Source organism: Trachurus japonicus, chromosome 12 (genome assembly GCF_045865225.1).
Source record: "Trachurus japonicus isolate A0001 chromosome 12, Traja_1.0".
In the NCBI taxonomy this organism is placed as follows: Eukaryota; Metazoa; Chordata; class Actinopteri; order Carangiformes; family Carangidae; genus Trachurus; species Trachurus japonicus.
In genome coordinates, this window is record NC_140918.1 from 2,200,014 (window position 1) to 2,344,192 (window position 144,179).

General features: G+C 40.4%; 8 protein-coding genes across 10 annotated transcripts; 3 read left to right on the forward strand and 5 right to left on the reverse strand.

Moving 5' to 3' along the window:
- Positions 1–3,696: 3,696 nt before the first annotated feature.
- LOC146976804 (E3 ubiquitin-protein ligase TRIM39-like) lies at positions 3,697–5,304 on the reverse strand. Its single transcript, XM_085792569.1, has one exon. The coding sequence runs from the start codon at positions 5,302–5,304 to the stop codon at positions 3,901–3,903; it is 1,404 nt and encodes a 467-aa protein (XP_085648695.1). The 3' UTR covers positions 3,697–3,900.
- A 4,947-nt stretch (positions 5,305–10,251) lies between these two features.
- On the reverse strand, positions 10,252–11,945 carry LOC146976805 (nuclear factor 7, ovary-like). The gene has a single exon (XM_085792577.1). The coding sequence runs from the start codon at positions 11,745–11,747 to the stop codon at positions 10,350–10,352; it is 1,398 nt and encodes a 465-aa protein (XP_085648703.1). The 5' UTR covers positions 11,748–11,945; the 3' UTR covers positions 10,252–10,349.
- A 10,200-nt stretch (positions 11,946–22,145) lies between these two features.
- Positions 22,146–27,025, reverse strand: LOC146976806 (nuclear factor 7, ovary-like). 2 transcript variants are annotated; one of them, XM_085792571.1, is made up of 2 exons: positions 26,780–27,025; positions 22,146–23,297 (listed from the first exon to the last, which is right to left on the reverse strand). In XM_085792571.1, the coding sequence occupies exons 1-2, from the start codon at positions 27,023–27,025 to the stop codon at positions 22,146–22,148; spliced, it is 1,398 nt and encodes a 465-aa protein (XP_085648697.1). The 2 variants fall into 2 exon arrangements, with proteins under 2 accessions (XP_085648697.1, XP_085648696.1); XM_085792570.1 differs by lacking the exon at positions 22,146–23,297 and having other exon boundaries at positions 25,625–27,025.
- A 2,460-nt stretch (positions 27,026–29,485) lies between these two features.
- LOC146976807 (polyubiquitin) lies at positions 29,486–36,208 on the reverse strand. 2 transcript variants are annotated; one of them, XM_085792578.1, is made up of 4 exons: positions 36,180–36,208; positions 34,112–34,374; positions 31,484–31,714; positions 29,486–29,909 (listed from the first exon to the last, which is right to left on the reverse strand). In XM_085792578.1, exons 2-4 carry the CDS (start codon positions 34,365–34,367, stop codon positions 29,704–29,706), a joined length of 693 nt encoding a protein of 230 aa, XP_085648704.1. In that variant the 5' UTR covers positions 34,368–34,374; positions 36,180–36,208; the 3' UTR covers positions 29,486–29,703. The 2 variants fall into 2 exon arrangements, with proteins under 2 accessions (XP_085648704.1, XP_085648705.1); XM_085792579.1 differs by lacking the exon at positions 31,484–31,714.
- A 4,901-nt stretch (positions 36,209–41,109) lies between these two features.
- Positions 41,110–91,382, reverse strand: sez6l (seizure related 6 homolog (mouse)-like). The gene is made up of 17 exons (XM_085794295.1): positions 91,346–91,382; positions 88,796–89,236; positions 86,341–86,480; positions 79,514–79,712; positions 74,716–74,901; positions 73,357–73,528; positions 70,615–70,781; positions 68,139–68,333; positions 64,366–64,504; positions 58,705–58,901; positions 49,843–50,037; positions 47,959–48,150; positions 45,282–45,476; positions 43,897–43,932; positions 43,265–43,379; positions 42,434–42,539; positions 41,110–41,621 (listed from the first exon to the last, which is right to left on the reverse strand). The coding sequence occupies exons 1-17, from the start codon at positions 91,380–91,382 to the stop codon at positions 41,589–41,591; spliced, it is 2,745 nt and encodes a 914-aa protein (XP_085650421.1). The 3' UTR covers positions 41,110–41,588.
- Positions 91,383–110,868: 19,486 nt separating this feature from the next.
- Positions 110,869–112,269, forward strand: LOC146976809 (nuclear factor 7, brain-like). The gene has a single exon (XM_085792363.1). The coding sequence runs from the start codon at positions 110,869–110,871 to the stop codon at positions 112,267–112,269; it is 1,401 nt and encodes a 466-aa protein (XP_085648489.1).
- A 3,447-nt stretch (positions 112,270–115,716) lies between these two features.
- On the forward strand, positions 115,717–117,120 carry LOC146976810 (nuclear factor 7, ovary-like). The gene has a single exon (XM_085792364.1). The coding sequence runs from the start codon at positions 115,717–115,719 to the stop codon at positions 117,118–117,120; it is 1,404 nt and encodes a 467-aa protein (XP_085648490.1).
- Positions 117,121–120,076: 2,956 nt separating this feature from the next.
- Positions 120,077–121,480, forward strand: LOC146976811 (E3 ubiquitin-protein ligase TRIM39-like). Its single transcript, XM_085792365.1, has one exon. The coding sequence runs from the start codon at positions 120,077–120,079 to the stop codon at positions 121,478–121,480; it is 1,404 nt and encodes a 467-aa protein (XP_085648491.1).
- Positions 121,481–144,179: the final 22,699 nt, after the last annotated feature.

The window sequence follows — 144,179 nt, forward strand, 5'->3', positions numbered from 1 at the left end:
TGTAACCATGGCAGTAACAGGCAGACATCACAGAAGGGACAATACGGAAAGTGAAAAAGGGAGACCTGCGGTTGAGTCTATGTGCTGGAAATGGGGGAATCAAGTGGTCAGTGTGGTCACTGCATGTCGGTGGCTACTGAAACCAGATGTTTGTGCTGAAACCAGATGTCTGTGCTGAAACCAGATGTTTGTGCTGCCAGTCAGACTCAGACGCGTGTTGTCAGTGCCTGGACTCTATGCTGGACGCAGAAAGTTGCTGAGTATAAGTGGAGGAGAGTGGGTGAGTTGTTTTGGTCTCTTTTCAATAGAAACCAGGCTAAGCTAACAGATGTTTGATGCCTTGTATTATGGGCTGGGACCCTGTTTGTACTGTTGATGACGTTTGGTGCTGTTCTAAGCATTATTTGTGGCTATAAGTGGCTTTTTGATCGATTGATAGTGGATCCGTATACTGCGCTGTTTCTTATGGTGTGGTCATTGCTAAAGTTGCTACAACTAGTGAAGCTAACTGTTAGCAGACTTCATCTGAGTCCAAGACACCATGACAACAGAAACGCAGCATTTATCAAACTTTAGCAGGATGTGCTTCAGTTACAACTTAAAGGAACTGAATTTATACTAAATACAAACTTTTATTCCAGCTCAGTTTGGAGGAACTTGTACTGAAACTACTCCACAACATTTATTGTTGTGTAGCTGCAGGAGACGACAAGACAACATTTTATTATGTTGATGAAAAACAGGAACAAGTGAACATTCAGCTGTTGTGATGAACTGACACGTTAATACATTTTAGATCATTATCTCTCTGAGTCCAGGTTTTAGTCAAACTCACCTTCAGTGTGTGGAGTGTCAGCAGGTTGGTTTGGTCTGAAGCTGAATCCGATCGTCTCTTCTTCAGTCTGCGGCTCTGGGACGAATAAAGTCCAATAAAGTTGTTCCTGGGACTTTGTCCTCTGTGTTAATAACTAACCTGGGTTATCTCAGGTGAAGCCAGGTGAGGGGGCGGAGCTTTGAAAAAATGACTCCATGTTGAACAACTCAGACCAGATGAATTGTAGAATTATTGTAGAAAAAATTTTAGGACAAAAGTGGTTTAATTTCTCCAGAAATGTTTACACATTTCTAAAATCCTAGAAATAGGTGGTAAAATTTCTAAAAAATAAAAAATAAAAAGGTAATAATTTTCTAGAAACAAGTGGCAAAATTTCTCAAATTTCATTCAAACATCATCCAGGTCAACACTCTCGTGGAAAAATTCAGGGGAAAATTCATGCAAACTGCTGATGCACGTTGCCTTCAGGGACAGTTTTTCATCAACAGTCTCTGTATTTCCCTCTAAAACAACTCTGTCTGGTAACGTTCTGTTATTATCTCATAGCGTGGTGAATGTGCAGCTCACAACTTGTCCACCAGAGCGTTGTGGAGTTGTTGGATTGTGTATTTGATGAGATTGATGAGGGAAACCAAGAAATCCCATAATGAGCCTCCGTAGCGTAGCTCTGAGCAGCTCACGGCTCTGCTCCACCGTTCTAAAAACAGCTTGCACCGACAATTAAAGGTAACGAACCCACTGCTATGACTATAGGGATTATGGCAATGGGCCAATTTGCCAAAATGTTGAACTATCCCTTTAAAGTGTAACCCTCCCCTCCCCCCCTCCCCCACTGTTCCTCAGCATCACTCTGCACCTGAAGATCTCCTGCCCCCCCTCCCCCGTCCCCTCCCAGACGAGCCTCCTCCTCCTCCCCCCGGGTGACGTCACCGCAGCGCTCCGCCCGCCGCCGCCGCCTCGCCCGCCGCCGCCCCGGGTCCGAATCCAGGTGGAGTCGTCGTTGGACAGCAACGAGTCGGACCTCCACTCCAGACGACGGCAACAACAACAACAACAGCAACACAGGCCCCGCCCCCTCACACCTGACACACACAGAGACTTGTACAGACATCTGCAGGCTCACTGTGCTGAGACCGTCCTGTAACACACACCTACACACACACACACACACACACACACACACACACACACAGATTTGGTTGAGCTACAAACAGGAAGTGGTTCTGTCTAAGCCCCGCCCCCCTTCCTCCACACCTGAACCTCCACCTGCTCCCTGTAGAAAGAAACAACCAAAAATGTGTTATTGATAATAATAATAATGATAAATAAAATAAAAAGACATGAACCCTCTGTGAACCAGTGTTAGACAGTATTGATCAGTATCGATCGGTGATTCACTATCTGTGTTTCATTGTTTTTTTTGTTTTTTTTCTCTTGTGCATTTAAAGGACGGTAGAGAAGAGGGTGATTGACACGACGCTTTGTTGTTGAGCCCTGAAACTGTAATAAAACATTTTAAACTGTTGGAGCCGCTCTTTATTTTACATTTATGACATGAAAACTGATTATTGTGACTGTTTATTAGCCTTTTTCAACATTACCTCAGCAGTTTCTCTTCAGTTAATTCAACATTGTTTCAACAATTTCTCCAGCAATGGTGTTCAGCTGATTTCAGCATTCACACGCATTTCCGTTCTTGGAAACTGATTATTGTGACTGTTTATTATAACATCTTGTACTATGACTGGTTTTAAAATAATCTTTCTGTCCTGATACAGATCAATCAGTCAGAGCTCACAGTATGAACTCATTCTTATAGACATGTTACATACATATTTTATATATGAATTATTATTATTGTGTCATGTGTACACTGTATGCCCAAACATCCCATAAAAACAAACCCTCAGTGTGTTTGAACTGGTCTGTAGTGACCTCTACTGGTTAAAAACTAAACTACACTGAGGTGAGGAGTAAAAACTTTTTACCTGCTTATTCTTCACTGATACTTTTCTATCAGTGTTGATTTTAAATATCCGAAAAATGTAATAAATTTGGATTAACTAGAACTGTAACAATAAATGTAATAACTAATTAAATCTTTCTAATTAATGTGAACCATGGTAGTATTGATTTGATAAATTAATAAATGGTTAATAGTGTGTAGTTATTATTATAAGGAGTCACCAGATTTACATATTCTTCTTTTTTTTAAGCGTTTTATTTAGAGCCTTTTTTCAGGTGACAGAACAACAAACAACAAATCAACCCGGCCCACCAACCCCTCACAGAAAAAAAGGACAATAATATAAAAGCAGTATATACAGCTCTGGAAAAAATTAAGAGACCACTTCAAAATGATCAGTTTCTCTGGTTTTACTATTTATATGTGTGTGTTTGACTAAAATGAACACTTTTTGTTTTATTATAAACTACACACAACATTTATCCCAAATTTGGAATAAAAAGTATTGTTTATTGATAGAAAATGCCTTTAAAAAAATTGATCTGGAGAGGAATTTAAAATAAAGATTGGTCAATGATAAACTAATCCAATATTGATTGAAAGTAATTATCATTTTTTGCTCATCACCCCACACAAAGACATAATAACGAACGAACATAATGTGAAATTACTCAAAAAAGAGTGAAAGTATTTTACATGTGAAAAGTCGTAGAAAAAGGAAAAGTAATACTGAGACAGCAGGAGGACGGGTGCAGTTTTACAGGTTAAATTTAGGGCTGCAACTAACGACTATTGTCATTATTGATTAATCTGTTGATTATTTAAACGATTTATCAATTAGTTGTTTGGTCAATAAAATGGTTAAAAAAAATGTTGAAAAACATCAATCAGTGTTTCTCAAACCACCAGACGATGTCCTCAAATGTCTTGTTTTGTCCACAAACCAAAGAGAGACTCAGTTTATTGTCATAAAGGAACAAAGAAACCAGAAATATTCACATTGAAGAAGCTGGAATCAGAGAATCTGGACTTTTTTCTTTAAAAAAAACAACTCAAACCGATTATTAGATTATCAGAATAGTTGATGATTATTTAATCTCTAACTGCTCTGCTCCACTGTCACTGACACCTTCACTGGTAACAGCTTCACTGGGAGGTTATCACTAGTGTTAATGAATGGAAACATCTTCTGAGTGAAAGTGTGTGTGAAGGTGTGTATGTGTGTGTTAGTATGAGGATCAGAGAACGACAGTTTTCCTCTGTTCAAGTCCAGATTCACTCTGATCCTCTGGAACTTCTTCTTCTTCTGCACTGGGAGACCAGTCCATGGAATTAATGGTGGCTTTACTTTGTATTTATCTCCATCGAACCATAACACCCACAATCCAGACTGTATGTTGGACCCTTTCCTCTCCACAGACTCTGTTATCACACCCAGTCCCCAGTCTGTACCGTCTCCAACCTGGACATCCCAGCTGTGAGTCCCTGAGTTAAAACCCTCAAAGCTCAGGACAGTGGGGTAATAATCAATCCTCTCTGGATTGTCAGGAAGCTGCTGTTTATCTCCATATCTCACACTGGTCAGATCTTCAGACAGGATGAGTTCTGGGTGAGCAGTGTTTGGGTCCAGAACCACAGGACTGTAGGAGACCATGTCCTTCATCTTGTTCCAGATGTTGAAGGTCAGGTTGCCCAGGTGTTTGGCCTGGTCTATCAGAGCTCCTGAGTCCAGCTGTGGATCCTCCAGCAGGGGGCGCTGCTGGACTCTTTCCACTGCAGCCTTGTAGTTGAGCAGGAATGAGACGTCTTCAGCTCTCAGCTCGTCCTCTGTGGCTCTGACTGTGTGTGAAAGAGCTGCTATCTCTCTGCTCAGAGCCTCCATCTTCTCCTTCATCCTCTGACTCTTCTGCTCCTCTTCCTCCCTCAGTGCAGCCATCCTGGCCTCCTCTTCCTCTTCTAGAAACTGGTGAAGCTTCTTAAACTGCTCCTTAATCTGCCTCTCTGTGTGTCGGGCCTGGACCTTAATGTGTTCTGCTGTTTGACCAAACTTCACCTGAACTTCTTCAAAACCCTTTAACTTCTTCTTTAAGGGCTCCAGAGTTTCCTCAAGTTCCTTCTTGAGTTTCGAAGCAGCTTCATCGATGGGTCTGAATCTGTGGTTGGTGTGTTTTTCTGAATCTCTGCAGACGAGACACACTGGCTGCTGATGGTCCAGACAGAAGAGTCTGAGTTTCTTAGTGTGCGGACTGCAGAGAGCCTCTGAAGATCTCTGCTCTCTCTGCTGTAAGAAGCTCTCACACAGGTTCTTCAACACCAGACTAACAGGTGGTTCAATCATTGAAGATATTTTCTTACAAACTGGACACAGTGGATCTTGTTTCTCCTTCCACCAGCTCTGCAGACAGTCTTTACAGAAGCTGTGGCTGCAGGACAGAACAACAGGATCTCTGAAGACCTCCGTACAGACCGGACAGCAGAGATCCTCCTCTAATCTGGAAGCCATTTAGTCTGTGAGTGAAGCTGAAAACACAGCAGACAGGAAGTAGAGTCAGTCATGGCTCCCCTCCCTCCTCTACTGACTTGACTGAAGTTTACTGTGACTCTGAGTCCAGGTTTTAGTCAAACTCACCTTCAGTGTGTGGAGTGTCAGCAGGTTGAAGCAGCAGTGTTGTAGCTGGACTCACTCACAGGAAGTTGTTGGTTTGGTCTGAAGCTGAATCTGATCGTCTCTTCTTCAGTCTGCCGCTCCGGGACAGACAAATACCAATAAAGTTGTTCCTGGGACTTTGTCCTCTGCGTTAATAACTAACCTGGTTTATTACAGGTGAAGCCAGGTGAGGGGGTGGGGCTTTGAAATATGAGTGAATGTTGAACAACTCAGTCCAAGTGAATTGTAGAAATATTGTAGAAAAAATATCAGGAAAAAAGTGGTTCAGTTTCTCCAGAAATGTTTACACATTTCTAATTCTAGAAATAGGTGGTAAAATTTCGAAAAAAAAAAAAAAAGTTAAAAGATTTCTAGAGAAAAGATGTATGATTTCTGGAAAAAAAAAAGGTAAAAAAAATTTCTGTGTTAATAACTAACCTGGTTTATCTCAGGTGAAGCCAGGTGAGGGGGCGGAGCTTTGTCACACTGGAAGTTCTGCAGGATGATACACAGCTCTGTTTAGTTTTTATTTGTTGATCATTTAACGTCTAAAGAGTCTTAATTCATTATTCAAACACAGGCCTGCAGTGAAGAAATGAGTCCAAGACACCATGACGACAGAAACGCAGCATTTATCAAACTTTTGCAGGATGTGCTTGAGATAAAACTTAAATGAACAAAATTTATACTAAATAGTATACGAACTTTCATTCCAGCTCAGTTTGGAGGAACTTGTACTGAAACTACTCCACAACATTTATTGTTGTGTAGCTGCAGGAGACAAAGCTGAATATGAATCCAAGTCAAGAAAACATTTTATTATGTTGATGAAAAACAGGAACAAGTGAACATTCAGCTGTTGTGATGAACTGACACATTGATACATTTTAGATCATTTCAAATGGACAGATACAAACTTTTCACATATGTAATTAAACAAGAATCACTTTTCAACTTTTGACATTTTATCATCTGGAGAAGAACCAAAAACTAGAAAAAGCATTTCCGTAAGGAAAATGCTAGTGATTGCTGAAAGCCATTGCTTAAGCCGTGCTAAATTATGCAAAGAAATTGACAAAGAGAGGATGTACAGGAATGTCTGATGATAGCTGAATAGTTGAAAGTGTTGAATCAAGTGTGGCGCTAAACTGAGAAAGAGAGATTGATGCGGCAGTGTTGTAGCTGGACTCACTCACAGGTGGTTTGGTCTGAAGCTGAACCTGATCGTCTCTTCTTCAGTCTGCCGCTAAAAAACATAAATGGGTAAAAACAAGCCAGGCCAAGATGATGATTTGTAATGACAGATTGGAAAAATGAAATAATTTAATATTAGGTGTGTATATCAGGTGTATATCTTTCTTTCTTCAAACTCTTCAACCGTTACATATGCAGTATTTCAACAGTTTCTTCTACCTTTTTAGCATTTCTACCGCTTTTCGCTCACAGAAAGACACTCATCTCTCAGTCTTAAAGTTTTATGCTTCAGCTTTAGCCTTTTTCAACATTGCCTCAACAGTTTCTTTAGTTAATTCAACATTGTTTCAACAATTTCTTCAGCTCATTAAGCATTTCTTCAGCAATGGCGTTCTGCAGCTTTCAGCATTCACATGCATTTACATTCTTGGAAATGCTTTTTATAGTTTACATTTATGACACAAAACAGATTATTGTGACTGTTTATTATAACATCTTCTACTATGACTGGTTTTAAAATAATCTACAGATCAATCAGTCAGAGCTCACAGTATGAACTCATTCTTATAGACATGTTACATATTTTATACATACCTTATTTATTTAAATAATTTTTATTACTGTGTCATGCATACACCGTAAGCCCAGCCCACATGGGCTTACAGGACGTCAAGAAGAGAATCACACAAACCAGGACCAGAGTATAGGTCATCAAAACATCAGGGAAAAAATAAAACAAACGATATAAATATTTCAGGATATAGGCCTATATATGTGTGTGTGTGTGTGTGTGTGTGTTTGTATGTATGTATACATTTTGCAACAAAAGAAACAAGATTATGGGTCAGATACATTTTTGCTATAATTATCAAGTATTTGGGTTTTACCTCCCCTTGCTGTACTGCTGGTCTTTGGGTCTTTTTGCTGTTTTCTGACCGACTGACCCGATTCGTCCCACACAAGATCAACTGGAGACAGAGCGAGGTCTGAGGAGACTGAGGAGGACAAATTATCTTTCACAAAACACATTCCTCTTCTTCTTCTGTCATTATCACCTCCAGTTTCTTCTGGTCTCTTCATACTTTTATTGATCTATTTTGTTTCATTCATGTATTTAAATCTATTCTATTTACCTATTTTATCTTAGTTTTTATTCACTGTCTAGTGTTTTCCCCACTGCAAATTCAAATTGTTTTTTGTTGGGGTTTTTTTTATCATCTGAGCAGCTTCTTGTATGAAAAGTGCTCCATAAATAAAAGTTTGATTGATCAATGAAAGTAAAGTCTGATCATGCAGTAAATACTATACATCCCATAATCCACATAACTTTATAAAGCTTTGAGAACAGAAACCATATTATCCTGTGAAGACATGTTTGAACTGGTGTGTAGTGACCTCTACTGGTTAAAAACTAAACTACACTGAGGTCAGGAGTAAAAACTTTTTACCTGTTTATTCTTCACTGATACTTTTCTATCGGTGTTGATTTTAAATGTACATTCTAGACCTGTAACAATAAATTTAATGACTATTAATTCTACATTGTTTCAACAATTTCTTCAGCTCATTCAGCATTTCTTCAGCAATGGCGTTCACATGCATTTCAGCATTCACATGCATTTCCATTCTTGGAAATGCTTTTTGTAGTTTACAATTATTACACAAAACTGATTATTGTGACTGTTTATTAGCCCTTTTCAACATTGCCTCAGCAGTTTCTTCAGTTAATTCAACATTGTTTCTAGTCTGACAAGCCGGTAGACCTCGGCTCAATCCAGGGGGCGGGATGAAGGCTGTCTTTCAAACTGCCTCTGCACCAATAGGATAGCACTACGACTAATCAGAGCAAAGAGCAGGATGACGTTGCCAACGCCGATTCAAACGATTCCTTTGCCAAAGCCATCTTGTCATGTTTTTCACCGACGCAAGTATGTCGTCATGGCGTTAAGCCGCCCAACGACTCTCTTAACAGATAGAGGGGCTGTGATTGGTGAACACAAACAGTGTTCGAGACTCAAAAGGTTCCGATGGCTCGTTTCTAGACCGACCTGCGGAGCAAATATATTTGCTGCCGCTAGGGTGCGTCTGGATTTCTAGGCTACATTGTATCAACAATTTCCTCAGCAATGGCGTTCAGCTGATTTCAGCATTCACATGCATTTCCATTCGTGGAAATGCTTTTTCTAGTTCACATTTATGACACAAAACTGATTATTGTGACTGTTTATTAGCCTTTTTTAACATTGCCTCAGCAGTTTCTTCAGTTAATTCAACATTGTTTCAACAATTTCTTCAGCAATGGTGTTCAGCTGGTTACAGCATTCACACGCATTTCCATTCTTGGAAATGCTTTTTCTAGTTTACATTTATGACACAAAACTGATTATTGTGACTGTTTATTATAACATCTTGTACTATGACTGGTTTTAAAATAATCTTTCAGTCCTGATACAGATCAATCAGTCAGAGCTCACAGTATGAACTCATTCTTATAGACATGGTAAATACATGTTTTATATATGAATTATTATTATTGTGTCATGTGTACACTGTATGCCCAAACATCCCATAAAACCAACCCTCAGTGTATTTGAACTGGTCTGTAGTGACCTCTACTGGTTAAAAACTAAACTACACTGAGGTCAGGAGTAACATCCTTTTACCTGTTTATTCTTCACTGATACTTTTCTATCAGTGTTGATTTTAAATATCTGATATTTAAAGTTGAATAAATTTAGATGAACTAGAACTGTAACACTAAATGTAATCACTAATTAAAGGTTTCCATCTAATTAATGTGAATCATGGTAGTATTGATTTGATAAATTAATAAATGGTTAATAGTGTGTAGTTATTATTATAAGGTGTGACCAGACTTACATCTTCTTATTTTTTAAGCACTTTATTTAGAGCCTTTTTTCAGGCTACGGAACAACAAACAACAAATCAACCCGGCCCACCAACCCCTCACAGAAAAAAAGGACAATAATAGAAAAGCATATACAGTATATCTCAGATGAAACTGTTGGTTTGTTCACAATAAGAAAAATATAGAAAATCACTCCGTCTTTCTTTCTCTTCAACTGTTACATATGCAGTATTTCAACAGTTTATTTTACCTTTTTAACATTTCTACTGCTTTTCGCCCATAGAAAGACATTCATCTCTCAGCTTTCAAGTTTTATGTTTCAGCTTTAGCCTTTTTCAACATTGCCTCAGCAGTTTCTTCAGTTAATTCAGCATTGTTTCAACAATTTCTTCAGCTCATTCAGCATTTCTTCAGCAATTTCGCTCTTCAGCAATGTTGCATTTCTTCAGCAATGCGTGTGGCATTCACACACATTTCCATTCTTGGCAATGCTTTTTCTAGTTTACATTTATGACACAAAAAAATTATGACTGTTAAACACCTTGGACTATGACTTGTTTTAAAATCTTTCAGTACTGATACAGATCAATCAGTCAGAGCTCAGAACAAAGAAACCAGAAATATTCACATTTAAGAAGTTGGAATCAGAGAATTTGGACAGTTTTTCTTTAAAAAAGCAACTACTCAAACCGATTGTTAGGTTATCAAAAGTTGATGATTAATTTAATAATCGCTTATTGTTCAATTAATTGATTTATTGTTGCAGCTCTAGTTAAATTAACTGACTTTTCCCATTAAAAGTTTAACAACATGATAAATATGATCGTCCTCTTTATCTCTAACTGCTCTGCTCCACTGTCACTGACACCTTCACTGGTAACAGCTTCACTGGGACTTTATCACTAGTGTTAATGAATGGAAACATCTTCTGAGTGAAAGTGTGTGTGAAGGTGTGTATGTGTGTGTTAGTATCAGGATCAGAGAACGACAGTTTTCCTCTGTTCAAGTCCAGATTCACTCTGATCCTCTGGAGCTTCTTCTGCTCTGGGAGAACAGTCCATGGAGTTGATGGTGACCATGCTGAGTATTTATCTCCATAGAACCCTAACATCCATAATCCAGACCATATGTTGTATCCCTTCCTCTGCACAGACTCTGGTAACACACCCAGCATCCAGTCTGTAGTGTCTCCAACCTGGACATCCCAGCTGTGAGTCCCTGAGGTAAAACCCTCAGAGCTCAGAGCAGAGTAGACATAATCAAACCTCTCTGGATTGACAGGAAGCTGCTGTTCGTCTCCTCGTCTCACACTGGTCAGATCTTCAGACAGGGTGAGTTCTGGACGAGCAGTGTTTGGGTCCAGAACCACAGGACTGTAAGAGACCATGTCCTTCATCTTGTTCCAGATGTTGAAGGCCAGGTTGCCCAGGTGTTTGGCCTGGTCTATCAGAGCTCCTGAGTCCAGCTGTGGATCCTCCAGCAGGTGGCGCTGCTGGACTCTTTCCACTGCAGCCTTGTAGTTGAGCAGGAATGAGACGTCTTCAGCTCTCAGCTCGTCCTCTGTGGCTCTGACTGTGTGTGAAAGAGCTGCTATCTCTCTGCTCAGAGCCTCCATCTTCTCCTTCATCCTCTGACTCTTCTGCTCCTCTTCCTCCCTCAGTGCAGCCATCCTGGCCTCCTCTTCCTCTTCTAGAAACTGGTGAAGCTTCTTAAACTGCTCCTTAATCTGCCTCTCTGTGTGTCGGGCCTGGACCTTAATGTGTTCTGCTGTTTGACCAAACTTTACTTGAACTTCTTCAAAACCCTTTAACTTCTTCTTTAAGGACTCCAGAGTTTCCTCAAGTTCCTTCTTGAGTTTCGAAGCAGCTTCATCGATGGGTCTGAATCTGTGGTTGGTGTGTTTTTCTGAATCTCTGCAGACGAGACACACTGGCTGCTGATGGTCCAGACAGAAGAGTCTGAGTTTCTCAGAGTGCAGACTGCAGAAAGCCTCTGAAGATCTCTGCTCTCTCTGCTGTAAGAAGCTCTCACACAGGTTCTTCAACACCAGACTAAGGGGTGGTTCGTCTCTTGACAATCTTCTCTTACAAACTGGACACAGTGGATCTTGTTTCTCCTTCCACAAGCTCTTCAGACAGTCTTTACAGAAGCTGTGGCTGCAGGACAGAACAACAGGATCTCTGAAGACCTCCGTACAGACCGGACAGTAGAAATCCTCCTCTGATCTGGAAGCCATTTAGTCTGTGAGTGAAGCTGAAAACACAGCAGACAGGAAGTAGAGTCAGTCATGGCTCCCCTCCCTCCTCTACTGACTTGACTGAAGTTTACTGTGACTCTGAGTCCAGGTTTTAGTCAAACTCACCTTCAGTGTGTGGAGTGTCAGCAGGTTGAAGCAGCAGTGTTGTAGCTGGACTCACTCACAGGAAGTTGTTGGTTTGGTCTGAAGCTGAATCTGATCGTCTCTTCTTCAGTCCGCCGCTCTGAGTCTGCGAGTGAAGAGGAAGTGCAGCAGTTTCCTGGTTTATGATCCATGTGAGGGGGCGGAGCTTTGTCACACTGAAAGTTCTGCAGGATGATGCAACAGCTCTGTTTAGTTTCTGTTTGTGGATCATTTAACGTATAAAGAGTCTTAATTCATTAGTGGAGAACTTCAAACACAGGCCTGCAGTGAAGAAATGAGTTTAAGACACCATGACGATCAAACTGTTGTTCCTGGGACTGTCCTCTGCGTTAATAACTAACCTGGTTTATCTTAGGTGAAGCCAGGTGAGGGGGCGGAGCTTTGTCATACTGAAAGTTAAGTTAAGAGTCTTAAAGGGATATTCCGACGTAAGTTTAAGCCATGGTCCAACGCACCAGGACACCGAGTTAGACCCCCCCTTGAGAGATGAAGTCTGCTAACCGCTAGCTTCTCCAGTTGTAGCAACTTTAGCAGTGACCGCACCATAAGAAACAGTGCACTCTATTGATCACTCATAGCCACAAATAATGCTCAGAACAGCACCAATCGTCATCAACAGTACAAACAGGGTCCCAGCACGTAATACAAGGCATCAAACATGTGTTTGCTTAGCCTGGTTTCTATTGAAAAGAGACGAATACAACTCACCAACTCTCCTCCAGTTATACGCTATGCAGCAACTTTCCGCGTCTAGGCACTGACAACACACGTCCGAGTCCGACTGGCAGCACAAACATCTGGTTTCAGCAGCCACTGACAGGCAGTGACCACACTGACCACTTGATTCCGGGGGGCGACCCCCATTCCGAAGGACCGCCATTCCGACGGTCTGCCAGTCTGAAAATTCCTTCCGAGGGGCCGCTGTTCTGAATGTGTTTTATTTTGAAAATTGACCGGGTTCTCTCGTAGTTTGACTTCCTGTTCGGCTTGACACGATCGCGCCGCGGGGACAGCCCCCCCTCCCCCTCCAAATTTTCACCCAGGTGCGAATCTGCTCCAGCCGCGGTGCTCCAGCTGAAAAATAAATGTCCTTGCTTTGTGCTTTGGTTGGTTTAGGCAATGTAGAAAGGAGTTGGTTAAGTTTAGTAAAAAGATCAGGTAGAGGCCAAGAAAGTCTCTGCTAATATGCAACTCCTCCGGGAATCGAACCGTGATCCCCCACGCCGGAGGTAGATGCTCTAACCACTATACTACCAAAGCTTTCGCCATGATGTGTGTACCCAGTGCCTTAAAGCTTTTAATGGCAGATTTTTTTCAGGTTCGGAAAGGCACCCCTTTTTCATAAATAATTAAGGGCTGGCATTCCGACACATTAAAGTAAATGTTCGGAATGACAGCCCTTCGGAATGGCACTCTGGAACCCTTGATTCCAGCACATAGACTCCACCACCGGGTCTCTCCCTCTTTCACTTTTCTCCTCCATTTCCTTCAGCTTGTCTCCAGTAAACTCGGTCTCAAACTGATAGTGGCGCCGATGGAAATGAAACCAATCGTTGTTGTTGTTGTCAAAAACTCAGCCCTGTTATCCCTTCTGTGATGTCTGCTTCACTATATGTTACAGTCTCTTCCAGCAACGAACGTCGTCCTGATCTCGCGTGTGACGTTGCATCTAATCTCGCGCTTGTTTACGTGATTCTCTCCCGCAAATATATAAAGTTAGAAACGCCCAATTCCGTTCATTTCCCTGTGAACACTCGATAATAACTTTTATAAACTGATAGGCCAGATACATATGAACTTTGGCTGCATTATATGGAGTAATACACACACATTCATCCTTGAGCTGCGGGACTCTACTTTACTCGGTAATCGCTTGAATGCCAACTGACTACCTGTAACCATGGCAGTAACAGCCAGACATCACAGAAGGGACAATACCGAAAGTGAAAAAGGGAGACCTGCGGTGGAGTCTATGTGCTGGAAATGGGGGAATCAAGTGGTCAGTGTGGTCACTGCCTGTCGGTGGCTGCTGAAACCAGATGTTTGTACTGCCAGTCAGACTCAGACGTGTGTTGTCAGTGCTTGGACTCTATGCTGGACGCAGAAAGTTGCTGCATAAGTATAAGTGGAGGAGAGTGGGTGAGTTGTTTTGGTCTCTTTTCAATAGAAACCAGGCTAAGCTAACAGATGTTTGATGCCTCATGTTATGGGCTGGGACCCTGTTTGTACTGTTGATGACGTTTGGTGCTGTTCTAAGCATTATTTGTGGCTATAGGTGGCTTTTTGATCGGTTGATAGTGGATCCGTATACTGCGCTGTTTGTTATGGTGCGGTCATTGCTAAAGTTGCTACAACTAGTGAAGCTAACTGTTAGCAGACTTCATCTGAGTCCAAGACACCATGACAACAGAAACGCAGCATTTATCAAACTTTAGCAGGATGTGCTTCAGTTACAACTTAAAGGAACTAAATTTATACTAAATATGAACTTTTATTCCAGCTCAGCTTGTACTGAAACTACTCCACAACATTTATTGTTGTGTAGCTGCAGGAGACGACAAGACAACATTTTATTATGTTGATGAAAAACAGGAACAAGTGAACATTCAGCTGTTGTGATGAACTGACACGTTAATACATTTTAGATCATTATCACTCTGAGTCCAGGTTTTAGACAAACTCACCTTCAGTGTGTGGAGTGTCAGCAGGTTGGTTTGGTCTGAAGCTGAATCCGATCGTCTCTTCTTCAGTCTGCGGCTCTGTGACGAATAAAGTCTAATAAAGTTGTTCCTGGGACTTTGTCCTCTGTGTTAATAACTAACCTGGGTTATCTCAGGTGAAGCCAGGTGAGGGGGCGGAGCTTTGAAAAAATGACTCCATGTTGAACAACTCAGACCAGATGAATTGTAGAATTATTGTAGAAAAAATTTCAGGACAAAAGTGGTTTAATTTCTCCAGAAATGTTTACACATTTCTAAAATCCTAGAAATAGGTGGTAAAATTTCTAAAAAATAAAAAATAAAAAGGTAATAATTTTCTAGAAACAAGTGGCAAAATTTCTCAAATTTCATTCAAACATCATCCAGGTCCAACACTCTCGTGGAAAAATTCAGGGGAAAATTCATGCAAAACCGCTGATGCACGTTGCCTTCAGGGACAGTTTTTCATCAACAGTCTCTGTATTTCCCTCTACAACAACTCTGTGTGGTAACGTTCTGTTATTATCTCATAGCGTGGTGAATGTGCAGCTCACAACTTGTCCACCAGAGCGTTGTGGAGTTGTTGGATTGTGTATTTGATGAGATTGATGAGGGAAACCAAGAAATCCCATAATGAGCCTCCGTAGCGTAGCTCTGAGCAGCTCATGGCTCTGCTCCGCTGTTCTAAAAATAGCTTGCACCGACAATTAAAGGTAACGAACCTACTGCTATGACTATAGGGATTATGGTGATGGGCACAATTTGCCAAAATGTTGAACTATCACTTTAAAGTGTAACCCCCCTCCCCCCCTCCCCCACTGTTCCTCAGCATCACTCTGCACCTGAAGATCTCCTGCCCCCCCTCCCCCGTCCCCTCCCAGACGAGCCTCCTCCTCCTCCCCCCGGGTGACGTCACCGCAGCGCTCCGCCCGCCGCCGCCGCCGCCGCCTCGCCCGCCGCCGCCCCGGGTCCGAATCCAGGTGGAGTCGTCGTCGGACAGCAACGAGTCGGACCTCCACTCCAGACGACGGCAACAACAACAGCAACAGCAACACAGGCCCCGCCCCCTCACACCTGAGACACACAGAGACTTGTACAGACATCTGCAGGCTCACTGTGCTGAGACCGTCCTGTAACACACACCTACACACACACACACACAGATTTGGTTGAGCTACAGACAAACAGGAAGTGGTTCTGTCTAAGCCCCGCCCCCCTTCCTCCACACCTGAACCTCCACCTGCTCCCTGTAGAAAGAAACAACCAAAAATGTGTTATTGATAAAAATAATAATAATGATAAATAAAATAAAAAGACATGAACCCTCTGTGAACCAGTGTTAGACAGTATTGATCAGTATCGATCGGTGATTCACTATCTGTGTTTTATTGTTTATTTTGTTTTTTTTCTCTTGTGCATTTAAAGGACGGTAGAGAAGAGGGTGATTGACACGACGCTTTGTTGTTGAGCCCTGAAACTGTAATAAAACATTTGAAACTGTTGGAGCCGCTCTTTATTTTACATTTATGACATGAAAACTGATTATTGTGACTGTTTATTAGCCTTTTTCAACATTGCCTCAGCAGTTTCTTCAGTTAATTCAACATTGTTTCAACAATTTCATTTCAGCATTCACATGCATTTCCATTCTTGGAAATTATTTTTATAGTTTACATTTATGACACAAAACTGATTATTGTGACTGTTTATTATAACATGTTGTAAGATCAATCAGTCAGAGCTCACAGTATGAAGTCATTCTTATAGACATGTTACATACATATTTTATATATGAACAAGATAAAGTAGCATTTCCTGATGGAAATGCGTGTGAATGCTGAAAGCAGCTGAACGCTGTTGCAGAATTAGCAAATAGTGCAAGCAGTGACTGATCACCATACAAATGTTTGACCAAGGTAGGAATCGAACCCACAACCTCATGGTCAGTAGACTTTCACTCTGCCTCTAGGCCACAGTGTACACACAGTTGCAAAGACTGTTGTATGTTGATGAGCTGCACTCTGGCCCCGTTTATACGTACCCGGGTATTTTTAAAAACGGAGACATTAACCATCGTTTGCACCCTCCGTTTACACGCAAACGGAGAAAACGCCCCTGAAAACGATGCTTTTTAAAAAACTCCGGCCAGGGTGGAGATTTTGGAAAACTCAGTTTTCACGTTTGCATGTAAACAGAGAAAAACTGAGATTTGCGTAGCCGACGTCAGACCCTGACGTCTAACCGTAACCATATTACATAACTTAATAAAATAAATAAATAATAATAATGATAAAATTGAATGCAGACTGATGTGTTCATTGTAAAACGACAAGTTAACGAGCCCAAAGCTGCACCTGTTGGAAACACACTGTGTCAACACCAAGAAAGCTTGAGAGTCAAGCTTGAATGACTTACAATTAAAATTTCTGTGAATTTCAGGCTGAGAGCAGCAGTTTCAACATGAAGCAAGTTATCAGAAGTCAACAGAGGATGACTGGGAAAATAATTCACTATAATTGTTGTTGAGGCAAGATTTGAACCAGCAACCTTCAAGTCTTCAGCCCAGTGATCTAACCACTTCACCATAGTTACATTCAATGAGAGAAGGGTACAATAAATCCCTGTATAAGAGGCTCACTGACTTCTGCTTTAAAAAAAAAAGAGTAGAAATGAGCCACATCAAGTAAGTAGATGACTTTTCTGTGACTTGTGACTATTTTTTGGTGAATTCAAACAAAGTATAATGCCCATTCCAGTGAATTACAAAATTGGAATCATAAGTCAAGCAATGACATGACTGAGGCAGGAATCGAACCCATGACCTCAATAAAAAGTATTGTTTATTGATAGAAAATGCCTTTAAAAAAATGATCTGGAGAGGAATTTAAAATAAAGATTGGTCAATGATATACTAATCCAATGTTGATTGAAAGTAATTTTTCATTTTTTGCTCATCACTCCACACAAAGACATAATAACGAACATAATGTGAAATTACTCAAAAAAGAGTGAAAGTATTTTACATGTGAAAAGTCGTAGAAAAAGGAAAAGTAATACTGAGACAGCAGGAGGACGGGTGCAGTTTTACAGGTTAAATTTAGGGCTGCAACTAACGACTATTGTCATTATCGATTAATCTGTTCATTATTTAAACGATTTATCAATTAGTTGTTTGGTCAATAAAATGGTTAAAAAAATGTTGAAAAATATCAATCAGTGTTTCTCAAACCACCAGACGACGTCCTCAAATGTCTTGTTTTGTCCACAAACCAAAGAGAGACTCAGTTTATTGTCATAAAGGAACAAAGAAACAGAAACAGAAATATTCACATTTATTGATTATTGTTTGATTAATCACTTTAATTGTTGCAGCTCTAGTTAAATTAACTGACTTTTCCCTTTAAACATTAAACAACATGATAAATATGATCGTCCTCTTTATCTCAAACTGCTCTGCTCCACTGTCACTGACACCTTCACTGGTAACAGCTTCAATGGGAGGTTCTTATCAGTGTTAATGTATGGAAACATCTTCTGAGTGAAAGTGTGTGTGAAGGTGTGTATGTGTGTGTTAGTATCAGGATCAGAGAACGACAGTTTTCCTCTGTTCAAGTCCAGATTCACTCTGATCCTCTGGTGCTTCTTCTGCACTGGGAGATCAGTCCATCGTGGAGTTGATGGTGACCATGCTGAGTATTTATCTCTATTGAACCACAACATCCATGTTTCAGACCACGTTTTGTATCCCTTCCTCTGCACAGACTCTGTGAACACACCCAGCATCCAGTATGTATTGTCTCCAACCTGGACATCCCAGCTGTGAGTCCCTGAGTTAAAACCCTCAGAGCTCAGGACAGAGGAGATAGTATCAAACCTCTCTGGATTGTCAGGAAGCTTCTGTTTATCTCCATATCTCACACTGGTCAGATCTTCAGACAGGGTGAGATATGGACCAGCAGTGTTTGGGTCCAGAACCACAGGACTGTAGGAGACCATGTCCTTCATCTTGTTCCAGATGTTGAAGGTAAGGTTGCGTACAGACCGGACAGCAGAGATCCTCCTCTGGTCTGGAAGCCATTTAGTCTGTGAGTGAAGCTGAAAACACAGCAGACAGGAAGTAGAGTCAGTCATGGCTCCCCTCCCTCCTCTACTGACTTGACTGAAGTTTACTGTGACTCTGAGTCCAGGTTTTAGTCAAACTCACCTTCAGTGTGTGGAGTGTCAGCAGGTTGAAGCAGCAGTGTTGTAGCTGGACTCACTCACAGGAAGTTGTTGGTTTGGTCTGAAGCTGAATCTGATCGTCTCTTCTTCAGTCTGCGGCTCTGTAACTGAAGAGGAACTGCAGCAGTTTCATGGTTTATGAGTCATGTGCTTTGTCACACTGAAAGTTCTGCAGGATGATGCAACAGCTCTGTTTAGTTTCTGTTTGTGGATCATTTAACGTCTAAAGAGTCTTAATTAATTAGTGGAGAACTTCAAACACAGGCCTGCAGTGAAGAAATGAGTCCAAGACACCATGACAACAGAAATGCAGCATTTATCAAAGTTTTGCAGGATGAGCTTCAGTTACAAGTTAAAGGAACTACATTTATACTAAATATGAACCTTGATTCCAGCTCAGTTTGGAGGAACTTGTACTGAAACTACCCCACAACATTGTTGTGTAGATGCAGTAGACGAAGCTGAATATGAATCTAAGTCTAGACAAGATTTTATTATGTTGATGAAAAACAGGAACAAGTGAACATTCAGCTGTTGTGATGAACTGACACGTTGATACATTTGAGATCATTTCAAATGAACAGATACAAACCTTTCACATTTGTAATTAAACAAGAATCACTTTTCAACTTTTGACATTTTATCATCTGGAGAAGAACTAAAAACTAGAAAAAGCATTTCCGTAAGGAAAATGCATGTGATTGCTGAAAGCCATTGCTTAAGCCATGCTAAATTATGCAAAGAAATTGACAAAGAGAGGATGTACAGGAATGTCTGATGATAGCTGAATAGTTGAAAGTGTTGAATCAAGTGTGGCGCTAAACTGAGAAAGAGAGATTGATGCGGCAGTGTTGTAGCTGGACTCATCCACAGGTGGTTTGGTCTGAAGCTGAATCTGATCGTCTCTTCTTTAGTCTGCCGCTGAAATCAAATCATGTGTATATCTTTCTTTCTTCAAACTCTTCAACTGTTACATATGCAGTATTTCAACAGTTTCTTCTACCTTTTTAGCATTTCTACTGCTTTTCGCTCACAGAAAGACAATCATCTCTCAGTCTTCAAGTTTTATGCTTCAGCTTTAGCCTTTTTCAACATTGCCTCAGTAGTTTCTTCAGTTAATTCAACATTGTTTCAACAATTTCTTCAGCTCATTTAGCATTTCTTCAGCTCATTCAACATTTCTTCAGCAATGGCGTTGACATGCATTTCAGCATTCACATGCATTTCCATTCTTGGAAATGCTTTTTCTGGTTTACATTTATGACACAAAACTAATTGTTGTGACTGCTTATTAGCCATTTTCAACATTGCCTCAGCAGTTTCTTCAGTTAATTCAACATTGTTTCTAGCCTGACAAGCCGGTAGACCTCGGCTCAATCCAGGGGGCGGGATGAAGGCTGTCTTTCAAACTGCCTCTGCACCAATAGGATAGCACTACGACTAATCAGAGCAAAGAGCAGGATGACGTTGCCAACGCCGATTCAAACGATTCCTTTGTCAAAGCCATCTTGTCATGTTTTTCACCGGCGCAAGTATGTCGTCATCATGTTAAGCCCGCCCAACGACTCTCTAAACAGATAGAGGGGCTGTGATTGGTGAACACAAACAGTGTTCGAGACTCAAAAGGTTCCGATGGCTCGTTTCTAGACCCACCTGCGGAGCAAATATATTTGCTGCCGCTAGGGTGCGTCTAGATTTCTAGGCTACATTGTATCAACAATTTCCTCAGCAATGGCGTTCAGCTGATTTCAGCATTCACATGCATTTCCATTCGTGGAAATGCTTTTTCTAGTTCACATTTATGACACAAAACTGATTATTGTGACTTTTTATTAGCCTTTTTCAACATTGCCTCAGCAGTTTCTCCAGTTAATTCAACATTGTTTCAACAATTTCTTCACCAATGGTGTTCAGCTGGTTTCAGCATTCACACGCATTTCCATTCTTGGAAATGCTTTTTCTAGTTTACATTTATGACACAAAACTGATTATTGTGACTGTTTATTATAACATCTTGTACTATGACTGGTTTTAAAATAATCTTTCAGTCCTGATACAGATCAATCAGTCAGAGCTCACAGTATGAACTCATTCTTATAGACATGGTAAATACATGTTTTATATATGAATTATTATTATTGTGTCATGTGTACACTGTATGCCCAAACATCCCATAAAACCAACCCTCAGTGTATTTGAACTGGTCTGTAGTGACCTCTACTGGTTAAAAACTAAACTACATTGAGGTCAGGAGTAACATCCTTTTACCTGTTTATTCTTCACTGATACTTTTCTATCAGTGTTGATTTTAAATATCTGATATTTAAAGTTGAATAAATTTAGATGAACTAGAACTGTAACACTAAATGTAATCACTAATTAAAGGTTTCCATCTAATTAATGTGAATCATGGTAGTATTGATTTGATAAATTAATAAATGGTTAATAGTGTGTAGTTATTATTATAAGGTGTGACCAGACTTACATCTTCTTATTTTTTAAGCACTTTATTCAGAGCCTTTTTTCAGGTTACGGAACAACAAACAACAAATCAACCCGGCCCACCAACCCCTCACAGAAAAAAAGGACAATAATAGAAAAGCATATACAGTATATCTCAGATGAAACTGTTGGTTTGTTCACAATAAGAAAAATATAGAAAATCACTCCGTCTTTCTTTCTCTTCAACTGTTACATATGCAGTATTTCAACAGTTTATTTTACCTTTTTAACATTTCTACTGCTTTTCGCCCATAGAAAGACATTCATCTCTCAGCTTTCAAGTTTTATGTTTCAGCTTTAGCCTTTTTCAACATTGCCTCAGCAGTTTCTTCAGTTAATTCAGCATTGTTTCAACAATTTCTTCAGCTCATTCAGCATTTCTTCAGCAATTTCGCTCTTCAGCAATGTTGCATTTCTTCAGCAATGCGTGTGGCATTCACACACATTTCCATTCTTGGCAATGCTTTTTCTAGTTTACATTTATGACACAAAAAAAATGATGACTGTTAAACACCTTGGACTATGACTTGTTTTAAAATCTTTCAGTACTGATACAGATCAATCAGTCAGAGCTCAGAACAAAGAAACCAGAAATATTCACATTTAAGAAGTTGGAATCAGAGAATTTGGACATTTTTTCTTTAAAAAAGCAACTACTCAAACCGATTGTTAGGTTATCAAAAGTTGATGATTAATTTAATAATCGCTTATTGTTCAATTAATTGATTTATTGTTGCAGCTCTAGTTAAATTAACTGACTTTTCCCTTTAAACATTAAATAACATGATAAATATGATCGTCCTCTTTATCTCTAACTGCTCTGCTCCACTGTCACTGACACCTTCACTGGTAACAGCTTCAGTGGGAGGGTTCTACGAATCTCAATTAATGGAAACATCTTCTGAGTGAAAGTGTGTGTGAAGGTGTGTATGTGTGTGTTAGTATCAGGATCAGAGAACGACAGTTTTCCTCTGTTCAAGTCCAGATTCACTCTGATCCTCCGGAACTTTTTCTGATCTGGGAGATGAGTCATTGAAGTTGGTGGTGACTTTACTTTGTATTTACCTCCATCAAACCATAACATCCATGATCCAGACCACATGTTGGTTCCCTTCCTCTGCACAGACTCCGTTAACACACCCAGTATCCAGTATGGACTGTCTCCAACCTGGACATCCCAGCTGTGAGTCCCTGAGTTAAAACCCTCAGAGCCAAGGACAGAGCAGTAAGGATCAAACCTCTCTGGATTGTCAGGAAGTTGCTGTCTGTGTTCTAGTCTCACACTGGTCAGATCTTCAGACAGGGTGAGATATGTATTAGCAGTGTTTGGGTCCAGAACCACAGGACTGTAGGAGACCATGTCCTTCATCTTGTTCCAGATGTTGAAGGTCAGGTTGCCCAGGTGTTTGGCCTGGTCTATCAGAGCTCCTGAGTCCAGCTGTGGATGCTCCAGCAGGGGGCGCTGCCGGACTCTTTCCACTGCAGCCTTGTAGTTGAGCAGGAATGAGACGTCTTCAGCTCTCAGCTCGTCCTCTGTGGCTCTGACTGTGTGTGAAAGAGCTGCTATCTCTCTGCTCAGAGCCTTCATCTTCTCCTTCATCCTCTGACTCTTCTGCTCCTCTTCCTCCCTCAGTGCAGCCATCCTGGCCTCCTCTTCCTCTTCTAGAAACTGGTGAAGCTTCTTAAACTGCTCCTTAATCTGCCTCTCCGTGTGTCGGGCCTGGACCTTAATGTGTTCTGCTGTTTGACCAAACTTCACCTGAACTTCTTCAAAACCCTTTAACTTCTTCTTTAAGGGCTTCAGAGTTTCCTCAAGTTCCTTCTTGAGTTGTGAAGCAGCTTCATCGATGGGTCTGAATCTGTGGTTGGTGTGTTTCTCTGAATCTCTGCAGACGACACACACTGGCTGCTGATGGTCCAGACAGAAGAGTCTGAGTTTCTCAGAGTGCAGACTGCAGAGAGCCTCTGAAGATCTCTGCTCTCTCTGCTGTAAGAAGCTCTCACACAGGTTCTTCAACACCAGACTAATAGGGGGATCAGCCTTTGAAGATCTTCTCTTACAAACTGGACACAGTCGATCTTGTATCTGTCTCCACCAGCTCTTCAGACAGTCTTTACAGAAGCTGTGGCTGCAGGACAGAACAACAGGATCTCTGAAGACCTCCGTACAGACTGGACAGCAGAGATCCTCCTCTAGTCTGGAAGCCATTTAGTCTGTGAGTGAAGCTGAAAACACAGCAGACAGGAAGTAGAGTCAGTCATGGCTCCCCTCCCTCCTCTACTGACTTGACTGAAGTTTACTGTGACTCTGAGTCCAGGTTTTAGTCAAACTCACCTTCAGTGTGTGGAGTGTCAGCAGGTTGAAGCAGCAGTGTTGTAGCTGGACTCACTCGCAGGAAGTTGTTGGTTTGGTCTGAAGCTGAATCTGATCGTCTCTTCTTCAGTCTGCTGCTCTGTAACTGAAGAGGAAGTGCAGCAGTTTCCTGGTTTATGAGCCATGTGAGGGGGCGGAGCTTTGTCAAACTGAAAGTTGAGCAGGATGATGCAGCAGCTCTGTTTAGTTTGAAATGAGTTCAAGACACCATGATGACAGAAACGCAGCTTTTATCAAACTTTTGCAGGATGAGCTTCAGTTACAACTTAAAGGAACTAAATTTATACTAAATACGGACTTTGATTCCAGCTCAGTTTGGAGGAACTTGTACTGAAACTACTCCACAATATTTATTGTTGTGTAGATGCAGGAGACGGAGCTGAATATGAATCCAAGTCAAGACAAAATTTTATTATGTTGATGAAAAACAGGAGCATGTGAACATTCAGCTGTTGTGATGAACTGACACGTTGATACATTTTAGATCATTTCAAATGGACAGATACAAACTTTTCACATATGTAATTAAACAAGAATCGCTTTTCAACTTTTGACATTTTATCATCTGGAGAAGAACTAAAAACTAGAAAACGCATTTCCGTAAGGAAAATGCGCATGATTGCTGAAAGCCATTGCTTAAGCCATGCTAAATTATGCAAAGAAATTGACAAAGAGAGGATGTACAGGAATGTCTGATGATAGCTGAATAGTTGAAAGTGTTGAATCAAGTGTAGCGCTAAACTGAGAAAGAGAGATTGATGCGGCAGTGTTGTAGCTGGACTCACTCACAGGTGGTTTGGTCTGAAGCTGAATCTGATCGTCTCTTCTTCAGTCTGCCGCTAAAAAACATAAATGGGTAAAAACAAGCCAGGCCAAGATGATGATTTGTAATGACGGATTGGAAAAATCAAATAATTTAATATTAGCTGTGTATATCAGGTGTATATCTTTCTTTCTTCAAACTCTTCAACCGTTACATATGCAGTATTTCAACAGTTTCTTCTACCTTTTTAGCATTTCTACTGCTTTTCGCTCACAGAAAGACACTCATCTCTCAGTCTTCAAGTTTTATGCTTCAGCTTTAGCCTTTTTCAACATTGCCTCAATAGTTTCTTTTGTTAATTCAACATTGTTTCAACAATTTCTTCAGCTCATTCAGCATTTCTTCAGCAATGGCGTTCAGCTGATTTCAGCATTCACATGCATTTCCATTCGTGGAAATGCTTTTTCTAGTTTACATTTATGACACAAAACTGATTATTGTGACTGTTTATTAGCCTTTTTCAACATCGCCTCAGCAGTTTCTTCAGTTAATTCAACATTGTTTCAACAATTTCTTCAGCAATGGCGTTCAGGTGATTTCAGCATACACATGCATTTCCATTTTTGGAAATGCTTTTTCTAGTTTATATTCATGACACAAAACAGATTATTGTGACTGTTTATTATAACATCTTGTACTATGACTGGTTTTAAAATAATCTTTCAGTACTGATACAGATCAATCAGTCAGAGCTCACAGTATGAACTCATTCTTATAGACATGTTACATACTTACTTTATATATGAATTATTATTATTGTGTCATGTGTACACCGTATGCCCAAACATCCCATAAAAACCAACCCTCAGTGTGTTTGAACTGGTCTGTAGTGACCTCTATTGGTTAAAAACTAAACTACACTGAGGTCAGGAGTAAAAACTTTTTACCTGTTTATTCTTCACTGATGCTTTTCTAGAAGACAGAAACCAGGAATATTCACATTTAAGAAGCTGGAATCAGAGAATCTGGACTTTTTTTCTTATAAAACTATTTAAACAATTTATTTAATAATCGATTATTTGTTGCAGCTCTAGTTAGATTAACTGACTTTTCCCTTTAAACAACATGATAAATATGATCGTCCTCTTTATCTCTAACTGCTCTGCTCCACTGTCACTGACACCTTCACTGATAACAGCTTCACTTGGAGGTTGTTAACAATCTGAATGTATGGAAACATCTTCTGAGTGAAAGTGTGTGTGAAGGTGTGTATGTGTGTGTTAGTATCAGGATCAGAGAACGACAGTTTTCCTCTGTTCAAGTCCAGATTCACTCTGATCCTCTGGAACTTCTTCTGCTCCGGGAGATCAGTCCATTCAGTTGATGGTGACTTTACTTTGTATTTATCTCCATTGAACCATAACATCCATGATCCAAACCACATGTTGAGTCCCTTCCTCTGCACAGACTCTGGTAACACACCCAGTGTCCAGTATGTAATGTCTCCAACCTGGACATCCCAGCTGTGAGTCCCTGAGTTAAAACGCTCAGAGCCCAGGACAGAGCAGAGATAATCAATCCTCTCTGGATTGTCAGGAAGCTGCTGTTTGTCTTCTCCTCGTCTCACACTGGTCAGATCTTCAGACAGGATGAGTTCTGGATGAGCAGTGTTTGGGTCCAGAACCACAGGACTGTAGGAGACCATGTCCTTCATCTTGTTCCAGATGTTGAAGGTCAGGTTGCCCAGGTGTTTGGCCTGGTCTATCAGAGCTCCTGAGTCCAGCTGTGGATCCTCCAGCAGGTGGCGCTGCTGGACTCTTTCCACTGCAGCTTTGTAGTTGAGCAGGAATGAGACGTCTTCAGCTCTCAGCTCGTCCTCTGTGGCTCTGACTGTGTGTGAAAGAGCTGCTATCACTCTGCTCAGAGCCTCCATCTTCTCCTTCATCCTCTGACTCTTCTGCTCCTCTTCCTCCCTCAGTGCAGCCATCCTGGCCTCCTCTTCCTCTTCTAGAAACTGGTGAAGCTTCTTAAACTGCTCCTTAATCTGCCTCTCTGTGTGTCGGGCCTGGACCTTAATGTGTTCTGCTGTTTGACCAAACTTCACTTGAACTTCTTCAAAACCCTTTAACTTCTTCTTTAAGGACTCCAGAGTTTCCTCAAGTTCCTTCTTGAGTTGTGAAGCAGCTTCATCGATGGGTCTGAATCTGTGGTTGGTGTGTTTTTCTGAATCTCTGCAGACGAGACACACTGGCTGCTGATGGTCCAGACAGAAGAGTCTGAGTTTCTCAGAGTGCAGACTGCAGAGAGCCTCTGAAGATCTCTGCTCTCTCTCTAGTAAGAAGCTCTCACACAGGTTCTTCAACACCAGGTTACAAGGTGGTTTCTTTCTTGAAGATCTTGTCTTACAAACTGGACACAGTGGATCTCGTTTCTCCTTCCACCAGCTCTTCAGACAGTCTTTACAGAAGCTGTGGCTGCAGGACAGAACAACAGGATCTCTGAAGACCTCGGTACAGATCGGACAGCAGAGATCCTCCTCTAATCTGGAAGCCATTTATTCTGAGTGAAGCTGAAAACACAGCAGACAGGAAGTAGAGTCAGTCATGGCTCCCCTCCCTCCTCTACTGACTTGACTGAAGTTTACTGTGACTCTGAGTCCAGGTTTTAGTCAAACTCACCTTCAGTGTGTGGAGTGTCAGCAGGTTGAAGCAGCAGTGTTGTAGCTGGACTCACTCACAGGAAGTTGTTGGTTTGGTCTGAAGCTGAATCTGATCGTCTCTTCTTCAGTCTGCGAGTCTGGGACTGAAGTGAAAGTGCAGCAGTTTCCTGGTTTATGATCCATGTGAGGGGGCGGAGCTTTGTCAAACTGAAATTCTGCAGGATGATGCAACAGCTCTGTTTAGTTTCTGTTTGTGGATCATTTAGCGTCTAAAGAGTCTTAAATTTATTAGTGGAGAACTTCAAACACAGGCCTGCAGTGAAGAAATGAGTCCAAGACACCATGACGACAGAAACACAGCATTTATCAAACTTTTGCAGGATGTGCTTCAGTTACAACTTAAAGGAACTAAATTTATACTAAATATGAACTTTGATTTTGCGCAGTTTTGGACCAAAGCCTAGGGACGTAAAAAAAAGAGTGAAAAAGAACAGTCATTGGAGTTTTACAAACGTCTACTGCTCAGGCATACTTTCACCTAGAGACTCCATTTGAACTTTAAACAGTAGACACAAGTCTTGTGTATTAGTGTATTAATCCATGTATTGATAGGTCATATAGTTTTTGATCAATCCGTGATCAATGACCATGATCATTTTTGGAGAAATTATGAGATTATAATGGGTGTGTATTGCACGGAATGTTCTTGTCAGAGTGGGTGACATCATCGGTTAGAGTGAGAGAGATGCCAGAAAAATTCCAGATTTTTTCTCTTTCCACACTCGGCCCGGCCACAATTTACACTCTACACACATGATTTTTTCCAAATTTGTAGACAAACTTGTTCTGTGTCTCACCATGTGCTCAAAATATCAGAGAGATTTACAGAACTTGAATTATCAGCCTCTAAGTGCGGCCACGTCTGTCTCTGCTCCTCATTGAGTCCAATACAAATATTTTCTGAGAGAAGCAGAACGGCCTGATGTTTTAAAACTGCCAGTGTCTCCAAAATATTTACTGTAGAAACACCAAATCGTAGCAAATCGCTCAGGAAGTCCTTAGAGCAATGTGATCTGTGTTTTGTTCTGATAGGAGTTACCGTTTTGTCACGCTAAGCCTAAATGTGAGACCGGTGCAGAGGCAGAAAATCGCTCTTTTTCTCGACGTTTCTGTCTGTCTCAGCCTGGGGGGCCCCTATCGTCATTGGCAACCACCTCAAGTTGCCGTGGTAACCTCTGATTCTCAGGCCAGAGCTCGTTAACTTCATAAACAATCCACCTGGCACTCGTTTAAATGTTTATAAACACAGACACAGCTAAATCAGACTGACACAGGATGCAGCTCATAGTCACACACACACACACACACACACACTCTAGAACCAGCTCTGGAAACTGTTCTCAGATCAGATTGAGCCACATTTACACAAACAGGTTTCATACAGTTCTCAGGTCAGACTTTATTTCTCCTGTTGCACTTAATTGACTTCTCTCTCAAAGCTCTGTGCTTATTATGGGCTGCTTTTTTTTTTTTTTTTTACTTTTATACCATTGCTTCAGGCACCTTCATCAGGTTTAGTTCAAGTCACTGTCAAACACAACCACAGGTAACTTCATGTGATAAAAGTTAGAGATACACACACACATATCCATTTCAGTGCTTATAGAAAGATGATCATGTGTCTGATCAGCTGTCTTGACCTTAAGATCGTAGGTTTGATTCCCATGTTGACAGAAATGGCAAAACCGGCCGTAGCTCCCGTGGCCCTCTCAAAATTTCCCAGAGGAAATTTTCTAGTTTTATACAGTCTGTGGTATAAACACCATATTATCCTGTGAAAACATGTTTGAACTGGTCTGTAGTGACCTCTACTGGTTAAAAACTAAACTACACTGAGGTCAGGAGTAAAAACTTTTCACCCGTTTATTCTTCACTGATACTTTTCTATCGGTGTTGATTTTAAATATCTGATATTTAAAGTTTCATTTAGATTACCTAGAACTTAAGAAAAAATGTAATAACTATTATGGTTTCCATTGAATTAATGTGAATTGCTGTCAATTCAACGACAACTGATTTTAGCTAGAGCCCTGTAATTAAATGTCAAAAAGTAGAAGTTAAAAATAACCCATTATATAATAATGAATGCACCGTGTGACAGTGAGAAGCTGTTTTATTAGTTTTGATCAACATTTAACAACATTTCCATTGATGCTGCATTCAAGGTCCCAATAAAAACAGAAGCGTTTCAGGTCTCTTCACACATGAACTTATGAAACTTGTTTAGTGAACTCTCGTTAATGTTTGAACACTTCAAATCACAAACATGCACTCGTTCATTTTATCATCATCATCATCATCACATCCTGTTTGTGTGTTTAACTCAATAAAAACAAAACAAAAAATCAGCTGATGCAGTAAAATGTAACATGAGACCATTAAAAGCCAGTGAGAGCAAAAAAAAAAAAAAAAACCTCAGGAATGTTGAACTTTATTGAACAGGAATGGTGGTGTTGGTCAGGAGGAGGCGGCGATGCAGATCTTTGAGGAGGAGGAGGAGGAGGAGGAGCGGCTCAGTTTCCTCCCCTCAGACGCAGCACCAGGTGGAGGGTCGACTCCTTCTGGATGTTGTAGTCGGACAGAGTGCGTCCGTCCTCCAGCTGCTTCCCGGCGAAGATGAGACGCTGCTGGTCTGGGGGGATTCCCTCCTTGTCCTGGATCTTGGCCTTGACGTTCTCGATGGTGTCGCTGGGCTCCACCTCCAGGGTGATGGTCTTACCTGGCGACGGAGGAACAGGAAGTGGTTCAGTGTTTACACAGGGTATATACACAGGAATCGTGAAGTTAAAGCAGAAGTAAGCGATCCGGTCGTTTTGGCTAATGCTGCGTTCCAGGCAGGCTTTTGAAACCGTAAATTACAGCTTCAAGTCACGACTTTGTAGCGTTCCAGGCAACCCACTCGTGTTTCTCCGACCTGTTTTACCTGTGAAAGTCACTATAACGGCCACTCGTAACTTCTGACCCGTGAACTCGTACCAGATCGAACTGGTATGACTTCACAGGTCGGAAAAACACGAGTACGAGTTTCCTTGAACGCACCATAACAGTCCTCGTCCCTACGTCACCACATTCAGGCGCATCCCTTGGCTGCACACACAGCCCTTCATGCCGTTCTCTCTCCTCATTGGATAAAAACTGTAGGATACGAGAAAAGTTTTCTCCTCGGCGCAGAGCAGAGTGACTGACAGACCCGTGTTTCGGTCCAAACACTCTATGTAAGTGATTGCTGTCGGAAGATAGAACTATTTAAGACTTATAACACATATATCGCTTACTTCTGCTTTAATTTTAATACCTTTAAGACTTTTTCAAGACCTTCTCAATATGTTTTAATACCTCACTGCCACTTCAAACTGTAACCATTTACATCAGTGACACTTTTAACTTAACAGTTTTAGTTTGTGATAAAGACTATAGACCACTATGATGCTATGGAATTCAAAATAGGCTAGGATAATAAATCTTTTTTATGTACTGGTTCATCTTTGGTATTTAAAATGAATAAATTCATACACTTTAACAATGTTTTTTTAGGACTCAAACTCTTGGACAGCTAATTCAGAAAAAATACCTTAAAAATGTAAGACTTTAAAGTCATGAAAAGACTTTAATACTTTTTAAGGGTCTTAATTTTCCCAAAATTAATTTATCACCTTTTAATACTTTTCAAGACCCTGCAGATGCTTAATGTAATAACGATGTGCTTTTGCAACATTGATAGAAATACAAAAATTAAAGGGCTGCAACTAACAATTTTCATCATCAATTAATCTGACGGTTATTTAAACAATTGTCAAAAAAAGTTTTAAAAAACTCATTCAGTGTTTCTCAAACCACTAGATGACGTCCTCAAATATCTTTTTTTTTTTTTTTTTAACACAAACCAAAGAGAGACTCCGTTTGTCATAAGGAACAAAGAAACCAGAAATATTCACATTTAAGAAGAGGAAGAAATCAGAGAATGTCCACCCTTAAACTACTCAAACTGATTAGATCAAAATAGTTCACTACTTTAAGCAAATTGGGAAATGCTTGTTTTGATCATTTGTTGTTGAGTTGTCTGGTCGTTAATCAATGAAACATCCCTACTCTCCTCCCTCCTGTCAAACCCACTAAGGTCAAAGTGGTTTTGAAAACTCAACTCTGAACTGATGCAGTCGATAAACGTGTGACATAATGAAGCTTCATTTGGGAAGTCACATTATCTGCGACACGGTGAAACGAAGCATTGAAACATCCATTTCTGCTTTGATAGAACGATACCATGTCGAACCGCAACATCTCTGGTCTTACCGGTCAGGGTCTTGACGAAGATCAGCATCCCTCCTCCTCTGAGACGCAGCACCAGGTGGAGGGTCGACTCCTTCTGGATGTTGTAGTCGGACAGAGTGCGTCCGTCTTCGAGTTGTTTGCCGGCGAAGATGAGACGCTGCTGGTCTGGGGGGATTCCCTCCTTGTCCTGGATCTTGGCCTTGACGTTCTCGATGGTGTCGCTGGGCTCAACCTCCAGGGTGATGGTCTTACCTGGCGATGGAGGAACAGGAAGTGGTTCAGTGTTTACAAGCATTTGATACAATTCAACATTAAACAACAGAATTTGCACAGAACAATAAAGGGCGAAGCGTCATGAACTGTTGTGTATGTTTAACAATTAAGGTTTTAAAGCTGGCCTGTGGAGTTTATACATATAAAACAATGTCCGTTACATTGCAGCCACTGCCAAACGACTTATTAGGATGATCACTGAACGCATCTCCACCACACAACAGTCCCTGGTTTACCCAGGAGCGCAATTGCCTCTGAGGAGCGACTTTCCCGCGCTGTCGCACAGGGAATTACGCATGCAACGCAACACGTTCGGATTTGACGTAGGGTTTAGAGCGCTGGTAAACAGAAGAGAAGAAGAACATGTTATCTTATTTTTGTCTAGTCTGATATGCAGCCGGTGGAAGCACTGACACTGCCACCGAGCCACCGTGCCGGTGTTACACCGGAGCGGAGGAGACCCGACGGCGGATTCGTCCCGCCCCCCTCCCCCCCGACACGCACCGCACCGTAACTGGAGAGATCCGCCCGGTGAGCGCGTTCAGAGTCGACCACCGTACCCCCCGCCCCCCCTCTCGCTGACCTCCGCGGCCCTGGCCCGCACAGGTACCAGGAGACCAAGACCCCCTGTCCAGAGCGATAGATATAATATCGTTATATCTATCGCTCTGCCCCTGTCATGTCGGTCCTCCTCCCTCTCTGATCCGCCGCAAGTTGCAAGAGCCCCGCGGAGCCCAGTCTCTCCCTCCTCTCCCACACTTCAGCACCTGTCCTGGGCTACAGCTTGGCTCGCTCCACCGTCCTTTACTTTTGAAGTAGCTATAATAATGCAACGTATTGCCTAACTATACACGCGTATGAGTGATCAGAACAGTAAATTGTTTACACTACTTTTAAAAGGAGTAAAGTCATTTAAAACGAGGAGCGAGCCGAGCCGAGCCGAGCCGACACTGTGCAGCCCAGGACAGGTGCTGAAGTGCGGATGAGAGGAGGACAGACCGGGCAGGAGCAACCAAACCAGCTGACGTCTCGTCAGTCCTCGGCCGTCTTCAATGTCTCGAGACCCCTTTTCAATCAGTTTAAGGTTATTTGTTTGTGTTTAGGGAGGCTATATTTGCTTAGAATATTTTTTGGCAACCAGAAAAGCAATGTTTGACCCGGCGTGGCGGCGCCATCACACTCGCTCGCAAAAAGAAAAAAGGAAAGAAAAAACGCACTTACACACATTTTGGAGGAGGGAAGCGCGTCACAGCATCATTTTTATTAAATCATAGTTTTCTCTAAATTAAGACAGTGTGCGGGACTATTTTTCACCCAGCCCCCCCCCAAAATGTAGGCCTATGTATAAAAATATGAAAATAAATTGCGTGTAGGCCTAGATATCGTTTAGGGATTTTTTTTTTTTTTTTACTAAACGTTTACAGTTTCATTCCGTGTAAACGTTTACACATGTATAAGGTCACACCCCTAAATAAATGCCAAAGCTGAATGACCACAACTTTTTTTTCTCTTCCTACTTCGCCAGTCACCTGGTTGCCTGGTTACCTGCACTTACCGTTCGGGGAGGGAGGGGGGAAGGGGGGGGTTCAACGTCATCGAACGGCGCAGGCTGACTGTTGCAGTAGCCTACTCGAAAAAAAACACGGCTGATGGCTCGTAATGAGCAGAACTCCACAGGGCAGCTTTAAGTGCATCTCAAAACTTTGACTGTTACACTTGTCTCATAACATCAGTGCTGTGTGTCATAAAGCTTTTGCAACATTGATAGAAATACAAAAATTAAGGGCTGCAACTAACGATTATTTTCATTATCAATTAATCTGTTGATTATTTAAATAATTAATCGATTAGTTGTTTGGTCAATGAAATGTTAAAATGATGTCCTCAAATGTCTTGTTTTGTCCACAAACCAAAGAGAGACTCAGTTTATTGTCATAAAGTAACAAAGAAACCAGAAATATTCACATTTAAGAAGCTGCAATCAGAGAATTTGGACTTTTTTTCCTCAAGAAAACTCAAAATAATTGACGATTACCGTAATTTAATAATCAATTATTGTTCCGATTAATTGATGCAGCTCTAAATGCAAGTGTGTAACTGTGTGGTTGTGTCTAATCTTGTACTAATCTTACCTGTATCACACTCTCTGGTTGTTAATCAATGAAACTATCACTACTCTCCTCTGTCAAACCCACCAAGGTCAGAGTGGTTTTGAAAACTCGGCGGCTCTGAACTGATCTGATCGATACACATGTGATGTAATGAAGCTTCATTTGCGAAGTCACATTATCTGCGGCACGGTGAAACGAGGCATCGAAACATTTCTGCTTTGAAAGAATGATACCGTGTCGAACCGTTTAACATCTCTGGTCTTACCGGTCAGGGTTTTGACGAAGATCTGCATGCCTCCTCTGAGACGCAGCACCAGGTGGAGGGTCGACTCCTTCTGGATGTTGTAGTCGGAGAGGGTGCGTCCGTCTTCGAGTTGTTTCCCGGCGAAGATGAGACGCTGCTGGTCTGGAGGGATTCCCTCCTTGTCCTGGATCTTGGCTTTCACATTCTCGATGGTGTCGCTGGGCTCAACCTCCAAAGTGATGGTCTTACCAGTCAGGGTCTTCACAAAGATCTGCATCTTGACACTGGACAGGAAATTAAAAAAAACAAAAACAAAAACGGTTCAATTGAGTTCATGTAGGATTAATATGGTGGTTCCACTGTATATTAGTTATTCATCCTGATCACTTTGTACCCATGATTGATCTATTCTAGCTTCAGGCAAGGAGAGTGATCACATTGAGGTGGAGAAGTATGGACGGCCTGACGCTGGAGAAATTAACTTATGTTGTTAAAAGAGTTATGGGACACTGTTATGCAGTTTTTGGAAAGTGATCAGACTGAAATAAATGAGTAGATTTGATGGTGGTGCTTGTAATAAACAGGACCACTATTGATTATGTTTTATTTTAGTTGTTTATGGGTCAATGACATGATGCAACCCAGTGTCAAGTGGTGTAACTGGTATTTTTTCATAAAAATCTGACCTTTTATAAATAAATCTGGACTCAAGTGTGGAATAAATGTAATTCACTTGTGCAATCCAACACCATGTTTCTTAAATGAAATTTTCATAATTTTTTACATAATTTAGAAAAAGATGCGTCTTAAAAAAAATGCATTAAAATCTAAACAGAGAAACAGCCAAATATACATTTCAACTGAACTTGAAGTACACTTAGGATAAAATATAATTCCCTTTGACATTAAGTCTTATTTTTGTTAAAACGGTTCAAATGTCATTTCAATATGAATACAAAATTTACATTTTAACAACTCTAAACATTGTTTTGAAAGCATGCATCAATGATATTTCTTATTTGTCACCGACCCTGTTGAGGGTGGGAGGAGGGATGTTCATAATGTTACTGTATTATTTTCTATGTCTAAAACAATAAATATATTGATAAAGAAACAAACGGTTCAATTAAAAATAAGATGAATCTGTTTTGAGTAAATAATCTGCTTCATTATTCATCTATTGATCTATTATTAACCCGTGAATCAGCAGAAATACCCAGAGTGCATCGCTTCTCGAAATGACTTGTTTTTCTCCCACAGGCCCAAACCACGCCCCGTGACGTCATCAACCCTCTGACAAGCAACAAGTAAAAAACACAAAAACGAAACATTTTCAGTTTCATTATTACCAGTCTAAATTCATGTTTTGCTGATGAAAACTCAGACTTTAAATAAATAGACATGTTCTGGACTCTTAACTCTGAGAAACTGGAACTAGAAAATCATTAATTACCCGGGAAAAACAACATTTTTAACGGATAAATATTAACGAAACTGAAATAACAGTTAATCTTCATCGCCTGAGATGCTAAACTAAACCTAGCTAACCCGGCGACGCAGTTTAATTTTTCTCATCACTTCTAGCTCGAAGCGGAATAAAAATCAACTTAATTACCGACCAGTTTACTGGGAAAAAAACGCGGTTTAGTTTAATAAAAACTGTTTGTGTTCAGTTGTTTAACGAGACGTTTCCTCATTTGTGTCGAACAGCTGTTTGAGCTAACGAGCTAATGATGCTAACACAACCGGATGTCGAAAGAAAAAGCCGTTAATCGTTAAATTGGGCTTGTTTTAACCTCGACGTTTTCATACTTCGGTTATAATCTCTTGGTTTAACGTATGACCCACTTTAACGATGATTCACTTGATTTTTAATTAAATATTGTTAAATATTTTGGCTTGACGACGTTTCCTTGTAGCTCAGGGCCGCGGCTCGTCCAAAACATCTCACATAGTCATTCTTCATATCACTACCAACGGCTAAATTAACGTTATTTCTGCACACACATAGTCACAAATGGATATATGCGATAAAACAGGAGAAATACTACGTTAATATTGAGTAAAATCATGCGTTAACGTTACTTACAAACAAATTGTTCCCGCTGTTGTTGACAAAGCTCGACTCCTGGTTCTGTTTGCGTTTGGTGGCGAACAAAGCGCCGCGGAGTGATATTTATAGTCACCGAGCCCCGGTATCCCTCCGCCGCCCCACCCGGAGGAACTAGAAAATATCTGCGAACTCACTGTTATAAAGTAATTCTGACATTAAACGGCCAAAAAAATAATATTTTACATTTAAAAATATTAATATATATTTATTTCTCCACATGTTTTGTTTTGTTACATCTTTTTAGAATTGAATTGTTTTGTAAATAGGCTAATCTTCATTATCAATCTGACACATTGCACCTGTTCCTTCCTGTCTGTTTCTATGACACATGGTTTTCCTGTTTCACTGACTTGGTTCTGGTTCTGAACTGAACCACTCTGTTTGATATCTGTTACATTAATGATCTCCTTGTGTTTCTGCTCATTATGCATCTCTTTCTCTCTGTGTGTGTGGATAACACAACCAACCACAGCACAGGCCTTTACACACCACACACACAGACACAGACAGACAGATAAATGTGATGTATGAGTGTGTGTGTGTGAATGCTGCTGGTTCATTAAGCCGGCGTGGGCAGCTCTCACTTTCCTCTGAGTGCTTTAATATCATCAAGCAGCTGGTTAAAAGCTTCTCCACAGCTGAATTACCCGCAGCAGGAAAGTGCAGTCGTGGCAGGAAGCATTATCTTCTTATTAGCATTCACCACGGCAGCACAAGGAATCATTAGTACATTAAAGTGCTGTAGAGGAGATGGTGGTGGTGGTTCTGGAGGGGTGGGGGTGTTTCTGTGAGCTCGGTCCAGACGGAAGAAAGAGGAAAAAAGAAAAAAAAAAAAGCAGCTCCGTGCTGTGATGCTGGATCAGAGAAACTTCTCACTGTTTTGAAGGAGATTAAAGATGCTGAAGGAAACTGGTTTCTGCTGAAGAAACTAAATAAAAGTGGTGATGAACACGACAGAATGACTCAGGTCAAAACATTTAGAGTGTGATTGTAATCTTCATTCATTCATTCAGTCATTTATTCATTCAGATAGATAGATAGATAGATAGATAGATAGATGGATCAGCTACATACAAAACTTCATCAATTTAAAGGGATAGTTCAACATTTTGGCAAATTGGCCCATTGGCATAATCTCTATGCTATGGAGGCTCCAGGGATTTCTTGGTTTCCCTCGTCAAACTCATCAAATACACAATCCAACAACTCCACAACGCTCTGGTGGACAAGTTGTGTGCTGCACATTCACCACACTATGAGATAATAACACAACGTTACCACACAGAGTTGTTTTAGAGGGAAATTCATGCAAAACCACTGATGCGTGTTGCCTTCAGGGACAGTTTTTCATCAACAGTCTCTGTATTTCCCTCTAAAACAACTCTGTGTGGTAACGTTGTGTTATTATCTCATAGCGTGGTGAATGTGCAGGTCACAACTTGTCCACCAGAGCGTTGTGGAGTTGTTGGATTGTGTATTTAATGAGTTTGATGAGGGAAACCAACAAATCCCATAATGAGCCTCCGTAGCGTAGCTCTGAGCAGCTCACGGCTCTGCTCCGCCGTTCTAAAAATAGCTTGCACCGACAATTAAAGGTAACGAACCTACTGCTATGACTATTGGGGTTATGGCAATAGGCCATTTTGACAAAATGTTGAACTATCCCTTTGAACTAGTGCAAAAAAATACTCCACAGGTTTAACTAATGACTTCTGAACCAGCAGGTTTCACTCTTTTATAATGCATCTTTTCCCCGATGCACTTAAAAGCATCATTCACAGATTAAATTCTGTCCTAAAAATGTACACAGAAAAAAAATCCATGTTTGCAGATAACACACACACACAACCAACCAAAACCCACTGTACACAACCTGCTGCTCTGTTTCCCACCACTGTGTGGAGCTCTGAATGCATTTAATCCTCCATGCAGCTTGTTTTGTTTTGCCACACTTCTATTTGATTGTTTTTATTATTTTAACCTTCTATTTTTCACATATAAACTCATAATTAGTGTAGTTGTTGCACTTTAAAAAAAAAAACATCTTACTTGTTTCTTTCACTGTGGTCTGTAGCTTCTGTCCATGCAGCGGTGTGACAATAAAGTTCATTTTGAACACAGGACGGTGTTAAACCAACAAACAACAACAATAAGTCTTGGATATTTAAAAAGAATCTTTTGTACTTTTTATTGAAGTTTTACCTTTTATTTAGGGAAACTGTCAACGTTTTGTCTTCTCATAATGAAAATGTACATTAATCAATCTGCATAAAACGTCACATGTACAAGTATACGTCAAAATAAATACATCATCATCATCTGGAGCTCAGAGAAGTGGCTTCACTACAGCTACACTATTCACACGGGAGCCTCCTCTGCTCTCTGGTCCTCTGGCTTCTTTCAACCGTCAGGAGGTTCTGGGGCTCTGGGGCCGGTCCGGTCCGGTCTATTTAAAGGGATAGTTCAACATTTTGTCAAATTGGCCCATCGCCATAATCCCTATAGTCATAGCAGTAGGTTCGTTACCTTTAATTGTCGGTGCAAGCTATTTTTTAGAACGGCGGAGCAAAGCTGTGAGCTGCTCAGAGCTACGCTACGGAGGCTCATTAAACTCATCAAATACACAATCCAACAACTCCACAACCCTCTGGTGGACAAGTTGTGAGCTGCACATTCACCACGCTATGAGATAATAACACAACGTTACCAAACAGAGTTGTTTTAGAGGGAAATACAGAGACTGTTGATGAAAAACTGTCCCTGAAGGCAACGTGCATCAGCAGTTTTGCATGAATTTCCCTCTAAAACAACTCTGTGTGGTAACGTTGTGTTATTATCTCATAGCGTGGTGAATGTGCAGCTCACAACTTGTCCACCAGAGCGTTGTGGAGTTGTTGGATTGTGTATTTGATGAGTTTGATGAGTTTGAAACCAAGAAATCCCATAATGAGCCTCCGTAGCGTAGCTCTGAGCAGCTCACTCACGGCTCTGCTCCACCGTTCTAAAAATAGCTTGCACCGACAATTAAAGGTAAAGAACCTACTGCTATGACTGTAGGGATTATGGGCAATGGGCCGATTTGACAAAATGTTGAACTATCCCTTTATCTACATGTGCTCCGGCCTCAGAGCCACAGAGTTAAACCAGCCGGGAGTAAAAAAAAAAAAAAAAGAAAAGCCTTGAAGGCGACAGCAGGGCGTGAGGCGTTCAGGGACAGGACACTTCCTGTCGCTCCATCATCTCCTCTGTGACATCATCATAATGCGTCGTGTGTGCAGGTACAGCTGCTGATCTATAGGGTCGATTATCGATTGATTATGTCGTTATTGGAGGTTTTACTGTACTGTATGTTTCCTAAAAACTTTCTCAGAGTTTAGAAAAGTGTCTGACATCAACTGTTTTAGAGGCGACGACGACGAACAAAAACACAAAACTCACCGGCGACGTCGTCATAACCCGAGTGGAAACGATTCAACTCGAGTGAAAATCTGAACTTTTAAAACACGAAAGGAGTCAAACTGAACCGCTTCATGTTCTGTCTGAAAACACCTGAACCGATCAATAACCGATGATTGATTTCCATCTGACATCTTTACACCTGATAAACTCTCTGACTGACTCCTTCACAATAAAAGCCTCCACTTCCTGTTTGAGCAGAAACAAAACAAACAGAAGAACGAGTGATTTTTTTCTATTTGAACATTAAAAAAAACAAAGAAACAGAGTGTAAACTATTACAGTGATGCATTCAGGCGTCACTCAGTAAAAACCAAACTTGATGATAAGGAGGCTGCACCTTCCTCACATTAAAGGACAATTCCGGGCAAATTCAAAAACTCGAAGGCTGTATTTTCCTATAACATTTTAGGTCTAACAGAAGGAATCTGAAGGTTTCCAGTTTAATGTCTCCTGTTGTGCGGTAGTTGTGTCTGTCCCCACATCGCCACGGCAGCGATGAATGAATGGGAGCAGATTGAAGTTCTGCTGCTTAGGCTGTTTCCATCCCTCAAAGCCACAGGCAGCGTCAGATGGAGACTCAAACATGCACCCAGAAGTTTATTTACTTCAACAAGCCGACATGTTTGTAAAACTAGATCTAATTCAAAGTCTGGCGGAGTCGAGACCCAAGTTGACGCTCGGTGTGTTCAGTTGCAGTGGGAAGCTCCCGTTTGTGTCATAAACACAGGAATATCAACTCTTTACTTGCTTCAATTGAACAAACTTCTCGGTGCATGTTTGAGTCGCCACCTGACGCTGTCTGTGGAAAAAAATGTACACTTGAAGCAAGTCCAGAGTTGATATTCCTGTGTTTATGACACAAACGGGAGCTTCCCACTGCACCTGAACACACCGAGCGTCAACTTGGGTCTCGACTCCGCCAGACTTTGAATTAGATCTAGTTTTACAAACATGTCGGCTTGTTGAAGTAAATAAACTTCTGGCTGCATGTTTGAGTCTCCATCTGACGCTGTCTGTGGCTTTGAGGGATGGAAACAGCCTAAGCAGCAGAACTTCAATCCGCTCCCATTCATTTATCGCTGCCGTGGCGACGCGGGGACAGACACAACTACCGCACAACAGGAGACATTAAACTGAAAACCTTCAGATTCCTTCCGTTAGACCTAAAATGTTAGAAACATACAGCCTGAGTTGAATTTGCCTGGAATTGTCCTTTAACACATGAAATAAACAGAGACGTCAGATCTCCACCATGTTTCTCTTCTTCATCATCTTCTGTGGTGCTGAGCGAGGTGAAGCGAGGACAGAAATGTGCTTTTTGTTCTGATTTTATTTCCTGGAAGTGTCGTTTTTCTTTTTTTTTTCTTTTTTTAAGTTTTTGGACTTTGAACTTAAAAAAAAAGTGCAGGATTTTAACTCTTTATAACTCTTTCACTAAAGTGTTGGACATAAAAACTGCAGAAGTGCTTCGTTTCCTCTCGTCGTGTCGTGTCCTGTCGTGTCCTGTCCCCGACTCCGTCCCCTTCTCTCCTCCTTCACTCCGACATCTTTGGGTCTTTTTTTTTTCCTGTTTCCTCTCCGTCCTACATTTCCCATAATTCCCGGCGGCGGCTCTGATCCTCACAGGTCCGTCTGTCTGTTCTTATCTCTTTCTCTCTCTCTGTCTCTCCTGTTTCCCATCGCGTCAAAAGGAGGAGGAGAGAACGGGATCAGTGTCTGCGTCTGATTGGCAGACGGGGCTGGACATCTTCATCATCATCATCATCATCATCATCATCGTCATCGTCATCGTCATCGTCATCGTCATCTATCTGTATTTACATGGCGTCCTCCCGGGCGGAGGCAGCAGAGGATGAAGAGTTGGGACGAGGCGGTCGGTTCGGTTCGGTTCGTGGGTCAGAAATGTCTCTGGTGAATCTTTTTTTCTCATATCGACACTTCGTATTCACGCGTGTCCTGCTGCAGAGAGACGGAGACCGAGAGTTAGAAGACAACCAAGAGTTAAAGGGATAGTTCAACCAACATTTTTGGCAAACTGGCCCATTGCCTATATAATCCCTATAGTCTTAGCAGTAGGTTCGTTACCTGGTGGAGTTGTTGCGGAGTTGTTTTAGCGGTAAATGCTGCTCAGAGCTACGCTACGGAGGCTCACGAGATTTCTTGGTTTCCCTCATCAAACTCATCAAATACACAATCCAACAACTCCACAACGCTCTGGTGGACAAGTTGTGAGCTGCACATTCACCACGCTATGAGATAATAACACAACGTTACCACACAGAGTTGTTTTAGAGGGAAATTCAGAGACTGCTTGATGAAAAACTGTCCCTAAAGGCAACGCGCATCAGCGGTTTTGCATGAATTTCCCTCTAAAACAACTCTGTGTGGTAACGTTGTGTTATTATCTCATAGCGTGGTGAATGTGCAGGTCACAACTTGTCCACCAGAGCGTTGTGGAGTTGTTGGATTGTGTATTTGATGAGTTTGATGAGGGAAACCAAGAAATCCCATAATGAGCCTCCGTAGCGTAGCTCTGAGCAGCTCACGGCTCTGCTCCGCCGTTCTAAAAATAGCTTGCACCCACAATTAAATCTAACGGACCTACTGCTATGACTATAGGGATTATGGCAATGGGCCAATTTGAAAAAATGTTGAACTATCCCTTTAAGTAGAAAAATGCAATTAATATATTGATCAATTAATTACAGAAGATTGTGCAATTAATTGATTGATCGACAGCCCTGGTGGACGTTGCCGTGACGGATACTCACCCCTCCCGTCTCGTAGAGCGGGTTGTCGAACTCCGTCTCCACGGTGATCTGTCTGTAGGGGTGGGGGTAGATGAGAGGCAGCCGCAGGTTGGAGTGATATCGACACCTGAGGGAAACAAACAGAGTCAGGGTTGGATATAATTATGTGAGGTGATACTGTATCCACACATGGATAATGAGTTTTTGTTTTTTTTTACTTCTTAAATGGGACATAGATATCAATGAACATTCTCATGTAAATGGTTCGATATTAGGCTACAGCCTGAGGCTAATTTCAGTCTCCAGTCCCATTGGCAGTTTGGTGTCAATCATAGGAAAGAAAAAGGCTGCATCAACAGAAATATTCATATTGGAAGAGATTAAAAATCAAAAAACAATAACAAAGTATTTATTTATAATAGAAAACTGCAAATTAGAATTTAAGTTGGTTGGTTTAATCTTTATTATGTGTCTATTTTGTATTTATTCTTTTAGGTCAATTTAAATAGGGTCTAAATCTTAAAAGTTATTTATTGTACATTGCTGGCGTCTAATAAATAAATCCAATAAAAGTGATTTAAAGGAGATGAACAGACTGAAAAGAACTTGATCTAATTAGATAAAACAGATTTTCACAGTTTTGCTGTTTGGACATAATTTAAAGTTAAAGAGACTCACAACATCTTAAATATATATATTAAAATCCCCAACTGAATGAGATGATGCACATGGTAAATATTACACCTTCTTTTCTACTTTTTCTATGTATATTAAAGTCAATCCAAGATGGCCGCTCTGAGCATCAACAGTGAATAAAAGCTAAAATAATCCAGTTTCGTCTTCATTTCTCACCTGGTGACGTAGACGTAGGCTCCGCCCAGCAGCACCGACAGCAGCAGCACCAGGATGAAGACGGCCAGCGCGATGTTCCCGCCGTCCAGCGTGGAGCTGGCCGTCGCCTCGGCAACTGACGGCCACGGATGATGATGATTTGAAAAAAATAAAATAAAAAATAAAAAATAAGAAGAGACAGGGTTAAAACCAGGGGGCGGAGCCTGAGCAGGAGAACCAATCAGAGCGCAGACGGAGGCAAACACAGGTGGATCCACAGGTCAACACAGGAACAAACACAGGTGGAGGGATGAACACACACCGCGGGGATGAACCTGGCAGGCAGATGTTTGCCAGTGCAGGCAGAGCACAAACACACACACCAACACACACACACACACAAACCGACACACAAAAACACACACCAACACTAACACACGCACACACGACGGGTAAAGCGATTTTAATTCTTTGGCCTGTGTGATGGTTTGTTTGAGGCTTTTGTCAGTCGAGAAAACAAACGGTTCAGCCCACAGGACACACACACACACACTGACACACACACGTGCACGCACACACACACACACAGACACACACACACACACACACACACACACACACACACACACACACACACACACACACAGACTCACCTTCCAAAGCATGGTTGCCAAAGCAGTCATGGTTGGCTGCAAGACATCATCCTGTCAGTGTCAGTGTTTATGAACATTTACATTAAAGCTTCTGTTTAATCCTCTCTGCTGGGGGGGAGGAGAGGAAGCATCACCCCCCTCCTCCCTCCTCCTGTTAAAGGGATACACCAACATTCTTTTTTTCGTGTCTTGCCTCACTCCCGAGTCCATGACCAGCAGATAGACACCATCCTTTCCACTGTGCGTGCAGTAACAAGGGAAATAGAGCCGTATCGCCGTAATTAGCTTAGCTCAAACACTGGAAGTGTATGGGTAGTGTTAGCCTGCCTCAACCTAAAGTCGCTAATTAGCTTAGCTCAAACACTGGAAGTGTATGGGTAGTGTTAGCCTGCCTCCTACCCGAGCTGAAATCAGCAGTCAGAAGCTGATTTCATTTTAGCTCTAAACTCTGTAAATATATCACTTTATCCACATTTCAAACATGTTTAGGTGAGAAAGTAGCCGTTTAGATCAGCAGTGTGGCGTTGATTTGTCTAAATACCAGCTGTTTACAATTTTGTTGGGACGAATTTGGCGCTACTCAAGCTAGCCGTTGTGACCAACGCACTTCCGGTTACTTTCACAAAATAAAACACCCGTTGCCCTTTACATACAGAAAACCATGACGATAGAATTTGTGCTTTTACTTTGAAATAGGAAGCTAACCTACCCTTGATGTAGCTAGCTTGAACCAGAATAAAGCGTCTTTGCTTGAATCCTCCGTTTTGACCGATCTCGTCCCGTTAGCGGCATTTGACCGCTCAAGATGCCTTACCGGAGAGTTTTGTCAGCTCTGAGACGAAGATCGGCCCGCCGGTTTCCGTTTAGAGTTGCTGAAGAGTTTCTCTGATGACTTTAGGTGGAGGCAGGCTAACACTACCCATACACTTCCAGCGTTTGAGCTAAGCTAATTAGTGACTTTAGGTGGAGGCAGGCTAACACTACCCATACACTTCCAGTGTTTGAGCTAAGCTAATTAGCAACTTTAGGTGGAGGCAGGCTAACACTACCCATACACTTCCAGCATTTGAGCTAAGCTAATTACGGGCGATACGGCTCTATCTCCCTTGTTACTGCACGCACAGTGGAAAGGATGGTGTCTATCTGCTGGTCATGGACTCCGGAGTGAGGCAAAACATGAAAAAAAAAAAGTTGGCGTATCCCTTTAATCATCCTGGTTCTGGGCTGTGATTTGTTGGGATGTGAGTTTGTCAATCAATCACATGCAGCTTGGAGGGAGGAAGGGGGAGAGGGTAGGAGAGGGAGGGGGAGGGGGGGCGGTGACATCATAAAAAAATAAAAACAAATAAATAAAAATAAATTAATGAAAGTAAATCCTTTCTCACCCCTGCAGAGAGGCAGCGGGCCGCTCCAGAAGGACGGGTTTCCCAGGATGCACTTGATCGCCACCTCCCCGATGAGCTCGTAACCTTGGTAACAGACGAAGGTGAGCGACTCGCCGGGCAGGTAGAGCCTCTTGGACAGGATCTGGTAGCCGTTGTCAGGGAGACCGGGGTTCTCACAGGAAACAGACTCCTCGGCTGCAGAGAGAGAGACAGAGAGAGAGATTATTATTACAGGTTCATTACCACATTATTATCCTGTTATTGTAATATTATGCATTATTTTACACACAAAATTATTTTATTTCATATTTTATATTTTATATTCTACATTTACTAATGAAGTTTATTGTTTTTTTGGTTCATTGAGTCTTTATGCTTTGGAAACATGGTCTGTGTAACATCTAGGCCAATAAAGTGAATTGGAATTGAATTGAGAAAGAGATCAGAGCCATTATTGCTTCAATATAATAGTGTTGTGGTTTTAAATGTATTATCATCATCATTTAATATGAACTATGTATATATATGTTTCATTATACATAAGAACTTGCCTAATGACACCCAATCTGTGTATAAGGCAATGTATAAGAGAGAGAGAGAGAGCACACACACATGCATAGGGTATATAGCGATGAATGGGAGCGGATGGAAGTTCTGCTGCTTAGGCTGTTTACATCCCTCAAAGTCGCAATTGTTTTCCACAGACAGCATCAGGTGGAGACTCAAACATGCACCCAGAAGTTTATTTACTTCAAGCAAGTCCAGAGTTGATATTCCTGTGTTTTTGACACAAACGGGAGCTTCCCACTGCACCTGAACACACCGAGCGTCAACTTGGGTCTCGACTCCGCCAGACTTTGAATTAGATCTAGTTTTACAAACATGTCGGCTTGCAAAATCTTCAGATTCCTTCTTTTAGACCTAAGATGTTACAGCCCCGAGTTGAATTTGCCCGGAATTGTCCTTTAAGTAGTTTAGACTGCAAGTTTATTGTGAAAAAAAAAAAAAAAAATTTTCCTCATTGGATTTCTGTGGCTCTACATACGTCATCATCGGGTATGATTGATACTGAGATGAGGTCTGGTGTTAGCCGGGATAGATTCTTGATGCTTTAATGGCAACATATAGTTCTCCTAAACATTCACACCAATAAAGAGAATTCTTGAAGAGAATTCTTCTCCTCATGAATCTCTGTTTCCTGCGTCAGAGACTCGACTGACGGCTGCGACTGAGGCCGAGGTGACATGACTCATGGATAATCTCCGCCCCCTCCTCCAGGTGGCTGAGGCCTGATTGGTACGCTGCATTAGCATCTCATTTGCATATCAAACACTCCACACACACACACACACACACACACACAAACATTAAAAACCCTCCAAGAGCATGTGAAAACACACACACACACACACACACACACACACACACACACACACAGAGGGATGTGATGATGATGATGAGGAGCTGGAGCTTCATCGTCTCTGTCACACTGTGAGGAAACCCAGGAATCACACAGACCCACTCCTGTTTGAAGCAGCAGCAGCTTCTCATCTTCACTTAACTGTCGTGTGCAGCTGTCGTCGTCGTGGCGACAGCTCTCACATCGCAGCACGGAGTTTGTGTTTTATTTATTTATTTATATATTTATTTATATATTTAACCACAGGAGCCGCTGTCAGCACGCCACATGTGTTGTTGTTGTCGTAGTAGCAGCAGCTACTCACAGACGCAGTGCGGAAGCGGCCGTAGCAGCATGGAGATAGAGCCGTATCGCCCGTAATTAGCTTAGCTCAAACACTGGAAGTGTATGGGTAGTGTTAGCCTGCCTCCACCTAAAGTCGCTAATTAGCTTAGCTCAAACGCTGGAAGTGTATGGGTAGTGTTAGCCTGCCTCCACCTAAAGTCGCTAATTAGCTTAGCTCAAACGCTGGAAGTGTATGGGTAGTGTTAGCCTGCCTCCACCTAAAGTCGCTAATTAGCTTAGCTCAAACACTGGACATGTATGGGTAGTGTTAGCCTGCCTCCTACCCGAGCCGAAATCAGCAGTCAGAAGCTGATTTCATTTTAGCTCTAAACTCTGTAATCACTTTATCCACATTACAAACATGTTTAGGCGAGAAAGTAGCCGTTTAGATCAGCAGTGTGTCGTTAATTTGTCTAAATACCAGCTGTTTACAATTTTGTTGGGACGAACTGGGCGCTACTCAAGCTAGCCGTTGTGACCAACGCACTTCTGGTTATTTTTACAAAATAAAACACCCGTTTCCCTTTACATACAGAAAACCATGACGATAGAATAAATTGTGCTTTTACTTTGAAACAGGAAGCTAACCTACCCTCGATGTAGCTAGCTTGAACCAAAATAAAGCGTCTTTGCTTGAACCCTCCGTTTTGACCGATCTCGTCCCGTTAGCGGCATTTGACCGCTCAAGATGCCTTACCGGAGAGTTTTGTCAGCTCTGAGACGAAGATCGGCCCGCCGGTTTCTGTTTAGAGTTGCTGAAGAGTTTCTCTGATGACTTTAGGTGGAGGCAGGCTAACACTACCCATACACTTCCAGCATTTGAGCTAAGCTAATTAGCGACTTTAGGTGGAGGCAGGCTAACACTACCCATACACTTCCAGTGTTTGAGCTAAGCTAATTAGCGGTGCGCAGGATTAAAGTGCTGATACTCACAGACGCAGTGCGGAAGCCGGGACGTCCACACCGGCGTCCCCGGCTCGCGGCCGTAGCAGGTGATGGTGGCGCCGCCCTGCAGGATGAAGCCGGCGTTGCAGCTGTACTGGATGGTGGTTCCCACCAGCAGCTTGGGGTCCGACAGCGACCGGGTGGAGTGGTCCACGTGACCCGGGTCAGAGCAGTACATGACTGAGGAGGAGACGGAGAGACGAGTGAGACACGAGACAAGTAAAGGACTCTAAAATATAAATATTAAAGCTATCAGTAAGCGATCCGGTGGTTTTGTCTAACTTCCTGTCAGCAGATGGAGTTAGCAGTCCCCGCCCTCGTCCCTACGTCACCACATTCACACGCATCCCTTGGCTGCACACACAGAGAGGACTGCCCCTTTATGCCGTTCTCTCTCCTCATTGGATAAAGGTTGTAGGATACAAGGAAAGTTTTCTCCTCGGCTCAGAGCAGAGCAGAGTGACTGACAGACCCGTGTTTCAGACCAAACACTCTATAGAAGTGATTGCTGTCGGAAGATACAACTATTTAAGACTTATATTAACACAAATATATCGCTTACTTCTGCTTTAAAGGTACATTGTGTAGGAATTCCTCCCATCTAGCGTTGTGGTTGTAGGTATATCGCAAGCAACTCAATCGTATTTTTCATGCTGCATTCAGGTGAAATCAGGCAGACGGCAGACGGACGACAGCCGTTGCACGTAACGGCATAAACAAGCCTCTATGTAAACAAGTGGTCCGTCAGCAATACACGTGACAATATGTTGTCATGGCGATGTGGTATTGTTTTACCATCTTCCTCTGGACTTCTGTGACTAAAATGACATCTGGTTTGTTAGCGACGGCCGTCTGCCCGACTGCAGGTGAATGCAGTGAACACTTCAGTTTGTTGATGGGGGGGGATTACTGATGAATGAAAAACAGACTTTTGAACCAAATAATTGATTTTTGTGAATAGATAACAGGAGAAGTTACACAATGTCCCTTTAAAAAAATAATTGTCTTTTGATTTTATCTTTCCTTCTAAATGAATAGCCTACCTAACCAATTACATGAACCTGTGATCATCTGACAACATGAGATGATATCGGTCCGATATCAGCATGAAAATCTAATATCTGTCCACATCGTTATCAGTTTCTCAGCTGATAATGAAACCAGATAAACCCAACATAATGTCTGTATTTTGTAGAACATTGAGTAACGGCTGACCGTCGCTACTTCATTTGCTTCTTAATTATTGCCGCCGCCGCTTCAGACGCACAATAATATTCCATGTGCTCTCACTGCAGCTGTTCTGCACATCAGTATTGGTTGTTATCGGAATCGGAAATGAAGTGTTGGACAACGTCGGCATATCGGATGTCAGCAAAAATTCCAATATCGGCCATATACGTATGTTTTGTCTTTATGTAAAGCACATTGAGTTGCCTTGGTATGAAATGCGCTATATAGGCCTAAATAAAGATGCCTTGCCTTGCCTTGCGTATACAGTATGAGATAAATAAATACAAATAGGAAAAATACGAAATAATGATCAAATATAGGCTATATATTACATAAAATGACCAAATGTAAAGATTTTTAACTGCAAACAACACTTAAACTATCTATTGTGCAACTCTAAAATAAAGAAAAAAAAGAAAATACTGAATAAATGTGTATACTTTCGATGCTGAATGTTAATTTTGCTGCTTTTATTTAATAAAAGTCTTAAAAGCAGGAAAGATATTTTAAATTAACACCACATTATTTCTAATAAAACAAAAGTGGGATGAATGAAGTGAACACAACCTCAGCTGGAGTCAAATAAAAATGATTAAAAAGCTGAATTTCACATGTGAACAAGAACGATGCACTATAACACACTCTTTTCGCAGAAGGGCGGCTGCGAGCTCCAGGACAGGTCGAGCTGACAGGTGAGGGTCTCCCGTCCCACCAGGTCGTAGCCGGGGTCGCACTGGTACGTGATCCGAGCGCCGCGCACCAGCGCCACGTGGGACGTCGTCTTCCAGCCGTTCTGGATCTCCGGCAGGTCGGGACACGAGTCGTTACGGGAAACCTCTGAGGAGAGAAGAGTAGAAAACAAACTCTGATTAAAACCCTCATCCACCTCTCAGACTTTCCCAACCCCCCACGGTCAAATGAAAGGTCACTGGAGCCTGGTTTTTGGTGAGGAGGTGTATCTTTGGGTAAACTCTGGATGTCCCGAGTTTCAGAATGAAAGTCCATTTTTTGGACTCGTAATGCATTTTAACAACATCTCTGAATGACCCTTCAACCTCTGCCTATGGGTTTTTTAAATGTATTTTAAGGTTAAAAAAAATGTACCTAACAGATATCACCATGAAACTTCCCAAGTTTATCACTCACATTAAGACAATTTTTTTTTCTGTATTACAAGTTTTGTCAAATTTGATGTTTAAATATGTAAATGAGGCAATGTCTAATTAAATATGTGCTAATTTGCATACATTTCCAGAACCGAAATCTGAACAATGGATAAAGCTACTTTCAAAATTCTTGTTTTATTTTGCTGACATATTAGAGTCAGAAGTTTTTACAGAGGAGGATTTTGGATATCTCTCTTTATCACTCTGTAAATGAGAAAATACTGTCACCAGCCTAAAGAAACCATGAAGCCCATAGAGCCCTATAGAAATCATGTGTTTTTGCAGCTAAAACAACTTAACTGGCCAGGAAGGGGTTAAAAATGTTGAAACTCATGTCAAAAGTGGTTTTCATGTTTAGTCAAGACCCAGCCCGAGATGTATCACAGATATTTTGGGGGTAACTGTTGTTGGGTCCAGACACTGAGAGGTTCTGGTTACGAGCAGCGAAGCGTCCCGGTGTGGGAGAAGACCGATGGACTTATAGTGCCGTTACTTGACCGTGTGACAGGATGATGGATTTCATCTGCGCTGCAGGACGGAGAAGAAGCTGCTGTTTAAAACTAGATATCACCGAGTGTCAGTTCACTGTCACAATAAGGTTTGATTTGAATTCAAACTCAGAAACTGTCACGCTGAATGTTTCCGCTGTTATTTTATGTATTTATTTTATTTAGATCAAAACCGATTTGAAATGCCAGACTGAGTTTCTCTGGGTGTTTGTTTTATCTATGTTCAACTGGGAATCAACATTTTTATACCAGTTAATCACAAATTTAAAGCTGCTCAGAGTAGTTTTCCATCTCCTCTCTCTCTCAGCTTCTCTCTGGAGCTCTAGTAACAACAGGTCGGTGTCAGCCAATCAGAAGAGAGGAGGAGGCTCTGAGACTCTCTTCTGATTGGCTGACTGTTTTCTAAAGTGATCCTATAAAAAAACAGAGCAGATTTCAGAATAAAACACTCAGAGAAACTAAAAAATCCTGCAAAGTTGTTGGTTGGATGGTGGGACCAGGTGGTGAGGGGGCGGGGCTTAGTTGTGACATCACAAAGTAACAGGAAGTCCTGACGGCTGGTTTTAAGGCTCAGTTTCTGAATACAGGCTGTGTGCATTTCTCTTTAATACTTTCACAGTATTAATATAGAACCTAGAGCTGCTTTATAATCACACACTTTCCAGAATGTGAACATTTCTGTCATATAAAATTTTTTTTTCATTGATCTTGCGTAGTATTCCAACATTTAGAGGGATTTTCTTGCTCCAATAATTGAAAGTAAAACCAAAAAAAGCTCAAAATACATCACTCTACTTGTAATGAAACTATAATATATAGAACTTCTTCCTCTCTTTTAGCTCTGTGATTGGTTATCAAACCAAAACAAATCTTGACACAGTTGAAATGAACTGTGAAAGTCTTATGACGATCCTGTGACTGTGAAACAGCTCAGTTATCAAACCCATTCAAATATTGATCAAAGCAGCTTTAAAAGAGGTCGTTTTAAACTTTCATTGGACCAGACTGAAACACACTGACAGTTTGGTTTCACTAGAACAAACTAACTGGTCTTTTACCAAATGACAATGAAATAAAAAAACATAATATTGACAGATGTGTAGCTCCTGATGGTTCTCGGTGTATTTGGTGTTTTGTGTCCTGGTTACAGAGGCAGAGGAGCAGCAGGAGCTCTGAAGATCCCTCGGAATCAAGAATTCTTCTGATCTCTCATTAAAAGTGTCCAGCTCAAACTTTTTCTTGCCATGTTTCCTCTGCGGGTCTTTAAAAAAAATAAAAAATCAATGCAGCTTTATAGAATTTAGAGCTACGGGTCCAATTTAATAAAAGTCTTCAGCCATGAGACAGAGAGAAAGAGAGGAAGAGAGAGAAGGAAAAACACACGCTTCAGATCAATCGGGAGCTAACAAGACAAAGAGTCGGCGGCGGTCGTCGCTCTGTTCCACTGCTCCGAGACAAACGTCCTCGTTTCCCCTCAGACGTTTCACCGCTGTCTGTTTAACACGACCTGAGTTAGTGCAGTTGTTCTCTAGAGAACAGGAGACAGACTCTCTGTTAACTGAACTCCACTCTGTCTGTCAGGTCAAAGGTGAACAGGAAGTGGTTAATTAGCCCCGAGGCTAACGACCAGTCAGCTGTCTGCAGACACTAAAACTAGGGTGACCAGACGACGTCCTCTATTTTAGGGGACGATCCCCGATTTGGGTGACCTGTCCCCGGTTAAAACTGTCCGGGAAAATGTCCCAGATTTTAAAGGGATAGTTCAAAATTATGGCAAAATGGCCCATTACCATAACCCCTATAGTTTTAGGAGGCTTGGAGGAGTAGGTTCGTTACCTTTAATTGTCGGTGCAGGCTATTTTTAGAACGGCGGAGCAGAGCGGCGAGCTGCTCAGAGCTACACTACGGAGGCTCATGGGATTTCTTGGTTTCCCTCATCAAACTCATCAAATACACAATCCAACAACTCCACAACGCTCTGGTGGACAAGTTGTGAGCTGCACATTCACCACGCTATGAGATAATAACACAACGTTACCACACAGAGTTGTTGTAGAGGGAAATTCATGCAAAACCATTCCCTCTAAAACAACTCTGTCTGGTAACATTCTGTTATTATCTCATAGTGTGAAGTTGTTGGGTTGTGTATTTGATGAGTAACGAACCTACTGCTATGACTATAGGAGTTATGGCAATGGGCCAATTTGCCAAAATGTTGAACTATCCCTTTAATATTGAATGGGGGAGAAAAGAAAAAAAGTTGTGCACAGACTTAAAGTCAAACGTTGTTGTTTATGTCTCATCTCTGGTTTTGATGGTTACAGCTCTAGCTGGAGACGTTATATGACAAAATAACCAGAGTAGACTACTCTTTAAGTTTTGATACAGTAGCATTTTGTCTTTCTGATGCTGTTGCATGGCTTAATCAGATATTTATATTTTATGAAAAAAGTCATTTTTGCTGTAGAAAGAGGCACTTTTAAAGGTGATTACACAAGTAGAGACTCGATTTCTGAAACGTCTTATTGGCTACAGTACACCTTTTCTTTAAAGGAGAACTGTGCAAGTCCACTCGCTTTTCTGCTGTTTTGGTTACGCTCCTCTCCTCCATGTGCATTTGTTTACAACGAAGCCGGCGAATAAAAATCAATAAATGGAGCGGTGGAAAACGTTACATAACATAAGTGATGTTACGGCGTGTGTGTTTGTGTAGTCTTAACCGTGATGAACAAAAGATTGAGGTTTACGAAGTGTGTCTGTGTCGCGGTGCAGAGACGAGAGTAACTACACTGATGTTGCACGGTTGGTTTTCAGTCATAAGACAACAGACAGCCTCCATTCTCACTGTAACAAGTAACAAGTCATGTAGTTAACGATCACAATTACTTTAGCTTTTGAATTAAGGTAAAAATGCAGCATAGCCACGGGAGAAATCCTGCTTAGTTCCTCTTTAATACACATTGTCAAAATACACAAACATGTAATTGTTCCTATAAATAACATTTTATGATTTTCGACCACCGCGCTGAAAATGTCCCTGATTTTCATTTCAGAAACCTGGTCTAACTAAAACAGACATTACAATTAAACCTTTTGTCCTGGCCCTTTAATCCAGATGAGTCGTTAGCGCTGAGGTTAACGAGCTGCAGCCACTGAAGCTGTTTTATGATGTGTTTTAGCCCTGGGTTTAATCTGTCAGTGCTGAAGGTTGACAGGTCTGAAAGCTCCTCATCTTTAATTTTACTCCTTTCAATCCATTTTTTTTCCACTTCAGTTCAACCTTGTGTTTTGTCTCTTAATACCTTTTATGTAAAACAACTCACACGTCCTTGTGGCTGAAAGCTGCGACACCAACAAACCTTTTCTCTTATTGAGGGGGTGAGAAGAAGCCCTCATGGCTTAATTCCTACAGATTGTTCAAGAGTTCAAAATAATTTAATCTAAACTTTTATTTAAACTTACATTGTTCTGAGAACAGTCTGTACAAAAAATACAACTTTATCTGTAGAGCTGCAATAATAAATCAATTATTCAGCCAATCAATGGTGGGTCGACATATTATACATTTATTTCAAGTTAAAGAGCCTCTCAGGCATCAGAATTTGCTGCTTTATTGTAAAAGTCTTGTTTCCAAAGAAGCCTAGACGCTTTTCAAACATTAATAGAAACAGAATGTGATGATTTATAAAACATTTAAACATCATATTTTATTTAAAAAATGTTGAAACTGAGAAAATCGCATGTTGGTTTTGAATGCGATGGCAGCAACATGTTTCAAAGTGAGTTGGGACAGGGTTTAGTTTAGTTTTCTGTTCCGTTGCATCAGCTCCTGTTTAAACAAAACTCTTTGAGACATGAGTTTGTTGTTTTCATTTCAGCTGCTCAACAGTTTGAGGTTTTATTTTTCATTCTCAGCTGCTGCTTCTTTGTTTGATGCTGAATAAACGATCTCCTCGCTGTTATTAGCTCACGCTGTCATGATGATGTTTGTCCTCTCTGTGTTTCCATGAACTACAACCATTTTCATCTGAAAACATCATAAACCAAAATGAATCGATAAAGTCGATCTATCGCCCAGATATAATATCTATCTAGCTGTTTTTGCGATGCTTTACAGACCGATCGATGGACAGATTTACGAGGAGAATAACTGGCGGATGAATCAATAATGAAAGAATCTGTCTGTAAAAATAAACTGCACTCATTTCCCAGTAATGTTTCACTGTGTTTGTTCAGCAGCACTTCATGTAAAGTCCAATAACAGTGTTATATTTACTGTGATGCTTCAAACTTCTGAACCTTTTTGCTGCTGCTGCATTAAATCATCTGCAGATTTCTCCCCTGTGCTCTCACTAGTTGCGTTTCCATCCACCTTTTTTTATTCGCATTTTCAAAAATTGCAAATAAATACTTGAATGGAAATGCCAGAAATTTGAAAAAAGGCAGTAAATGCGCATAAAAGTTTGTACGCTTTGGGGGGGGGGATTTGTCAGCGTATCGATAAAATGAAAATGTGACTTTTTGTTATGGAAACAGATTATGCAAATTGAGCCAGAGTTTGTGGGTGAAGCTGCTGGACCAGCGACGTTATGACGTAATCTCACGGCGCACTCCTCCTAATCGCAAAACACTAATGAATGGAAACGGTCATAAATTCACATTTTCACAAAATCCGCTTTTAAATTCAATACGACTTGGATACTGACTGTTTATGTTGTTGTTTCAACCTTGGGGTCGGGACCCCATGTGGGGTCGCCTGAAATTCAAATGGGGTCGGCTGAAATGTCCAAAAAAATTACTGATAAAAATATTTTTTTAACTAATTATTATTCTTTTTATATAACTTATGATTAAAACACCACACACAATCCTAAACACCTGTGTTCTGTACTTTCACTTTCTCAAATTTAAATCGAGTTCAAATAAAATGCAGCACACAAAAATATCTTCAGCTGGCGCATCTTTATTGACGGGGTCGCCAGAAATTTGTGATGTCAAAATGGGGTCACGAGCCAGAAAAGGTTGGCAGCACTTCATGTAAAGTCCAATAACAGACAACAGTGTTATATTTACTGTGATGCTTCAAACTTCTGAACCTTTTTGCTGCTGTTGCTGCTGCTGCATTAAATCATCTGCAGATTTCTCCCCTGTGCTCTCACTGACTGTTTATGTTTTTCCTTTTTCTCCATTCACACAGTTACAGGAGCGGTTATTGCCCCAGACTGCAGCAGCAGCGCGTCTCCGGTGTATAATGGTCTCGAACAGACAGAAGAAAGAAAAAAAAAGCAAAACACCTCCGGTAGCCGCTCGCTCACTCTCACGCCGGGAAGGAAAATACAGAACATTAATAAAAATCTGCACAGTTTCAAGACAGGAAAAAAAAGTCATTACAGCCCAGAGAAACATATAAACAAGTCTCCTCCTGTTGGGACCAGTGTGTGTGTCTGTGTGTGTGTGTGCATATGTATTTCTGATGATTGATCGGCCGGTGTACAGTATTGCATTACACACTACAATATAATAGGCCTACTGGGATTTGTAAGTTGAAGTTCCTGGATCAATTATTCATTCTCTATTGACTCGGTTCTCCTCCTCCTCCTCCTCCTCCGTGCAGCCTGGATGTGTGTGTGTGGCGGGTAATTTATTCTGAACACTGACACACTCACACACACACACACACACACACACAATCAAAGAGAGTAGCCTACGTATTCATGCTGTGTCTACTTGATTTACTCCTCGGGGGGAAGCATGTGCGAGCTCGCGGTGTCGGGAGGGTGACAAGTAAATTGGACAGTGTGTGTCTCGGTGAATTTCTAAATTGGTGTCAGGTGTTGGATACGGGACGCGCTGCAGATTACGGTGTGTTCGACGAGGAGGGTGCGACGAGCTTGTTTGGCTGCTTGTGAGACTCTGTGTGTGTGTCTGCAGATGAGGGCCATTGTGAGACGGTGAAACAAATGGGATGTGATTGAATAAGGGCAGAGGCAAAAGAAAGAGAAAAAAGACAAATAAAGACGAGAGGATGGAAAACGGAGCGGGCCGGGCGGCCGGAGAGACGAGACGTTTAAAGGAGCAGGGCGTTGGGTTTAAAGGATCTGTTGGATGTAATGTTCATAATTATGTTTTCATTCATCTCAAACTAACCACTGATTGTGTTTTCATTAGCTGGGAGACGAGGGAGCGGGTCCTGCCATGTTGCACCGCCGTGTTTCTACAGGAGCCAATAAGGGACAAACTAAACAAACATGGCGGTGCAACATGTGTTTATGTTACCTGCACTCTCACCACCAGGTGTCACTAAATCTTTCACCATGGCCCTTTAAAGTGGAAACTGAATGAAAGTAGCTAAATCTCAGAAAAAGGACCGAGGCTCAAGGCTGCATCAACTATAACACACATAAAACCCTGGTTCAGATGCATTGTGGGTAATGTTTTACACCAGGTTTAAGGAAATATAAAAGAAAGTTTATGTTTTTCAAACGTCTACTGCTCCGGCTCACTTTCACCTAGAGACTCCATTTAAACGTTAAAATGTAGACACAAGTCTTGTCTATTACTGTATTAATCCACGTTTCGATAGGTTGTATAGTTTTTGTTCAATCACTGTTCAATGACCATGATCATTTTTGGAGAAGTGTTGAGATCATAATGGGTGTGTATTGCGCGGAATATTCATACCAGAGTGGGTGACATCATCAGCTAGAGTGAGAGAAGTCTGAATTTTTCTCTTTCCACGCTGCTCACGGCCACAATTTACACTCTACACACATGATTTTTACACAGTTGTAGACGAACTTGTCCTCTCTCTAACAATGTGTTCAACAAAGCAGAGAGACTTACAGAATTTAAACTGTGAGCCTCTAAGTGCGGCCAGGTCTGTCTCTGCTCCTGATTGACTCTAATATAAAGATTTTCTGAGAGAAGCAGAACGGACCCCTGTTTATAACTCGCAAGTGTTTCCAAAATATTTAGTGTAGAAACACCAAAATCATATCAAATCGTTCAGGAAGTCCTTACGACGACCACGGTCTGCTTCTTTTTCTGATAGGAGCTACCGTTTTGTCAGAATAAGCCCAAATATGAGACCAGCGCTGAGGCAGAAAATCCTTCCTTTTCCTCTCTCTACGTTTCTGTCTGCCTCAGCCTGGGGGGCCCCTATCGTCGTTACTGGGCAACCACCTCAAGTTGCCGCGGCAACCTCTGAGCCTCAGGCCAGTTAATCTTCTGAAGTCTCAACAAGTCAAACACAACCACACACACCAACACTGATTTATATGTATGTTGGGCACTTTACTTTCAAAAAGTGATATAGTTACTCTGTTACTTCGGTAAAGTAACTATTGCGTTACTTTTTTAAAATAAAATGCTCAAATATGTCAAATTACTTGGACTCACCCCGCTAATCCTGTGTTTGTCTGGACTAACCAAGTTGGTTAGTTCCAGATTTATGGCTTTTTCCAACTAGTTGATGGACTGAAATGTTTTAGGCTATCGATCCTACTACACTTACTGTATGTATTATTATTTTGTCACAGGACTTCTTGAGTCAAGTACCGGCGCATTTTATTGTCAGTAACTGTACTAACTGTTATTCTGTAACTGTAACTGTTATAATGGGGGAACGGTAGCCTAACTCTTTCGATTACTCATTACCCGACTGACAAAAGTAGCGCTGTTAGTAACGCCATTGATTTATAACGCCGTTATTCCCATCACTGAGAGATACACAGATTTTGTTAATTGAATCAATTTTATCACTGTGTTTATTTTGTCTCATTGTAGGATTTGGTGAAAATACTAAAAGTATAAACTATGACCAGTCTCACCCATGTAGTTGATGATGAAGCCCTCTCCCTTCCCGAAGACGAGTCCGGCCGGGTCGGAGTGGAAGGTGATGGTGAGGTCGGGGGTGGTGGAGGAGAGCTTGAAGGGGCTGCTGCCCCCGACGTAGCGCCCCAGGATACGGGTCGTCACCTCGTCGCCGTCGGTGATGGTCAACATGTCACTGTCGCTGATGTTCAGTCTGAGGAGAGAGACAGAGAGCAGGGCCGGCCCCTGGCATAAACACTCTATGCAGTTGTTCAGGGCCACAGCTGTTAGGTGGGGGGCCACATGATCAGAAAGGTACCGGGGTTCATCAAGTCATTTAAACATCCTGAGGTCTGCAGCACGCTATGAGCTTTATATATTTGAAGTCAATATTCAGCTTCTTTTATCTCACATTTGAGACATTTGGTGAAAACAGAACGGCAGAATGACAACATTTGTGCTCAAAAAGCAATTTTACAAAATTTCATTTTAGACTTGTTTTCTACACTTATCTATTACTGTATTCATATCCTATTTCAAGCACCAAAACAGTTCATTCTCATGACTGAAGCTGTGTTTTCACAAGGGATTTGACATTTTTCAAAAAGCTGACCTCAAATTTCCAGCATTTGGCCTAAATTATTTCTTTCTACAGTGTTCTAGGACAAACTGGCCTCAGTGTGCTTACAGCGGAGGTTCTAATATTTAGAGATAAAACACTTGAGTATTGTTACATCTGCAAGTATCTTAAAAAGATCAATTTAAGAAAATATGCAAAAGTCGAGAAAATGGCTTCCGGGGCATAAACATGTCGGTATTCAGTTTTAACCACACTGCAAAAATTCTAAATCTTACCAAGAATATTTGTCTTATTTCTAGTCAAAATAGATCTAATTCTACTTAAAATAAGACTCATCACATAAAAAGCAGCTTGTTTTTAGACACTTTTTAATTTTTTCAAGCAAATTTTCCACTTTAAATAAGTAGAAAAATCTGACAGTGGAGCAAGTTTTTCTTCCTTATTACAAGCACAAAAAACCTGCTTTCACTGGCAGATTTTTCTACTTATTTCAATTGAAAATTAGTTTGAAACAAGTGAAATTATCTAAAAACAAGTAAATTTTTAGGTGATGAGTCTCATTTTAAGTGGAAAGAGATTAGTTTTGACTAGAAATGAGACATTTTGACAAGACATAAGACAAATATTCTTGGAAAGATTTTGAGTTTTTGCAGTGCAGTGATTTGGTGTTTGCACTTAGAGTGGGCCACAAACAAAAATCTGGTTTAGGGGGCCACCAAAATGCTAGGGCCGGCCCTGACAGAGAGAGAGAGAGAGTATCAGTGGTATCAGTTGAGGAGGAGCGGTGATGAGTCAGAGCGCTGTCATGTCGACAGCCGGCTGTGTGGGAGACGAGTCGACCTCGGAGGTTAAACGCTGCGTTCATCCGCCGGCCGAGCGTTTAGCGGCGTGTAAACAGAGGCGAGCGGCTGTTGCCCCCGGAGACGGAGATGTTTCACCACAGACGAAGCCTCACACCGGGGCTTTTCAATGACTGAAATATCTGTAAATATGATGTGACACATTTCTGAGTACGTAATTGGATTAGTGTTTTCAGGGAGTCGAGCTAAACCGATTTCACACCGCAGAGAAAATAAGTTAAATGAATAAATATCCACTTCATTTCATAGGATGAGACTGCTGCTACTGAAACATCGATTATTCTCTCTGTTAGATCTTGATTCATCCTCACCCAGATATTATACATTATAGATAATTATTGACATGGACTTTTGAAAGATTTGATTTGACATGATGGAAAATATACAGATGTACTTTGTTGTTTTTATTTATGAGGCACAAACTGGGATTCATTAGCTTAGCTTAGCATCAGACCAGCATCGGAGATCTTGTTAGTTTAATTCACATGTTTCCAAAGTTTAGTTTAGTCTATTTTATTCATTTGGTCGATTAAAAAAAAGAAGAGACTGACTGAAAATGCATAGATTGGTCAGTAATACATGCAACCAAAAGGTGTAGGCTGAAGCAATAGCTTATTATTATTATGCCGACCCTTTGTACATAAGATTTCCATTTACATAGTGGAAATAAAGTGCGTTAAAACAAACAAGCACACAAAAGGCAAACAACTAACAGTGTTGTTTGTTTGGTTTTAATGTTGATTCCTGCACTGTTTCTTTTTCAGTCAAATTTAAGAGCCTCATTTTTGAACCAATGTCACAACAGTCGAGACTTTTTCTTCTTCAGACATCCAGAATCACTGCAGCTGGTTTTCTTTTGTGATTCATTTTGATCATAATACACCCGTCCTTCCTGTGCTTATTTCAAAATCCTCTTTTTTTAAACTAACACTTGTGTTTTCACTCCTCTCCTTCTTCCACTCTCTCTCCTGATGTTGGTTATTTAACCGATCTGAGCTTTAACATAAATATTTTGGGAGGCAGATCTTGTTGCCTGCTGAGTTCACCTTAAATAAATCCCATAAATTGAGGATGCAGCCTTTAAAACCCCATCGCTGTTGGTCCCTGCTGGTTTCTCTGGCTGCGTAAACACTGATCTGATTTCTACTTTGATAACTAAGTTTCCTCGCTGGGCGGCGGCGGCGATGAAGATGATGATGATGTGTGCGTTACATAAACTGCAGTCAAAGTAAATCTGAGCTCTGCGGAAGTTGCTTTAATTAAAATTAAACTTCCACACACGCTGGCTTTAGATTTGGTGATAAGTCAGTTCACGCTGGAGCTGTCAGAGACACGGAGGATGAGGATGAAGAGGAGGAGGATGAGGATGAGGATGAGGAAGAGGATTAGATGAAAGATTAAATATTCAGTCCTGCAGCATCACACGACCACAATGACCAGCGCTGCAGCGAGCCGCCGCCGCCGAGCGCCCAGAATCCAAATGAGGACATAAAAACAAGCTACTACTTTATATATTTTATACTATGTTGCTCCCAAATTAGCCTGTGCACTGCAAAAACTCAAAATCTTACCAAGAATATTTGTCTTATTTCTAGTCAAAACAAATCTCATGAGACTCATCACATAAAAAGTAGCTTGTTTTTAGACACTTTTTACTTCTTTCAAGCAGATTTTCACTTGAAATAAGTAGAAAAATCTGATAGTGGAGCAACTTTTTCTTTCTTATTACAAGCACAAAAAAAAACTTGCTTTCACTGGCAGATTTTTCTACTTATTTCAAGTAAAAATTTGTTTGAAACAAGTGAAAAGATCTAAAAACAAGTTTTTAGGTGACAAGTCTCATTTTAAATGAAAAGAGATTAGTTTTTACTGGAAATGAGACATTTTGACAAGAAATAAGACAAATATTTTTGGAAAGATTTTGAGTTTTTGCAGTGTGGTGGGGGAAACACTGAGGAGTTCTGCTGCGTTTGCCTGTGTGGACATGAAAACAACACTGTGCAGTCTCTCTGACAGTAGAACGAGCTTTTTAAAGCCTGTTTCCTACTGCAGTAAAAAAAAATATTGGTTTATTTGTTTATTTGGATCCCCATTATGTTACACTGCAAAAACTCAAAATCTTACCAAGAATATTTGTCTCATTTCTAGTCAAAAATGTCATTTCTAGTCAAAACAAATCTCGTTATACTTAAAATAAGACTCGTCACATTTAAAAAGTAGCTTGTTTTTAGACACTTTTTACGTCTTTCAAGCATTTTTTTCCACTTAAAATCATCTGATAGTGGATCAAGTTTTTCTTTCTTATTACAAGCACAAAAAACTTGCTTTCACTGGCAGATTTTTCTACTTATTTCAAGTGAAAATTGGTTTGAAACAAGTGAAAATGATCCAAAAACAAGTTAATTTTTTGGTAATGGGTCTTATTTTAAGTGGAAAGAGGTTAGTTTTGACTAGAAATGGGACATTTTGACAAGAAATAAGACAAATATTCTTGGAAAGATTTTGAGTTTTTGCAGTGTGGTGGGGAAACACTGAGGAGTTCTGCTGCATTTACCTGTGTGGACATGAAAACAACACTGTGCAGTCTCTCTGACAGTAGAAAGAGCTGTTTAAAGCCCATTTCCTACTGCAGTAAAAAATATATATATTGGTTTATTTGTTTATTTGGATCCCCATTAGCTGTTACTAATGCAACAGAGTCCAGAAGAGGAGGATGAAGAGGAGGAGAAGGATTAGATGAAAGATTAAAAATTCAGTCCGGCAGCATCACACGACCACAATGACCAGCGCTGCAGCGAGACGCCACTGCCGCCGCCGAGCGCCCAGAATCCAAATGAGGACATAAATACCAGGCGGGAGGGAGAGTGGGAGGGGGGAAGTTGATTAGCATGCTCTCTAATGTTGTCAAGTTTCTGGATTTAAAGCCTCAGTGAGAGCTGGAATACAGAAATATCAACCCCCCCCCGCTGAGCCGCCGAGCCGCCGCCCTCGGAGCTCCACATCCATTTTTAATGACGACATCTGGCCAAACTTTGGATCAGAGCTGAAGCTTTGACAAGTCTGTGTGTGTCTGTGTCAGGGCCGTTGCTATAGGAATTCTGGGCCCCCTTAAAGAATACTAAAGTGGGCCCCTCACTGCAAAAACTCAAAATCTTTCCAAGAATATTTGTCTTATTTCTAGTCAAAACTAAACTCTTTCCACTTAAAATAAGACTCATCACCTACAAATTAACTTGTTTTTAGATCATTTTCACTTGTTTCAAGCTAATTCTCAATTGAAATAAGTAGAAAAATCTGCCAGTGAAAGCAGGTTTTTGTGCTTGTAATAAGAAAGAAAAACTTGCTCCACTGTCAGATTTTTCTACTTATTTCAAGTGGAAAATTTGCTTGAAAAAATTAAAAAGTGTCTAAAAACAAGCTACTTTTTAAATGTGATGAGTCTTATTTTAAGTATAATGAGATTTGTTTTGACTAGAAATTACATTTTGACTAGAAATAAGACAAATATTCTTGGTAAGATACTTGAGTTTTTGCAGTGTAATGCTGCATTAGCATCAAAACAAAGTAGGCTAAATAAAAAACGATAATACATACGTAGTCTAAGAAAAAAAACTGGAAAAGTTAGGGGGAGCACTGCAAAAATTCAACATCTTACCAAGAATATTTGTCTTATTTCTAGTCAAAATGTAATCTCTAGTCAAAACAAATCTCATTATACTCAAAATAAGACTCATCATATTAAAAGTAGCTTGTTTTTAGACACTTTTTTTTTTTACTCCTTTCAAGCAGATTTTCACTTGGAATAAGTAGAAAAAATTTGATAGTGGAACAAGTTTTTATTACAAACACAAAAACCCTGCTTTCACTGGCAGATTTTTCTACTTATTTCAAGTGAAAATTGGTTTGAAACAAGTGAAAATGATCTAAAAACAAGTTATTTTTTAGGTGATGAGTCTTATTTTAAGTGGGTTAGACTTTGACTAGAAATGAGACATTTGGACAAGAAATAAGACAAATATTCTTGGAAAGATGTTGAGTTTTTACAGTGTACTATGAGTATTAGTCAGGGTCTTACACAGAATAAATCAGTCATACAAAGATTAGACTACTGGGGTTTTTTATGGGCCCCACTGGGCGCTGGGCCCCTAGAGTTATCATCACCTTTCTCCGCTATACAACGGCCCTGTGTGTGTGTGTGTGTGTGTGTGTGTGTGTCTGTGTGTGTGTGTTGTGCTCACAGCTGCACGTCGAGCAGCACTCGTTTGTCCTCTCCGACGTGGATCCTCCAGCTGCAGTCCTCCCCCTCTCCGTACCACTCGGGCCAGTTGGGAGACAGGATGACCCCCCCGGGACCGGACAGGTCTCCTCCACACTGGGCTGCAGGGACACGATGGAGAACAGGAGCAGAGACAAGACAGTCAGAGAAACATGGAGGATTTACAGCAACAGTTGGAGGGTTGAGGAGCTGGTGGGGGGGTTATTATACAGAGGCATCATGCAATAGATGGTTCAAATGTCTGTTAAAGGGATAGTTCACCCAAAATTGAAATTTCCCTCATTATCTCCTACTCCCCCTCATGTGGACTAAGGGCTGGGAGAAGTTTCAGAGTCCTCCGTGGCTTCTCTGAGTTACAGGGGGTCTCGGCGTAGCAGTGCATGTCCATATGACGGTTGCAAATGGATACCAACTGTCTTCGTAACAAAAAGACACACCAATAAACATCCAGATACCTCCATGCTGCTCGTATGTAATGTCCCTCTTGTATTGAAGCCCCGAAATGCGAAATTGTCCCGAAAAAATGAAATAAGTCTATATTTCAAGCTTGTTTTGTAGCGGAAGCTTCTTGAAGCTTCGCTTCCCGGTTCGTCAAATTTGGACGAACTGGGAAGAGGAGCTTTGAGAAGACTTATTTAATTTTTTTCGGGACAATTTCGCATTTCGGGGCTTCAATACAAGACTCCCCCTCTATCCACACTCACACAGTACACTGCAAAAACACAAAATCTTTCCAAGAATATTTGTCTTATTTCTTGTCAAAATGTCTCATTTCTAGTCAAAACTAATCTCTTTCCACTTAAAATAAGACTCATCACCTACAAATTAACTTGTTTTTAGAACATTTTCACTTGTTTCAAACAAATTTTCACTTGAAATAAGCACAAAAATATGCCAGTGAAAGGAAGTATTTTGTGCTTGTAGCCTAATAAGGAACAAAAACTTGCTCTACTGTCAGATTTTTCTACTTATTTCAAGTGAAAATATGATTGAAAGAAGTAAAAAGTGTCTAAAAACAAGCTACTTTTTAATGTGATGAGACTTATTTTAAGTATAATGAGATCTGTTTTGACTAGAAATTACATTTTTGACTGGGAATGTCAAAATACAAATATTCTTGGTAAGATTTTGAGTTTTTGCAGTGTAGCTACCTGCCAACAATCACATTTATAACATGCTACCAGATACATTGAGATGAAAATATCATAAAACAAAATCATCAAAGACAGGTCAAGAGTGGGTAAGCCCAAAGCAAACAAACCCGTTAAAAATTTGGTCATACTGCCCAATTTTAATCAATATCAGTGTATTATTTTAGTTTTCTACAGTTTCAGAGTGAAAAAAGGAAACAAAGCAGCAGCCTGCAAAGGAATGGGAAACCGAAGGAGACTTGCAACCTTTGCATGAAGCCTGAGACAGAGCCAGGTTAGTCAGTTAGTTCAACATCATCAATAATTCACTATGAAATCTTTTAATGTTCTTTTAAGGTTTTTATTCTGTTTTTACTTGGGTCATTCTGTATCTTGCTTGTATCATTATATATCTATTTGTTGTCTGTTTTATGTTATGTTAAACTGTGTTTTTATGTTTCTTTTATGCGCACGTATGCACACGTTTAAGAAAAATTTCCACTGCTATGTGCAGGGGACAATAAAGGTTTTCTGAATCTGAATCTGAATTCTACCTCCTCGTTTTCAGCCTCGGAGCTGAAAGAAGCCACCTGTCTGCTGACGGCAGCTTCATATTTATCACACAGACACAGAGACTGAGACTGGTGTCAGTCTCTTTATCTAAATCTGTGAATAAGTGGCTTTTTTCCTAAAATGTAGAATTACCCCGGCCGTTATGGAGACTGAGACTGCAGCAGTGGAAACATCAAACACACTGAGCCTCAAACAGGATGAAGCTGAACGACTGAACTCTCAGTTTATACTCTGATTAAAAACATTCTCTGAAATCTGTCAGTCTGGATCAGTGGCTCCAACACATTTCACTGCAAACTAAGAATTATAAATATACAGGTGCATCTAAATTTCCAGTTGTTCAAGTCAAAAATCCCCAAACAAGTATCGAGTTAATTTCAGAAGGACAACATTTCTGTATTAAAAATGCTGTTTTTTAAATGCCATAATCATTACAATTAAAAGAAATCAAATAAATAAAGACATGAACTGTTTCATTCTGTGTGTAATGGATCTATAACATATAATATAAAAAGAGAAACATATATAAAGTTAAACTAGGTAAACCATACATAAATGGGCCATAATGATATATCATATATATAAATACAGATGAACGCCTTAAAGTTATCCATTATGTGGCCCAGGTATTGTTGCTGTTTCTATTTCCCAGTAGTTAGAAAAGTTTTAGAAAAGCAGTGAACCAGATGGAAGTTACAGTGTTTTATTGTATAAAAGGATGTTAAATCCTTTAACACAAGAGTCTGTTGTCACTTTGATGTTTGACTTCAACTCTTTTATGTAGCTACATTTTCAAAAGTAATAAAGCAGCAGAACTTTTTTTCTTTTAGTCGTTTCTGCTCCATTTGAACTAAAGTGACAGAGAGACGTGAAGTGCTGAGGTGTTTATTTCTTTCTTTTTTACTCTTCAGCGACTTTTTCTGTGATAAAGATGTGACAAATGAAGCAGAACATGTAGCAGCTGATACAAAACACACACAAACACACACAAACACACACCGGCTCATAAACCAGAAACTGTCTGTCACCAGGCGACTGCAGTGATGACAGATCGGTAAATACAAACCTCTCAGTGTCTGAAGCTGCAGTGAAATCTTGTTTTTCAAACCACAAATGTCTCTCTGTCAATCTCTCACTTGGGTTTATGTCAGTGGTCCTCAAACCTTTTTACATCAAGAACCCCTAATCTGACACCACGGACCCCTACTGGACAAAATATTGAAGCAAACACCAGAAATACACAAATATTGTAAAATATTAGTCAATATTACACAATACTTTACAATATTTGTACGTTCAAATTAGGGTCAATAGCATGAATGTTTGGAAATATTGTAGAGAAATTTCTGAAAAAAAGTGGTAAGATTTCTAAAAAATGAATAAAAGTTAAAAAATTTCTAGAAAAAAGTGGAAAAATTTCTCAGGAAAAAAAGTTTTACTTTTTTTTTTTAAGTGGTAAAATTTCTATAAATAAATAGATAAAAATAATAAATTTAAAAAAATAAGTTTTTAAATTCTAGAAAAAGTGGTGAAATTTCTCAAAAACGATTCTAGAAAAAAGTGGAAAAAAATTCTCAGGAAAAAAGTTTTTTTTTTAATTCTAGAGAAAGTGGTAAAATTTCTATAAATAAATGAATAAAAATAATAAATAAAAAATACGTTTTTAAATTCTAGAAAAAAGTGGAGTAATTTCTCAGGAAAAAAGTTTTTTTTTAAATTCTAGAAAAAGTGATACAATTTCTATAAATAAATAATAAATTCTAGAAAAAAAAAGGGGTAACCCCCTTTGACCCCACTTTGAGAACCATTGGTTTATGTGATGTAATTCAATAACAGTGGGAGGAGACTTCAGCAGGTTCTGTGCTGTGTTCTTCTGTTCAATACAAACTTTATTTACATTAAATATGGTTTAGATTTTAGATCGAATCATCTTTTCTTTGTAGCTGAGGAGGAATAATGTAAATATCAATCAAGACATGGTTGTTATGAGGACTGGGACTGGAGACAGCGATGGAAGGTTAGTCAGTATTACCTTTGCAGAGCGGCTCGGTGTCGTTCCAGTACGGGTCTCTGGCGCTGATGCACTCGATGACGGGCGGGCCCTGCTCCAGCGCGTGACCCGGGTCGCAGGAGAACTGGACCACGGCGCCGACGCTGTACAACGGGTCTGAGGTGGAGAAGTTCCCGTTCTGCAGGTACGGCTCGTAGCAGTGGCCGCGCTCGAACGCTGCACAGACAGAGAGAGACCAACCTCAGTGTGTGTGTGTGTGTGTGTGTGTGTGTGTGGTGTTTTTAAAGGGGTAGTTCACCCAAAATTCAAATTTCACTCATTATCTCCTCCCCCTCATGTGGACTAAGGGCTGGGAGAAGTTTCAGAGTCCTCCGTGGCTTCTCTGAGTTACAGGGGGTCTCGGCGTAGCAGTGAATGTCCATATGACGGTTGCAAATGGATACCAACTGTCTTTGTAACAAAAAGACACACCAAAAAACATCCAAATACCTCCATGCTGCTCATATGTAATGTCCGTCTTGTATTGAAGCCCCGACATGAGAAATTGTCCCGAAAAAAAGAGATTTGCACAGACACAGGCAAAGACAATTTCGCATTTCGTGGCTTCAATACAAGACGGACATTACATACGGGCAGCATGGAGGTATTTGGATGTTTTTTGGTGTGTCTTTTTGTTACGAAGACAGTTGGTATCCATTTGCAACCGTTATACACTGCAAAAACTCAAGAATATTTGTCTCATTTCTAGTAAAAAATGTCATTTCTAGTCAAAACAAGTCTCATCATACTTAAAATAAGACTCATCACATTAAAAAGTAGCTTGTTTTTAGACACTTTTTTACGTCTTTCAAGCATTTTTTTCACTTAAAATCATCTGATAGTGGAGCAAGTTTTTCTTTATTACAAGAACAAAAACCTGCTTTCACTGGCAGATTTTTCTACTTATTTCAAGTGAAAATTGGTTTGAAACAAGTGAAAATGATCTAAAAACAAGTCAATTTTTAGGTGATGACTATTATGTAAGTGGAAAGAGTTTAGTTTTGACTAGAAATGGGACATTTTGACAAGAAATAAGACAAATATTCTAGGAAAGATTCTGAGCTTTTGCAGTGTATGGACATGCAGTGCTGCACGGACCCCCCGCTGTAACTCAGAGAAGCCACGGAGGACCCTGAAACTTCTCCCAGCCCTTAGTCCACATGAGGGGGAGGAGATAATGAGTTTTTGGTGAACAATCCCTTTAACTTCCTGTCTGATTCCTGGGTGTAATAATCTCTCTGAGCAGACGCCAAGACGACTGGTAGTATCTGTGTTTTCTTTTAGCTTTTCCTCTTCACTGATGAGGATAAACTCGTCAGAGGAGGAGGAGGGTTTGGAGAGGGAGGTGTGGGGGGTGGGTGGATTTTTCCTGTTGCCAGAATCTGTGAAAGCTTCAGATCAGATTATGTTGAACAACCGGCGCTGCTGCTGCTGCTGCTGCTGCTGCCAGTCCAGCCCCAATCCAGCTGGCAGCGAGCGGCGAGCAGCACGAGCTCCTCCGCTCCGTCTCGTTCCCGTCGTTAAACCCTCAGTATAGAAATGGAACGACTTAAATGTTAAAGGATAATTTCAGTTTTTTTACAACCTGGACCTTATTTCTAGCATAAAATACGATCATTTACTCACCCAGATAACTTTGGTGTCATTTGGAGTCGTTTTGATGAAATTAGCCCCAGTGGAGCGGCGCGTATATCCGTATAATGGAGTCTACAGGGCAGCAGAATGCAGCCTCTAAATAACACATTATCTGCAGAGAAACTCCTTCATTTCACCAATATTTAGTTCTGATAGGCTAGTGCTATTCCCCTCTGAGTCCGGGGTTAGCTGTTATCAACATCCGGGGTCTGTAGGTTGACCTACTGACCTCTGACCTGGATGATGTCATCTCTGAGCGCCGCCCGGCTCATTCTGATAATAATCATTCTGCTTCGGCATTCGGGTCCATTTTTATCTCAACTAGCCGGAGCTTTAGTGAGTCCAGGTTGAGGAGAGGAAGCCTGTGGAAGCTGAACTTCATCCAGCTGCTCATTTTGTTCTGACAAGTCAGAAACACGCAGAAACCAACTGTAGCATTAGCGATAGCAACAAGCTCAGAGATGACATCATCCAGGTCAGAGGTCAGTAGGTCAACCTACAGACCCCGGATGTTGATAACAGCTAACCCCGGACTCAGAGGGGAATAGCACTAGCCTATCAGAACTAAATATTGGTGAAATGAAGGAGTTTCTCTGCAGATAATGTGTTATTTAGAGGCTGCATTCTGCTGCCCCGTGTTCTCGCATTATACAGATATACGCGCCGCTCCACTGGGGCTAATTTCGTCAAAACGACTCCAAATGACACCAAAGTTATCTGGGTGAGTAAAATGATCGTATTTTATGCTAGAAATAAGGTCCAGGTTGTAAAAAATGGAAATTATCCTTTAAGTACTGTGTTGTTGTTGTGTGTTTTGTTTTACCTTCGTAGCGGATGTTGAATCCCGTGTTGTGGTTCGGTTGGTCGGTGATGAACTGGATTCTCACGGCCGGACCCTCGCTGATCACGCCCTCGAAGGGGATCTGCCCCCCCCGGCCCGAGTCGAACAGAACCACCGAGCCGGCGTCTAGACCGCTCCACAGCACCAGCCTGCAGACCAAGAAATACCTGGATTACTGACCTATACCTATGTTATCTGCATTAAACTAAAGCCTGTGTATGTATGTACTGTATATGAGGCCTTTATTGTCACTGCATTAAAATACAATGAAATGGCAACTGCCCTTCAGTGGCGTTCTGGCATAATGTACATACTTACAATCACATCACACATAAAAGCAGAAACAGAAAAACACTCTTCAACATAGAAACAAGGACCGAGGTGAAAAGAAGAAGAGACCACGTTCACTAAAGTTTCTTAAAAAGCTTCTCTACATGTACAACACTCGTTTTAAATACCAACACAAACACAACTCCTTCTACTAAATGAGACACTGAACACTGCTGCCATTTAACATTAAGACATTATCATCACCAAAACTGATTTATAAACTCTTCCTAAGTTAAAATATTCATGTTGTGTTGTTTAGGAATGAATATGAACGATATGTTTTCTTCACATTATTATTATTCAAAGTCTGAAAAGACTTAATATTTTTTGTTTATTGTGACTAGTTGTCATTTTCTGCCAATAAATAAATGCTCTAATGACAATATTTTTATTTCAAATTTGGAAGAAATGTAGTAGTTAATAGAATGAAACAAAAGTGTTAATTTTACTCCAACACAAACCTATAAATAGTAAGAAACTGAACATTTTGAAGTGGTCTCCAAGTCATTATGGGATGTACCAAGAGGGAACGATGAGGAGATGAACAGAAATGTTTACAGTAGGGACAGACCAATTATCAATAATATCCGCTGATTTTTCACCAATAACCGATGAAATAAATCGTCTCCACTAAAACTGAGATTTGGTTTTTGTTAGTTTGTGTTATTCTACAAAAGTGTAAGATCTTTTTATCACAGGTTTTCACAGTGTACAAAAAAGAAACTAACAGTTTACAGTGTCCAGTCTAATCCCAGGAGTCTTATTCTAAATTTCGACACCTAAAATGTTCATTTTTACTGCATATGAATATCAGTTCTTAATACTCGTTATCGGTTTCCTTGACACTAATAATCGGTATTGGTATCAGCCCTGAAGAACCATATTGGTCGATCCCTAGTGTCGGGAAATTGAAGTTAAAGCTTCATAAAGTTGGAGTGAACAAGTTGAGTTCTGCTTTAATAGTTTTACTGGTTTAATCCTGTGTCCCCGTGTTAACTGTTCATTTATCTCTTGTTGCCAAATTTAATATAAAACTGTATTTTTATATCATGATTTTTGATGCTTTTTCTCTCCCACTCATCCTGCACTCGAGGACATTTTCCTCGTTTTTGCTGCTTGCATCCAAATAAAATTGTTTCTCTAATTTTTGCATCCCTTCCTCCCACCCCCCCAGACTGTAAAACCCTGCCAGTCACCATCACACCCCCTCTCCTCCCCCCTGCTGTCTGTGAGTCTGGGCCAGCGCTGTGTGTGTGTGTGTGTGTCTGTGTGTGTGTCGCTTTGGCAGAGAAAACTTGGAAAAAAACTGTTTAAATAAGTTGTTGGACAAGTAACATCGTAGTTTAAAGGGACAACAAGGAGTTTCTCCATCGGCAGAACGAAAACCGCGACAATAAAAAAGTCTGATATTAATGTGGATGAATCTCCGTTACCACTTGTTAATGGTCCATTTTAGATAAATCTATGGTTTTGTCTCTATGGTTATTTTGTTATTATTAGTGGTGGTGGAAATGCTGGGCGAGCCGACCAGCATTTCTTTACTTTCGGTTTCGTGGCGAGTCATGAGAATAACGCAGCTGAATCTCCGTTTATGGCGGGAACTACGACGGTATGTGATCGTCTTCCAACCTCTGACTTTAATTCTTGATGAATGAAAACATGAGTCTGTCTTGCGCCGGTCAAAGAATTTCACGGTGCGGAGGCTCATAAATGTAGTGTGGAAACACTTCGCTTTTCCAAAACTCCTCGTTGTCCCTTTAAATAAGACTCATCACCTAAAAATGAACTTGTTTTTAGATCATTTTCACTTGTTCCAAACAAATGTTCACTTGAAATAAGTAGAAAAATCTGCCAGTGAAAGCATGTTTTTTGTGCTTGTAATAAGAAACTTGCTCCACTATCAGATTTTTCTACTTATTTCAAGTGAAAATCTGCTTGAAAGAAGTAAAAAGTGTCTAAAAACAAGCTGCTTTTTAATGTGACAAGTCTTATTTTAAGTAGAACGAGATTTGTTTTGACTAGAAATAAGACAAATATTCTTGGTAAGATATTTGAGTTTTTGCAGTGTATCTCCCAGCCATGGCCGGTCCTCTGGACTTCACACACATAAAGTGGTATCATGCAAAAGTTTGGGCACTCCTGGTTTAATAAAGTGTCTGTGTAGTCTGGTCAAAGAATTTTACAGTGCGCGGAGGCTCATAAATGTAGTGTGGAAAGACTTCGCTTTTCTAAAACTCCTCGTTGTCCCTTTAAAGATGGAACGCGACGAGAATCTCTGTCAATGCTTTTCACATTTTCTTCGACTTACTTCTGAAAGTCTCCAGGTAGGTCACCGCTGACTTAGAGGAAACTTTGTCCCATTAAACACACTGCCCCCCCCCCCATGCCTCTTACCTGTCGGTGGGGCCCAGGGCCAGCCTCTCCAGGTGCAGGTGCAGCCTCTGGTCCTTGGGGGCCTCCAGGGACCAGGAGCAGGAGCAGTCCTGGGTGGCGTTGGGCCCGTGGTGTGGAGACGGAGACAACACCCGCCCCACGGTGGCGTTCTTCACCGTCCCTCCACACAGAGCTGCAGAGAGAGCTTCACTTAGACATATGGGACGAAAATAAACTTCTTCTTTTTTTTAAGATTCAGAGATAAAAAGTCAAACTTTCTAAGTTCAATCTCAGAAATTCTGACTTTTTTGTTGTTTTAGAGGTAAATGCAAAGCCGGTGCTGTGCCGAAAAGAGACTATTTGATGAAAAACTGTCCCTGAATTCAACGTGCATCAGCGGTTTTGCATGAATTTACCTCTAAAACACACATATCCTTGTAATGCTATCTTTGTGAGGACACTCATTGACATAATGTATTGCCCCTTACGCCAACCCTTAACCATCCAAAACAAATGCCTAACCTTAACCATTGCTCTCAATTTAAACCTAATTATAACCTAAAGTCTTAAACCTCAAACAGCCCTTGGAAAAAGTGAGGACCGGCCAAAATGTCCTCACTTCCCAAAAATGTCCTCACTCTGTTGGTTAAAAACTCCTGACGGTCCTCACAACGTACTAAGTATAAGAACACACACACACACACACACACATTCTTGTAATGCTATCTTTGTGAGGACACTCATTGACATAATGTATTCCCTAGCCCCTTACCCTGACCTTAACCATCCAAAAAAAATGCCTATATTAACCATTACTCTTAATTTAAACCTAATTATAATACTGTTTTAAATAATTCTGAGTGCACTTTAACCTTTCAATTCATTCATACTATTCTTTACTAATTCAAGTAATTGTCACCCATTTCATACATCCTCCATCTTTCATCTTCTATTTTTACTATTCAGATATTGTTTAATCTACATTAGTAATGGTTCAAAAATGTTTTCAAGCTGTCAGTTTTAAGTAAATCTGAGTAGACTTCAGACTTTCAATTTCTTCATACTGATCTTCAACAATTCAAGTAATTTTAAACCATTTCATATTCTTCATATATTATTTTATCTCTTCAAGATTTCTTCAGCAGCTTCTAAACTTAATTCAGCATAGTTTCAACAATTTATTCAGCTCATTCAGCTTCCAGCTTTCAGCATTCACCCGTATTTCCTTCAGGAAATGCATTCTCTAGTTATAACCTAAAGTCTTAACCCAAGTCTTAATTCTCAAACAGCCCTTGGAAAAAGTGAGGACCGGCCAAAATGTCCTCACTCTGTTGGTTAAAAACAGTACAAGAACACATACACACACACACACACGCTCACCCCTGCAGCTGGGCTCCTTGCCGCTCCACGTGGGCAGCGAGGCGTTGATGCAGGTGAGCAGCGGCGCCCCCTGCAGGTGGTAGCCCATGTGGCAGTGGAAGCGCGCGGTTCCTCCGGGGAGCAGGTCCAGCACCGACACGTCCCCGAAGTGAGGCCTCTTAGGCAGAGGACAGCTCAGCCTGAAGACTGGAGGAGGACCGGAGACACACACACACAGACACACACACACACACACACACACACACACACACACACAGACACACAACATTATCACATCCATATATCATCATATTTCATCATCAGCTATAAGATGGATCGACATTAAATCAGTGCATCTGTGGTCCTCAGATTTGGTGCAGACATTTTCATATCTCTAATTTAAAGGGATAGTTCACTCAGAATTGAAATTTCCCTCATTATCTCCTCCCCCTCATGTGGACTAAGGGCTGGGAGAAGTTTCAGAGTCCTCCATGGCTTCTTTGAGTTACAGGGGGTCTCGGCGTAGCAGTGCATGTCCATATGACGGTATCAAATGGGGCTCACATTTCTTCGTCCAAAAAGACACACCAAAAAACATCCAAATACCTCCATGCTGCTCTTCTGTAATGTCCGTCTTGTATTGAAGCCCCGACATGAGAAATTGTTCCGAAAAAAACTAAATAAGTCTATGTTTTAAGCTTGTTTGTAGCGGAAGCTCCCAGTGTTGCTCTGCGGAGCCGTGAACTGGGTGTCAATGCAAATCACACGAGATTTGCACAGACACAGGCAAAGCAGTGAACTGAGACACTGGGAGCTTCCGCTACAAACAAGCTTAAAATATAGACTTATTAAATTTTTTTCGGAACAATTTCTCATGTTGGGGCTTCAATACAAGACGGACATTACATACGAGCAGCATGGAGGTATTTGGATGTTTTTTGGTGTGTCTTTTTGTTACGAAGAAAAGTGAGCTCCGTTCTCAACCGTCATATGGACATGCAGTGCTGCACGAAGCCCCGAAATTTCAATTTTGAGTGAACTATCCCTTTAAATTCTTATTTATAGTAGAAAAGAAAAAGAAAAAAAAATGCAGCTCAAGTGGTTCAACATACAGAGGACAGAGAGGGTGAGGTCAGACAATAACAGGAGAGGTCACAAGTCTTCCTGGAAAAATAAGTTTGGGATAAAAAATAGATAAAAAATGATAATACAGGCGAGTCCCAACATCCCGATGTCACCGGCCTTTTGCCCCTAGCATGACCTCATATGACACATTTTCATGTTTCTATAAAAACGTTGGTTTATGACCGAATGCGACCAGAAATATGTACCGTATACTTTATACTTCTACAATACCAGAGAATATGTACATATAAATAAACACCCATACTGAATTCAGTGCTAAATAATAGACGACCGCCGGTAAAACTAGAGTTTCTGCCCCGAGGTCGTTTCCTCCATCAAACAGCTCAGCTGCAGGAGAAACGGTCACAGTCTCTTCTCCTGAGTTACAGCACTGAATAATAATAATAACCATTATTGTTCACTGCATAACAACAGACAACACAGAGCATAACATAACTTATAACATCACAGGGAGGCTGACCTTTAACCGTCTGGATATGAAATGTATGGACATTTGTTATATTCACAGACTCAGCGCTATTTACTGTTTTCTATTTTAACACATTAAAAATGTCGACTTCATCCATACAACCAAACATCTTGGACCCAGAATACTTTCAAAATTCTTGTTTTATCTTGTTGACATATTAGAGTCAGAAGTTTTTACAGAGGAGGATTGTGGATATCTCTTTTTATCACTCTGTAAATGAGAAAATACTGTCACCTGTGCTAAAAAAAATCTAATGTCTCCATGTTTTTAGTACTAAAATGTTGTATAAATGAGGCTGTGAATGATATATCAACAATCCCCTCTGTAAAAACCTTCAGAATATAGAAAGGGATCAAAGTGGAAGGTTTGGTGTCTGGAAGTGCTGCTGAAGTGGAGATTTCTAGCTCAGAGTCTGAGTCTGAAAAACTCTTTCTGAGAAAACGGCCTTTAAAGACTTGGACTGTAGAATTACATAGATTGTTAATGTAAATCCTACTTTTATGATTTGTTGCGGATACAAAGGAAATCAGCCCATATCATTGTTCAGGAGAGAGAGCTTTACAATGACACCTGACATGACATGGCTCAGACTAACTGCTGGTGAATTTAGGAGAAATCTACAGATGAAATGAAGTAAAATAAAAACATTTATGTGGATTTTCTACTATTTTCTTCCATCAATCTGAAAGAAGACATGTTAAAGAAGCAAAATAGAATCTCAAAGTTGATCCGTGCACAAAAAAAACTGTATTTTTGCCTGTAACTGTCTCGCTTTAACACAAAATATATATTTGTGTCATATCTGACCCAGTTCCCTTCAGACGTTACTGAGATTTCATTTTCAGGTGGGACAGAGAGACACAGGATTTCTCCGGCTCTGAAAAAAACACCGTTTCTGACATGATTACAGCAGTGGAGGCTTATCTAAGAGCACAGCCTTTGTGTTACTGTTGTTGTTGTTGTTGTTTTTATGCCTGTATTTTGTCCACATCCGTCCCTGAAGAGACATTTTAATCCCCGGTGTCGGCTCGGCTCAGCTCAGCTCCTCTACCTGCTGCTGCTGCTGATGTAAAAGGATTAGATGGCTGTGATTAATGGCACAGGTGGGTCTGAACACTCTGACGCTTCCTCCTTTACACTCACTGTCATATCTATTATGGGCTTACACACACACACACACTCACATACACACACACGCACTCCCGTTTTTTCCTCGGCGTCCTAATGAGGCGACAGCCAATTAATCAGAGCTCTAATAAGATAATTCACATGACAGATTCAATCACCGTGTTAAGCGATTAGATGAGAAGATTTTTTGATTATGCAATTAGCATGTATACAGAGTACAAACGGCCCCCCAGGACCCGCTGATGGGCTCAGACTTATTGAATCTGTATGGTGGGTTTGTATGGATTCATATTCATGTTCATGTTCATATTCATAATCATAGAGCGCCTTGTAAAAGTATTCACAAGCCTTGATCTTTTTCCACATTTTGTCATGTCATTTTTTAGAAAGAGGTTTTTGGGATCTGTTGCATAAGTGAAAAAGTGAGGTTTTTTAAATTCAGTTTGATCAGAATCTATTTCATAAACATACTGTATGTAAAATATTAAATATCTTAAACTGGTTACAATACATGCCATTTTGAATTTAAAAGCATTATAAATTGAAATCTTTTAAAGGGTTTCTTGTCTGCTGGCAACATTGTACCATTGTGAAACGAGTCAACGACCCATTGAAATGAATGACTCAAAGGGTCGAAGCGTATTTATTTGAAGAATAATTAATTATAATTTCATTTTACAGTAAATTCTATCTTTTACTGTTCTAGAAATACCAGTCTCTGTAGACTTTCACCTTCACTGGCCTCGTCCTCATCTCAATTCTCACTCTCATCTTCCTCATCATCATCATAAAAGCCTGAAGTTTACTTTACTGAAACCAAAATCATATTTATTGTAAGGATCAAAGCACAATTATGATGAATGGTATGTTTTTGAACATTATATTTACACCTGAACACACACAACCATAATATAATCTCATGCTGCAGTGTTGATTCCATAATGGTCCAGTGTCGCCTCAAGGCAACGTTGCAATTTTCTATGTATAATGGTACGTTGTTGCCTTCGGGCAACAGGTGCATTTTAACAAGTTTCCATTATTTAATAAGAAAATAAATTGCATGGAACTATTAAAAATTAAACTTTACCAATCTATTAGTGTAAATATACTTTTTTTCCAGATGAAAAAGGGCCAGGAGGTTACTGTAGCCTATGTTTTCAGACTGTTTTAGTGGAGCAAAATGGTAAACTCCTTTGAAAAAGTCTACAAAAAATGGTTTCAGTGTGGCTTCCTGAAAGTCATGTGATAAACTAAAGCATTGCTATTGGTTCTCTATGGTCTTCTAAAGTATTACAGCATTAAAAGGGATGAATGGTGGAGATGTGTCAGGCCAAACATTGGTATGTTCCCTGAGGGCAACACAATACCATAAAGGGTTAATAGACCCACTTCAAAATGATCAGTTTCTCTGGTTTTTACTATTTATAGGTTTGTGTTTGAGTAAAATGAACACTTTTGTTTTATTCTATAAACTTCTGACAACTTTTCTTCCCAATTTGAAATAAAAAATATTGTCATTTAGCAGTGGTGTAGTCTCATTTTTTTAAGTGGGTATACTGATTTTTAGGTGGGTAAACTGTTCATACTTGTATCACAGGTGGTTCTCAAACCTTTTTACATCAAGGACCCCAAATTGACACAAATTAGACCACAGACCCCCATGGACAAAATTGAAGCAAATTTGAAGCAAACACCAGAAATACACAAACAATCAATGTACGTTTAAATTAGGTGTACATTTTTTTTGAAAGATTATAGAGAAATTTCTGGGAAAAAAAGTGGTACAATTTCTCCAAAAAAGTTTAAACATTTCTAGGAAAAAGATTTAAAAAAGTAAATAAACAAAAGAGTTTAAAACATTTTTGAAAAAAAGTGGTAAAATTAAAAAAAAAAAAGTAAAAAGTTTCTTTAAAAATGAGAAAAAGTGGTAAAATTTCTCAAAAGAATTCTCGAAAAAGCAAGACTTGTAGAAAAATGTGGTACAATTTCTCTCTCAGTATCACATAGACTACACCACTGTCATTTAGAGCATTTATTTGGTATTTAACTGGTTTTAACGAGGGGGTTTTGACTCACTCTGGTAGTGCAGCTGGAAGGTTCCCATGTTTCCCATGTCGGGCGTGGAGCGGTAGTAGACCGACAGCGTGTTGGTGGGGCTGCGGATCACCTGACCCTCCACCAGCAGCGTCTGATTGGCCAGGACCAGCAGGGCGCCGCGGTCGTCCACGCCCCGGATGGAGAGCTGCTCGCCCTCAGACAGGTTCACGCTCTTCACCTGAACACAGACCACATCGTTATGTTGTTTCTCTGTTTCACACAGATAATTAGTCCCTCGTTTCCCTCGTTACTTCAGGTCGTGGTGAAGTGAAGACGATAAAACATTAAAATCTAAAAAGATGCTGGTTGTTGTTGCCTCCCTAACGACTCAGACAGACTCACTTCCTGTGGTGAAATGAAGACACAGTGAGTCACCAAAACATCTCAGAGGTGAAATTAAAGCTGCTCCCAACAAGGTTTTACACTAATAATATGAAAGCAGTCGCTCAGAGAGAATCACTCTGTGCTGCTCTTTCCTACTCAGTGATTTAGCCTCTTTCATCTTATTATCGTTTTGATTTTATTGCCACATTAGTGTTTCGTTTTCCACATTGAAAAGATGTTTTCCGATGTTGGTGGAGACCAAATCTGAGATAAAATGAGATTTAACACCCCAGAGAAGTCACAACAAGACTGCAATTGTTGTGTTTAAATTGGATGTATTATATAAATATCATTTTTTAAAGGCTCTTTGACATATTTCAGACCCCAAAATGTGAGAATTGACAAATAACTCAGTGATGTTCAGGCTCCTGAGGTTGAATCCATGTGGTTTTACCAGCTGTTCCATCAGCTGTCTGACAATGATGTCATTAGTTTTCTAATTAGCATAATCCCGCCCCTACCTGTGAGTACAGGTAGCTGTAGAGGGGGTGTGGCCTGGTGAGCAGCGGCTCATTTGCATTTAAAGGGACAGACACTGAAACCAGAGAGAGCTGTGATGTTTGATCCTTGGAGGATTTGGACCGAAGCAGAACAGACACACGACTTCAAGAACCTGGGAACTGTTTTAATTGGTGGAAAAGAGGAAGAACACGTCTCCTTTAAAGCTTGTTGCTCTGTGCTTGTTTATTATGAGGTCAAACAGAAGATAATTTTGGTGATAATCCCTCACTTTTAGCGATGTTGCTGCATTTCTTCATCTCAGGAACTCTTTAGTATTTCCCCCTTAACTCTGCTCCATGTGTCCCTTAGGCCTCTGACCGCCACACAAATATTTGAGACTGAAGTAAATTACATTTTTAGTCAATGTATATGTTCAAATTAGGGCCAATGGCGTGAATCTGTGGAAATATTGTTGAGAAAATTCTGGAAAAAAGACTTAAAAAAAAGAAGGAAAAAAAAGTTTTAAAAAGTGGCAAGAGTTCTAAAATATTATATAAAAATATTTTCTCAAAAATTTCTCCAAAAAAGTGGTAAAATTTTCAAAAAGCTTTAAAAAAAAAAGATTAAAGAAGAAACTGGTAAAAATTTCTCCAAAAAAATCTAGAAAAAGTGGTTACATTTCTCTCAAAAAAATAAAAAAAGAAGTAAAATATTTTCTTGAAAACAGTGGTAAAATTTCTCAAAAAAGAAGTTTAAAGAAAAGTCTAGGTTTAAAGGTTTAAACCTGTGGGTGCAGTGTTATAAATACTGACAGAAAAACTAAAACTAAAACTATGAATATCAGTGTTGCAATAAATCAGAGTTACTCTTTAATGCTGTAAAAAGACCAACTAAAGTCTCTTTTTTTATTCCCATCAATCATTAATGTACAGTCATAACTAAAACATGATCTCTTCTTGAGTGTTATTTATCGTTAAATCAGAGTAAAGCACTGACGCAGCATTTACATTTACTGTTGCCATGCCACACCATTATTGTAAATAAACATCCATCTATTTCCATGTTATGTGTGATAAACATAAAGAAACCAGTCTTTACATTGCAGCCTGAGTCTGTGTGTGTGTGTGTGTGTGTGTGTGTGTGTGTGTGTGTGTGTGTGTGTGTGTGTGTGTGTGTGTGTGTCTGTGTGTGTGTCTGTGTGTGTGTGTGTGTGTGTGTGTGTGTGTGAACAGACTCAGAGTGTTTGGCTCTGCAGCTCCTGAGTCACTGTGTGCTGCACAGGATCGATACCAACCGACCGTCCGTGGGCTCTGGTTTGAATTTGCATCGTGACGTCGCAGATTCCTGGATGAGCAGCAGCAGAGGAAAATAAATAAATAAATAAAAAAATAAAATACAAAATAAAAACAGCTCTGGCTGCAGAACGTGTCGCATGGCGCAGACAGAGATTCATTTTAGTCACCGGCTTCTGGTCATATCTGAAATCCCCGAAACTGTCAGCGGCACTGAGCTGAAATTGAATTGCATGTGTGTGTGTGTGTGTGTGTGTGTGTGTGTGTGTGTGTGTGTGTGTGTCTGTGTGTGTGTATGTGTGTGTTGTGGTATCCTTGTGAGGACCGACTTGACATTTACGCCCCGGGGATTTGAGGACATTTCTGCATTTTGAAGACTGTTTAAATCTAAATAGTTTAAAGGTTTAAAGCTAAGGTTGGAGGCAGGTCAGAAGATCGCCGGTTCGATTCCTCCTCCTGTCGGTGTGACAGAGTGTCCTTGGAGAAAAGACACTGATCCCCAGTCAGTGTGTGTGTGTGTGTGTGTGTGTGTGTGTGTGTGAGTGTGTCTCTGGGGTTGTTCTGTCCTCAGTTGTCGTCTCTCAGGTCCCAGTGGGCGGAGCTTCTGTTAATGCACCTGGATGCACCTGAACGCCTCATCCAGCTGCAGTAAAGTCCATTCATCCCCTTTGTCTCTCTCCCTCTCTCTCTCTTTCTCTCTCTCCATCACTCCATCTCCCTCTTGCACCACAGTTTCACCTTTCACACATCCACTCAACAACATCACTGAATTACACACACGTCACCTGTCAATAAATATGATTAATTCTTCATTTGCAGCTAAAATGCATCTATTTCATAACAGTTGAAAAAAGCACTGAACTGAACTGAATGTGACTTGTAATGTTAAACACTTTGAGAGGTGAATAATACGCCGGCCAATGGCCAAACACTGCAAATAGAGAAACGATGCACAACCAAAAACATGTGGTAACACTTTATAATAAGTACACACAATTAAACATTAGTTAAGCTGCGCATGAATAAATACTGAATTCATCATTTATAACGCATGAATACTCATTAGTACGTAGTTTATAAATACAGTTAGTGCTTATCAATGATGAGTTAAACATTTTTAACTGTATTGCAAATGATGCTGTCATATGTTACCAGTATATGCCCTCAATTTTTTAATGTATGTCTTTCGATGACCTATTGATAAGCTTTGAATATGTGTGAATCAGTGCTTAGCACAATGATACACTTTTCAAGCTTTTGTAAAGCATTGTACTGTGTTCAATCATGTTAAACCATGTTTGGTTCTTGTACCCCACAGATGTTTGCACAGTAGCCTAGAACTGTAGTCGGAGAACGCCACCCCCAGAGCCCCATTTCTCCCTCACATCGTCTTGGATCCTATATGTTGCATCTTTTTAGTTACAGCGACTAACATAATTGATAACTTTGGTTAAGTTTTGTGCGTTTTTCGGTTTTTGCAGTGTTTCTCTTTTGCATTCGTGGGTTTGCATGTTTTTGGCTCTGCATCATTTCTGTGATTGCAGCATTTCTCAGTTGTAGCGTTTTTCTTTTGCAATTGTTTCATGCATTTGTGTGTTTTTGGTTTTGCATCATTTCTGTCTTTGCAGCGTTTGGTCGTTTGCGGAGCATTTGCTCTGCCACTGTAGAATAAGACTAGAAAAGCAATACATTCAGTAAAACAAAGTAACTTAGTAGGGTGTCCAAACTTTTGCTCATAATAATAATAATTATATTTTTTCTGTTCATAAAGTTAATTGAATAAAAAAAGCAACAGAGTTTCCTTTTGCATGAAAAAAACCCCAACAAAACTCTATAATTGAGACAAAGTTTTGTTTGCAGCTGTGGAGGTGATGAAGTTAGAGGCTCCTGAACGCATCGTGTCTGTGCAGGTCCTGACAGATACAGAGGAGGATAACAAACTGTGTGTTTGCTGTGTGAGGGCTCAGGCTAATTGCTGAGTCCCGCTGCGTCTGTTTACGGTCGTGCAAATCAAAACAAAGACAGAGAGACAGTGTCCTCACAGTGTCCTCAGTGTGTCCTCTCTGACTGGGATGGAAAAACCTGCAACATTTGTTCTGCTCCACTGCTCCGGAAGAAATAAATAAATGAATAAAAAGGTACAAACATGGAGATTTGGGGGCGTCAGGTTTCCTGCTGTTTTCACCAAAATTATTTTCCAGCCAAGAGACGCTCGGTGGAAGACAGAGATCTCTGTGATGGGATAGTAATGTCTTTCCAGGATGTTTCAGAGTTAGGCTACATGCAAAAACACAAAGTTTATACTGTTTATACTCTACACTATATGAGTTCAGTGGTTCACTGGTTTGCCTGCATCAATTTTAGTCGCGTTTTTTGCTCCAACCAACACTGGGTGACCATCAGGACAACGATTTAGGGGTCAAAAATGGACGGAATCCTCCTTTAAAGAGACACATGGAGCAGAGTTAAGGTGGAAAGGAGTTCCTGAGATGAAGAAATGCAGCAACATCGCTAAAAAGTGAGGGATTATCACCAGAATGATATTCTGTTTGACCTCATAATAAACAAGCACAGAGCAACAATCTTTAAAGGAGACGTGTTCTGTCCCTTTTCCACCAATTAAACCAGTTCCCAGGTTCTTAAAGTCGTGTGTCTGTTCTGCTTCGGTCCAAAACCTCCAAGGATCAAACATCACAGCTCTCTCTGGTTTCAGTGTCTGTCCCTTTAAATGCAAATGAGCCGCTGCTCACCAGGCCCCGCCCCCTCTACAGCTACCTGTACTCACAGGTAGGGGTGGGATTATGCAAATTCGAGGGAACAGCTGGTAAAACCACATGGATTTCAACCTCAGGAGCCTGAAAATTATTGATTTATTTATCAATTCTCACAACTTGGGGGCAGGAATGTGTCAAAGAGCCTTTAAAAAGTGATATTTACATAACACGTCCCCTTTAAACACAACACTGACGTATTGTAGTTTACAATTGCAGTCATGTTGTGACTTCTCTGGGGTGTTAAATCTCATTTTATCTCAGATTTGGTCTCCACCAACATCAGAAAACATCTTTTCAGTGTGGAAAACCAAACACTAATGTGGCAATAAAATCAAAACCATAATGAGATGAAAAAGGATAAAACACTGAGTAGGAAAGAGCAGCGCAGAGTGATTCTCTCTGAGCGACTGATTTCATATTATTAGTGTAAAACTAACAGTGCCTGTCCCTTTAAATGCAAATGAGCCGCTACTCACCAGGCCACACTCCCTCTACAGCTACCTGTACTCACAGGTAGGGGCGGGGTTATGCTAATTTGAAAACTAATGACATCATTGTGGATGGATTTCAACCTCAGGAGCCTGAAAATGACTGATTTATTGGTTAATTCTCACATTTTGGGGTCAGGAACATGTCAAAGAGGCTTCAGAGGGTGACATTTATATAATCTGTCCCCTTTAAACACAACAACACTGATGTATTGCATTGGACAGGACGTCAGAGCGCCGGTGAAATGCTGCATTAGTTTGGTTGAGTGTGAACAAGAAGAGCCGGTACACAGAGAGAGAGAGAGCTGCTGTAGCTGCTTAACTTGTTTTTAGATCATTTTCACTTGTTTCAAACAAATTTTCCCTTGAAACAGGTAGAAAAATCTGCCAGTCAAAGCAAGTTTTTTGTGCTTGTAATAAGAAAGAAAAACTTGCTCCACTATCAGATTATTTTCAGTCAAAATTTGCTTGAAAGAAGTAAAAAGTGTCTAAAAACAAGCTACTTTTTAATGTGATGAGTCTTATTTTAAGTATAATAAGATTTGTTTTGACTAGATTCTCGGTAAGATTTTGAGTTTTTGCAGTGTAGGGGTGGGATTATGCAATTTTGGAAACTAATGACATCATTGTGGATGGATTTCAACCTCAGGAGCCTGAAAATTACTGATTTATTGGTTAATTCTCACATTTTGGGGTCAGGAACATGTCAAAAAGCCTTCAAAAAGTGAGATTTACATAATCTGTCCCCTTTAAACACAACACACTGCAAAAACTCAAAATCTTACCAAGAATATTTGTCTTATTTCCAGTCAAAACAAATCTCATTCTACTTAAAATAAGACTCATCATATTAAAAAGCAGCTTGTTTTTAGACACTTTTTACTTCTTTCAAGCAGATTTTCACTTAAAATAATCTGATAGTGGGGCAAGTTTTTCTTTCTTATTACAAACACAAAAAACTTGCTTCACTGGCAGATTTTTCTACTTATTTCGAGTGAAAATCAGTTTGAAACAAGTGAAAATGATCTAAAAACAAGTTCATTTTTAGGTGGTGAGTCTTATTTTAAGTGGAAAGAGATTAGTTTAGACCAGAAATGAGACATTTTGACAAGAAATAAGACACATATTCTTGGAAAGATTTTGAGTTTTTGCAGTGAATGTGCATTTGTTCACCTTTTTTACATACAGAGAGTCCAGGTTTTGAAAAGGGTTTAAGTTCACTTTATAATGGAGTGTGTTAATTTATAGGCTTCTACAGTATTTGTGTGCAGATAAATGATAAAAGCTGCAGTAGCAGCGGCCGCCAGTAGGAGGCAGAGCTGAACTCTGCAGCATCGTGACGTCCAGCGGTGGAGAGACACAGTGTGACGGTTCAACAACCTGCAGCCTGGCTCTCTGTGTGTGTGTGTGTGTGTGTGTGTGTGTACCTGCAGCTCCACGCCGTAGCCGGTGTACACGGTCACTGTGTAAGTGCAGTGCAGGAAGGCGCCGTCGGGCAGCGGGGGGTCGTCGGAGGAGTCGATGTACCCCTCGGGGTCGGAGAAATTCACCATGCAGCTCTGCACGGCTGAGGAGAGAGAAGGAGAGAGAGGGGGAACAGTTTATTCTTTCTGCTCTGGCCTGGTTTTATATTTTCTCGTGTAATCTCTTTAACGCCATGCAGGCTGAGTGGAAACTCTCTGGAAATCCCTGCTGTGTGTAATTAATGATGGAAATTACTGGGCTGAGAGGAACCACGACGCTGCAGCAGTAGAGCAGAGAGAGATAGAGGACACAAACACATCACATCCTCTGTTTCCTGCATCAGCACAGAAAATGATTTAGATCCTTGACTTCAGCTAAATGAGCTTCATATGAGCAGAGTCTGAACCTTTATCTACATGTTTAACTAATGACAGGTTTAATCTGGAGCTAAAGAAGCTAAACACGCTCAGACTGACACAAGTGAAGCTAGATTAGTTTTCTGAGTCAGTCACATCACTGACAGACGTCTTATAGACAACCATCCTGACAGATATGAATGTTAGAAAAACTTGTTTAGTTAAAATCGTGACAGAATCCGTCACTTCTTAACGGGTGTATTATCTTGTGACGGGACATCTTGAGTCAAATAGGCTAATGGCGCATTTCACTGTCAGTAACGGAACAGCGTTACAACAAGCAAACAGTAACTTTTTTGATTAGGCTATCTGTTCACATGTTTTCAGCAACTATATTCTAACATATTTAAAGGAGAATTCCGGTCATTTTTGAGCCCTATATCGTTGTCCTGATGGTCACCCAGTGTTGGTTGGAGCAAAAAACGCGACTAAAATTGATGCAGGTAAACCGGAGTTACCATGGCTACCCGGCGCTAGGGATAGCCACAACGCTAACCTATGGGGGCAATTCTTTCAACAACAACAAACACTCAGAAAACAATCAGATATCTCTGGTACATGACTGGAATCCTTAGAGACACCACTGAACTCATATAGTGGAGAGTAGAAACAGTAGAAACTTTGTGTTTTTGCATGTAGCCCCTCACCTCAGATAGTCTATCACCACATGCAGCGAGCGAAACGGCGACGAAAACTCGCGCGAAGGTGTCCTGATATGCAGCGTGACGATTTTGTGGCGCGTATATTCTATTGGTTCAGAATCCAAACCAATCAAATTATTGAGGGACGTACACAAACTTGCGGTGCTATTTATGAGATTCCTGACATTTCCTGGTTGCTGTTTTTCACATCTTGGAGCATTTTTTAAAATTTTATTCCTCTCATATTCTCCTCTCTCTGATAACTTGCTTGTCAACAGAAAGCAGCGTGTACTTATCAACCAATAAGAAGTGTTTAGGGGCGGGACAGCGCCGTGAAATGTCGTCCAGATAGAGATTTTTTCAGGGTTGAGCGTCAGGACAGGCTGATTGAAAAGTAACGCATTCTAATCACTTTTACTCGCTCGCATCGCTGTCGCATCGCTGTATGTCAGGACGGGGTGTGACTCTGAAACATCCCAGAAAGACATTACTATCCGATCACAGAGCGCCTGCTCTCTACGACACAGAAACTAACACTTTGTCCTTGTTGTGATGTGATGATGATGACTTTACTAAAATAAACGGTGGAGCAGTGCAGTGGTAATGTCCAGAATATCTCAGACCGTTTATTTTTGTAAAGAAATCATGTTTATACTGGTATCTCGTAAGGATTCCAGTCATGTACCAGAGATATTTGATTGTTTTCTGAGTGTTTGTTGTGGTTGAAAGAATTGCCCCCATAGGCTAGCGTTGTGGCTATCCCTAGCGCCGGGTAGCCATGGTAACTCCAGTTTGCCTGCATCAATTTTACGTAGTCACGTTTTTTTGCTTTTGACCATCAGGACAACGATTTATGGGTCAGAAAAGACCGGAATTCTCCTTTAATATATTTACAATCGAATCTCCTATTTCACTTCACACAGACTTTAAAGGGATAGTTCAACATTTAGTCAGATCCTCATCTCACCATAACCCCTATAGTCATAGCAGTAGGTTCATCACCTTTAATTATCGGTGCATGTTGTTTTGAGATGGGCGGGGCAGCAGATCTAGCCTATAGCCTTTAACACACATGTTTTGTTCTTTCTTCATTTCTAAAAATGAGCTGTCAGCGTAAGAGAGGTATAGGCAAAATAAACTGAAGCTTCATCCTACACCTTTTCAGTCAAGGTACGTTTGTTTTGTTTTGGATCTATAGTTTAAGGGAAAGAAAAGACATGAAATAATGTTTGTTTATTTATGTTTAAACCACATGTGTATATAATTGAAGTGTGTACTTGAATCTACAGGACCAGAATAAACTCACTCAACTAAGAGTCAGAGTGATTGTGTGGATGTTTTTATCCGTAGCACCCCGGTACCTGCTGAGGGCGTCCCCGTCTCCGTGTCCTCATCGTCCAGCGTTGCCGTGGTGACGTCAGCCTCCTGCTCAGGAGTGTGTGTGTGTGTGTGAGGCGTCTGGGAGGAGGAGGAGTGTGTGTCTGCAGCAGGAGGAGGAGGAGGAGTGTGTGTGGGTGTGGGGGCCAGGGCTTTCCCCCTCTGGTGCTCCGGGGCTCCGAGGCTCAGCCCGCGGCCCAGGAGGGGCAGCAGCTTCTGGGGCAGAGCCGAGGGCAGGACGTCCAGACGGGTCCGATGAGCCAGAACCGACTGCAGCAAACCTCTGGCAGCGGCACCGGGGCTACGGCCGGGGGCAGCGGGGGCAGCGGGGGCAGCGGGGGTGTTGTTCTCCTTGGTGCTGCCTGGGGTCGCCACCGGAGACAGGAGGGACACGGGGGCCACGGCCGGTGTTGGGGCTTCTGTATCTGAAGAGAGAGACAGAGAGAGAAGGAGGGAAAATGAGGGATGAATGACTTCAACTGCAGGAGAGAGAAAAATGTGGAGTCTCTTATCAGCTCAGAGGTGCAAAAACACTGCAAAAACTCTAAATCATTCCAAGAATATTTGTCTTATTTCTTGTCAAAATGTCTCATTTCTAGTCAAAACTAATCTCATTCCACTTAAAATAAGACTCATCACCTAAAAATTTACTTGTTTTTAGATAATTTTCACTTGTTTCAAACTAATTTTCACTTGAAATAAGTAGAAAAATCTGCCAGTGAAGCAAGTTGTTGTGCTTGTAATAAGAAAGAAAAACTTGCTACAGAGGCTCATGGGATTTCTTGGTTTCCCTCATCAAACTCATCAAATACACAATCCAACAACTCCACAACGCTCTGGTGGACAAGTTGTGAGCTGCACATTCACCACACTATGAGATAATAACACAACGTTACCACACAGAGTTGTTTTAGAGGGAAATACAGAGACTGCTTGATGAAAAACTGTCCCTGAAGGCAACGTGCATCAGAGGTTTTGTATGAATTTCCCTCTACAACAACTCTGTGTGGTAACGTTGTGTTATTATCTCATAGCGTGGTGAATGTGCAGCTCACAACTTGTCCACCAGAGCGTTGTGGAGTTGTTGGATTGTGTATTTGATGAGTTTGATGAGGGAAACCAAGAAATCCCATAATGAGCCTCCGTAGTGTAGCTCTGAGCAGCTCACGGCTCTGCTCCGCCGTTCTAAAAACAGCTTGCACCGACAATTAAAGGTGACGAACCTACTGCTACGACTATAGGGATTATGGTGAGAGGAGGATCTATATATTATCTAAAACTTAAAGTGAATGTGTCGTCTGTAACTTTATGTCTTTAGGAGATCATTTCATCTTCCACACTAACAGAGATTTCAAACCAGAGGTGCCCAAACTTTTGCACGACACTGTAGCTACACAAAACGACGTAGTGGAGAGGAAACGTTCAGCCTGACAGGAGCAAAGAGAAGAGAAGAGGAGGAGGAGGAACTAAAAAAAAAGACGGAAAGAAAGAAAGAAATGCAGCGACAGGCAAACCGCTCTGCCGTGCATGCTAAAATGCGTCTCCAGCAGCTTAGCTCCAGAACAGCACAGACAAGCATTTACACACATACACACAACAGACACACACACACACACACACACACACAACACACACACACACACATAACACACACACAAACACACACTCCAGCAGCTGAAACAAGTGCTCATGTTGCAGTTTCACATTCATCTATGTTTAAGTCTCATTTACACACTCAAATCAAAACACTGCCGCTAATAATGATAATAATGATAATATTAATAATAATGATAATAATAATAATAATTCAGAGGAGAAACATCCTGTGTGTGTGTGTGTGTGTGTGTGTGTGTGCGTCGTGTTGTCATGTCGACAGCTCCTTGTTCTTCTTATGTGGTTTTTCATCTTCAGACAGGAAATAAAAAAAATCGCTGTTTTTCCTATTTATAGATTTTATTGTTGATGCTGCATCAGGATGAAACGTGTCAGAGCAACATCATCAGGAAACCCAGTACAGCTTAGAGTTACTACACACACACACACACACACACACACACTCGTCCTGCTCTGAACTCTGCTTTTGATACTTGAAGTTGTTTCTTAAACCTAATTAGAGACTCACACTCAACAAACTGTTATGATGAAGATCTCTTGTATTTGAACTCATGTTTCCTACAGCAGCATGGAGCTTGGATTCATCCTATTACTTTTATTTTTACACTGTAAACATGTTTTATTTATTTTATTGATTGATTTACTGTTTTTTTTATTTTCATAGTTTTTTAAAATGTATTTTATAGTTAAGATTATTTTCTAAACTCTGCTTTTTAAGCTGAACTACAGTGTTTTGAAAGGCAATTATAAATAAAATGTGTAATAATAATTATTAGACAGACCATTAGACTAATCAGAATGTCCAAGTACAACAACACACCTCATTTTAAAATTATGTTTTGGCCCATTTGCATTTTGCATTAGTATTATATCATTTTAAATGATGTATTGCACTCAAATGATGTAGCACAGTATTTAACCTATGTCTAGGTTGCTCCCTTTGCACTTGTAGCGCATATTCTATTGTTTGCAGGATGAATAAAGTTCTATCTATCTATCTATCTATCTATCTATCTATCTATCTATCTATCTATCTATCTATCTATCTATCTATCTATCTATCTATCTATCTATCTATCTATCTATATGTTCCAGAGTGAAGACCAAGTGGATGGACTGTCTGAGACATGGAGCTGTGTGATATTGTTTATTTCTGTGACTTGTTTCTCTCACGTCTTCAGGAAACATTTACACAACTGTGTTTACGCAACTGTTGTCTATTTATCATAAGATGAGTTTATTGTCACTGTATAATAAATACACAACAAAATATAGTCTGCAGCGCACATAAATCAAGATGATATAAGAGTAAAAAAAAAAAAAAGAATAAATAAACTAGAATAAGACAGATCTCTAAAGGCCCAGTCTGTAACTTATTTGGCTTTTTAGTACAGTATTATGAGTTGTTACAAGTCGATACAAATACATGCAGCGTCTGTTGTCTGTCTGACGTCTGCCCGATTTCACCTGAATGCAACATCAAGAATACGTTCAGATGTGTTTTGCTCTGTCGAGTTCTTATTGTACTGTCTGTCTTATTTTATCTGTCAACATTGTGTCTGATTCTATGTCTGTCCTGTTATACCTGTGTCTTGTCTAATTGTTATGAAATCTTCTCTATGTAAACTGCCAGAGGACTGCGGGTGAAAATTAGCTACTTGCTAATCGCGGTACATTTACGTTGGGCTTCCTCTTTTCTCTTCCTTAAAAAGAGAAATGAACTGATGTTATTACAGTAATGTAGCTAAATTGTCCTTTTTAAATAAATAAATTAAATTAAATTAAATTAAATATGCAACCGCACCGCTAGATGGGGGGAATTCCTACACATTATACCTTTAAAGCAGAAGTAAGCAATATTTTTGTGTTAATATAAGTCTTAAATAGTTGTATCTTCCGACAGCAATCACTTCTATAGAGTGTTTGGTCTGAAACACGGGTCTGTCAGTCACTCTGCTCTGCTCTGAGCCCAGGAGAAAACTTTTCTCGTATCCTACAAGTTTTATCCAATGAGGAGAGAGAACGGCATAAAGGGGCAGTCCTCTCTGTGTGTGCAGTCAAGGGATGCGCCTGAATGTGGTGACGTAGGGACGAGGACCAATAGATCCATGACGAGGGCGGGGGCTGCTAACTCCATCGGCTGACAAGACGTTATGGTGCGTTCAAGGAAACTCGTAACTCGTGTTTTTCCGACCTGTGAAGTGGTACCAGTTCGATCTGGTACGAGTTCACAGGTCAGAAGTTACGAGTGGCCGTTATAGTGACTTTCACAGGTAAAACAGGTCGGAGAAACACGAGTGGGTTGCCTGGAACGCTACAAAGTCGTAAGTTGTGACTTGAAGCTGTAATTTACGATTTCAAAAGCCTGCCTGGAACGCAGCATTAGCCAAAACCACCGGATCGCTTACTTCTGCTTTAATATAATAATAATAATAATAATAATAATGCAGTTTTTGGTTGTTTGGTTGTTGGAACAGTTTGTGTTATGTATGTTACACTATGATACAATAATAACAATGATAATGTTTCATAATGGAACTAAGCTCAGCGTCTGGTGGTCGTATCCCTCCGCCACTCACACTAGTTCCCTGTTTGACCTCTGACCTCTATCTGCAAAAACTCTCTTCAGTTCTGATTTTATTTTTTTGTACCGACTCTGCAGACGCTCTGTGTAGGTGCTGTTGTGTTGTTATTGTGTTGTTGTCGTTGCTCAGGTTTGTGTCCATGAGCCTGAGACTCAGACACCGAGTCGCTGCCTCCGGCTCAGACTGTCGCACCAAAATAAACCTGCTGCAGCTCTCAGGTGGATAAGGTGTGTGTGTGTGTGTGTGTGTGTGTGTGTGTGTGTATGTGTGTGTGTGTGTGTGTGTGTGTGTGTGTGTGTGTGTGTGTGTGTGTGTGTGTGTGTGTGTGTGTGTGTGTGTACTGACACTCTGTCTGCTTGGTGACCGTCCACATGAGAAACTGAACTGACCCACAAACGTCTCCTCCCTGGAGATCTGTTGACAAAGTGGAAGTCTTTGTTGTTGTTGTTGTTGTTGTTGTTGTTGTTGTTTACGTGTAGGAGATGAGATATTCTGTTTTTGTTCTTTTAACCCTCCGGTCTCGATTTGTTTTTGTTTATATTTCAGTCAATTTGCGCCAGAGAGAAGTAGTTCAGCTGCTGCTGAGACCAGGAGACTCTGCTCTTTAAAACAGAATCCTCATTTAGACCTGATCACTGTTTCATTCTATAAATACACGTTAAAGTAGTTAGAGTACTAGTTACAGAGGAACTAATGAGGAACTAATGAGTAGTTACTGAGGAACTAATAAGGAACTAATGAGTAGTTATACAGGAACTAATGAGGAACTAATGAGTAGTTACTGAGGAACTAATAAGGAACTAATGAGTAGTTATACAGGAACTAATGAGTAACTAATGAGTAGTTACTGAGGAACTAATGAGTAGTTACTGAGGAACTAATGAGTAGCTACTGAGGAACTAATAAGGAACTAATGAGTAGTTATACAGGAACTAATGAGTAACTAGTGAGTAGTTACAGAGGAACTAATGAGTAGTTACTGAGGAACTAATGAGTAGTTACTGAGGAACTAATGAGTAGTTACTGAGGAACTAATAAGGAACTAATGAGTAGTTATACAGGAACTAATGAGTAACTAGTGAGTAGTTACAGAGGAACTAATGAGTAGTTACTGAGGAACTAATAAGGAACTAATGAGTAACTAGTGAGTAGTTACTGAGGAACTAATGAGTATAGAGGAACTAGTGAGTAGTTACTGAGGAACTAAGGTACACAACAATGAGTAGTTACTCATTTTAATGGTTTTTTTTTTAACTTAATTTTACTTTAAGGTACACAAAAAGAGGAACTAATGATTAAGTAATAGTTAGTTCCTCATTAGTTCCTCAGTAACTACCGATACTCTAATTGTTGTGTACCTATTGTAAATGTTTCCATATATCCCACTGCTTTTATGAAGCTCAGACTCTGTTGAACCTGTTTCAAGCACCAGAACACTTCGTCCTCATGACTGAAACTGAGTTTTCACAAGAGATTTGAACATTTTCTAAACTTCAGATTTCCAGCGTTTTGTTCTGAATGATTTCTTCCTCCAGTTCATCAGGACAGAGACGATCCTCAGGAAACATTTAGACATGAAACACCTGGGAGAACCTTAAAAAGGAGCGAGCACCGGTGTAATACAGTCCTCTAACAGAGCGTGGAATATTATGGGCTGTTTGTAGCCTTCACGTCAGGTTAGTGTGAGTGTTTCCAGTCTGTTTATAGCGACTCTCTGTGTGAGTCAGTGTCGGCTTGATCCGGTTTAACCTGCAGGACTTTTCTGCTGCTGCTGCTTCAACGTGGGTTTCTTTTTCCTTTTCTGCCACAGAGGAAATAAATTCATGACGACTGAGCCCGAGTCTCTCTTTCTCTCTCTCTGCTTCTTTACTGCAGGAATGAATCCTGGAAGAAAATCTGTCAGACGGCCAAGAATTATGGGTGTCAGAGAGGATGAGCTGTGAGAGACTGAAGTCTGAGAAACTGTCAGAGGAAATGATTCTGACCACTTCAGCGTCCTGACAGAGAGACACTAATGTGGGTTTTTACTTTACATCCCACTTATACAGGAAGAGACAAGGCGTCAGTGAAGTGGAAACTCTGCTCCACAGAAATAAAAAGTAAAGTACACACGTTGGAGAGAAGGAGCGGTCACCTTAACCCTCGTTCCTCATCCTCATTTACATGGAGGAACATGTTTACCCCACGAGGACAAGAGCACGACGCACTGGAAAAACGCCATAAGAATATTAAATGTGAAGATTTTTTTCCATTTTTTTTGCATACACCTTCTATTCTACTTCTCCTCTGATGATCAATACCAAATATTCAATTAATTTCATACTTTTAACCCCTTAAATGCCGGTATATACGGTCCTATGACAAAAAAAATGGGGGATATTTTCAATATACTGAATGCAAACTGGATTTGTTGAGGAGGGATTAAACCAGTCTTGGACATATCATTGATTAGTAACACACTTGATTTGGATGGATTCGTAGTTTTTTTGGCAGAACCAAAAAGAAACTGGAAAAAAATATTGACGTATACTATTTTTAGAGCATTTTTTCCATGGAAACTACATATGGTAAAGTTTGGAATCTGGGATTGTAAAAGAACTAAATATCCATCCAAATCAAGTGTGTTACTAATCAATGAGACCAAGACTTTTTGAGCCAATTTTTTGTCATAGGACCGTATATACTGACATTTAAAGGGTTAAAAGTCTGAAATTAATTGAATATTTTGGTATTGATCATAGAGGAGAAGTAGAATAGAAGACGTATGCAAAAAAAATTGGAAAAAAAATATTAATGTATGCTGTCCTCATCTGTTACCAGAGTGCGTAAAGTTTGGAATCTGGGATTGCAAAATAACTAAAAATCCCTCCAAATCAAAGCATGTTACTAATCAATGACATGTCCAAGCCTGGTATAATCCCCACCCGACAAATCCAGCTTGCATTCAGTATATTAAAAATATCCTCCTTTTTGTGTGCTTTTTGAGCCATTTTTTGTCATAGGACCCTATATACTGGCATTTAAGGGGTTAAAAATCTGAAATTAATTGATTATGTGGTATGGATCATCAGAGGAGAAGTAGAATAGAAGATGTATGCAAAAAAAACTGGAAAAAAATATTAGCTTGTGCTATTTTCATGGCGAGTTGGGTTGGTTGGGTGGACTGAAAATGTTTTCTTTTGGAATTCCAAAGTTACTGAAAAATAATGACTTTTTTTTTTTTACCAGATTTGATGTCAATAACCCAAAACACTGTCAAAGAATCGAAAAATTAAAATTGAAAATCCTCTCTCTTCTTTTCTTTTCTCTCCCATCTCACATAGCTGTATCTTTCTTTGCTTATACTCTCTCTCTCAAGCTCCAGTGGCTCCAGTTCATCCCTGTTATTTCACATACATATACACTGCAAAAACTCAAAATCTTACCAAGAATATTTGTCTTATTTCTAGTCAAAATGTCTCATTATAATTAAAATAAGACTAATCACATAAAAAGTAGCTTGTTTTAGACACTTTTTACTTCTTTCAAGCAGATTTTCACTTGAAATAAGTAGAATAATCTGATAGTGGAGCAAGTTTTTCTTTCTTATTACAAGCAAAGAAAACCTGCTTTCACTGGCAGATTTTTCTACTTATTTCAAGTGAAAATTTGTTTGAAACAAGTGAAAATGATCTAAAAAGTTCATTTTTAGGTGACGAGTCTTATTTTAAGTGAAAAGAGATTAGTTTTGACTAGAAATTAGACAATTTGACAAGAAATAAGACAAATATTCTTGGAAGGATTTTGAGATTTTGCAGTGTAGACGTCCATACACACACACAGCCCAACACATACGTCTTTGAGAACTTGTAAAAGCGCGTTATAAATAAAATGTATTATTATTATACGCATGCTCACAGACATGCACATACACATACAGCACTGTTTGCACCAGTACAGCACTTTGTCTCGTCTAAACCTTTAATAAGTTGTTTTAATACGTTGCTTTTTTGTCTTTGTATGTTTTTTGTTGCGTCCAACTTGTCTTGTTTTGGCATCACTTAATAATAAGAGTCGAAAAATGAAAATGGACATTTTTGTCGACATCAGGCACAACCAGGGTCGTTGTGTATTTGATCATCTGTTGTTTTTGTTGTTGCTGTCCTTCAGCTGTGTTGTTGTATTTTTCTAACAGATGCCCTCAGTGGTTTGAACGTTGGGTTGAAGGGCGTCACACGGTGAAACCCCACCTGTTCTCCCACCTGGACCCCTGCTGTAGCTGTGATCATCTCATATTAAAATGTCATTGGACTTCACCCACACACACACACACACACACACACACACACACACACACACAGAGGCTCAACGCTGGCTGAAGCTGCAGCGAGGACGAGGACACCTGAGGGAAATAAAAACCCTTCCTTTGACATCATAATATTAATTTACACAGAGATTATTAGTATGTGACATTCTTCCCAGCTCATAAATGAGCCACGTCAGGCTGCACGGCTTCGTTAGGAGAGTTACACTGCAAAAACTCAAAATCTTACCAAGAATATTTGTCTTATTTCTAGTTAAAATGTCATTTCTAGTCAAAAACAAATCTCACTATACTAAAAATATGATTCATCACATAAAAAGTAGCTTGTTTTTTAGACACTTTTTACTTCTTTCAAGCAGATTTTCACTTGAAATAAGTAGAAAAATCTGATAGTGGAGCAAGTTTTTCTTTCTTATTACAAGCACAAAAAACCTGCTTTCACTGGCAGATTTTTCTACTTATTTTAATTGAAAATTAGTTTGAAACAAGTGAAAATGATCTAAAAACAAGCTAATTTTTAGGTGATGAGTCTTATTTTAAGTGGAAAGAGATTCGTTTTGACTAGAAATGAGACATTTTGACAAGAAATAAGACAAATATCCTTGGAAAGATTTTGAGTTTTTACAGTGTACAACTCACAGCCACAGACGATGAAGTGCAGGCTGCAGAGATAAACGCCTGATGCATGGAGTCTATGTTATGTTATGTTGTGTTATGTTGTGTTAATGTTGCCACCACAACTCGTTCTGGACCTCTCTCTCTCTCTCTTTCTCTCTCTCCTGCTGCATTTTTTTTATTAATTACCCGGCTCCTCTGGTGCGATTTAATTAAACTTTTCTGCTCACTGGCGAGTGAATGAGCCGTTCCAGAAACTTCCATCTTTACACACAATAATATAATTCAAGCTGCAGCTTAATAGCAGTTTTACTTTAGGCACATCTCCAAAAAAAAAAAGAAAAAAGAAAAACCTACCACCCAACCAACCAGCCATGATCGATCAAAAATGATCCACCGTTAAAGGGGAATTGCCGGTTTTTTTAGAATATAGAATATAGAATATAGTATCATGTCCAACCCTGTAACCATGTAAATGTACTTTTCCTGTTATCTACTGGTCCTCTGTCTTCTTGGACTTTTTATGTTAATAGTTGTATTGTTTTGGGGACTATGGATGTAATTTAGCACATGTGCTAAATCCGGTGTATTTACTGTGGGTACTCTAGTACTCACTGTCCATTAATATGCATTGTCCCGACCAAATAAACAAATAAAGTAAAGTAAAAGTAAAGTAAATACGGATATACGCGGCTCTCGGCTGGAGCTCATTTCACCACGACGACTTGTAATGACACCAAAGTTATCTGGGGGAGGAAATGATCGGATTTTATGATGGAAATAAGGTCCACACTGCAAAAATTCAAAATCTCACCAAGAATATTTGTCTTATTTCTAGTCAAAATGTCATTTCTAGTCAAAACAAATCTAATTCTACTTAAAATAAGACTCATCACATTAAAAAGTAGCTTGTTTTTAGACACTTTCTTTCTTATTACAAGCACAAAAAACTTGCTTTCACTGGCAGATATTTCTACTTATTTCAATTGAAGATTAGTTTAAAACAAGTGAAAATGATCTAAAAACAAGTTCATTTTTAGGTGATGAGTCTTATTTTAAGTGGAAAGAGATTAGTTTAGACTAAAATTGAGACATTTTGACAAGAAATAAGACAAATATTCTTGGAAAGATTTTGAGTTTTTGCAGTGCAGATTGTAAAAAAAAAAAAAAAAATTAGTTTTACTTTAGGCACATCTCCAAAAAAAGAAAAAAAAAGAAAAGAAAAACGCACCACCAACCAACCAACCAACCAGCCATGATCGATCAAGTCTGATCCAGCGTTAATATAGAAATATTGATGACTGCAGCTTTTTAAAAAGAGGGCAGGACTCTGACTCTGCTGCTCGTTCCCAGATCGATACATCACTCTGAGCTGTAATTCACTTCTGTCTGTGGTATGAAACGATGCTCGTTGTGAGTGAAACGACAAGCTGCACGCATTAATCAGAGCTCGTTACTCACAGGTTGCTGCTCCTGCTGCTGAGCCCCGCTGATTATTACTGGATGGCAGCAGCAGAACGACGACTCACCTCCTGTTTTTATACCGTCACTAGTGCCAACTCTGTCACGGCCGACTGGTCCGGCAGTAAATGATGCTCTGACAGAAACGCACCGGTGTTAAAACTTCACTTCTCCACTATAAAGCAAATGAGAAATGATGTCTCTCTCTTCTTGACACAGGCCTCAAGTTCCCTTTCCATTTGATTTAACGTGCACTGTCGTTTTCTAAAGTGGGTTTTATGTGCAATAGTATAAAACGTTAAATATCAGATTTATGCCTGTTGTTTTTTTGTAAGTGAGACACTGCAGGCAGCAACATCGTTTTTGAGATTTTGGGGCTATTTTGCTTCTTTTTACATTGTCTTCTTTCAGAATAGTGGAAATAAATGCTAGAAAATCCACATTAATGTCCTTATTTTACTTCATTTTGTCTGTAGATTTCTCCTAAATTCACCAGGAGTTAGTCTAACCCATGTCATGTCAGGTATCATTGTAAAGCTCTCTCTCTCCTGAACAATGATGTAGGCTCCAAAAATTGTAATTTCCTTTGTATCAATACACAATCGTAAAAGTACTATTAACAATAGCAATCTATGTAATTTTAGACTCAGACTCTGAGCTAGAAATCTCCACTTCAGCAGCACTTACAGACACCAAACCTTCCACTTTGATCCCTTTCTATATTCTGAAGGTTTTTACAGAGGGGATTGTTGATATATCATTCACAGCCTCATTTATACAACATTTTATTCCCCAAAAAATGGCGAAATTTTATCTTTTTTATGGCTGGTGACAGTATTTTCTCATTTACAAAGTGATAAAAAGAGATATCCAGAATCCTCCTCTGTAAAAACTTCTGAGTCTTATGTGTCAACAAAATAAAATAAGAATTTTGAAAGTAGCTTTATCCATTGGTCAGATTTCTGTTGTGGAAATATATGCAAATGAGCGCATATTTAATTAGGCATTGCCTCATTTACATATTTAAACATAAAATTTGACAAAACTTACTTATAATACAAAAAATAATTGTCTTAATGTATAAGTACAATAATAAACTTGGGATGTTTCATGGTTTTTCCCTCACCTTTAGTATTTTCAATTTAATAAAGTCTGATCGTCTATATTTTTATTTAAGTGCATTTTAAATGATTGATCTCCTCCTCCTCCTCTCTGGCTGTAAATAGAGGGCGAGTAACCACGGTTACCGCCGACGGACCGAAGACATTAATTTTACGACCTGGAGCTGAAATCAATCAATCAATCAATAGTTCCATGTTCTGTCCACAAAACATAGCAGCAGCTAATTGTTTTTGAATTCGCCGAAGCCTTGTTCTCCATGGCAACAGCAGCCGGGGGCTCATGGGTAAAGTGAAGTCCTGTCTGGATGTGCATACATGTCTATCATCCGTTATCCATCCATCATGTCCTCCTCCTGTCGGTGTCAGCGCCTTCTTATTGACTGACAATGTCGATATAAATAACGTTTCTGAAAACTGATGGTTAAACATAAAACCTCACATTAAAGCAGATATCAGTGGCACGGCCGTTTCGGCTAATGCTGTGTTCAAGGCAGGCTTTTGAAACCGTAAGTTACAGCTTCAAGTCACAACTACGACTTGGTAGCGTTCCAGGTAACCCGTAGCTCGTGTTTTTACCGTCCTGTTGTCTGTGAAAGTTCCCTATAACGGCCACTCGTAACTTCCGACCCGTGAACTCGTACCAGATCGAACTGGTATGACTTCACAGGAAGGAAAAACACAAAGTACGAGTTTCCTTGAACGCACCATGAGTTAGCAGCCCCCGCCCTTGTCAGGCATCAATTGGTCCTCGTGCTACGTCACCACATTCACGCGCATCCCTTGGCTGCACACACAGCCCTTCATGCCGTTCTCTCCCCTCATTGGATAACACTTGTATCCCACAAGGAAAATTTTCTCCTCGGGTTACAGCAGAGCAGAGTGACGGAGAGACTCGTGTTTAGGCTGAAATACTTCATGTAAGTGATTGCTGACGGAAAATAGGACTATTTAGGACTTATATTAACAAAAACATTCCACTGATATCTGCTTTAACAGTGGTAAAGAAGAGTCCTGTGTTTCTGTGTTAAAAAGATAGTCCAACATTTTGTCAAATTGACCCATTTCAATAATCCCTATAGTCCCCATAATCCCTATAGTTTTAGCAGTAGGTTCGTTACCTTTAATTGTCGGTGCAAGCTGTTTTTAGAACGGTGGAGCAGAGCCGTGAGCTGCTAATGGGATTTCTTGGTTTCCATCATCAAACTCATCAAATACACAATCCAACAACTCCACAACGCTCTGGTGGACAAGTTGTGAGCTGCACATTCACCACGCTATGAGATAATAACACAACGTTACCACACAGAGTTGTTGTAGAGGGAAATTCATGCAAAATCGCTGATGCACGTTGCCTTCAGGGACAGTTTTTCATCAAGCAGTCTCTGTATTTCCCTCTAAAACAACTCTGTGTGGTAACGTTGTGTTATTATCTCATAGCGTGGTGAATGTGCAGCTCACAACTTGTCCACCAGAGCGTTGTGGAGTTGTTGGATTGTGTATTTGATGAGTTTGATGAGGGAAACCAAGAAATACAGTACCATGAGCCTCCGTAGCATAGCTCTGAGCAGCTCACGGCTCTGCTCCGCCGTTCTAAAAACAGCTTACACCGACAATTAAAGGTAACGAACCTACTGCTACGACTATAGGGATTATGGTGATGGGCCAAATAGCCAAGAACACGGATGGGGCAGATCCAGAGTCAGCAGTTTTTCCTAATTGACACCACTTTGGGTTAAAAACGACTGTCAGACTAAACGAGGCGTTCGCTGCCTGCGTCTGTTGGAGCTTTTATTGTGTTGACTAAAATTTTTGGTAGAAAGTGTTTGAGCCGCTGGTGGCTGACAATCCTCCGTCCTTAATTGGTCTCCAGTGTGAGTGTGTGTGTATGAAATTTGCATTTACTGCGCCTTTGTTTTGTCGTTGCACTCGTCGTCCCAATTACTTTATTTATAGCGAGAGAGAGAGGGAGATAGGGAGGGTCATTGTCTGACTTTGAACCATCGAAACAATGATGTGTAATGAGAGACACACATGAATACTGATGGATCAACACAGAGCTGTTGATGAGCAGAGTCTCAGATGAAGTCTGGCCTTCAAACATCCACTTTTTAAATAAAAAAAAGCAGAGATTCAGACTTTTGCCCCTAAAATTTGAGACGGTTCAAGTAAATTTTTCACCTAAATTTAACGTTGGGTTCTTTCTCCTTTGTAAAACCTTGTGTAACAGAGGCAAACCTTGATTTAGTATTTGTAACAATGTGAAATGTGAATGTTTTAAGTTAGGGGCCACAGTGCTACTAGTAAAAAAAAAAGTGTATCTACTCTGATATAGTCGACTTTGGTTCAGACAATATCAGACCTGTTTGGAGCTTGAAAATATATTTTGAGTTCTAAAATGGTTTAACACTTAGTTCGTATGGATATATGACCATAATTTAGTAGGTTTGCCAACATTTGCAGAAAACAACACAATTATTTATTCTCGAAGAAGTCTAATAGTGAGCTGTTTTACACATATTTACATTGTGTTTCTAAAATATAACTGTAACTCTTGTTAATCTAACTGTATACTTCAAATTACAAAGGTCAAAAGTTTCAGTGTGTAGCCACTTAAAACCAATGTTAATATTATTTATATGATAAAATAATACATAATACTACTGTACGATAGTTCTGCTTACAAAAACAGATTAACATATGGGAATTTCATTCAATTATTTAGTCAAAATTGACAATTTAGTCTCTATATTATAACATTTGTTCTCATTGTACGGTTAAGACACTTTATAATATGGTGCTACCTATATATCATGATTTAACATTATGATTTTAACTGCACACATAACACACTTTAACATGGTAATTTGCTGAGTAACGATGACAAAACGTCACTTTTAAACGTATTAACAACAATTAACGTAGCTAATCTGAGTAATAATAAGCTGTAAAGTCCATTTCGGTTGCCGTACACGTTCAAATTTGATTGACATTTTATCATGGATTTATTATAAGAATATAATACATACAGCATTTTGGAAGACAGAACCCAGCGCTGTGATTGGTCGAACTCTTCCTACTGGGGTACTGCATGTGAATAACTGAACTCGTCTTTGCCTATAGGCTAATAAATCCTATCACAGCAGCGTGTTCATGTCAGGACAGCGTACAGGTAAGCATCTGTCGGTCGTCTCTTCTTTACTGCGATTAAAAAACCACAACCTGCTTTACATATTGTATAATTAATTTCCTGTCATGTATCAGGAATGTGTGTGTGTGTGTGTGTGTGTGTGTGTGTGTGTGTGTGTGTGTGTGTGTGTGTGTGTGTGTGTGTGTGTGTGTGTGTGTGTGTGTGTGTGTGTGTGTGTGCTGAATAATTTGGTTCAGTCATCAGATGAATAATTAAAGCCCAGATGTTGTGAAGTCCATTAAAACACAGGTTGTGTTCATAACCAACGTCTCTCTCTCGCTCACGACTTTTCAGATGAATGTGCGCTGATGACAATAGACACGTTGATGGGCGCTGACAGACTTGTGGCTTTTCTTTTCTTTTCTTTTTTTTCTTTTTTTCTGGAGGTTTGTTTGATGGGAATTTGCTGTGACAATCATTATTGTGACAGACAGCGACGGTTCGGTGGCATTCAGCTTTTCTGAGAAGACTGTCAGCTGAGAGAGTCACTCAGGCAGATTAGACTGACAAAAAATGTGATTTAATTAATTTAATAAAATAACAGAGAAGCTGAAACATCACCACAGCCGTGTGGTTTCAGCTTTAGAAATCTTAACTCTAAACATTTAAAGGGATAGTTCAACATTTTGTCAAATTGGCCCATCGCCATAATCCCTATAGTCATAGCAGTAAGTTTGTTACCTTTAATTGTCGGTGCAAGCTGTTTTTAGAACGGCGGAGCAGAGCCGTGAGCTGCTCAGAGCTACACTACGGAGGCTCATTATGAGATTTCTTGGTTTCCCTCATCAAACTCATCAAATACACAATCCAACAACTCCACAACGCTCTGGTGGACAAGTTGTGACCTGTACATTCACCACGCTATGAGATAATAACACAACGTTACCACACAGAGTTGTTTTAGAGGGAAATACAGAGACTGCTTGATGAAAAACTGTCCCTGAAGGCAACCTGCATCAGCGGTTTTGCATGAATTTCCCTCTACAACAACTCTGTGTGGTAACGTTGTGTTATTATCTCATAGCGTGGTGAATGTGCAGCTCACAACTTGTCCACCAGAGCGTTGTGGAGTTGTTGGATTGTGTAGGCTATTTGATGAGTTTGATGAGGGAAACCAAGAAATCCCATAATGAGCCTCCGTAGCGTAGCTCTGAGCAGCTCACGGCTCTGCTCCGCCGTTCTAAAAATAGCTTGCACCGACAATTAAAGGTAACGAACCTACTGCTATGACTATAGGGATTATGGGCAATGGGCCAATTTGCCAAAATGTTGAACTATCCCTTTAACTTTAAACCTTCAAATGCCACCAGGAAGAATGAGTTTCCGAGTGATCGACTGTCTGGAGGAGATAATCAGTAGAAGTCAGCCTGGGTTCAGGAGGCAGACGGCCTCTTTACATTTGAGATTAGCTCTAAAACCTTTCTAAAGCTCATATTTAAGGCTGGATCAGACGAGGAGCCCTGAACTGTCCCTTAGTTCTGCTGCACTGCTTGTTTTCCAGCGAACAGCCGCATTAAAAAAGCTTCTCAGAGAAAACGACTTAAGAGAGAGAGAGCACCACGGGCGAGGAGGACTAACAAGGAATGATAATGCAGCAGGATAACAGAGCGCTGGCCGCCAACCTGAACGCCGGGCAGAAAAGGTCAAATGACACAACTGGGACAGAGTGGAGAAAAAAGAAAAAGACACTGAGCAGATTAAACACTTTAAATCTAATAAAGTGGGATTGTCGCCACCACGGCAAAGACGGTTTATAAACCAAGACCTTCCATGACCAGTCAGCTTCCTGTATGATGTCACTAGGCTTCTGCTCGGCCACGCCCCTTTAGGGAGACCAGAGGCAGCATAGAGTGTATTGACTCCAATGGGACAATTTAACGTGAACACCGATTATGGTCTGTCCTTTCTCCCCACAGTCACTGAAGTAAATTTTGGACTCATTTTTCACAAGCCACATCTCTTCTGAACAGTTTGACACCAAAATGACAATTTTCAGACGGACACATCAGGAGAAAATCCACTTTGTTCCAGACCTGTCTCTGTCTCTACGACACACTCTCGCCAGATTTGGCACAGATCTCCTAGGCAACGTCAAACAAACGGCCGCCGCGAACGCCCGTGAAAATGATTTCAATTATTTTTGTCATGCTAAATATGACTGTTAGTAGTGTAAATATTTAATGTTAACATAAGAAAATATAAATATCTCACTTTCATCTACCTACAAATTGTATAAATCCACACACACGATCACGGACGAGGTGGGGTGACGGTTGGCCACGCCCATTTAGAGAGACAGGAAGTGAAACCATTTCTATCATTGGAGCAGCCTCTCATGGAGGATCTTTCCATATATTGAAGCGTCCTCTGAGCTTCAACCTGCAGCGACCACCTCTGGACACCAGGGGGCAACAACAACAACTCTCTTTTAGCTCCATGTTTGGTCTCCACCAGCTGCTCTTTAGCCGTTGCATCATATTCTTCTGCATGTCATATCTTTTTAACACCTGCACTGAATGTCGTCATATTTGGCACAAACGTCCACTAGGACTCCAGGATGAAGTGACTACATTTAGGTGGGAAAAGTTCAAAGGTAAAAGGTCCTGTCGACTTCACAAAGTGCAGTCTTGGTTCTTGTGGACACAATATCTCAGGAACGATTCAATGTTTCTTCTTAAACTTTGGTGCAAAGATTCACTTGGAATCAGAGCTGTAAGAACAAACTTCACTATTCAAACAGAATTCAAATTTTAAATAATAAAAATGAGAACATTCGTAGGCGGAAACTGACTTTCAAACGCATGCAAATCAACGTTGTGCATCGCAACATTCGGCATTGCTTACAAGATGGGAAGCAGCGGGGTTAGTAGTTAACGTGTGGATAAAACAAACATTTGTGTTGTTGTTGTGCACGACATAGAGCTGCAGTTTCAAATATACGAACAGAGTATTTTTTAATTGACTGTTTATTCGGCTGCAGCAGTGCGCCTACGTCTTGCCTTGCCTTGCCTACGTGTTCCCACACTACAAGCACAACTTGCGTACCCATCCATGGAGAGCAATCCATTGCACCACTACTTATAATATTTAGATTTCCCTTCTTTATGTTTTATATTGAGTTGGTTTGCAAATGTGACATAACAGATATGGTTGGAATGTCCTTTAGTAATAATAAGCTGCTATAGGTGAATATAATGAACAAATTCGACTATAACTCAAATATTTAATATAAAAAGACTTAGAAATTCGACAGCAACTGCCCGAGGCGGCGAACTAAAGGCCATGGTAGACAACAACAGGGGAAAGGTTCAGTTCTGGAGTCAGTTTAAACTCATCACAGCCCTGGAAGACGAGCCAACCGGGTTTGTTCAGTACAACTTTTGCACACTGCTGCAGCTGCATCGTGGTCAATCACTTCAAAAAAAACAAAATAATCAATTTAGCAATCCCAAAAAAAGCTTCAAACATTTTTCAGAAGAAACTTTATATTGAAAGGAAATGAAATATACCCATTTAAAATGCTGAGATAAGGTCAGAGGTCTATAACTTGTGCATCAAGTCTCATTAAATATAAATTTATATCCTTTCAATCAAAATATAATGAAAATAGCTGAATGCCACACTGACACGTCCAATTAAACTATTTTAATGTCTGAATGGAGTTGTTAAAACACAACTCTTGAATTCATACACTAATGATATGCAATAGTCTAATTCAAATATCTATAAGGATGAAACAACGTGATTTCATTTTATATCCAGATGGTCAAAGGTCAAATATTTATTGCTGTATTTCCTGTTCCAGATGTTTCTCTGAGTGAGAGTGAAGCTAGAACAGTTGTTGTTGTGTTCAGATCAACACTGAGCTCAGACTGGTTGTAAATCTGTGTAAATGGAGCGGAGCTGCAGCGACACCACTTCACTGTTTGTCGTTTCCTACACTGTCGTTATGAAAATACTAATTATAGCCACTTTAAAGCCACTGTGTCTGAGAGTTTCTGTGTTTAATCCTTCCACTCAACCTGCTGTCAGATGCTTCTGTTTGCAGTCAGAACCAGTTGCAGTCGGTTTTCATCTGAAATTAAACATCTCGCGGCGTCAGCACCGACACAGGTAAATGCAAACTTTGTCAACAAACGAAAAGACTTTTATATTTTATATTCATGATGTAGTTTTGCTTTATTCCAGTGAACCGCCGTCAGTTCTCAGAGACGAACGGTGCATGAAACAGTAACGTCAGCGTTGTATCACAGCAGAGCAGACAGTCCCGCTGAGCCCAGACAGCAGCTGATACACAACACAAAGAGCCACCGACTCCCAACAACAACAACAACAACAACAACAACAACCCACGTCAGCTTCTCCTGCTACAGTCTCCTCGTCTAACTCAAAAACACAAACACAAATGAGCGCTCGTCTTGTCCTGCACTTTAGCCTGAGTGTGTTTACTTTGTCTCTGGCTCCCTGCTGAGACTCCGCCTGTCAATCAATCAGAACACATTCCTTCAGCTGATGAGAGGAAGAGCAGCATCTCTAATGTTCCTATTAATAATAAAATCAAGACTGGTTTCGGTAAAAAAAACGTTAAAAATAGTCCTTCACTGTGCAGAGGGTTACAAATCATCATTCTAGCCAGGCTTACCCATTTATTGTTCCATCCATCCATCCATCCATTGTCTACCGCTTCATCCGGAGTCAGTTCTTTCAGTCATGACCCAGAGTTCATGACCATAGGTGAGGGTGGGAACGTAGATCGACTGGTAAATCGAGAGCTTTGCCTTTCAGCTCAGCTCCTTCTTCACCACAACGAACCGATACAACGATCGCATTACTGCGGCTGCTGCACCGATCCACCTGTCAATCTTGCGTTTATTACACTGTATCAAAGAGTAACAACGGTGTACTAACACAACTGTTACATATACTAAGTTGTGTAACAGCACAGGTGGTACACTATCAAAGACACTGATTATTGCAGTTAATGGTTAAGAACTGAGGTATCCCAGCAGGTACACTTTAATGTTCTTATTACACTCTATCAAAGTGTAACAACGGTGTACTAACACAACTGTTACATAGACTAAGTTGTGAAACAGCATACATGTTCCAAGACTCAAGAGGCAGGAGGAAGATTGATGGAAAAGTTTTCCCAGGCAACATGGGTTGTGGTTTCACCCATTTTTCTTGCAGATGTACCCCTTCCCCAAAGAGAGAGGCCACTTTGACCAGGTATTGTAACAAGCATTTCTTATTACAAGTGAAATCTATCTTTTTAAATCTTTTTTCAGATATTTTCTCTAGATTTTTTTTTTTTACCACTTTTTTCTACAATTAGAAATGTGTAAACATTTTTGGAGAAATTGAACCACTTTTTTCCTGAAATTTCTACAATTCATCTGGACTGAGTTGTTCAACGTGGAGTCATTTTTCAAAACCCCGCCCCCTCACCTGGCTTCACCTGGGATAAACCAGGTTAGTTATTAACGCAGAGGACAAAGTCCCAGGAACAACTTTATTGGACTGTGTCAGTCCCAGAGCGGCAGACTGAAGAAGAGACGATCAGATTCAGCTTCAGACCAAACCAACAACTTCCTGTGAGTGAGTCCAGCTACAACACTGCTGCTTCAACCTGCTGACACTCCACACACTGAAGGTGAGTTTGACTAAAACCTGGACTCAGAGTCACAGTAAACTTCAGTCAAGTCCTGCAGCCACAGCTTCTGTAAAGACTAAGTAGTCAACAAACAATAACAACAGTTATGTATTAAAAGACATGTAACAATGTAATTTTTAAGATCTAAATCTAAATCAAAGTCTGATTCTGAACCCAGATTTCTAGATCTCTCTGGTCAGATCAGCTCTGTGTAGCTAACAGCCTCTGTAGCCTGATTCAGCCTGTAGACACTGACACCATTGACCTTCGTTCAAAAAAAATAAAATCAATTAAATTCTGAAAAAACTGCAACAGGAAATAAAAGACAAATGTCAACACAAGAAAAACAAATGTTTCACCAGTGTGGAAAGTAACTAGGGTGAGTGTTAAGCCCAAGTCCTGAAAATGTTATGTCCTTTTATTTACCTTGAATATTTATATACCCATCATCTCTGATATGTTTCTGACTAAACAATATTCTATCTACATTGGGAATCAGAGCAGAACTGCTGTGTTTACCACACCTTCAAAAAGCCTGGAAGGAAAATTAACCTGTTTTACATGTTTGGCAAAGCTCCGCCCCATTTACCTGACTCACCTGAGATAAACCTGGAAAAAGTTTGTTCCTTCAGTCCCAGAGCGGCAGACCGAAGAAGAGACGATCAGATTCAGCTTCAGACCAAACCAACAACTTCCTGTGAGTGAGTCCAGCTACAACACTGCTGCTTCAACCTGCTGACACTCCACACACTGAAGGTGAGTTTGACTAAAACCTGGACTCAGAGAGATAATAATCTAAATGTATCAATGTGTCAATTCATCACAACAGCTGAATGTTCACTTGTTCCTGTTTTTCATCAACATAATAAAATGTTGTCTTGACTTGGATTCATATTCAGCTCCGTCTACTGCATCTACACAACAATAAATGTTGTGGAGTAGTTTCAGTACAAGTTCCTCCAAACTGAGCTGGAATGAAAGTTCGTATTTAGTATAAATTTAGTTCCTTTAAGTTTTAACTGAAGCACATCCTGCAAAATTTTGATAAAAGCTGCGTTTCTGTTGTCGTGGTGTCTTGGACTCATTTCTCCACTGCAGGCCTGTGTTTGAAGTTCTCCACTAATGAATTAAGACTCTTTAGACGTTAAATGATCCACAAACAGAAACTAAACAGAGCTGTTGCATCATCCTGCTGAACTTTCAGTGTGACAAAGCTCCGCCCCCTCACATGACTCATAAACCAGGAAACTGCTGCACTTCCTCTTCAGTCCCAGAGCGGCAGACTGAAGAAGAGACGATCAGATTCAGCTTCAGACCAAACCAACAACTTCCTGTGAGTGAGTCCAGCTACAACACTGCTGCTTCAACCTGCTGACACTCCACACACTGAAGGTGAGTTTGACTAAAACCTGGACTCAGAGTCACAGTAAACTTCAGTCAAGTCAGTAGAGGAGGGAGGGGAGCCATGGCTGACTCTACTTCCTGTCTGCTGTGTTTTCAGCTTCACTCACAGACTAAATGGCTTCCAGACCAGAGGAGGATCTCTGCTGTCCGGTCTGTACGGAGGTCTTCAGAGATCCTGTTGTTCTGTCCTGCAGCCACAGCTTCTGTAAAGACTGTCTGAAGAGCTGGTGGAAGGAGAAACAAGATCCACTGTGTCCAGTTTGTAAGAGACGATCTTCAATGGTAAATCCACCTGTTAGTCTGGTGATAAAGAACCTGTGTGAGAGCTTCTTACAGCAGAGAGAGCAGAGATCTTCAGAGGCTCTCTGCAGTCTGCACTCTGAGAAACTCAGACTCTTCTGTCTGGACCATCAGCAGCCAGTGTGTCTCGTCTGCAGAGATTCAGAAACACACATCAACCATAAAATCAGACCCATCAATGAAGCTGCTTCACAACTCAAGAAGGAACTTGAGGAAACTCTGAAGCCCTTAAAGAAGAAGTTAAAGGGTTTTGAAGAAGTTCAAGTGAAGTTTGGTCAAACAGCAGAACACATTAAGGTCCAGGCCCGACACACAGAGAGGCAGATTAAGGAGCAGTTTAAGAAGCTTCACCAGTTTCTAGAAGAGGAAGAGGAGGCCAGGATGGCTGCACTGAGGGAGGAAGAGGAGCAGAAGAGTCAGAGGATGAAGGAGAAGATGGAGGCTCTGAGCAGAGAGATAGCAGCTCTTTCACACACAGTCAGAGCCACAGAGGACGAGCTGAGAGCTGAAGACGTCTCATTCCTGCTCAACTACAAGGCTGCAGTGGAAAGAGTCCAGCAGCGCCCCCTGCTGGAGGATCCACAGCTGGACTCAGGAGCTCTGATAGACCAGGCCAAACACCTGGGCAACCTGACCTTCAACATCTGGAACAAGATGAAGGACATGGTCTCCTACAGTCCTGTGGTTCTGGACCCAAACACTGCTCATCCAGGACTCATCCTGTCTGAAGATCTGACCAGTGTGAGATATGGAGTCAAACAGCAGCTTCCTGACAATCCAGAGAGGATTGATGAGTTCCCCTCTGTCCTGGGCTCTGAGGGTTTTAACTCAGGGACTCACAGCTGGGATGTCCAGGTTGGAGACAATACATACTGGATACTGGGTGTGTTAACAGAGTCTGTGCAGAGGAAGGGATACAACATGTGGTCTGGATCATGGGTGTTAATGTTAAATGGAGATGAATACTCAGCATGGTCACCATCAACTCTACGATGGACTGATCTCCCAGTGCAGAAGAAGTTCCAGAGGATCAGAGTGAATCTGGACTTGAACAGAGGAAAACTGTCGTTCTCTGATCCTGATACTAACACACACATACACACCTTCACACACACATTCACTCAGAAGATGTTTCAATTCATTAGCTCTAGTAGAAGCCTCCCAGTGAAGCTGTTACCAGTGAAGGTGTCAGTGACAGTGGAGCAGAGCAGTTAGAGATAAAGAGGACGATCAGTCAGTTAATTTAACTAGAGCTGTAACAATTAACCGATTAATCAAACAATAAATTATCAATTATTTTTATAACCGAAATTTTAAAAAAATATATTTTTTAAAGAAAAAAAGTCCAAATTCTCTGATTCCAGCTTCTTCAATGTGAAAATTTCTGGTTTCTTTCTTCCTTTATGACAATAAACTGAGTCTCTATTTGGTTTGTGGACAAAACAAGACATTTGAGGACGTCGTCTGGTGGTTTGAGAAACACTGTGATTGATGTTTTGTTTTTTTTACATTTTATTGACCAAACAACTAATCGATTAATCGTTCAGATTAATCAATAATGAAAATAATATTTAGTTGCAGCCCTAAATTTAAGCTGTTAAACTGCACCCGTCCTCCTTTTGTCTCATTATTACACTTTTCCTTTTTTTTTTTTTTACGACTTTTCATGTGTAAAATATTTTCACTCTTTTTTATTTTTATGAGTCATTTCACATTACATTCATTATTATGTCTTTGTGTGGAGTGATGACCAAAAAATAATAAATTACTTTCAATCAACATTTGATTAGTTTAACTTGGATCATTTTTTATTTTAAGTTCTTCTCCAGATCATTTAGTTGTTGTTTTTTAAAGAAAAGGCATATTCTGTTAATAGAGATAATGTTGTCAGTAGTTTATAGAATAAAACAAAAAGTTGTTCATTTTAGTCAAACACAAACATGGTAAAATAATAAAACCAGAGAAACGGATCATTTTGAAGAGGTCTCTGAATTTTTCCCAGAGCATATACTTCTTTTCAATTATTGTCCTTTTTTTTCGGTGAGGGGTTGGTGGGACGGGTTTCAATCAGGACAGACTAATAAGGATGAAGAGAGTCAGACTGTAGCCCCGGGCACAACTGTTATTGTGTGGATTTTTTCCTACATAATATTATTATTTTTCCGACTTCCGGACGATTTTCGATTCGCTACTAGTTATATATCAAAACGTGCGGTTTGATCGGGATCGGTGTGCTATTACTTTTCACAAAAGTTTACAAATGCTCAAAATTTTGCATTGAAGTCAATGGGACGGCCGGAAAAAAAAAGAGCGAAAAAGACCAATCATTGGAGTTTTACAAACGTCTACTGCTCAAGCATACTTTCACCTAGAGACTCCATTTGAACTTTAAACAATAGACATAAGTCTTGTGTATTAGTGTATTAATCCATGTATTGATAGGTCATATAGTTTTTGATCAATCCCTGATCAATGACCATGATCATTTTTGGAGAAATTATGAGATTATAATGGGTGTGTATTGCATGGAATGTTCGTGTTAGAGTGCGTGACATCATCGGTTAGAGTGGCAGAGAGCCCAGAAAAATTCCTGATTTTTTCTCTTTCCGCACTCGGCCCGGCCACAATTTACACTCTACACACATGATTTTTTCAGAATTTGTAAGACAAACTTGTTCTGTCTCTCACCATGTGCTCACAATATCAGAGAGACTTACAGAATTGACAGAATCAGCCTCTAAGTGCGGCCACGTCTGTCTCTGCTCCTCATTGAGTCCAATACAAAGATTTTCTGAGAGAAGCAGAACGGCCTGATGTTTTAAAACTGCCAGCGTCTCCAAAATATTTACTGTAGAAACACCAAATCGTACCAAATTTTTCAGGAAGTCCTTAGAGCAATGTGATCTGTGTTTTGTTCTGATAGGAGTTACCGTTTTGTCACCGTAAGCCTTTTGCGAGACCAGTGCAGAGGCAGAAAATCACTCTTTTTCTCGACGTTTCTGTCTGCCTCAGCCTGGGGGGCCCCTATCGTCATTGGCAACCACCTCAAGTTGCCATGGTAACGTCTGATTCTCAGGCCAGAGCTCGTTAACTTCATAAACAATCCACCTGGCGCTCGTTTAAATGTTTATAAACACAGACACAGCTAAATCAGACTGACACAGGATGCAGCTCATAACATGTGTCAAGTCAGTCACACACACACACACACACACAAACACACACACACACACACACACACACACAGACTCTAGAGCCAGCTTCATGTGATTACAGTTACAGACATACACACACACACACACACATCAAAACACACAGGTAACATACAAATGCGCGTGTAAGCGCGTACTCCTCTCCCACACTCTAACACACACAGGTAACTTCATGTGATTACACACACACACACACACACACACACACACACACAGTTAACCTAATGTGGTTACAGCTCCTCCATATCAGTGCTTATAGAAAGATGATCATGTGTCTGATCAGCTCTGTCTTGACCTTAAGATCGTGGGTTTGATTCCCTTGTTGACAGAGATGACACAACCGGCCGTAGCTCCCGTGGCCCTCTCAAAATTTCCCAGAGGAAATTTTCTAATTATTATTATTTTTTATTTTTTTAGAAATCTATCTTTTTAAATCTTATTTTCAGATCTTTTCTCTTTCTGCAATTCATCTGGACTGATTTGTTAAACATTCAGTCATTTTTCAAAGCCCCGCCCCCTCGCCTGGCTTCACCTGGATAAACCAGGTTAGCTATTAACACAGTCCCAAGAACAACTTTATTGGACTTTGTCAGTCCCAGAGCCGCAGACTGAAGAAGAGACGATCAGATTCAGCTTCAGACCAAACTAAAAACTTCAACCTGCTGACACTCCACACACTGAAGGTGAGTTTGACTAAAACCTGGACTCAGAGATAATTATCTAAAATGTATCAATATGTCAGTTCATCACAACAGCTGAATGTTCACTTGTTCCTGTTTTTCATCAACATAATAAAATGTTGTCTTGACTTGGATTCATATTCAGCTTCGTCTCCTGCATCTACACAACAATAAATGTTGTGGAGTAGTTTCAGTACAAGTTCCTCCAAACTGAGCTGGAATGAAAGTTCGTATTTAGTATAAATTTAGTTCCTTTAAGTTGTAAATGAAGCACATCCTGCAAACGTTTGATAAAAGCTGCGTTTCTGTTGTCATGGTGTCTTGAAGTAATTTCTTCACTGCAGGTCTGTGTTTGAAGTTCTCCACTAAGGAATTCAGACTCTTTAGACGTTAAATGATCCACAAACAGAAACTAAACAGAGCTGTTGCATCATCCTGCAGAACTTCCAGTGTGACAAAGCTCCGCCCCCTCACATGACTCATAAACCAGGAAACTGCTGCACTTCCTCTTCAGTCCCAGACTCAGAGCGGCAGACTGAAGAAGAGACGATCAGATTCAGCTTCAGACCAAACCAACAACTTCCTGTGAGTGAGTCCAGCTACAACACTGCTGCTTCAACCTGCTGACACTCCACACACTGAAGGTGAGTTTGACTAAAACCTGGACTCAGAGTCACAGTAAACTTCAGTCAAGTCAGTAGAGGAGGGAGGGGAGCCATGACTGACTCTACTTCCTGTCTACTGTGTTTTCAGCTTCACTCACAGACTAAATGGCTTCCAGACCAGAGGAGGATCTCTGCTGTCCGGTCTGTACGGAGGTCTTCAGAGATGCTGTTGTTCTGTCCTGCAGCCACAGCTTCTGTAAAGACTGTCTGAAGAGCTGGTGGAAGGAGAAACGAGATCCACTGTGTCCAGTTTGTAAGACAAGATCTTCAATGGTAAATCCACCTGTTAGTCTGGTGATAAAGAACCTGTGTGAGAGCTTCTTACAGCAGAGAGAGCAGAGATCTTCAGAGGCTCTCTGCAGTCTGCACTCTGAGAAACTCAGACTCTTCTGTCTGGACCATCAGCAGCCAGTGTGTCTCGTCTGCAGAGATTCAGAAAAACACACCAACCACAGAATAAGACCCATCGATGAAGCTGCTTCACAACTCAAGAAGGAACTTGAGGAAACTCTGAAGCCTTTAAAGAAGAAGTTAAAGGGTTTTGAAGAAGTTCAAGTGAAGTTTGGTCAAACAGCAGAACACATTAAGGTCCAGGCCCGACACACAGAGAGGCAGATTAAGGAGCAGTTTAAGAAGCTTCACCAGTTTCTAGAAGAGGAAGAGGAGGCCAGGATGGCTGCACTGAGGGAGGAAGAGGAGCAGAAGAGTCAGAGGATGAAGGAGAAGATGGAGGCTCTGAGCAGAGAGATAGCAGCTCTTTCACACACAGTCAGAGCCACAGAGGACGAGCTGAGAGCTGAAGACGTCTCATTCCTGCTCAACTACAAGGCTGCAGTGGAAAGAGTCCAGCAGCGCCCCCTGCTGGAGGATCCACAGCTGGACTCAGGAGCTCTGATAGACCAGGCCAAACACCTGGGCAACCTGACCTTCAACATCTGGAACAAGATGAAGGACATGGTCTCCTACAGTCCTGTGGTTCTGGACCCAAACACTGCTCATCCAGGACTCATCCTGTCTGAAGATCTGACCAGTGTGAGAGGAGGAGTCAAACAGCAGCTTCCTGACAATCCAGAGAGGTTTGATACTATCTCCTCTGTCCTGAGCTCTGAGGGTTTTAACTCAGGGACTCACAGCTGGGATGTCCAGGTTGGAGACAATACATATTGGATGCTGGGTGTGATAACAGAGTCTGTGCAGAGGAAGGGACTCAACATGTGGTTTGGATCATGGACGTTATGCTTCAGTGGAGGTAAATACTCAGCATGGTCACCATCAACTTTATGGACTGTTTTCCCAGAGCAGAAGAAGCTCCAGAGGATCAGAGTGAATCTGGACTTCAACAGAGGAAAACTGTCGTTCTCTGATCCTGATACTAACACACACATACACACCTTCACACACACTTTCACTCAGAAGATTTTTCCATTAATTTACACTGAAGTTAACCTCCCATTGAAGCTGTTACCAGTGAAGGTGTCAGTGTCAGTGGAGCAGAGCAGTTTGAGATAAAGAGGACGATCATATTTATCATGTTGTTTAATGTTTAAAGGGAAAAGTCAGTTAATTTAACTAGAGCTGCAACAATTAAAGTGATTAATCGAACAATAGATTATCAAAAAAACATTTAAAATATTTTTTAAAGAAAAAAAGTCCAAATTCTCTGATTGCAGCTTCTTCAATGTGAATAATTCTGGTTTCTTTGTTCCTTTATGACAATAAACTGAGTCTCTCTTTGGTTTGTGGACAAAACAAGACATTTGAGGACGTCGTCTGGTGGTTTGAGAAACACTGATTGATGTTTTTTTCTACATTTTTGAACATTTTATTGACCAAACAACTAATCGATTATTCGTTCAGATTAATCGATATTGACAATAATCGTTAGTTGCAGCCCTAAATTTAACCTCAGTGGCGTCACCGCCCCCCAGTGTCAGCTGTCCTCTCTGCAGCACTGGACACAAACGCTCAGTAATCTGCATTCTTTAGTCTATGACTACACAAATATACACGTTGTAACATATCCACCTCTCCATCTATTGATTTTTTTGACGGCTTTGTTGTAAACAAATGCACATGGCCAGGCAGAGGTGTAGCAAAGTAAAGGGCAATTTCCACTGGATGCGGATTCGTTTCAATTCTGTGTCACTTTCATGCATCCTGTGTTATGATTGGGTATAGACCTGCTAGGTCTAAAAGTTGTTTGTCTAGAGATTATAACACTTTGGCTTGGACTTTCAACACTTTGGAGTGAATGATTGTGACAGTGGCATTAGGCTAGATAACAATTAAACATTACACGTTCAGTGACACTAAACTTAGTGTGGCGGTGGATGGTATTTCAATGACGTCACATATTTATTTCAATGACGTCACATGTTTGGTATTTCGATGGCGTCCACCCAGTAAAAAAATCCCCACGACACCACTGTTTAACCTGTTAAACTGCACCCGTCCTCCTGCTGTCTCATTATTACATTTTACCTTTTTTTTTACGACTTTTCATGTGTAAAATATGTACACTCTTTTTTTATTTTCGTGAGTCATTTCACATTACGTTTGTTATTATGACTTTGTGTGGCGTGATGACGATGATGAATATGTATTTACCATGTCTATAAGAATGAGTTCATACTGTGAGCTCTGACTGGTTGATCTGTATCAGGACTGAAATATTATTTTAAAACCAGTCATAGTACAAGATGTTATAATAAACAGTTGCAATAATCTGTTTTGTGCTAAAATGTAAACTAGAAAAAGCATTTCCAAGAACAACAAGATCCTGCAGAGAAGAGATGGAAAAACACGCTGTCGTTTCTGGTTGTTGGAGTTAGAGGATGAAGTGTGTGACTGTCAGGATTAAACCTAAACCACTTCACTGTTTGTCATTTTGTCATTTCCTACACTTTTAAGAATAAATTTGAGAAATTTTACCACTTGTTTTTAGAAAATGTTACCTTAATTTTCATTATTATTATTATTATTTTTTTTAGAAATCTTACATCTTTTCTCTAGAAGTTTTTAAGAACTTTTTTGCTTTTTTTGTAATTTAGTAACTTTTTCTTTCTTTTTGGAAATTTGACCAGTTTCTTTTAGAATTTTAAAAAGAAATTTGAGAAATTTTACCACTTGTTTTTAGAAAGTTTTTACCTATATTTTATTATTATTATTATTATTATTATTATTATTATTATTATTATTATTATTATTATTATTATTATTATTATTATTATTATTATTATATCAAATCTATCTTTTTAAATCTTTTTTTTTTCAGATATTTTCTCTGGAATTTTTTTAAAACTTTTTTTTTGTTGTTGAAATTTTACCACTTTTTTCTAGAATTAGAAATGTGTAAACATTTTTGGAGAAATTTAACCACTTTTTTCCTGAAATTTTTTCTACAATTCACCTGGACAGAGTTGTTCAACATTGAGTCATTTTTCAAAGCTCCGCCCCCTCACCTGGCTTCACCTGAGATAAACCAAGTTAGTTATTAACAGTGAGGACAAAGTCCCATGAACAACTTTATTGGACTTTGTCAGTCCCAGAGCGGCAGACTGAAGAAGAGACGATCAGATTCAGCTTCAGACCAAACCAACAACTTCCTGTGAGTGAGTCCAGCTACAAAACTGCTGCTTCAACCTGCTGACACTCCACACACTGAAGGTGAGTTTGACTAAAATCTGGACTCAGAGAGATAATAATCTAAATGTATCAATGTGTCAGTTCATCACAACAGCTGAATGTTCACTTGTTCCTGTTTTTCATCAACATAATAAAATGTTGTCTTGACTTGGATTCATATTCAGCTTCGTCTCCTGCATCTACACAACAATAAATGTTGTGGAGTAGTTTCAGTACAAGTTCCTCCAAACTGAGCTGGAATGAAAGTTTGTATTTAGTATAAATTTAGTTCCTTTAAGTTGTAACTGAAGCACATCCTGCAAAAGTTTGATAAAAGCTGCATTTCTGTCGTCATGGTGTCTTGGACTAATTTCTTCACTGCAGGCCTGTGTTTGAAGTTCTCCACTAATGAATTAAGACACTTTACTTAACTTTCAGTGTGAAAAAACTAAACACAGCTGTTGCATCATCCTGTAGAACTTCCAGTGTGACAAAGCTCCGCCCCCTCACCTGGCTTCACCTGAGATAAACCAGGTTAGTTATTAACACAGAGGACAAAGTCCCAGGAACAACTTTATTGGTATTTATCCGTCCCAGAGCGGCAGACTGAAGAAGAGACGATCGGATTCAGCTTCAGACCAAACCAACAACTTCCTGTGAGTGAGTCCAGCTACAACACTGCTGCTTCAACCTGCTGACACTCCACACACTGAAGGTGAGTTTGACTAAAACCTGGACTCAGAGTCACAGTAAACTTCAGTCAAGTCAGTAGAGGAGGGAGGGGAGCCATGACTGACTCTACTTCCTGTCTGCTGTGTTTTCAGCTTCACTCACAGACTAAATGGCTTCCAGATTAGAGGAGGATTTCTGCTGTCCGGTCTGTACGGAGGTCTTCAGAGATCCTGTTGTTCTGTCCTGCAGCCACAGCTTCTGTAAAGACTGTCTGAAGAGATGGTGGAGAGAGAAACAAGATAAACTATGTCCAGTTTGTAAGACAAGATCTTCAATGGTAAATCCACCTAATAACCTGGTGTTGAAGAACCTGTGTGAGAGCTTCTTACAGCAGAGAGAGCAGAGATCTTCAGAGGCTCTCTGCAGTCTGCACTCTGAGAAACTCAAACTCTTCTGTCTGGACCATCAGCAGCCAGTGTGTCTCATCTGCAGAGATTCAGAAACACACACCAACCATAAAATCAGACCCATCAATGAAGCTGCTTCGAAACTCAAGAAGGAACTTGAGGAAACTCTGGAGCCCTTAAAGAAGAAGTTAAAGGGTTTTGAAGAAGTTCAAGTGAAGTTTGGTCAAACAGCAGAACACATTAAGGTCCAGGCCCGACACACAGAGAGGCAGATTAAGGAGCAGTTTAAGAAGCTTCACCAGTTTCTAGAAGAGGAAGAGGAGGCCAGGATGGCTGCACTGAGGGAGGAAGAGGAGCAGAAGAGTCAGAGGATGAAGGAGAAGATGGAGGCTCTGAGCAGAGAGATAGCAGCTCTTTCACACACAGTCAGAGCCACAGAGGACGAGCTGAGAGCTGAAGACGTCTCATTCCTGCTCAACTACAAGGCTGCAGTGGAAAGAGTCCAGCAGCGCCCCCTGCTGGAGGATCCACAGCTGGACTCAGGAGCTCTGATAGACCAGGCCAAACACCTGGGCAACCTGACCTTCAACATCTGGAACAAGATGAAGGACATGGTCTCCTACAGTCCTGTGGTTCTGGACCCAAACACTGCTCATCCAGGACTCATCCTGTCTGAAGATCTGACCAGCGGGAGACGAGAAGGAGAAAAACAGCAGCTTCCTGACAATCCAGAGAGGATTGATTATATCTACTCTGTCCTGGGCTCTGAGGGTTTTAACTCAGGGACTCACAGCTGGGATGTCCAGGTTGGAGACAATACAGCGTGGGGACTGGGTGTGTTAACAGAGTCTGTGCAGAGGAAGGGAGGCAACATGTGGTCTGGATTATGGATGTTAGGGTTCTATGGAGGTAAATACCAAGTAAGGTCACCATCAACTCCACGATGGACTGTTCTCCCAGAGCAGGAGAAGCTCCAGAGGATCAGAGTGAATCTGGACTTGAACAGAGGAAAACTGTCGTTCTCTGATCCTGATACTAACACACACATACACACCTTCACACACACTTTCACTGAGAAGATGTTTCCACTCATTCACACTGGTAACAACCTCCCACTGAAGCTGTTACCAGTGAAGGTGTCAGTGACAGTGGAGCAGAGCAGTTAGAGATAAAGAGGACAATCATATTTATCATGTTGTTTAATGTTTAAAGGGAAAAGTCAGTTAATCTAACTAGAGCTGCAACAATTAATCGAACAATAAATTATCAATTATTTAGATTTTTTTAAAATTCGGATAACTTTTTTTTTTTAAGTCAAAATTCTCTGATTCCAGCTTCTTAAATGTTAATATTTCTGCTTTCTTTATGTCAATAAACTGAGTCTCTATTGTCATCACTGAATGACGTTTTTTTTTTTTTTTTTTTTTTTTTTACATTTTCTTAACATTTTATTGACCAAACAACTAATCGATTAATCGTTCAGATTAATCAATAATAAAAATAATCGTTAGTTGCAGCCCTAAATTTAAGCTGTTAAACCCGTCCTCCTGTTGTCTCATTATTACACTTTTCCTTCTTTTTTTACGACTTTTCATTTGTAAAATATTTTCACTCTTTTTTATTTTTATGAGTCATTTCACATTACGTTTGTTATTATGTCTTTGTGTGGAGTGATGACCAAAAAATAATAAATTACTTTCAATCAACATTTGATTAGTTGAACTTTGATCATTTTTTATTTTAAGTTCTTCTCCAGATCATTTAGTTGTGTAGAGTCATTTCACATTACGTTTGTTATTATGACTTTGTCTGGCGTGATGACGATGATGAATATGTATTTACCGTGTCTATAAGAATGAGTTCGAGCTCTGACTGGTTGATATGTATCAGGACTGAAATATTATTTTAAAACCAGTCATAGATGTTATAATAAACAGTCACAATAATCAGTTTTGTGCTAAAATGTAAACTAGAAAAAGCATTTCCAAAAACAACAAGATCCTGCAGAGAAGAGATAGAAGAACACGCTGTCGGTTCTGGTTGTTGGAGTTAGAGGATGAAGTTTGACTGTCATTGACTAGTTTTTATTTAGTCTTAATCTTAGTTGTAGTTTTTATTCAGTCTTAGTTGTAGTTTAGTTTTAGGATGAATTCCAATTCCCCCCTTAGCCCTAGCCCTTGTCAGCCGACCAACCTCCGTCGTCATCCCGGGAGAAAAGACGATCGCTAATGAACTTCCCCGCAGGTTTTTAGAGGTTTACCGCCGGCTGGTTAGATTCTTTATAAGAGATAAATGCTGGTCTCATTGATGAAATGTAACAATTGTGGCGGTAGCATTCGTTTGTTTGAATTAAAAGTGAAGCTTCCTGTGTGTATTGGACAGAAGAGCAGCGCTGCCTCGGGGCTCTGGAGCCTACGTACAGAAATCACCACATTTACATCAATAAATAAATGTTTTACAATGAACCGATCAGTCTTCATTACATTTTATTTTATTTTATTTTATTAAGTTAACATGGTTTTGAATACAGGATTTGTGGCAAAAGCTCGTCACGTCTGCTTATGTGAAATCCAGCAGAGACGACTGATGACGTATGTGACTGTTGAAGTGGTGTCCCAATTCGTAGGGGTTGACTTTCAACCTCCGTTTCAAGGGTTAAGGGCTAGGGGTAGGGATGAAAAATAGAATTGTAACTGGGCATTAGACTTAGTTGTTTTGTTTTTATTTAGTCTTAGTCTTAGTTGTAGTTTTTATTTAGTCTTAGTCTTACTTTAGTTTTTATTTAGTCTTAGTCTTAGTTGTAGTTTTTATTTAGTCTTAGTTGTAGCTTTCCAGGTTTTAGCAGAATGCCTCTGTCAGACCTCTGAAGATGAACTTGTTCCCTTTTAGTTGCATCCATCCCATAATGTTCCCATCAGTTCTCATTAGGTTCCATTCACTCTTATCTACCTGTGGGTCGTACTCCAAGTCGTCCCATATTGAGCTGTGGCGTTTTCTTCCTGCAGCTTTAAGCACTACAATTAATCTAATATTATCTGCAATTCAGTTAAGTTGTAGTTTTTATTTAGTTCTTGGTTTTGGCTAAATTGTCATTTTTATTTTCATTTCAGTTAACTGAATTATTTATCCACTGCTAGTCTTAGTTTTAGTTTGAGTGAGCTATAATAGCCGTGTTGCAGTGAGACAGTGAGCGTCAGAGCTGCAGCAGCTGTTTGTTCTTTATAAACCAGGAGTCGATGTGTCTGTTTGTCTGAAAGGTCACAGCATCGTCACCGCTCTGAAGACTGACGGCTGCTGGTTTGATGGGATTGGTTTCAAAGGCTCGTGGTGAGGGAGGGGAGGGTTGGGGGGGGGGGGGCTACCTGGATGACCTCTCCATCACACAGAGGATGAAAGTCACCACTTGCTGCTCCTTGACAAGGGCTTTTTTTATTTTCTTCCTTCTCTGTAAGAAAACAGGACCTTCTACTGTACAGCTCAGTGTAACTGTGGGTAAAGACGACTTTATTGATTCTGAGGGTCCAATCTGTTGCCGCCGACGACAACAACAAGATTTACTGCTTTCCTGTCCAGACTGAGCTGAAACCTCCCAGCAGCTGTAGGTACAGGTGCTCAGCTCAGATTCAAGTGTCGTGTTCCTGCGACGGAACAAACTCTGGACACACGACACAAAACTCTCATGTAGTGACGTCACAATTATAGATTTTATTGGTACAGAGAAAATAATCACGGTTACGATTATCCCGATTATTATGCATCAATTAATCTCACAACACTATGAATGTGTAAAACCAAATATAGCCGAAATATACACAAAATATTTGAAGTATCTATTAATATATGACCAATGATTAATGTTTGAAATATTAAAGTCATTAATTGTCATCTTTACCTAATGTTTAAGTGTATTTTAATGTTTTTTTTCATTGCAAATGACACGCTAACATTTTAATTCCTACCAATTCAGTGTGACTTTAGGTAAATGGACCAGTATCTATGCATTTACATTTACTTTGCCGATATGGTTCCAATGTAATCTTTTTTGGAAAGTGAGTATTTAGGAATCTGTTTGATGAATTAATTGCAGCATTTTATACCACGATCAATAGAATAATACAAGTACATCCCTACTCTAATGCAATCCTTTCATTTAACCAGGAGAATAACAACCAATATTTCTATATTAACAATAGATCTACTGACTATTGTGGTTTGTAATATTATCTACTGCATTTTGTTAAATTGCCCCAAGTTTCCCCCCAAATAATAATCTATAACTGCATGTAAAATTTTTCTGCAGAGCGATAGACAGTCAGAGCGTCTGGCATCAGGTTTCAGTCTGACTCAGATTCATCCTGTGAGGCCGGCTGCAATTGGATTTTGGGATGTTTTTTTTTTTTTCTTTTTTTCTATTCATAGCTGATTTTTATCGGCAAGAAACTGATGGACAGGAAAAAAAATACATATCTGCAGCACTCGGTGGAGCAGTGAGAGGAGCCTGTGGACCTTCTGCTGGAGTAATGGATATTATACACACACTCCTACGCATCCTTCAGTCTTATGCTGCCTTTTATATCAGGAGACTCTGTACAACTTTATTAATGTTATGTTATATCAACTAATCACCTTTTATCATCAGGGAGACGTGCGAGGGAAACAGAAACAGCTTCAATCAGGCAACGCTGCTTCTCCTCTGATGATTAATTATGTATTTGCTTCCAGCTGTTGATTTCCTCCTGTCAGACACAGACGCTTTAAAAAGATGATTGAAGTTCAGAGTGAAGCTCTGTCTGACTCCGCCCCCCCAACGCCTCAAATACTCCCAAATATGGTCGCAGAGGAGGAGCCTGAGTGGAGCTGACACTTAAGTTTATTGGTTATTAAAGAGTAAACAGGTGAGATGATCGCCTGCTGACCTGCTGAATCTTTTTGTGTCGAAATGTTCAGAAGAGATGTGTATTGTGTCTGCTGGTCTCCTAAAGGGGGGCGTAGTCACGGTATGCTGGTCTCCTAAAGGGGGCGGAGTCACGGTCTGCTGGTCTCCTAAAGGGGGCGGAGTCATAGTCTGCCAGTCTCCTAAAGGGGGCGGAGTCATGGTCTGCTTGTCTCCTAAAGGGGGCGGAGTCACGGTCTGTTGGTCTCCTAAAGGAGGCGGGGTCACGGTCTGCTGGTTTCCTAAAGGGGGCGGAGTCACGGTCTGCTGCTCTCCTAAAGGGGGCGAAGTCATGGTCTGCTTGTCTCCTAAAGGGGGCGGAGTCACGGTCTGCTGGTGTCCTAAAGGGAGCGGGGTCATTGTCTGCTGGTCTCCTAAAGGGGGCGGAGTCATTGTCTGCTGGTCTCCTAAAGGGGGCGGAGTCATTGTCTGCTGGTCTCCAAAAGGGGGCGGAGTCACAGTCTGCTGGTCTCCTAAAGGGGGCGGAGTCACGGTCTGCTGCTCTCCTAAAGGGGGCGAAGTCATGGTCTGCTTGTCTCCTAAAGGGGGCGGAGTCATGGTCTGCTGGTCTCCTAAAGGGGGCGAAGTCATGGTCTGTTTGTCTCCTAAAGGGGGCGGAGTCACGGTCTACTGGTCTCCTAAAGGGGGCGGATTCATGGTCTGCTGGTCTCCTAAAGGGGGCGGAGTCATGGCCCCCTAAAGGGGGCGGAGTCACGGTCTGCTGGCCTCCTAAAGGGGGCGGAGTCATGGTATGCCGGTCTCCTAAAGGGGGCGGAGTCACGGCCTGCTGCTCTCCTAAAGGGGGCGGAGTCACGGTCTGCTGGTCTCCTAAAGGGGGCGGAGTCACGGTCTACTGGTCTCCTAAAGGGGGCGGAGTCATGGTATGCCTGTCTCCTAAAGGGGGCGGAGTCATGGGTTGCTTGTCTCCTAAAGGGGGCGGAGTCACGGGCTGCTGGTCTCCTAAAGGGGGCGGAGTCATGGGCTGATGGGCTCCTAAAGGGGGCGGAGTCATGGAGAAACCCAGATAAAGGAAACTGACTTGTAGTGGAGCGTCTTGGCTTCTAAACGGTCTTTGGTAGAGACCAAAGCTGTTTCTGTACTGCTGCTCTAAACATTGAGTCTATGGAGACTCACTCTAGTGGTCAGGAGAGGAACTGCAGCTTTTAGCACTAAAGAGGTTTTAGTTTTCTGGACGTTCGATCGAAAAATCTATTGAATTATCAATCAAATAAATTCTGAAAGAAATCACTACAACATTTAACAACAATGATGCAGATACAAGCTTGTTTTAAAACATCTCAACGTCAACACAATCAGCCCAAACTCCTGCCGTGCAAGAAAGAAGAAATCACAACTCAGCCGTCCATCAGTCAGACTCGTTAATTATTATTAATTGATGATAAACACAACAACAGAAGCCGAGCTTGCAGAAACTCTACAGCCACTTGAGGTTATGAAAAAACTGGGCTTAACTCACATAAGTGTTCGTCTTTATGTGGATTTAAGTGTCCCTGATCACAATCATAATAAGGCCTCTTTCATTTATCCCACAAACAGAACTGTTCACTTGGTGTGTGTGTGTGTGTGTTTGTGTGTGTGTGTGTGTGTGTGTGTGTGTGTGTGTGTGTGTGTGTGTGTGTGTGTGTGTGTGTGTGTGTGTGAAGTGTCGGTCTGGGAGTTTGGGGTCCATTATGTTGCCGGTTTGAATTCCCTGGCTTTGCAGGAAATGAACTGTGGCAGGGAAGTGGATGGGAGACGCGCTGCTCCGTTTCATCAGCGCTGATGGAGGTTTGTTATCAGACGGATGATTGAAGCCGTGAATATTAGACGAGAAGGAATTTCATTAAAACCGTTCATTACGTCTGCAGCGCGTCTCCGTCCTCACACACACACACATGAAGAGAGACTGCACGATAAAACCACCTATTAGCAACGGTTAACGTCTGCTGTGTGTGTGTGTGTGTGTGTGTGTGTTAATGCATTAGAAAAACAAGTGCAACTGTGTGTGTTTATTTGAGTGAGGAGCGGTTGAGCTCACAGCAGAATGAGTGTTGTGAAAAGAATTAAATGGTCCTCAGTGGCAGCAGACTTTCATTGCCACTCCAACACAATCAAGTCTGAGGGTGTAAAGCAATGTCACAAAAAAGGTTTCAACCGGGAGAACGACGACAAAGAAAATCTGCTCCTTTGTGGTTTTTGTCTGTGTATATTTGTGAGTCTGAGCCGCGGCACCGAAAATACAGAGAGACAGAGAGAGAGAGAGAAAGAGAGCTCATCTTTTTGTTTTCTTTGTTACGGCGTTTAATTTGTATTCTAGGAGCTGGTGGCTGTTTAAAGGCCTTTATCAGACCCCGAGACTGGCAGCAACTGTATCTGGGATGCATTCCCTGTCTGCCATGTCCGTTCTCCATGGAGACTCTCTGTGATAATCACACACACACACACAGACACACACACACACACACAGAGACACACACACACAGCACGACTCAGCTGTCTGAATAGTGCACAGGCAATCAGAGACAGTTTTTTGGCTGCACTGGAAAAGACAAGTCAGGTTTTCAGGTTCTGGTTTCAGCTGCAGGAATAACAGGCTCCACTGCTCCGCTCCTGCTCTCATTAATCACATTAAATGTTCATTCTGCTTTGTATGTGTGTATGCAACTTGTGCATTATTATTATTATGTTATTGTTTTGGCTGGAGAAAAACAGCAGGGTCGACCCGGTGATCTTGGATGTCGCTGACTGACTGACTGAGTGATGATGTTTCCAGCTCAGGTCAGTGGAGTTCAGTTTGGGCTTTCACACCAGCACCGGCTCCATGCTGGTTCCCGTTCCCAAACACAAAAAGAGATTTTTGTTTTTGAACCTGAAAAGCTGCTTTTTAACGGAACCAAAAAACAGCTGGTTTTTCCTTTTCCAAACCATGACATAGGCTGTGAAGATGAGCAGGAAGGAGGAAGGAGGCAGCGACTGACAAGATGGAAAAGAAAGAAGAAAGAGTTTGGTGCAGATTTGGGGAAATACAGAATTTCAAGAAAAGCTAGAAAGCAGAATAAGAAAGCGCAAGTTGTAGCCAAACTGTGGAAGAGATCTAATTTTTTGAAATAGTGTATAATATTGGGGTTGCTATTAAGCCAATGTAATTATAACTATAGAAAGGGGTAGGTAATATAAGTTTTTCTTCATCCTGCTCCTTTTCATTTATGGTGACTGTGTGTAGCTACATCATGTAAATATATGTGCAACCGTGTGAAGTATGTAAACCATCAATGGAATAAATCGAAATGAAATGAAATGAAATGGTCGAGGCTGTGTTCAAGAAGTTTACCAAGACAACAACAAAGACTTTTTGCTGCTTGTTGTGTTTTACTTCCTGCTGAGTAATGCACAGTCACGTCCTCCCACTTTGGTTCCACTTAAACTGGAGTGAACTCAGGATGGTTCACCAGAAAGCACCAACGCTCTGAACCGAGTCTGTCTGAGGTTAACCGGTCTAAGACGAGCTGCTCTGGTTTATCTGCTGCTCAGGAACTGCAGGGAAGAGGAGGAGCACTTCCAACACACTGCGCCTCAACTCCGTTACAGTAAATACACTTAAACTCCATGTATCATTATTAAGGAAGAAATTAGGAAAACTTTTATACCACGTTTAGACTGAGCAGAGACAACAGGAAAAGGAGGAGCACTTCCGATACACTGAGCCTTTCCTTTCCTCCATTACAGCAAATTAACGTTATTAACAGGGAGAGGAAGAGGAGGCTTCGTACTTCAGGCCTGTGACCAACTCTACATGTCAAACAGACAGATGGAGCTCAACATAATAAAAGTCTGTAAATTCTTTTCTTTTTTTTGGTGGTGACGTCTAAATTGTCATCAGTTTTCACAGGTTTCAGTCTGATCTGTGTTTTTTTTTTGCTGCTACTACGACTGTGATAAAGACAAAAAACATCAAAAATAACTATAAAAAACAAAGATATTCTGTCTCAGAGAAACACTTTTATTTTACTTTTATTTGCTCTTGCTTTTAACTCTGTTTTAGTGTTTGTTTTTATTCTGTTTTATGCTTTTTCTCTGTTTTATGCTTCTTTTTGAAATGTTTTGTCTTTATGTAAAGCACATTGAGTTGCCTTGGTATGAAATGCGCTATAAAAATACAGATGCCTTGCCTTAAACCAAAGCCCAGTCTTTGTGTTTCGCCTGCAGTCTGGTTTGTAGTTTAACAAAAAAAAAAGATGATCAATGTAGTGGGGGAAAAAAACAAAACAAAGACGTCCAACAGGTCAAGATCAAAAAATTCAGCTGTTATTTAGCCAAAACTTGAAACGGTTTGATTTTCTCTTAGAGATCCGTGTCCGTCTGCACTGATGCAAACAGCTTCCACAGCTTATCAAAGTAAAAGTCCTATAATCCTGCTTCGCCTGCCAAGTGCTGGTGACAGGTCACAGCAGCAGGTGTGATCACAGGTTCTGACCACACCTGAGCAACACAGCGCGGCCGTCACGGTGAAATTCCTCCACGGTCGCTTGGATTTCACTGAAACGAGTGGAGGAAGTGATACGGATGCAGCATTTCACCGGTTTAAACTCTGGTGTGTAACAACCTTTTAATAAAACATAACTCGCTTCGCTTCAAGTCGATACCACCACATCCTCCGAGCATGATGCCCTGCAGCCCTGAGAAAAAACGTTAAAAAAAATAATAAAATAAAAAACTTACTTCTACCTCTGTATTACAGTAAGAGATCCAGACGCTGGGAAGTAGGAAAAGCTGACAACTGCACAAACAGGCGAAGCTAATGCATAAAGACAATGTTGAGTCAGTTTACATCAGAGAGTTTTGGGTCACAAATTAACTTCAAAGTGAATTTGACAAAGCTCAAGTTTCGTTCCAACCGGTCTAATCTGTCTGTTGAGCATCTTTTATAAAGCTCTGTGTTTTCTTTCTTACTCTCATGGGTTTTATTTTGAAGGACTGATCCATGAGAAGATCTAAAAACCATCTCAGCTTTAACACAAACATCTACCTTTATTTTGAAGGAGCTTTAACACAAACATCTACCTTTATTCTGAAGGAGCTTTAACACAAACATCTACCTTTATTTTGAAGGAGCTTTAACACAAACATCTACCTTTATTTTGAAGGAGCTTTTACACAAACGCCTACCTTTATTTTGAAGGAGCTTTAACACAAACGTCTACCTTTATTTTGAAGGAGCTTTAATACAAACATCTACCTTTATTTTGAAGGAGCTTTAACACAAACATCTACCTTTATACTGTATGGAGCTTTAACACAAACATCTACCTTTATTTTGAAGGAGCTTTAACACAAACATCTACCTTTATTTTGAAGGAGCTTTAACACAAACATCTACCTTTATATTGTATGGAGCTTTAACACAAACATCTACCTTTATTTTGAAGGAGCTTTAACACAAACATCTACCTTTATTTTGAAGGAGCTTTAACACAAACATCTACCTTTATTTTGAAGGAGCTTTTACACAAACGCCTACCTTTATTTTGAAGGAGCTTTAACACAAACGTCTACCTTTATTTTGAAGGAGCTTTAATACAAACATCTACCTTTATTTTGAAGGAGCTTTAACACAAACATCTACCTTTATACTGTATGGAGCTTTAACACAAACATCTACCTTTATTTTGAAGGAGCTTTAACACAAACATCTACCTTTATTTTGAAGGAGCTTTAACACAAACATCTACCTTTATATTGTATGGAGCTTTAACACAAACATCTACCTTTATTTTGAAGGAGCTTTTACACAAACGCCTACCTTTATTTTGAAGGAGCTTTAATACAAACATCTACCTTTATTTTGAAGGAGCTTTAACACAAACATCTACCTTTATTCTGAAGGAGCTTTAACACAAACATCTACCTTTATTTTGAAGGAGCTTTAACACAGACATCTACCTTTATTTTGAAGGAGCTTTAACACAAACATCTACCTTTATACTGTATGGAGCTTTAACACAAACATCTACCTTTATTTTGAAGGAGCTTTAGCACAAACATCTACCTTTATTTTGAAGGAGCTTTAACACAAACATCTACCTTTATTCTGAAGGAGCTTTAACACAAACATCTACCTTTATTTTGAAGGAGCTTTAGCACAAACATCTACCTTTATTTTGAAGGAGCTTTAACATAAACATCTACCTTTATTTTGAAGGAGCTTTAACACAAACATCTACTTTTATTTTGAAGGAGCTTTAACACAGACATCTACCTTTATTTTGAAGGAGCTTTAACACAAACATCTACCTTTATACTGTATGGAGCTTTAACACAAACATCTACCTTTATTTTGAAGGAGCTTTAGCACAAACATCTACCTTTATTCTGAAGGAGCTTTAACACAAACATCTACCTTTATTTTGAAGGAGCTTTAACACAAACATCTACCTTTATTTTGAAGGAGCTTTTACACAAACGCCTACCTTTATTTTGAAGGAGCTTTAACACAAACGTCTACCTTTATTTTGAAGGAGCTTTAATACAAACATCTACCTTTATTTTGAAGGAGCTTTAACACAAACATCTACCTTTATACTGTATGGAGCTTTAACACAAACATCTACCTTTATTTTGAAGGAGCTTTAACACAAACATCTACCTTTATTTTGAAGGAGCTTTAACACAAACATCTACCTTTATATTGTATGGAGCTTTAACACAAACATCTACCTTTATTTTGAAGGAGCTTTAACACAAACATCTACCTTTATTTTGAAGGAGCTTTAACACAAACATCTACCTTTATTTTGAAGGAGCTTTTACACAAACGCCTACCTTTATTTTGAAGGAGCTTTAACACAAACGTCTACCTTTATTTTGAAGGAGCTTTAATACAAACATCTACCTTTATTTTGAAGGAGCTTTAACACAAACATCTACCTTTATACTGTATGGAGCTTTAACACAAACATCTACCTTTATTTTGAAGGAGCTTTAACACAAACATCTACCTTTATTTTGAAGGAGCTTTAACACAAACATCTACCTTTATATTGTATGGAGCTTTAACACAAACATCTACCTTTATTTTGAAGGAGCTTTAACACAAACATCTACCTTTATATTGTATGGAGCTTTAACACAAACATCTACCTTTATTTTGAAGGAGCTTTAACACAAACATCTACCTTTATTCTGAAGGAGCTTTAACACAAACATCTACCTTTATTTTGAAGGAGCTTTAACACAGACATCTACCTTTATTTTGAAGGAGCTTTAACACAAACATCTACCTTTATTTTGAAGGAGCTTTAACACAGACATCTACCTTTATTTTGAAGGAGCTTTAACACAGACATCTACCTTTATTTTGAAGGAGCTTTAACACAAACATCTACCTTTATTTTGAAGGAGCTTTAACACAAACATCTACCTTTATTTTGAAGGAGCTTTAACACAGACATCTACCTTTATTTTGAAGGAGCTTTAACACAGACATCTACCTTTATTTTGAAGGAGCTTTAACACAAACATCTACCTTTATACTGTATGGAGCTTTAACACAAACATCTACCTTTATTTTGAAGGAGCTTTAGCACAAACATCTACCTTTATTTTGAAGGAGCTTTAACACAAACATCTACCTTTATTCTGAAGGAGCTTTAACACAAACATCTACCTTTATTTTGAAGGAGCTTTAGCACAAACATCTACCTTTATTTTGAAGGAGCTTTAACATAAACATCTACCTTTATTTTGAAGGAGCTTTAACACAAACATCTACTTTTATTTTGAAGGAGCTTTAACACAGACATCTACCTTTATTTTGAAGGAGCTTTAACACAAACATCTACCTTTATACTGTATGGAGCTTTAACACAAACATCTACCTTTATTTTGAAGGAGCTTTAGCACAAACATCTACCTTTATTTTGAAGGAGCTTTAACACAAACATCTACCTTTATTCTGAAGGAGCTTTAACACAAACATCTACCTTTATTTTGAAGGAGCTTTAGCACAAACATCTACCTTTATTTTGAAGGAGCTTTAACACAAACATCTACTTTTATTCTGAAGGAGCTTTAACACAGACATCTACCTTTATTTTGAAGGAGCTTTAACACAAACGCCTACCTTTATTTTGAAGGAGCTTTAATACAAACATCTACCTTTATTTTGAAGGAGCTTTAACACAAACATCTACCTTTATTTTGAAGGAGCTTTAACACAAACATCTACCTTTATTTTGAAGGAGCTTTAATACCTTTTTACTGTATGGAGTTTTAATTGAAGCCAATTAAGCAATGTGCTCTTTACATAAGTGAGATCCAAGCTGTAATAACCGAGTATTAAGAGCCACTTCTCTGGATACTTGACGTCTCGTTGCCTTGATGTTAATTAAACTCAGTTTTCTCTGCTAATTGGACGAAGCTGCTGCAGTCAGACTCTGGTAAAAATGCAGCATTATGACCTCAGATGTGTGTGTCTGTCTGTGAGCGCCGGGCGCTGGCTAAGCAGCACGCTGCACTGATTTAATGATTTCCTGTGTGAGGAGTGATGAGTGCCAACATACACACACATTTTGCGCACGCACACACACACACACACACACACACACACACCCACACACACATTCAAACCAATCAATGTTATCTTGGAACTGGCGCTTGAACTGTGCTCAGGGTCAGCGAGTGGAATGACCTGAAACTGAAAGCAGAGCTGCTATCGACCCGACCAATCAACGATGACCTCGGAGCAGATGAGCATGTAGATAATCTCCCATCCACTCAGGCACAACACAAACTCACACACGCAAACACACACCAACACACACACACATACATGTAATATAAACAGGGTTATTAGCATCTATATCGCCGTTAGCGTTAAACTCACGCAGCCTCATTAAAGCTGCCGGTGCCGGCGTGAGGAGTGTGTTTTTCAAATTTCCCCGTATCACGGAACAAAAAATAATTCCAAACGTTTATCAAATTAATGGTTTGATTAATGAGGACTGCATTGAAGGATTAAATGACAACATCCTTCAGCTAATGATGCAACAGAGTTGCAGGGAGAGAGAGTTAATTAAAGTCCATTAATTAAACCTGGCTGATTGGGAAAGCGGTTAACAGGAAACGACTGCCAGTAAAAACAAAACTATCAGGTTCCAGAGAGCTGAGGATTAGGAAGTCACTTAAAACACAAAAACAAAAAAGGACGTTGTCAACTGATCAGCAGGTATATGGAGCGTTATGTTTTTACACTTCCAGAGTAAAAGTTGGAAGAAAAAATCTTCAATGTTTCAGAAAAATCTCTGTATAAACTAACAAACTATGCATCACTGAACAAAGACTATGCACATAACTACATATTTCTCGCTAGAAATGTAATTTAAAGCCATTTTAATGTCAAAACTATCTCAAAATGTTGCATTATCCACTGAGAATGACATATATCAGCTATTTTCATACCATCAGTCTCGCGATGTGGACTGGGTAGCAATGGAAGTCTATGGGGACTGGGCGGCGTTAAATGACACGCAAAAAGCTTAAAATGCGTAATAATAACACGCAAAATGACTTCAGAAACATCGTGTTAACGTTGTTCAGAAGCCATGTGGTGTCGTCTACAACATTTTTATGAAAAAAATGCGTAAACTTGCCAAAAAAAACACGTAAACCTGCAAAAAAAAAACGTAAACCAGCCAAAAAAACACATAAACTTGCCAAAATGATACGTAAACTTGCCAAAAAAACACGTAAACCAGCTAAAAAAACACATAAACTTGCCAAAACAACACGTAAACTTGCCAAAACAACACATAAACCAGCCAAAAAAACACACAAACTTGCCAAAACAACACATAAACCAGCCAAAAAAACACATAAACCTGCCCCCCAAAAAATGCTAATATCTCTTGAAACACAACCAGAGAACTTGGTAGGCTATTTATTTCAGGGACAGTTTAATATCAGATGAGGAGTTTAAATATATGCGTGTGACTTCAGCAGCAGCATCATAGTTGCATCAAGATGGAAGATCTACGTCTATATAATCTCCGTCATCCCATCACATTCTGTGACAAACTGTAAACTGTTTTCTTGTCTGTAACAACATCTATTGCACGTCTGTCCGTCCTGGGTGAGGGATCCCTCCTCTGTTGCTCACCCTGAGGTTTCTCCGACTTTTCCCTGTTAAAAGGGTTTCCATGGAGTTTTTCCTCAGTCGATGTGAGGGTCTAAGGACAGAGGATGTTGTTACGATGCCATGTAAAGCCCTTTGAGACAAACTGTTTGTAAAAACGGGCTATACAAATAAAATTGCCTTGCCTTGCCTTGCCATCACGCTGCAGCCGTCCCTCCACCTGTCGCTGTGTGAAACCTCTGTACAGCGACTGTGTGTTGTTGAAACTTGTTCTGCTGCTGTTCAGTCTTTGATCCTGGACTACGTTGCAGCAGCAGCAGCAGCAGCAGCAGCAGCAGCAACAGCATCAACAGCAGCAGCAGCAGCAGCAGCAGCAGCATCAACTCCTCCCGAGTCTCTGATGAAACAACGTCACCGAGACGTTTCCTCCGCTCTGATCTGAGCAAAGTGCTGAACCAAAGTCTAACACTTCAAATACAGTACATGCTGCTGTGGTGATGCTTCGTTCAGGCAGAGCTGATATGCACAGACCTCTTCCTCCTCCTCCTCCTCCTCCTCCTCTTCCTCCTCCTCCTCCTCTGCAGGTCTGATGACTGAAAAGGTAAAATATATATCTAGTTATATACGTATATCAAGTCTGAATCAGCGGATTTGAACCGAAGCAGCTCTGAATCAAAACTTTCAAACACGACGCGCCACAGTGAATCTGAAATAAACCTGCACTACCTTCGATTTAAAGGGATAGTTCAACATTTTGGCAAATTGTGCCCATTGCCATAATCCCTATAGTCATAGCAGTAGGTTCGTTACCTTTAATTGTCGGTGCAAGCTGTTTTTAGAACGGCGGAGCAGAGCCGTGAGCTGCTCAGAGCTACGCTACGGAGGCTCATGGGATTTCTTGGTTTCCCTCATCAAACTCATCAAATACACAATCCAACAACTCCACAACGCTCTGGTGGACAAGTTGTGAGCTGCACATTCACCACGCTATGAGATAATAACACAACGTTACCACACAGAGTTGTTTTAGAGGGAAATTCATGCAAAAGCGTTGCCTTCAGGGACAGTTTTTCATCAAGCAGTCTCTGTATTTCCCTCTAAAACAACTCTGTGTGGTAACGTTGTGTTATTATCTCATAGCGTGGTGAATGTGCAGCTCACAACTTGTCCACCAGAGCGTTGTGGAGTTGTTAGATTGTGTATTTGATGAGTTTGATGAGGGAAACCAAAGAAATGCCATAATGAGCCTCCGTAGCGTAGCTCTGAGCAGCTCACGGCTCTGCTCTGCCGTTCTAAAAACAGCTTGCACCAACAATTAAAGGTAACGAACCTACTGCTATGACTATAGCGATTATGGCAATGGGCTAGTCTGCCAAAAATGTTGAACAATCCCTTTAAGGCTCAAAAACATCCAACATCGTGGGTCCATGCCATAAGCCTCGGCTGGTGTGTGCATGTGCATGTGCATGTGCGTGTGTGTGTGTGTGTGTGTGTAGCAGGTGTGACTGCAGCCAGGCATGACCAGTTCAGTTGAGCAGATGGCTTCGTCTGTGGGATCTTTCTCCTTCACACCATCCTCTCCCTCTCTCCACTGTTCCTCCACCTCCTCCCAAATCACATCCAGCCTGTCAGTGCAGCTGGAACTCCCCCCTCCCTCCTCCTTCATCCCTCCACCTTCCACTCATTTTCCATGTCAACTTTCCTTCTCTTCTTCCTCTCAGTCATTTTTTTTGCTTGTGTGCCCCATCTCTTTAATGCAAGGTGGAGATTACACCACCACCACCACCACGTCAGCCAGCTCCACTAATACTGGTGGAAAACATTGGCCTATACGAACGTCTCTGCCTATACCGGTATGTTGCAGAGGTGGGAGAAAGTCCCTATATTGCAAGTCCAAGTAGAGTCTCAAGTCTTTGCTCTCAAGTCCCAAGTCCAAGTCCTAAGATTTTTGTTTCGAGTCCCAAACAAATCAATTATAATTAATGATAGGCCTACATAAAGTTAATGACCATGCCTCAATTGTTAAGTTGTTTATATTTTATTGTTAATGTTCTGTCACTTATTCATCTGTTTATTTTTATTAATATTCTATTGTGATATGCTTTGTCAATATAAGCACTGCCTTCTCATGCCAAAGGGCTCTAAGCACAGCTCCACCACTTCCTGAATTTAATGCTGCTCCTTTATTTCCTGTCTTACATTATTGGACAAACTGATTAATCAGTGTGTCCAATAATGTCAGAGTGGGTGAGTTGTTTTCGTCTCTTTTCGATAGAAACCAGGCTAAGCTAACAGATGTTTGATGCCTCGTATTATGGGCTGGGACCCTGTTTGTACTGTTGATGACGTTTGGTGCTGTTCTGAGCATTATTTGTGGCTATGAGTGGCTTTTTGATCGGTGGCTAGTGGATCAATAGACTGCGCTGTTTGTTATGGTGCGGTCATTGCTAAAGTTGCTACAACTGGAGAAGCTAGCGGTTAGCAGACTTCATCTCTCAAGGGGGGGTCTAACTCTGTGTTGGACCATGGGTTAAACTTACGCCGGAATATCCCTTTAAGACGCACATTTACAGTAGGCTACATAGCTACTCAAAATAGGCTATGTAGTTTACATATGTGTTCAAATTGAGACACAGCATTTGTCTTTTTGTGTTATTAAATTAGCCCTAGTGACAGTAGACAGTGTGGTGTGTTGTTATCAGCTGCTATTAGCTAATGATGCTAACAACTGAAATGAGTGGCTTTTCTGTTTTTACAACTGTAGCTAATTGTTTTCATAGATGCAGATGTGAATATTTAAAGTTTTGTGTATGTAAATAATATATTTATAAACCTAAATACATAGGAATAAACTGCATAAAGACTATATTTCTAGTTAATTATAGGCCTATATCTACCATTATCATCTTTCACCACCATCCCTCCACCTTCCACTCATTTTCCACATCAACTTTCCTTCTCCTCTTCCTCTCAGTTGCTTTCTTTCCTCGACTGCAGCCTCCATGACTCACGTCTTTGTGGAGCTGCTTCTTCCTTCCTCCCTCAGGGGGTTGGGGGGTGGGGTGGGGGGGGGACACACATGATTAATGAGCGATAAATCCTGTTGCTCAACCATATAAACTTGTTTCCCCTGTTGGTTTGTAACACAACGGTGCCGCTGCCTCCGCCGCCGGAGCGTCACGTCTCCTCCTTGTTCCACACACATCAACAGCAGCAGGCGCTTCTCTGACAAATTCACTTCTTATGGTCTCGTCCGTCACGAGAAACAAACACCCACACATCGACAACATGAAGCCAGCGTCAGACGTTACAGAGGAGACTGAACCCAGACTGCTTTTAGTATAATATAGGCCTATTACAGTGTGTCAGTATTGGTTCAAACTTGTTTAACTCCACTTATCATATTATGCAATTATAGATAACACAAAGCATAGCATTGGTTAAGCATTATTAATAATTCTATAATTGATATCTTCCTTCACTGATAGGCTATACTAATTAGTTTATGTTTAAATCTGGATTGATAAGCTCATCAATAATAAAATCTTATTTTTATTTTCATAGGCTACTTCAACAATGATTGATCAACATTTATAAATTAATTACAAACCAGTTATTTACTGAAGGAGACGTCAGAGTTTCATAAGATCATTTATAAAGTGATTAAAAAACTATTTAGATAGGCTACATGAAAAATGAAAACATTTAAATACCTGAATTAATCACAAACCCTAACCCTGGACTATTAAGATTTATCAGTGCAGCATAAAAGCTCATTTAAATAGTCTGTTACCTAATCATTTACTGACACTTTATAAGCATGAAAATGTAGATTTAACATGTATGAAACATGGTGGAAACGTGCAACATGCCAAGAGCTACAATATAAAAAGGGAAATTTTCAGCCGTGTTGAATTTATTCTACAACGTGAGTAACTTTTTATTCAACACAGCAGTGAAACGAAGCCACTTGACGCCTTCGACCGACTTTGTCTCATGACCTTTTTTCCATTAACATCACAGTGAGAGAACTCAGTGAAGTCGTCACCTGGTTTTAATCACGACGACAGAAAATCCACCACAGAGATACAGATTGTTTTTGTCAGACCTCTCATCTCTCTCGGCTTTTCATAGTTTAGTTTCTGTTTTAATTTCCCCTCACATATTTTTAAATCATCTACTTTTTGTTGTTTACTTCATCTATCAAAGAAAAAGGAGACTGCGGAGGGTTTAGCTTTAGCATAGCTTCCAGTGTGATGACAGTTTTAGACGGAATAAAACAATTTTGAGATCATTAAGTTAGTTTTTGTGGTAAATTTATTTCTGTAATATCTCAGTCTGCTCTGTAGTTTAACTCTTAAAAACTCATTTTATGTTTATTGTAAATACGTAGACGTATTTACAATAAACATAAAATGAGTTAAAACAATAGCACTGGCAGCTAGCATGGGAAAACATAGACCTATGTTTTCCCATGCTTGCTGCCAGTGCTATTGTTTTAGCCGTTAGCTGTAAATCAAGCTAGCTCTGGCAGATTTGGAATTGTGTTGCCATGGTAACAGCTTCACCTACACACAGAATAACTACTGTAGGTTGTATTAAAGTTTGAACAAAGTCACTTTAAAAGAAACTGAAATATTGAAATAATTCTTCAATAGGCGAATCCCGAGTTCTTACTGTAATCCAAGATGGCCGCTCCACGCGTCAAGTCAATGAAAATTGAACGTTACTGTTTTATCAGACAAAATGCTGTGTCTCAATTCAAATATTTCCATGAGCAGCCTATCCACTTTTTTCCAAACGTCAAAAACATAAGCCGGTTTCGTTCTTCCAGTGGAATTGAATGTTTACATTTCCGTGGTTTCAGTAGTCGGGGTAAACGCATGGATCTATTTTTTCTCTTTTCATTGAAAATCTGTGAAAAGCATGAATCATCACACCGGCTTTAAACAATGGATGTCACACAAATGGACATCTAGGCTATTGTTAAAAGTCAGCATTAATAGATCCATGCGTTTACCGCAACTATGTCAACCAGTGAAACCATGGGATTCACCATTTTGACCATTTGGGCCTTACAGTAGGCTACTGCATTTTCACACTTTTCATTGAGATGGACTTTTACAAATAGGCTAAGTATTCAAATTGAGACACAGCATTAGTCTTGTTTTTGTGTTATTATTAGTCATAGTGGTAGACTATGGTGCTTTCATACAAAAAGTATTAGGCTACATAGTGTGTTGTTATCAGCTGCTATTAGCTAATGATGCTAACAACAACTGAAATGAGTGGCTTTTCCGACTTGTTTACAACTCACAACTGTAGTAATTGTTTTCATAGATGCAAATGTAAATATTTTAAGTTTTGTGTAGCCTATGTAAATAATAGGCCTAACCTATATTTATAAATTTTATAATAACCCTATATTTATCAACCTAAATAGCCTACATAGCCTAAATAAACTGCATAAGACTACATATATTTCTAGTTTATAGGCCTATCTATCATTATTATTTTTCACTATTAATATTAGGCTATTAAAGCCTGTATCTGTGTCAGTTGCAGACTATGGTTTCAGACTGTATCAGACAAACATTTTTTGGCTTGATAAAGCACCTTGTCTGGTCTTGTGAGCAGATTCACAGCGGCGGGGGTTCGCTCAGTCACACTTGTTGTGCCAGATTCTCCCAGATGGACGGTGACGGAGAGAGACGAGTCAACACCTGCTGCAGCGACTCCAACTCCAACATTTCACATCGCCGATTAGGTTTTATAAATATGTTTGTCACAGAGACTCGCTGACCTGAGCAGCACTTGTGCCTCAAACTCTCTGGCTGAGTGTTTGAGGCAATGAGGCGAAGAGGAGGAGGAGGATGAAGAGGAGTGTTTGTGAATGATGGAGCCCCAGAATGAACACACAGGAGAGCAGAGCTGATTTTAAAGTAGTGCGTCCTCCGCTGCCACAGCTTTGGGACTCTGGGTGTCTTCTTATGAGGGAACATTTAATCCTCATGAGGATTAAATGTTCTCAAAAAGAAAAGACGGGGAGAGAGGGGAAAATATTCCCGAGTCAGAACATTTTCTCTAACTTCTCCTCAGAGTTAGCGGCGGGGTTTAGCGCCGAGATTAGAGCCGGATTACGTGGAAATGTCAGAGCGAGTAGTGGTAAAGGTTAGGATTAGAGGAAACGGTTTGGGAATGAATACAGTCAATGAAGTCCCTAACAAGTATGCAGAGGTATAATACCAATGTGTGTGTGTGTGTGTGTGTGTGTCAGGGCCGTTGTATAGGGGAGAAAGGTGATGATAACTCTAGGGGCCCAGCGCCCAGTGGGGCCCATAAAAAACCCCAGTAGTCTAATCTTTGTATGACTGAATTATTCTGCGTAAGACCCTGACTAATACTCATAGTACACTGTAAAAACTCAACATCTTTCCAAGAATATTTGTCTTATTTCTTGTCCAAATGTCTAATTTCTAGTCAATAGTCAATAGTCGATTATTTTCACTTAAATTCACAGTAAATAGAAAAATCTGCCAGTGAAAGTAAGTTTTTTATGCTTGTAATAAGGATGTTGCTCCACTATCAGATTTTTTCTACTTACTCCAAGTGAAAATCTGCTTGAAAGAAGTAAAAAGTGTCTAAAAACAAGCTGCTTTTAATGTGATGAGTCTTATTTGAAGTATTTGTTTTGACTAGAAATGACATTTTGACTAGAAATAAGACAAATATTCTTGCTAAGATACTTGAGTTTTTGCAGTGTAATGCTGCATTAGCATCAAAACAAAGAAGGCTAAATAAAAAACTATAATACATACGTAGTCTAAGAAAAAAAAAAGGAGAAGTTAGGGGGAGGGGCCCACTGTAGTATTCTTTAAGGGGGCCCAGAATTCCTAGCAACGGCCCTGGTGTGTGTTGGTGTGTGTGTGTGTTAGCCGCTCCGCTGAGCAGAAACATCAGTGTGTGTGAGTGCACAAGTCATTGAAACTCTCCTCACACTCCTGCCTGCCTCCAGTGAGGGGGAGGAGGAAGAGGAAGAGGGGGGAGGAAGAGGGGGGAGGAGATGGGAGGAAGTTGATGCTGGTCGGTGCCAGAGGAAACAGACAGACTGAGAATCCTGCTGTTTCCACTACGGCGTGCAGCTCGGTGACGACTCACTCCCAGTCCCACAGCAGCACGGAGCGTTAAACAGCTTCTGTATTATTTATATTTATGTCACAGTATCAGTGGTTTATATCCACACACATCTGATATACAGTAGCTATATATGGGCTTTATATAGGATAAAGCTCACACACACACACACACACACACACACTGACTCCAGAGCCTGTCGAGGATAAAAAGAAAAAAAAGAAAAAGAAAAGGGGATTAACTACCCAAACACTACGGTGGCCCTGAAGGCTCAAGTCACTGCAGCTTAAAGGAAACACACAAAGACACAAACGTGCAACAAACTCAGAAAACAGCTTGACAGAAACACTTCTGTGATGAAGAAAACAGTAGCAAATAAAACACCGAACAACCCTTTAATTTACAGGCCGTTAATTACGTGATAATGTCAAGAAATAGCCAAGAAATAACAATTGATTGCGTCATAATGTGTAGAAATAGTATAGAAATAACGGTCAATTACATAATGTCATGTTTTTCTTAAAGGCAAAAGATCACACGTGCTCTTCATGCTTTGAATTTTTTGGGAAAAGCTAGAATTTTACTCTACCAAGTCCTTGCAGTTGATAGAAATAACAGTCAATTTCATAATAATGTGTAGAAATGTAGCCAAGAAATTACAATTGATTGCGTAGAAATAGCCCAGAAATAACTGATTGTAAATTTGCAAGGACTTGGTGGAGAAAAAGTCTGGCCCTTCCCAAAAAATTCAAAGCATGAAAAGCATGTGTAATCTTTAGCCTTCATGAAAAACATGACATTACTATGAAACTGACCGTTATTTCTTAGCTATTTCTTGACATTATCACGTAATTAGCGGCCTGTAAATTAAAGGGTTACCAGTTTTTAACTTTTTGATGCTTCGTTTTAAGTTGTAGACAAAGTAAAACATAAACCAGTCAACAGAAGTGTATAAACTTTATCCTGCAGCCTGTCAGGTCTTTACAGGCTTTTAAAATGGAAACAGCAAAAACACCACGATGCAAATATCCAACTATTTTCTCTCTCATCTTTCCCTGAAGTAAAGAAGATTTTCAGAGAAAGAAGCTTGCATGTTTGCCTTTATAATGATGTATTCACTGTTAATGACTTTTCCTGAAATTCAACTGATGACATCACTATGAAATTGACCGTTATTCTAGACTATTTCTTGACATTATGACGTAATTAACGGTCTGTAAATTAAAGGGTTACCAAACGCTGCAGTTCATCGTTGGTTAATCCATCTGTGCAGAAACAACAGGATTTCAGGGTTTAAAGCAGAAGTAAGCGATCCGGTGGTTTTGTCTAACGTCTTGTCAGCCGATGGAGTTAGCAGCCCCCGCCCTCGTCATGGATCTATTGGTCCTCGTCCCTACGTCACCACATTCAGGCGCATCCCTTGGCTGCACACACAGAGAGGACTGCCCCTTTATGCCGTTCTCTCTCCTCATTGGATAAAGGTTGTAGGATACGAGGAAAGTTTTCTCCTGGGCTCAGAGCAGAGCAGAGTGACTGACAGACCCGTGTTTCAGACCAAACACTCTATAGAAGTGATTGCTGTCGGAAGATACAACTATTTAAGACTTAGATTAACACAAATATATCACTTACTTCTGCTTTAATGACTTTAATTGAAATTCAACTGATG

What these genes read in the sequence shown, in the direction of transcription:
- LOC146976804 (XM_085792569.1), bottom strand. Translation starts at nt 5,304, where the DNA reads ATGGCTTCCAGATTAGAGGAGGATCTCTGCTGTCCGGTCTGTACGGAG.
- LOC146976805 (XM_085792577.1), bottom strand. Translation starts at nt 11,747, where the DNA reads ATGGCTTCCAGATCAGAGGAGGATTTCTACTGTCCGGTCTGTACGGAG.
- LOC146976806 (XM_085792570.1), bottom strand. Translation starts at nt 27,025, where the DNA reads ATGGCTTCCAGATTAGAGGAGGATCTCTGCTGTCCGATCTGTACCGAG.
- LOC146976807 (XM_085792578.1), bottom strand. Translation starts at nt 34,367, where the DNA reads ATGCAGATCTTTGTGAAGACCCTGACTGGTAAGACCATCACTTTGGAG. An exon ending in CTTCGTCAAAACCCTGACCG is followed by an intron (nt 31,715 to 34,111) that starts GTAAGACCAGAG and finishes CTCCATCGCCAG; the next exon opens with GTAAGACCATCACCCTGGAG. An exon ending in CTTCGTCAAGACCCTGACCG is followed by an intron (nt 29,910 to 31,483) that starts GTAAGACCAGAG and finishes CTCCGTCGCCAG; the next exon opens with GTAAGACCATCACCCTGGAG.
- sez6l (XM_085794295.1), bottom strand. Translation starts at nt 91,382, where the DNA reads ATGCGCTACAAGTGCAAAGGGAGCAACCTAGACATAG. An exon ending in CTTCCAGCTGCACTACCAGA is followed by an intron (nt 74,902 to 79,513) that starts GTGAGTCAAAAC and finishes GTCCTCCTCCAG; the next exon opens with TCTTCAGGCTGAGCTGTCCT. An exon ending in CTTCATCATCAACTACATGG is followed by an intron (nt 50,038 to 58,704) that starts GTGAGACTGGTC and finishes TTCTCTCCTCAG; the next exon opens with AGGTTTCCCGTAACGACTCG.
- LOC146976809 (XM_085792363.1), top strand. Translation starts at nt 110,869, where the DNA reads ATGGCTTCCAGACCAGAGGAGGATCTCTGCTGTCCGGTCTGTACGGAG.
- LOC146976810 (XM_085792364.1), top strand. Translation starts at nt 115,717, where the DNA reads ATGGCTTCCAGACCAGAGGAGGATCTCTGCTGTCCGGTCTGTACGGAG.
- LOC146976811 (XM_085792365.1), top strand. Translation starts at nt 120,077, where the DNA reads ATGGCTTCCAGATTAGAGGAGGATTTCTGCTGTCCGGTCTGTACGGAG.